This window comes from Mugil cephalus, chromosome 11 (genome assembly GCF_022458985.1).
Source record: "Mugil cephalus isolate CIBA_MC_2020 chromosome 11, CIBA_Mcephalus_1.1, whole genome shotgun sequence".
Taxonomy (NCBI): Eukaryota; Metazoa; Chordata; class Actinopteri; order Mugiliformes; family Mugilidae; genus Mugil; species Mugil cephalus.
This window is the reverse complement of record NC_061780.1, coordinates 1652788-1783576: the sequence shown is the minus strand read 5'-3', so window position 1 is coordinate 1783576 and position 130789 is coordinate 1652788. Positions and strand designations below refer to the sequence as shown.

The following is a 130789-nucleotide window of genomic DNA, read 5'->3' as shown; positions in this document are numbered from 1 at the left end:
TTACCATGTTTATGACAACAGTCAGAACAAAACAACCTGAAACAACAAGCTTTTTGTCTCTTTTTTTTTTATTTAATTTTTTTAAACCAACAGTTTTCCACATTAATGTGGCCCTTTTCCTCTTGTTTCAGCAGCTACTAAGACAAACTAAGTTGTTGACATTGTCCAACAGGTGAGCTGACCGCTCCTTGTTTACAATGTTATACTGAGAAGAGTCTCTCACAGGGAACAGCGGTTGCAGGAGTGACCACAGTTGTGGAGTGTGCATAACACTTTAAGCCAATCAACTGTCCTGTTTTTGCAATTTCCAGACGTTCAGAGACATTCTGCGCTGCAGATGGGTTAATTGTGTTAAAGTTTTTAATTAGATTAATCATGATGATGGATTAATCCTTGCTAACACATTTTGACGGTTTTAAAATAAATATATGAAATTGAAACTTCAGAGCAGTTTGGAGACAAAAAACAAAAAACACAAAAGAGTTGGCAAGCATGGGATGCATATTTTATCCATATATAATATTCAGAATTATATTCTCTATCACAGGCAGCACAGTAGATCAGTGGTTAGCACTGATGCCTCCCAGTGAGTTTGCATGTGTCTGCGTGGGTTTTCTCTGGAGTACTCCCGTTTCCTCTCACCTCCAAAGACATGCTTGTTAGGTTAATTGGTGACTCTAAATTGACCCTAGGTGTGAGTGTGATTGCAAATGGCTGTTTGTCTCTATGTGTTAGCCCTGCAATAGAATGGAGACCTATCCAGGGTCACCCTGCCTCTTGCCTGATGACAGCTGGGATAGACTCTGGCAACCCCTGCAAGGATAAGCGGTAGTCTGAGGTTAGATGGGATAAATTATTCTCTATCATTGCTGATCAATTCATAATTTTCAGTATGTTCACTGTTTCCAAAACCAGCTGTGGACCACCAAGATTTGCGGCCCTTTGCGGCCCTTGAACTTAGGGTTCATTGTGCTAATGTTGCTCAGACAGGATCAGGTCAGATAGGCCTGGTAAGCCCACTTCTATCATAACTGAACTTAACCTTGTTTCACTTTCAGGTAGTTTCTCGCTTTGGCACCACAAGATGATCATCACATCTTTCACATATGCAGCAGCAGAAACCTGTAAACAAGCGTGTTGCAGTTCACATTAATCCAACTTTAAGGTAGTCGGGCTCGACTGATTTTACAGCAAAAGGGCAATTGTAATTTAAGAAGCTTGTGTGTTGGTTGGAGGTCAGCTTTCAGAATTAAAAAAAAGCAGAAATAATGTCTGTGGTTACTGTTCCTACTGAGTTCCTGTACAGAATGACGTAAGTAGCTTTCTACTCACCTAGTGACCAAATGCTTTTAATACATTAATACACATAATATATATTTTTTTCTCCATCTATGGGCACAATAATTTTCATCTACAGTCACTTTGTTCTTAACAAGTACAAGAAATGGGGTTCAATGTGTATCTTTAAAGCTGTGAGTAGAGGATTCACTACTGCCCAGATTGTATCCATACAGTCCAGGTCAGGCCATATATGTATAGGACAAAGTCTTTCTAGCTGTCTGAATACAATGAAAATGAAAACGGACCTGGTAAATGTTTTACTAAGTGAATTAAATTATTGTTTTCAGTGTGTGGTTCTCCTCTTCACATGCCACAGAGAGTACCCACACACCTACAAGAGTGGTAATTAGGGGCTTTTCTTTAAGTTTTGCTATTGTTTTGTCTCAAGGCCTTTATGTGAATTTAGGTCAGGGCTGAAGACTTTCATCCTCCCCCACAGATGACGATATGCAGGATTAACGCACAGACAAAATAAGAGCTCAGCTGATAACCAAAGGCACAAAGAGGGCCTGCCAGCTCCAGCCTGGCGCCTTCATTTTACCAAAGAGAGAGCCGTTTGGTGAAGTGTTAATCCCTGAAATCCTGCCAGCCTGTCATTTCACAGAGACAAAGAAAAGGTTGCTCATTGTTTTACAGAAAGCATAATTTTAAAAAGATAACCCACTCAAATTCTACCATGAATGCTGATCCGATGGATTTTAGAATTATAAATAATAAAGGTTCCAGTTTATTTAGTATCTTAATCCTGCTGTGATAGAAGTTCCTTTAAAGCAGAAAAGAGGTTTAGCAAAAGATCAGATGTGCCCATAAACAGCTGTACACTGCAGATGTACAGTAAATTCCCACAAGAGCACCAAATGTGTATTAATACACAGAATGGAAATTGTTCACATTTATTCTGATAAGAACCAAACGACAATTACGTGTAATGTTTTATTGGTGAGACACCTTTAACTGAACAAAACGTTAATGATTCTTTAATTTTCATATTCCCTTAGGTTTCCCTCAGGGAACTTAACACATAAGACATTGTTTATTTATCCCACATATGGGTGTTTAACTTGCTACAGACATTAAGTTGCCAGAATTCTGCTTATTTTATTTTAAATTATCATGTATCCTCTGTGCACCAAATTAACCATGAACCTTTGAAAGCAGTCTATGCTGAATTTACATTTGCATTATTGAATTAGCTGAGAAAATGACTGTTGTGCCTTAATTATAAGCCAACTGTCTTAAAATCTGTTATGGGAATCTTTTGCTAAAAGAAGGAGAGGCTTATCAGGGCTGTAAATGAGATCAGTAGGTTGAGTGTGGGATCAAACTCCCTGGGAAATTACTGCGTAGGTGTGATTATCATGTTGAGCAAATGAAAAGCAATTATGGATAAGAATCAGTTAACCAATTATTGGCATGCTTCTCAGATTAGTGTGTGTGTGTGTGTGTGTGTGTGTACGTACTTAGGTTTCCACACATACAGTTCTTTTAAAACAGATCAGATCCTCTGTTGATAGGAAAGCCAAAAATAAATTATACTAATTTACTACCTCAGAAAGGGGTAGTGATCAATGCATTTTTGCATTGATCACATTAAGATTGCAACCTATATTCTTTCCTAAATAGGAAGGGAGCCATTCTTAGATGAGCAAAAGTCAGTGCAGATTGTGCCAGCGGACTTTGATGTGACAATAACACTTGGGTTTGGTACTAGAACACCTGACCTGTAAAAATGTTGTGTGTGTGTGTACCTAATGAACAATAATGAAAGTCTGTGTTAAGACACCAACTGAACAGGCGCCATCGGCTGTACAGAAGCACAGAGTGTACATACAGAATGTGCATGCAAAATGTTTGCCATGGGCTATGCTGTATGTCACCTGATCAGAGTGTTTGTGCAGGAGCTGTTGCTCGAACTTCCGTATTTGCCTGAGCCAACAAGGTGTGTTTATTTGGTTTGACAGAAGGACTCATCCATGTGTTGTGAAGGGCATCTTAATCTAGAGTCTAGCCCATTGCGTTTGTGGTCCTGGTGAGATAAAAATCAGTTATTAGTTAGGTTGAATATAATTCTCAAAAAAGAGTGAACTGCTTCCTGTAAACACTCCCACAGATGACCTTTTTTCATTCTATAAGTCACCTGTAGCAGTGAAACAAAAATGCTGCCTTCTGCCTTTTCATGAAGAAATAATACCATACAAACTTCTTAAAATAATATGTTTGTCCCTCTTTCTCTGACCCAAAACAAGATGACTGCTGCAAGTGAGAGCTGCTCCCTTTTCCAGGTGCTGTTCCATTTGCTGTGTTTTCCTACAAGCTAAATATATTTTCATATTATATGTCATCATTTTGTATCTTTCCTTTCAAATTTTGTAAAAATGGTATCTCAAAAAACAGACATTTTTGACAATTTGCTCATTTTCTTTCCTGTTGGGAGTTAGATGAAGAAGACTGATTGCACTGTCATGTTAGTATGTGAAGTATGAACCTTGGAGAGAGTTAGCTTAGCAAGTCTGGAAGAAACAGACATAGTTTAACAATAAATAAGTTCCCCAACTCGAACAACTGCATACTGTTCATAAATTCCTCCTACCTTTGGCCACACAGTATGACATTGCCATTTTTGACTTTCTAGTTTAAATTTCCTATGTTGTTTTGTTTGTACACAATAATAAGTAAGTTTGTGGGACAACCTTTCCATCAACCCCGACTTCCTCCCCATTCCCCATTGAGTATGACATTCTAACCTGCATGTCTGGTAAAATAGATTGCTCTCATTACTTAATTTTCCCTTTCTTGACAATCATTGACCAGCTTTTAAATCAGCAATTGCCAAGATGGCGACGGACAGCGCCATCCATTGAGCTTCAAAACCACCCTTCGGGGCTGTTTATATACAGTCAGTGATCATGGCTCTAGTTTCATGCTCACTGTTCCAAATAAGACCCTAGACTTGATGATCAAACTGGAGCAATATAACCATGACAGAGGCTGAAAAAGGTCTGATGTGTTGACAGCCCTCCTACTAACACTGACACAGGAAACTGAGAGAATATTTACTTCAAAGTGTGTTGGAAATAGCTTATAAACAGCAGCCTCCTACTCATGTTTTCAAGTGAGTAGATTGCCATGTTCACCCTATTCTGCAGCCCTAATTCATTTGCATGTAGGATTCATGTCATTCCTCCATTCAGCTCAGACACAGAAACACGTATTACAATAAGTAATATTTCTTGATTGTTTAGTTTAAGTTGTGTTTCTGCTGCTGAGTGGAGGAAGGTTCATCTGATAAGTGTTTGATAGGTTATCTGACCTCTGTGGGAACAGACTGCTGTTCTGTGTGTCTCTGATCTTGAATGTGCAGTGCTTTGTTTGTCTAAATGCAGACGCCAAGCTTCAGATGAGCTCATTTGAACACCCACAACCCCCACCATCACCCCCCTCATGCCAAAGGTCTGCTAATACTTGCCACTGCTGTTCTGCCCAGGTTAATTTAATTTAGAGGTTGATATGAGAGCTAATAATGTCTGACTGCTTCGTGTGTGAGCTCATTTCATATCAAAAGAATGCTGTTATAAGCCTGATAACACCAGTTTCAGTCAGCTTTTTTGCACACAATCAGTATGGACTGAGTTTAAGTGTTCCCAAGAAAGAAAACATTTGCCAAATCCACCATCGCCTAATCTAGTTCTCTCCTGGTGGTTTGAACCCAACAGTCAGGAAGCCCTCTGAGCCTCCAGCTAAAAGGACCTGGTTGGATAGCATGACTAGTGTTGACGCTACATTGCATTCTGGCGATGAAATATGATAGTCGTGAGACAGGGAAGACGTGTTCCTGGGAATTGCATGTTCATGCATAGTGTAATATTCAGTGAGTAGTAAGAGAGATCGTGTTCTCAGAGTAGTGCCACCACGGGATGACACGGGCAACTACCCTGGTTGAAGGAGAACATATGTCCTTACAGTATTTCTTCTTCTTGTATTTGCACAATGAAAATACACTTTATTACTTTTGACAATTCAGGGTTCAAGTGGCATGTCTAACTATGACTGGTGCTGATAGCTGTCAGGTTTCAGTTCAAATTTTCATATTCTTCAGTTTGTCAAATAACATAGATTATGACCAAATTCCTGTAAAAGTGCAGACATTTTTAAATTGCAAATGTTAACTAAACTCCTGTTAAAGATCAGCTGTTAGCTTTGTAAGGGAGAACATAAACTTTGGGTCTTGTGCAGCCTTGAGCTGTTAGCTTAGCTATAGATTTACTCACTAATCTCTTTTGTCCTTTTACTTCTGAACTTTGCATTTTTTTTTTATCTGAATTGATTTTGTACTGTAGTTGATACAGAACTCAAAACTTGTACTTATCGAAAGCAAGCCTGACAGTCTGAAACTCGGCTTGCCCTACAAGTTGCTGACCAATGAGACACTGTGCCCTGAACCCGGAGCCTGGCAAGGTCTGGTGGTCACATGCACATGCACTGCCTGAAGTGCACGTGAACTGAGTTGCATTAGCTCACTGATTAGAGGCGTTTTCATTCCTGTTTGAGTCCAGGGAAAACAAGAGCTTAGCGTAAAGGAATGCAACAAGCCCTTCAGTGCACCCTAAAGAGGCTCCTCAGCTTATAAACAGAGAGCAGCAACAGTGTTGTGTTGCCCTGCATGAGGTTAAATTTTTACGTTTTGTCTCGAAGAAGTATCACGCTATCCGGTTTGCATCTTTATTAAAGAGTAATAGAAGTTAGTTGATAGTTAGTGGAGGACAAGGCACAGAGCAGCGGACATTCCTGCTTGTTCTCTAAAACATGTCCTCCCTCTGCCATTGGCTGTTTATCTGAGGGATCATTTCTGTGGCTGGATGGACACACATCAAATATCTGAAGCTACATCCACGCCATTTCCCAGGAATGTGGCATGCACCTCAGGCCTGCATGTAAATACAAGCAATGGTTTGTTTACCTGCCTGAACACATTTAGTCTCTCTGTGGTATCATGTTTTCACATTTCTTTGTGTGTCATCGTCATGGTCTGAAGTCATATCCAGAAAAGCATGTTTTCTTGAAAGTTTTAACAGCCCACACGGGAAACGATTGACAGCTTCACCTAAAAAAAATGCCGGACACCTTCAGTGTTTTTGAGTTAAACATCGACCAACTTTTACATCCCACATTGATATCTGACTTAATTAAAGGTCTTAACTGTGGACAGGGGAAACACACGTCTCTGCAGAGACTGTGAGGCAGTGTTGGCTGTCTCTCCTCGCATTCCTTCGCACGCCCACGCACTCAAGCACTGCTTGAGTGCACTCCTACACAAGTTTCAGTCTTTGCCTTTGGTGATGAGAGCAGCTGTGTTACAATGATATTTCACTGAGAATCAATCTTTTAAATATGAAAGACAGCCCCATCTGACTCTATAAGTCACTGTGAAAAGTTAAGTTGTAGTTTCATCATTGTCATCATTCATCATTCATTGGACATAGAGTGTGTAATCAGAACCACCTGTATTCTTACAGCAATAACAAGAATTCTAACTGCATGTACAAAGCTGTATGAAAATAGACATAACAAGTCGAAGTCCTCTGCATAGCCACTAAATTTTAAACGTGCCAGTGCTATCGCTTTCTGTCAGTCAAGTTCAGGCCAGTTTGGTTATTCATGTGTCCTCTTTTTTATGTTCAGGTAGAGTCTAGTTACCTTTTAGGTCATCTTTGGCTCGAGACAAGCACCCTGCTTTATGTGTTTGTTTAAGCTTGACGACTTAGTGTTGTCTAAATTCTAATACGGTACATGACACAGTCAAGCACACAAGCAGCCACATGACTCGCCCCTGGCCACAAATGCTCTGTACGGATGCACTCATTGGCTAGCCTGGAGAGGCAAACCCTGACTTATTGTCTGGTCTTAATTTCTATTGTAAATACAGAGTATTTTCTCTTAAGCATCTGGTGACTACTTGTTAGACTGACGTGTTTATTCCCTTCAAGATATATCCACAAAAGGAAGGAAATGACCCTTTCTATGCAAATCAACCAACGGTCATTACAGAACATAAATAAATGCAAAAGTATATATAAAACAGACGATGAAGAAATGTGGGAATCTGTTGACTAATTTCTGATGACTTAAGTAGCTTTCATACCACAACTGTTTAGTCCGCTTTAAATGGACCAGAGTTTGTTTCCTCCGATAGTCCGCTTCGTTTTGGCAGGTGTAAAAGCTCAACCGAACTCTTTTGCTGACTCTGGAATTATGGGGGTGGGGGATTTGGATTTCTTTCCATGTTAACATCTGAAATTGATTGCTCATAGACATGGTTCGTGGTCAAGCAAGAAACCTTGAAGCTGAAAAATAATGCAAACATGGAAGCAGTGTTGGCAGATACAGCTGATGGTTTCAAGCCCAAAGAGTGTTCAAAAAACACCCAAAATACAAACAAAACCACCCAGAATATTATTTTCAAATATTTTCTTTGGTAGCTTAACCACCCAGTTTGCTTATGCTAGTGTAGAAATTAATTACACACCCTACCTGCCCCAATTTCGTTCACCTGCCTGAGTATTTAATCACTTTTTTAAATAAATGTAAAACCAGCCCAACAGAGAATGAGCCTGCACACTCTGTCAACATTGCATGGCAAGTGCCAAAGTCTGATCTTCAACTAGCTCTGGGCTCCATAAGTCAGCCTCCAATAAACATGTTTACAGCCTTGTACAAACTGACGGTTGCTAATTTCTCCATTCATGACAACTGTATAGGGGGGCTCACCTGTTTAAATTATCTCACGCCTTTTCGTTATGGCAACGGACAAATACAACACTGACTGATCTTCTAGGCTGCTCTATAGAAACCTTATGCATGTCACAGTGCGTGTATCTGCACGTGCACTCAATGGCTTCACCATTTAGTTCCTTAAAATATGTGCACTTACCACTTGAAGCTGACCCTTTTAATGCTGAATAGTTAATAGTGAACTACAACTGATGGCTATTTTATAATTGCTCATATTTTTATGGTTCAAGTTTTAAATAAACGACTTAATCATTCAAATCCATGTGGCATCGAAGTGGCTTAGATTCATATCTGGCACATCCTCCATCCTCAGCAATACCATCCTCTTCTCAGTCGGGTTGGGATGAATGACCGGTTGTGATCTTAAACGCGAACTCATGATTCACCTTTGTCTATCATACTGGTTTTAGATGAGTCAGGCAGTTTCCATGTGAACTGTGGCTTGCTTAGAGTAATTAAAATTCCTCAGGGATGTGCTGTGGTCAGGTTTTATCAGTTAGGTTAGTCTGATGTCCCTGATCATTATTCAGACTTTCTCTCACCTTTCTCTATGTAAAATTAGCCAGCTTTGGACAATCTGTCCAAATCACATGCCAAGACACCCAAAAAATAGATGACCTCATGGCTATTAGGATTTGCATATCTATGCATTCTCAGCTGTGCGTGTGCTTTTTCTGCTGTTTTAGGTTTTCCTGTTCCATTCCTTTGACCACATGTTAAGCAATCAAAATGTGACTCATGCGTCAGAGTTTCATTTTTCTTCCTTGTTCCTGCTGACGCTTTACTGGAGAAACAAATGAATGAATGTAGCTGCCCTTTATTGTTCAGCAAAGACCGCTTCCTGTTGCCAAAAACTTGCTGCTGTCGTGATCAGGTGTTTTTCCAAACACGAAACTGTGCAAAGTTTGACCAACATTAATGCTGTTGGCACATTTCTGCCTTTCCCTCTGTCTTCCATTTCTGCCACAAAGTTTTAAAACCAGGGCGTCAGTTTGTCAGTCTTCTTCCATGTTTACTCCCACCTCTCTCTCCCCTTTTTCCCAGCTCAGCTGACTGTGTTTGCTTCCTCCTAAAGCAAACTTACTCTTGTGTGTTGCATTTGAAAGCCAGCTTACAAGAGCAGGCTTGCCTTTGACCAAGTTGTATAACAGTAAACGCATGTTAGTCAACAGCTCACCCTTTCATACCCTCTGTTTAATGTCTTCACTTGAGGAAAAAAAAGCCACCTTTTATAGCATTTACCTCCTCCTCACTTTTGATGAGCAAGTCAGCTGCAATACATTAACAAGAAGTAAAAAAAAATATGTTGGTATGTTTGAGAGGAATGGATGGAATGATAATTAAGACAAAGGCAGACAGCAGTGCAGAGAGTGGGAAGGGGAAAGAAGTCCTGGGAACATTGCGTTCCAGTTGAGCTCATGTGTGTACAGAAGGCTTTCTTTCCAGGTCCTAATGCAATAGGAGATTGTGTGTTAGTGTGGAGGCTACTTGAGCCCTGCATGGTTAAACAGGAATAGTGAGAGGTGCAACTCATTACAGCGTTTCAGCCTTGAGCTTTGTCCCCACTTTGAATAGCTACTTTGAAGCGCTGCCCTAAAAAAGACAATTGAAAGGCAACCAAATCGCAGCTGACTATGTAAATGCTGTTAGTATCATGTCAAGATTGAACCTGTTCTCCTCATCAGAGAGAACTGAGTTCAGTTTTTCCAGTTTGCCTTTTGTTCAGAGTGGGCAGGGAGGTAGGAAACAGTCGCTGCAGTGAATAGTATTCCCCCGTATTTTAGTGGCAAACATGCCTCATAAGCAAGCTATGACCACAGAGATAAACAATCTCAGCTGACAGAGAGGGCAAACATGAGCTTGAAGACAGACCCACCCCAGAGTGCACATAACGTTTCCCAGCAATGTAGTTAGTGTTTACATCCGGGATTAACTTCAAAAAGCACCCTTGTTTTCTACTTGCAAACATGCAAATATGCAGTGCTGCACTGTAACTACATTAGTGAAACCAAGCATCCAATATTTTGGTTCCCGACAACTTCTTCTGAGGGATTATTCACTTCTTCCAATGATGTAGCTCCTCTGTTATTTGTCCGCGGTTTTGGAGCTGAGTAGGTAGGGTAGAGTAGGGAGTTTTTTTTTTCTGATAATGGCTGCGTACTGAGGCCCAAAAAAATACTTTGAGAGGGAACCACAACAGTAAAGTTGAGTGTCGGTCAGCTAAACTGAGAAATTCATTATGAAGTCATAAAGCGTAAAAGTGAGTAAACTGCAGCTTGAAGTCATTATATTTTTATACAAATATTGATTTGAATCACTTTAGGAAGGATTTCAGATAAAATTCATGACTTGCACAGGGTTAGCTGATATGAACTATATTGAAACTCTATTTAAGAAAAAAGACATAAGAGATAGGTATTTCATCTTTGACTGCAAAATGTCTGTAGGCTTTTTGTGTGTGTGTTTGAGACTGGCTATAGCAGAGGTGGAACATACCTCCTCCATGCTGGTGTTTAACCGTAAAGGAAATGCCTCTAGTTTCAACCAGTTTGTAGTTTCAGCCGACCATTACAAAACCACTGAATCCCAATTCCCTTGTGGTATTTAGACTGCCTTCTCATGCAATGCCTTTGTCATTCAAATAGGAAATGATCACATTTACATATTTTGCTAAAAGTAAATGAAACATCCCACTGCGGTCATTTCAGAAAATGTGTTTTCAAAGGTCTCTTTGACATTTTAAACCATCACAGCTTTTGTTTATACAGTACATATTTATCTGCTCCATTTAACATCTGAGAGCGTATTCCGACTAATAGAGCAAGAGTTTCACCTTCAGTTCCCCTTTAACCGCACTTACATCATTGCTGACGTGGTTTCACGATAGTCTTGTTGCCACTTTTTGAGAAATGGTACGTTTTCAGTGGGGACTCCGGCCTACACTGGTGGGTGTAACTTAACAGTTCAACCAAACCATTTTGTGTTAACACTTCTGTTTTTCCCTTTGTCAGAGACAAAAAAACTCTAGCTGTGTAATGTTCCAACCCAAACATCATGTTTCAGTCTGTTCACAATTCTTACTGGTATTCTAATCACCATTTTACTTATGACACAGAAGACTAGGTGAATGGATCAGAGACCATACCTTCTAAAATTTGATTAAAACTGAAACTAACAAACTATCCTTTAGAGTCTAAAATAATTATTTCCACTGCTAAACATTTGGCAATTTGTAAAATACAGAAAAACCAGCATTAGACTTTGCGGCAGTCATCGTCTCGGACTCAGATGTATGGACGCAGTCAGCTGCAAACAACCTTAGTAGATCCTGGAGGTCACAGTTCACTGAAGCACACAGAGCCACATCATCAGCGAAAAGCTTTAGTGTAGCTCTGAGGATACAGCGGAGAGCAAACTGCAACGAGATACGAGGAAAGAGGAAATAAACAAAACTGGTGACTAGGGACACCCCTGCCCGAACCCCACACCCAGTGACAATTTGCGTAACTCCCTGTTTTGTATATGGATGTACTGGGTGGGCTCTGGATAACCCTTATGGACACCCCCATGGCTGTCATCTTCCTCCACTGAAACACTATAACACCTTGGTAACAGCTCTTTTCAAGCTCAGAATACGTATCTAGACTCTTATTATGTCTGTTAAGAATAAACAACATGCCCCAAGATGAACAATAGTTATCTATAATAATATTATAAAGTAAAAATATTCATAATTGCAGGGTTTAGAGAAGAAAGTCAATTGGACTATATAAATAAACAAACAAACAACAACAAAAAAAACACTTTTAAAAAACCTATGATGAAACACTACCCTGTATTTGAGGTAGATGGACGTTTATAGATGTGTCAACTGACTTCAGGGACACAGAAAGCGCTGGGGCGGAGTGCCTGGCTGGTTAGTGACCCGTAGCAGCTGGTGCTTTTTTGGTGGAAAGTACCTAAATGTCGGCGTCAGTTACAGATGCCTGAGAGCTGAAAACTGCAACCAAGAACAATTGGTCGACCTATTCCGTCTGGCGAATTTGACTGAACGTATCTGAAAATGCTGCAGCTGTGCCCTGAAAGGCTTGGCTTGCTATCACCAGAGGTGTGTCTCTTCCTGCAATAAATCAAATAAAAGAAAAAGAAAGGAGAAGGGCGCTTATGGGATGTGTGTTTAATATGTGTAATATCGAAAGAAACTATAAATAGCAGTTTGGTCTCAATCTTCGTTGCCACTTGCTCATTGGTGTGGTGCCCCTCCTGTGACGTTTTATTTCTTGTTAATCACAGGAAATCCCTTGCAGATAGAGATACTGACATCATTTTTCATCTTTCGTCTGTAATTCTAGTCCAAATTTCCCTGCACAATCCCAGACCCGAGTCCACTATTCAGTAGACATAGACTTTTACCCTAAAGGTAAAAGGCAATGGAACGTGTAATTTTGTAAAAGACAAATTCATGCACCAGGAAAACTAACTAACTTAATTCCACTCATGTGTCACTGCAGCTGTCCCTGCAGATGAACCCAACAGCTGAGACAGGATCAAAACTCTGAAAAGCTGGATGACAACATGCACTTTAAATAAAGGGCTCACATCATGAGTAACTGCGATTGCACAACAAGTTAAAGACCACTTGTGAATTATTGCCTGTCATCTCATGTCCCTTTAACCTATATTTAGATGACGACAGGTTTTGCTGAGTATGTCAGCTTCTCTTTGGCATTTTGATCACTTTTGGCACACACAGCTAATACCGTCTGCTGCTGGTCGCCAAGCAGCTAAAGTGTACTGATGAGGACTTGCATGATATGTGTTGCTCAAGAAAACTTGAACACAAGGTGTTGGAGATGAGGAGGAATTCATGCCAGGCTAAATTACTCTCATAGATTGTCATAAATCAAATTGAGCAAGACTGAAGAACAACAGTTTATTCTGGGATGAAAACAAGACTAAGCAAGACCAAACATGATTCTACAGCCTCACTACAGATCTGCTAGGCTGTGCTAAACCGCCAGACTGGTTTGAGCTGAATGTCAACATCAGCATCCTTCCATTTGTTCATGAGCAGAAAATACAAACCACAGCTGAGGTTGATGGGAATGTTATTAGTTTTGCATATTGGTAAACGAAAGTTTTCCTTTAAAGTGTGAGACCAATACTATAATATTATAGATTTTTACTGACTTGGTTGCGAGATGTGATAGGTCCTGTGTCAGGACTAGTCTACTGTAAAGCTGTGCTCATATTTTCCTTGACTAATGCTCTACAGAGCTTTGCTCTGGTTGTGGTGTAGTCTGCTGGAGCGACAAATTCTTCCATCTGGCAAACAGCTGTCAATTCATTCACATTCTCTAAAAAATGTGGTGACAAGAGACCATGAAACTAGTTGCACTATCATAGGTGAAGAAACCTTTAATGACATGGCAACTTTTGTTGTTATAGCTTACTGAGAAATGATCTAAACACACTCCCCCAGAAATTTACTGGAGGATACACTGCCCATGACTTTGGTTCCTTCCTCCAGATTCACCACGGTGATAGCAGGTTTGGAGTGTCTGGTGATCCCCGTTGGAGCAGTGGTGTCACTAACTTGTATTTTTCAAACAGGAGAGTGGTGATGGCCAGAGGAGCTAGTTTCATCAATGCCCTAGAAATACTTTTTGTTTTGCTTGTTTCTGTTGCACACATTCAAGGTTACCTAGACAACCAGAACCTGTAATGGGCAATGAGCAAATCCCTTTATTTGTGGAAGAGTTAATAAAAAGAAAATGTAAAAAAAAATCTGCATTTTGGTGTCCCAGTCTTTGAACACAGAGTGACCCCAGATGGAAACGTAGGAAACCGGAGCCTGGAATGTCCACTGGCAACCAAACTTCAGCAACACAGCAATGTGCGATGAGTGTTACATGCAGACAGGTTTTATGGGTGAAAGGTAATGAGACTCAAAAGTAAACAAGTTGTTGTTAAGTTTAGTAAACTAGATGAACCAATCTCAAAGGACTGCATGCACAGCTTCCATTAGGCTTGGTCACATGTCTACAATCATGTAACTCCCTGTGCTTTGTCAATCCCATATTGACTTTTGTCCTACATAAACTTTTCACAACTCTAGCCCGTATTGATGATTGTCATGTTGAGTTGTGTTACCCGTGACCCTGTCACACTTTATTTTTCCAAAACACAATGTAATTCAGTTGCATGAGGTATTTTAAAAATGTCACAGACTAGGAAAAGACAATTAAATACAACAGATGTTGCACGAATGTATCTCTGCAAATGTTTCAACAAAGGCCCATTGTTACGACCTGACCCATGGACTGCAACGTAAAGTGGAGACAGACAATGGAGTTACAAAAATGAAGACTGTTTTTCATAAGGAAAAAGCCAAAAAGAAACAAATGGGACATGGTGAGACAGTTTTTTCTTGCACAATTAAGCCCATGATCTACCCATATATACTTGAACTGTAATGTAATGTAACACATGTTGAGTGTGGCCATGAGCAGTTACTTCTTCTAAGTTTACGTTTAAGTACATCCTTGCCCTGAAATTTACAGTCTGAATGTTTTTGGGAAACGCAACATTTGTTTGTTTTGATTCCTCTTAGTTCAGTTTTTTGTAAGTGGTGTTTGGATCAGTTCTTGATACCAGCCACACAGACACACCTTTTTGGACATACCCCAAGATACAATTGTTGAGGAACATTTCAGCACATGCCAAGTGACATTTGGCTGTGGTATAGAGTATCTGCAGAGCTGTAAAGACAAGAACAGATTAAACAGGGAAGCAGTGAATGCTGTATTGATTCATAGTAGTATGAGCAGCATACCTACACCACTGTGACAAGTAACAATACTGTGTTTTAAATTCCTCTAATTGTTTACGATTATTGCTCATGCCTCATACCCGGATGTTTTTATGTGCGACCTTAACTGATAGTCATTGCTGCATCAAATAGAGTTTGGCCAGCCTTTTAAAATGAAAACACATCTTATCGTTGTGGTCACATGTCTGACTGGTTGATGAATAATTTATATTTAGTCTTTTACAAACTAACTTGATAACAATGGAATGCGGAACAGCTTATTGAAGAAATTTGAGAGAACCTGACCCCCAGCAAAATGGTTCTCAAAGTGTTTTGTTGAATGACAAGTTTTTGCAATGAATTATATAAAAATATCTTCTGTCTTCTTTTTCAGGGTATGTCTACTGGGAGGAAAATGTCACCTAGAATAATCAAGCCAAACTAAACTTTATTTATATAGCACTTTTCCCAAAGTGCTTCACAGAAGAAGAAGAAGAAGAAGAAGAAGAAGAAGAAGAAGAAGAAGAAGAAGAAGAAGAGCCCTCATCTGGGAAATACTCTGCAAATACTCAAGTGTCACTCTGCATTCCTGCAGAACCGTCATCTCCCTCAGCTTCCATGCATCGCCATCTGATTGGACACTAATTCCATCCATGATCAGATAAACCTAATGAGGGCCTTGACAAGGCAAAATCACGGTGCAGCTTCTTAAATTGCAAGTAGTAAAGTATCTACATTAGGATTTTGAGAGCAAACGTGCACTTTCATTTTATATCCATTAGCTCATCAGCAGTCACTTCAGTTACCTTGAGTGCTATCTACTTTGCAAAGGTTTTGCTTTTATTTGCTTGGGGTTCATCTTATCTCACACTGAGTTTTATTGTCAGAAACAATCATGACTGCTTACTGTCCTTACTCCTTTTCATCAGGAAACAGTGGTCGTATTCACACCAGGCTCGTTTAGTCCGCTTGAAGCAGACTTTTTCTCTGATTCAGACCAAACAAGTGATCCGAGACCACCTCTATAGCTGGGACTCGGTTCATTTGTTTGGTCCATACCAGAGTCTGTAAAAAAACCCTGGTACACTTTGTTTGTCCTGTGAATGCAATCCGAACCTTTTCTGAACCAAATGCAGCATCTGAGCGTCTTTTTGGATTAAACGGGCTTCCGTTTGTAACAATTCACCATACACACAAAAATGTTGTGATTGGTCATTTCATTCATTCGTTCATTTATTTCTGTTTTATACCAAGAATGGTCCATGGGTCAATGTGGGGCACAGAAGAGAGCACTGCCTCCTCGATATATGGTCGGAGGAGCCGCTTGACGCACAAAAATGCCGATGTCTATGGCCAAATTGCCAAGAGTATGTGCGAGGCAGGCTTTACCCGGAGACCGACGCAGTGTCGGCTTAAACTGAAAAAACTTTGCCAAAGATCCTGCCAATAATTTTTATCAACTGAACCAAGTTTTTTTTAAAAAAAGGTCAAGACCAAAGCAAGTGAACTATCGGACTTTCCTGGTGTGAATATACCCTGTGTCTTTTATAGTTAACAAATTTTCTTTTAAAGTTTACAATTTTCTCATTACTTTTGCTGCATTTAGAAGGGAATGCACATTTCAAAACCTGAGCACATATAACTGAAAGTGTGCATAGTTCCACAGTGGGGTGTAAGACAGAGAAAAATAGTATTGATTGCAGGATATATGCAGTATATATGTCTTTTAATATTCATAAACTGAGCTTTCCTGCCTTCTTCTTATGACAGGACAAAAATAGTGTCACTACACTGAAATGCTTTGCTGTTTGCACTTTACAAAGAGTTTTGTGATTGTATTATCATTGTGACTTTATGTATTATTTTGTACAATAAAGACTGAATTCTGGACTGAAGACCAGAATTCTCTATTTTCAAAACATTATTGTTTTGAAAACTCTTTTATTTTCATACATTAAATAAAAGCGTACTATAAAATATATGTATGTTATATTTTCTTGTTTGTTGGTCATATAATGAACTTGAATTTGGAAATGATGGGTGTTTCTTTCGACTCACGGATTGCACCTTTAATTCCACATGTGCGTAGGCTGATGTCTCCTTCTGGAAGTTCTTCATTTTCGTAAATGCATCTATACAAATGCAAATAAGGTTATATTCTCACTTTAACACCATCCGGCATGTAGTACACTTCTTACAAATGTTCACCTCTTTTAAATCCTTCCCTACATCCTTAAGCTATGATTTTGGAAACAGACATGTTGCCCAAAAGCTTTTTGTCCCCTTCTACAGTCTCAAATGCTTTCAGTGCCACCAAAAGCCTGTGGGCGGGTGTGTTTTTCTTTCCTCTGCACAGTTGCTGGATGTCTCTGGGGAGTCTGCTGGATTATGAAAAGGATTTCTTTTGGATATCAGTGAAATAAATATGGCTGTTATTTAAAAAAAAAAAAAAACACTAAAAAGCTCTCCTGTTGCATCAACCAATCACAAAGCCCACAGACCTGACATACCCTTAAGTGGTGTTTACATGCATTTTTTAACAGCAGGCGTCTACGGCTGTAAGCTCTGTACAATAGAGTATTGCATCATTTAAGTGGAACCAGAATGGCTGTGAGGATATAAGCCTTTTAAAACAGCACTGGCCTACTTTGTTATCTAAATGAACAGAATTACACCAATGATGGGGCTCTTTTGTCTATGGTGAGACTACCAACATGAAGCAGATGATGCCACCGGTTGGCAAATACATTGCAAGACGAACTTTGAGATGAAAGAAAAAATGACACATGGCAATCTAGTAATAAGTAAAAGCAACAGTCAAACAAACAAACAAAAAAGAACTCGTATGTGTTTGATTTGGTAGAATTAAAAGGAAGTAATGATCCTGCAAAAGGACAAAAAATGCATCCTCAATGCTTTACACAGGCCTGGCTAGAGAGGCCTGAATAAAATACAACTCTTCTGCCTTTTTTAAAATTTCATTAATTGATATAAACCTTTAACTTCTGTAATGCTGATGTCTCTCTCCACTTGATGTTGTGGTCCTGGAACTGGATCATACTGGATCAAGTAAAATAGCATTTGGTTTAATAAATAAGGGCAGTTCAGCAGAACCTGAAACCGAGCAGTGAGGGTGGAGCGCCCGTGTGTGGCCGGTGGAGGTGCGTTGATTTGTGGCAAAATCCACCATTGCTCTCTTGTGCGAGCTGGGCATATGCGGTAGAAACCAGAGGGTCACAGTGAACAACATGTCCCTTGCAGCAGAGTGAGCAAGTAAGTGGCTATGGCTAAGAAGGAAACAAGCTAGCTGGGTGCTATGTTGTTCGGTCAGACTCATGGGTAGGAGGTTGTGATTTTTGGGTTTTGGTTCAGTCTGCATGTGCGAGGCGAACTGCCTCGCACATTTGGTAGATTAATTTTGAGTTTGGGTGTGCGGATCGTGGTTCAGTCCTGTACCTCAATCCCTATCCCCTACCCGAACCTGGGTCTATATCCTTATTCCCTCACCCTGCTTAACCCTCTCCTCTACCTGAAACAGGTCTGTATCCTCATCCCACTACTTCTTTTCCAGTGAGAGAAGTAGCTCGGACACCTGACTGACACAATTTGTTGTATAGCAGTGAAAAGGGCTCTTGTTGGTGGTTGTTAGGTGGTAGCTGACTGCTAGCCTGCTGGTCGATTTTCATTTGGACTGGGCTTCTAAATGTGTTTTGCCTGGGATCTTGGCACAAGAGATTGTGTCATCTTATCCTGTGTAATAATGAAAGAAAGCACATGGGAATGAACTTTAGTTTTAGGCTGTAACTTACAGCAATCCAGCAACAAGCATGGGAACTACATTGGTACATATATGTATAAAAATTGGGATGCCAGTTGTCTTCACAAAGTGTTGTGTGTGTATTGTAACACCTTCTGAACTTTAATTGTGCACCTGACAAACAGGCTAGCTCACATCTTATAATTTCCCTAATAACATCAGTCTGATGCAAGAATGTATTTTCTCACCTCCCTCAGTTTCATTTCCGTTGAATTTTTGAAATGATTCAAGAGAAAGGAAGTGGAGAAGTGGAGATAGGTGTTGATCCTCAGATCGGGGGCATATCTCAGGAAACTAAGGGGCTCCTCAACAACATGGTTCCTGTAAGGAGAGAACGAAGAGGAAGTAAAAAGTGTCTGTGATAACTACAAAAAACAGAATTGTGTTTTCCATGTAGCATGTCAGCATTTCCTAATTATGAGTAAACACAACCGATCAGCAGAGGCTAATGAGGATGTCACAACTTTTGCAGGTTGGGAAATGGAAATATGCAACGTCATAGTATTACACAAGTGTTTTTCCATTCCCAGGGCCCCCAATAAGGGACCTTATTGTTCCCTTAATTTAATCTTTAAGGATATATTCATTTGTCTATTTGTTTCTTTTTGTGCGTGTGTGTATACATACATCACACAAATCAACCTACCATCATGGTTATTACACTAGTACAGTTTTAATTGTCTGTCTTCATATTATGCATAGGTAATATATTATTATTCAATCACAATACTATTATGTCTATATTATCACAAAATACTAAATAAGCAATGTTTTTCTTTCTTTCTTTTTTTGTCCTTTTTTATCCTTGCATTTTATTTCATTTTTTGTTTGTTTTCTGTCCTGGGAGTCCTGGGAGAAGACATGTAGAGGAGCAGACTGTTTTGATACTGCTTGACATTCCACATTTATGCTGCATCAGTAGTTGGGAACATCTTGTTCTCAGCTGCATTAGTGAGGCGGATTCCTGTTCTGACCGAAAATAACTGGTCAGAAGTGCATGTCTGGACTTGTGCAAGCCTTACATAAGAGGTGGATGTAATCCTCTCAGACGTGACTGGACCTTACAATAACATTGCATGCAACGAGCTCAGACTCCAAGATCGACTGATGACACACCACAGCAAGAACACAGAGAGGAGCTCAGAAGAAATGCTGCAAGGCATCTTCATCTAAAACACTCATTAGAAATGTATGTGGGCCAAGTGTACAGCATGTTCTGAAACAACACTATGCTCAGTCACATTCTACAGTATATGGGCATGTGTCTATAATGTCAACATAACCTTCAGTTCACATCCCTAAATGTTTTAAATCCCTATTTATATAATGCAAATTCTCAAACTGCAGGTAAGGACTTAAACTAGAATGTTATTTTAAAGTTTGTTGGTGAAAGGTACATTTACCTAAAAAATGGTACTAAAGTAGAAAAGAAAACAAGCAGGAACAAGCAAATGTTTCTTCAACTTAATCAGTTGATTTATTCAGTCGATACCATCTAAACCTTTTCAGAATTCCTCTTTACATAGTTGTTGGAGTTGTTTGGTACATACATTTTTAAGGAATGCAGCGCTCATAATTCAGCCTGCGTCAAACTGGGTGTGTCTTATCATTATGCAATTCATTCATTTAGTGTGAACATTGTGTTTTAGAGTTGTCAGACAATTGTTGGTTGTTGTCGGATTATTGTGGTTGTTAGGTGTCACCGAAAAATACTCTTCCCTGGTTTGGGATATATTGTAGGTCATTTGTTTGGGCTATCTTGGTTGATTATTTCACCTGTGAGATCACAGACATGTTTCTACCCACAGAGATACGAAGTCTGGACTCACAAAGTTCTGTGATATCTGTCTTGACGTCCTTCATCTACGTAACTACATGCTTTATCTCCAGTATCCACACATTTTTTTTTGTGAATCTTGAAGAGAGACTCTTTGTCTGGAAGCAATCAAAACAAGGATGTCCTGGTATTTGCTTGGTCTAAACTTTAATCAAATACTTTCTTTTTAATCTGAAAGTGTGTTATTACTGGCTTTTGCCCTAGGGTTTTAAATGAACATGCTCTTTGTTGTTCTCTGAACAGCTCTTTCACTTTCATCTTCTCATTCTCTTTCATTCTTAGCATGGACCATGTTTGCTTTTGCTTCTGCAAAAACTCCCTTGGCCTTCATTTAGTCCTTCTACATATTCCGCAGACAGATTACCATTGCTCTCTGTTGCTCTCAGACTACCATTGCTCTCACCTGTGTTGGTGGGATTTTACATTTGATGGCTGGTAATGCTGTTTCCAAATCAATCAGAACAATATGTATAAAAGTTCAAAAAGTACCCATGGTCCAAATGCATTCTTTACTTTATATCAAAGCCTGTGATGTGTGTGTAAACAAATAAAAATCTTTTATTTTTTGCATATAGCTTGTCCAGATGCTCACATTCCAAGTCGGTCTGTGTCACCTCTGATCACACACAGGATTTCCAATTGGCTGTATTGGGTGTGGTCAGGCCTGTGCTCTCTGGTACCTGTAACTACAACAAACAGTGCTGTCGTGGACTACAGTAAGGCGATTAATGGACTACAGTAAGGTGGATATATAATAGATTTATAATAGATATAATATAATATATCATATTAGACGGACAGACAGATAGATAGATTGAACCAGTGTGTTAAGAGAAGTACCCAAGACAGAACAACAGGGCCAAGGTTCTGTGGGAATTCAGTTTCCAGACTGATAAACAGGTCCTGCTAACCAACCAGACATAGTGGTGAAGGACAAAGAGCAGAAGAAGGTGGGGGTGATAGATGTGGTGATACCAGGCGACGCCAACATCAGAAAGAAGGAACACAAAAAGGTTGAGAAGTACCAAGGGTTGAAAGAGCAGCTGGAACGGACGTGGAAAGTGAAGGTGAGCGTGGTCCCCATGGTAGGAGCACTCAGGGCACTGACCTCCAAACACCCTCAGGCTCCCAGGCCTCTGCTAGAGGACCCAAGCTTGAGGATGATACAGATCCAACTGATACAGGTACTGTAAACTAAAAAAAAAAAAGGCCGTAAACTAAAAATGCCTTCAGAAATGGAAGTGTTAATTGTTTATTTTTATCAATTAACAAAATGCAGTGAATGAACAGAAGAATCAATATTTGGTGTGATCCCCCTTAAAGATAATGATGATGTGGAAATAGTCGTCATTTTGGTCAGCTGTACATATATTTTTTTATTGTTTTGGTCAAGGAAATGTAGAGTGAACCTCACAAAATTGGTTCTGTGAAAATACACTTTTTAGAACTACAATTTGCATTCAGTTTAATGTGATATGACTATGTCAAACCTCAAATCATTCGTTACTACATCCATATTGCCAGTATGTTTTCTCTGTGTGTTCTCCTCAGACCCTTTCTCCCTGCCCCCTTACTCAGGCTGCGTGTGTGGCATGTGGTTTGGATCCTTGCCCAAGGACTATTCAGAGTGGGAGAACAAGGCCCCCCAGTGTGTTCTGTTTTCCACATTCCTCAGCCCTGACATCAGCCCGGCTGCAGGAAGGACGCTGCCTCAATAGCTAAATGGCTGTGTGCGGGAAGAGGCCCCCCTGACCCTGGCAGTCTGGCTGGCGGACCTCGGTAGGGTGGGGGCCCCCTCCATTTCTGACAACAGAAGCCTCCACAACAATGCAATCAAAGGGATGCTTTACATACCACATGTTGTTTTGAGGTTTAAATTAGATGGAGATGCCCGGCAATCGTTAAGATGGATTATCCTCCCATAGACAGCCCATATGGAAATTTAGGTCACATGCTGAATGTAAATATTATGCTTTGTAAAAATTGCAGCATGAAGCCAAGTGAACACTGGGGGTTTGTTAAGGGTTTTGGCCTGTAGCAGTTGTAGATACCAAGGACTTTTATCAGTATACATTCTTGTCTGTCCTTCGTCATCAGTCATTGCCCAAGCACTGTACCAATTCAAAGAACACAACAAAATACCCAGACGTGGTCTTGTGTTTCCACCGTTATCAAGGATGAATCAGGAGGTAACATGTGTGGACTTGGCACAGCCAGGGATCCCTGAATGCATTTCAAGTCCACTGCTGTTCCAGTTTCAGAATGCCTGTCCCGCCCATCCTCCAGAGTCTGTACTTCAGTCAAAGTCTGAACGTAAGTCCGTTTACCCAAGAATTTTCCTTCCACATGCTCTTCAATCTCCCTGCCCATATTTTTTTGTCCAGATATCATTGATGATCAAATTTGCTAGTCTGTCAACATCTCATTTGCAGATTTGAATTTGACTGAGCAGATCGGGAACTAGAGCCTTCAACAAACATGATAAGTTCTCTTAGTTTTGTCCTCGTGATATGAGTCTGAATATTTGTACTTGTAGCAACTCTTATTTGAGGACAAAAAAAAATAGTTTCTGTATATAGCTTGTGAAGATGCCTGTAATCTGAGTAATGGTGTTAAATGTGGTGACTAAAATTATATTTATGCTTAAAAATAGAACTTTATTTGATGATCTGTAACCATGGCCACCAGTTATGTCATGGTGTAATGACACACCCCGGAGGACACATCATCATCCCCATCACTAAGATGAAAAGACAGTCTGTCAGTTAAACTGCTGTGCGTCGAGAAGGGCCCTTTAGAGTCTTGTACAAAAGAATAAGTTTAGCAACTCTTGAGGATAATAAAGAGCTGTATTGTATTGTATGTTCAATCTATGTTGTGTTAGATGAGGCACTTGTTATTCATTTAAATGTACTTGGTAGTAGTGGTAAGGGTGTGCCAATTGAGGACACTCTAGTGTTTGTGCCATGTATTAGGAGATAATGTTCTTTTGAAAATGACCATAATGTTCAAAAAGACATACTCTGTCACAAACTCGTGTATAGCCTTTCTTTCTAGTAGGGGTAGTAGTTTGCAATGGTGCTTTATTGTCAGAGTCCCACCAGTAAAACAATACATGCTTATGAAATCCCTTCTAGGTACTTTCCCAGAAAACAACGGCTGTGAGTTTGAGCCAAGCCTGTTTTCAACTGCACTAATGAAAGAAACATGCACCTCCATGAATACTGTTCACAGATAATTATTTACTTATTCTGCTCTGTGTGAAAGATTTCAGACAAAGATGAGATAACCTTGAGCTCAGCATCGCTCAGACTGGATAGGAACTGAGTTCAAGGTTGCTTATTTTCATTCCTCAGCACAATGACATATTTTTAACTCTTGTTCAGCATCATTGTGCATTTGACAATTCAAAGAACTGTGGAGCCTGCCATTGTGACATTCAACAGAAGCTCTTGCTTATTATACTATCCTACAGTCAGTAGAATACTTTAAGCACTCTCTCATTTGTCTACAAAAATATGAGCCATTTTTGGGTGGCGTCTTCAGTTTGGGCTTTCAGGCCTGCTGTATATATCTGCTCAAATTTTTTCCACATGGAGTCATTCAATATAGAGCCTCAGAGCCAGCTTCCACCAGCACAGTCATGTGTTGGGTTTCCAGTAAAGCAGCAGACATGACCAAGTGTGTGTGTGTGTGTCTGGGTTGGAGGGCAAGTGAGTGGGAGGGCGAGTGGGAGTCTATGGAGAAGGAGGCGTGGAAGCGTGGGAGGAGGAGACATCAAAGACACGGGAAATCGGATCCCCTCTCTCGACAAAGCCAGCCATAGGGTTTAGAGACAAAGGAAACGTGATCCGCCATGTGACCGTGAACGCTATGCATGCCTCCCTCTGTCTGGCTTCATTCAGCTTTTCACCCATTCAACTTTATCAGGCCCCACTGCCACAACAAGAGCTTGGAACAAACTGAGAACAAGGATTTCTATGATGTTTTTATAATTTTTCCAGTGTTTCGTTTTTTAGTTGACTCTGTTGTGGGGGATTTGTTTTGCTGTTGCTCATGTTGTTGGGAAATATTTGTTTACGTGGTCACATTGAGGGAACTTGGAGAAGAGTCCCTTCATGTAAATTTAATTTCCACTAAGTTGGTGAGATGAAATAAATGGAACTAAACTTTAGAGTGTGTGTGCACATTTGTGCCTTGTTTTTCTTTTTCTTTTTTGTATTTTTGGTCTTTGTGAAAAAACTTCCACTTCAACAATTGCTGTCTTAAAATGCAAAGTGATTTAAATAAAGTAAAACAACAATGAATTTGTGAGCATAGCATAACCGCCCCCATCAAGGAAAACTTCAAGCATGCGTCATTATAACTTTAGTTGGTCCATATTTAATTACTCTGCTCCATATATACATACATACAATATATATTTTTTAAATGCATTTATTTATTTTTTGTATCATATTCTGAATAGAGATCTGAAGAACTTCGGTGGTATTGACAAGGACCGTAACGTTTCTGCTATCTTAACTGTGACGTCCTGGATATGACTTTACTGTCACTTTTGGCTCTCTGTGCCTGCAGCTGATTCAATTCAGTTCAGATGTATATAGTAGGCCATCAGTAACGTATCAAATTATCTGAAGATAATTTGAAGACGAAAGAACCCAAAGATGGGAAACCCTAAGAGCAAGTACAGTACAGTACTACAGTAACAGTGGCAAGAAAAACTCCCTTTGAACAGGAAGAAACCTTGAGCAGAACTCAGAACATAAGGGAGGACAAGCCTGAGACCGACCAGTGGAGACACACAGGAACAAAAAAGGGTGGTATCCTGCTGATTCTGTTCCCACAGTGACATCATTCACAGTGAGCCTTGACAGATAAAACTACCTCATCAGTATTAAACCATGGATAATAAGGCAGTGACAGACTCAAACATCCAGAGCAGCATTTGCCTGAACATGTCGAAGGAATCCACTTCGTTCAGCTGACACTTACCTTTCAGGATCACACCCTACCCAAAGGCACGTTAACATGTGTTACAGGAATGTTTTCCTCATAACCAAATGTCTGGAAGCTCCTGTTGATTGTTCTCCTTTAGGTTTGTTTTCACCTCTCCTCCCAAAACAGCTCAGAGACAAAATATAGGCAGGGCATTAGTATCTGCCATGGAATAATGTCATTATCGGAAAGAAAATACTGACATGAGCTGGAAACAGCTGCACACAACTCCCTCCTGTTGTGTGTTTCATCCTAAAACAATGTTGATATGGGTAATAATTTCAAGGAAAGAAGTGAATAAAAGAAAAAGTGTAAAAATTTATAAAGGACCCAAGTAGTTCTGGAATGGTGTGTTGAGTATAAAACATGTGTTTTAAATAGCTGTGTTCAACAAGGGGCAATATACAGTAGATACATATAGGCTTGCTAAACACCTCGCCTACAGTATATTTAGATCTATAGGACATCCAGATTGCATCAGTTCAACCCAATTGATCAATTGGGGGGGGGGGGTGCTAAGTATTATTGCAAGAGAGATAGCTAATCATACACATTATAGGAAGGCTGGGTTTGGTCAGACCAGGCTCAGCCCTCAAAAGCCTTAAGCCCTTAGTTATTTTAAGAAAATTCTACCTGAAAGAAAACTGTTTCAAACTGAGGTTCAAATCAATAACCTTGGGCTGTATGGAAGGAAGACAACCAAGATAACAAATAATAACAGATATGGTCCCGTCCAACACAGAATTGTAGTTGTTCAAAACCTAATCAGGTTTCACGCCAACATTAATCAGTGCTGAGAAGTACATCTGCTACCAGCTTCATACTATTTTACCAAACTTTACTAAATATCAGACATATCAGATAAATTATTATTATTATTATTTAGTTAAGACATTAAACCATGTCAGAATCATTGCATGGGCTGTGAGAGAAGAGATACGAAGACATACTGTCAATACATAAGATATGACTGAAAACTGATGATTCCAAAACAGCAATATGATCAATGAGCTCTCTCAGCAAGCAACTGGCTCGACTTCAAAGAGAAGCATTAAAAGCATAAATAGCATATAAAAGAGATAAGTTCCTCTAGTTTTATAATCCTGTTCCAGTCAGAACGAACAGCTCATTTCCCTTATCAGACAGGAAGGACTTAAATGGAAGTCCTTACATGGCATTCAGCTCAACCCTTCTCTCACGAGAAGTGATAAGTAATAAGCCAAGTCATGCCCAATGTCGTCACTACAGATTCTCTGTTTTTTCTTTGCAGTCTCACATCTTGCAATCTCCAGAAAGAACCATTTATTTGTGTCCTTAAGCATACACATATTTAGCTATTTACAGGATCGCATGATTCTTCCATGATTATTTGGTGTTAATGATGTTGAAAGGCTTTGGAGACTGGAGTGAAAAATGTTTCCCCAACCATGATGAGAAAGAAGAAAAAGAAAAGAAGAGAAAAAATAAAATGTAAAAAAATAATAATAATAATAAAACAAACATGCAACATTATATAGATACCACAATGTCAAAACTTGTTGATTTTATTTTGTTCCTGTTTTTGTTATCATATCTGCCTATAAAAAAAAAAAAAAAAAAAAAAGCTAGCTTCAACTATTTCCTAGCTCTAATGATGCAGTGGAGATTCAATCACGTAAATGGCAACCGGACCATAAGGTAGCTCAGCTGTTTTGTAACTTATGTAGCTTGTAGTCCAGGTACAGCACAACTGTGTGTGTATTCACTTCATCCTTTTGAGTTCCTAGTTCCGGAATCATTTAAAAGGATGAAGTGAATACACACACAGATGTGCTGTACCTGGACTCAATGGCATCCTTTTTCCTTGTACAAAGATATATGTAACTTAGATCAAGTTTACGTATATGATCTTACTTTGTATTGTCTCTTCAAAATTACCATATAAGCACAAATGCCACAAGAAATGTGATCCAGCCTGACCTTTGAGACGTGCTCAACATGCTGTAGCCACACCTGATATAGTATCTTATCAAGGTTAACCTTTCAAACTGGAGCTAGAAACCCTAATTGCTTCATGACAAATCATCACCATCAACTTTCAAATTATATTAGCCATTGTCCACACATGTTTACAGTAATGACAGAGCATTTGATCACAAAGTGAAACAATACATCTTGATTGTGTGTTGCTAGACTGACTGTGTGTCGTGTGAGAGCCACCACAGGGTGTTCAATTCTCTGACTGATCTGGGTCAGTGGCCTGGGTGACATGTGTGCCTTAGATATTAACTCAGTGTTTGTTACCAAGCTGGATTAAATAAATTATGGAATCAAGTGAAGTACATGGAGAGCAGGGCCTGTTTTTGTTATGAACACTAGAGTACTATGTGTGACCACGTTGTGCACGTACCACACAAACAGGCTGCATTCACAACACAAAGGCTTTTTGTCTATCTACTCCCTCTAGTGGTGGAGAGCCAACAAACACTGGATATATTTTACGAGAACAAGTATATTGCTTTTCACGGAATGAGGAAGGGCTGCTGTTCTGTTTCCACTTCAAAGGTGACATTTTTGACTGAGAATAGTCAATAACTATGGGGAAATAACAGAGCTATGGATATGTATTGCAGTCTAAAAAGTAGAGGAGAAATAAAAGAAGTTGTTGTTGACGAATGAAAACGAAGGGAGAGCCCCTTGCACTTCCTGTTAATGTGGGAGAACCCAAACTCCACCCCCGTATCAAGTTCACATTTGATTTTTGTATGAAAGCACTTCCAAAGCAGGCAAATATTTGCTTACCCTGGTCTGTCATTTTTATGTTCATGACTTTTACTCAAAAGAAAAGACATTTTGAGAAATATGATTATTGCTTTCTCCTATTTTCTTGCAGTTAGATGAGAATTTACATGTTGTGACTAAGCCTGGCATAAAGAATGGAAACTGAAGAATAAATATAATGACACTATTAAAATTAAAAGAAAATGTGGATACAACATTTCACATAGTTGCATATAATACTTTGTATTTTATTGAACAACAGACACTTGAATGGCTAGAGTCTGATGTTTTCTATTTAAACCCAAACTCCCCACCAGTCTGTTAGAATTTCAGAAGCTACTTGGATGAAAAATTTCAACATCAGTTGCCCTTGTTTCAACTATTTTTCTCTTTTTTGATATACCACTACCTGAATGACTGTGAACATTCACAGACGTGCCATTTGAATGCCAAACACTTTGTGTGCGTGACTTCCCATCACAGGCTGGGGATATCAGCAGACATATTACATAGTATACTCTTTACAGCTATTAGGTTTCCACCAACCTCTGACATTTCATGGCTGTTAACTGTCACACTACTATTTTAACAACATAACATAATGGTTAAATGATATTCACTGTAAATGCAGTTTTTTCACTAGCTTTCTTTAAGTTGTGACAAGCTCCGATATATTATCTGCCAGTGTCTTTTTTTTTTTTTTTTTCACCAGAACTGACGCAGCTGATGAAACTCCGGTTTCCTCTGGGTGGTTATGGTGAGTCACAATGGTCAGGCCGTGACTCTTTATGTAATTCAGTTTCATCTTATTCAGGGCAGCATTGTCTCTACTGCGCCATATAGAGTCTCATTGATGTTTACATTTAGTTTTTAGTTGTTGATCAATGGTTGCTGATGTGCTTACTTACTAGATCTATCTTTCAAATTAATTTTTTAGATCAGCTCTCTAGGGTGACTTGCTCCTCCCACCTCCTTTTTTGGATGACTGCATCCTGGAAACAACCACGCACAACATGCCTGCAAACCCACACGTACACATATGTTTGTTACTAATTGTATTAATTCCATTAATGTAAATGTTTGGCAATGAACATGTTAGTTATTTTTTGGGCAGCTGACTGTCAACAAGGGATAACTGAAATGAAGCAGGAGGAAGCAGACCTTGAGGGGGAACCACATATTAAAAAAATAAAAAAAAACACAGCATTTGACATTTCACAGAATTTGATTAAACTGCTGCTATAATACAATGTGGGATTTGTTGAAGTTGATAAGCTTTTATAGTATAAAAACATGGCATTTTAAGTGTGGATGTCCTCCTCTATGTAAATATTTATTATTCAGCACTAGAAAAGTGTTGAATTAATTAATGTTGTCATTCAGTATTGGAAAACTTAGTAGAGTCTAAGTATTGACAATGGAAGTTCAGCCACACACGCTTATTGACAGTTTAGAATTAATGTGATGATTTTATTAAAACTTTATACATCTAAGTCAATCTGATGTGTGGTGCTCTAAATGTTGATTTCTTTTAACTCATTAAGTTGCCAGTTCACAAATACTGTCATGGTTAATCAAACTTTATTCCATTCACTTCAAAAACACTGCTAAAAAAGAAAGAAAGAAAAAAAAGGATTTACCCCTTTACCTCACCTGTATCAGTTCACCAAACAACATTTTTATTTGTAGTGTAACTTGACGCTCATCTGCTTTTGTGTTTTGAGGGAACTAACCCATGAAGAAAGTGTCTTTAATTCTCAGACAAAGGCTGCAGGTACACTATATCACATCAGCACTCTGAAAGGTACAGCGAAACTGTATACACTACATAAAAGCCTTAACGTTGCAAAAAGAAGCGTGGGAACATAGGTTTATTGTGGTCACACTCATATCAGATTATGGACATCTTATCCATTCTTAAAAAGGAATGAGTCCAGAGCAATACTATGTTTGTTGCTGTGTTTGCTGCTGGCATCCACACAGGACTGCTGTCACGTAGCATTTCCGAAATGCTCAAGATGTTTTCAAAGACACAAGACGTGCATTGTTGTGCTTAGTAATACTTGGCCATAGGTGTGAACGAAACTAGTGTGCTCTTACCAGAGCCAGTTTCAGTGAACGTCTTAGTTATTGATTTACTCCTGGAGTAATGATCCCACTCATTATTCCATGTTCTTTTTTTCCTCGAGCGGCTCCTTAGATCTGTGAGCTAAACACTGGGGGGCATTTTACAGTTAAAACAGACACACAACACACACACACTAGAAAGAGGAAGAGCTGCTTTCATGCAATCATTTCAAGAGAATTTCAAAGCTGTTCAAGTTTAGTGTCTACCGATTGCCACCTGGTGGTAATAACAAGGACTTGTTTGAATGAGTGCTCAAAAACAATCTAGAAAATAAAGATAATTAAAAAGTGTTGTATATGTGTTTTGATTTGGAAACAAATATGCTTTACACTTAAAAGTAACAACACTGAATAAAAAAGGAGAAAGTGAAAGCACAGGTTTTCGTACCCTTTCCAAAGGAGTTTTCAGGGAAACCCGGGGAATTACAAGCCAGCCGTTTTCCCTCCAGGGGAGAATTGCTTATCTTGTGAATCTTCTTATATGACCTTACTGTAAGTTGCAGTGGTCCGGTATCATTGTAAGGCTTCAAAATGTGAAAAAGAAAGTGAAGGGAAATTTTGAAAGACAGTTTTATATAAACATAGTTCGGTATAAATAACTGGACATCTGGAGGAATATGAAACATCTGAGAGGGAATGAAAAAATAAATTTGGCTGGTATCCCAACTAAATAATGAATAAGAAATGTGTGTGTCACCATAAAAATATAAAAAAGAAATTAACCAGTCCTTAATGATTCTGATCATGCAAACACATATTGGGTTTATTTAGTCCATTAGCTTTGCAATTTCAGGTATATAAGTCATTTAAAATCTTCTAAATTCTATGATTACTAAACCGAATTTCAAACAAGTGCCAGGACAATCAGTCTTTTTCTCATTAGTCACTTAGTTAAAACAGCTAATACATGGAAACTACTGAAAGTAAACTCCGAGGAGTTACATGCAAGGTTACACCTTTACCACCACTGGGGAAATCAGATCAAAAACCTGATCCTTCTCCAACCTCACTACAGGCCAATGGTTGCAAGGTAAGCCATCATCAAACGCTCCTTCAGGAAATGATCGCTGAAGCAGAGGCAGCTCAGTCCACGACTAAGGAGTGTTGTAGGAAGAACTGCAGTGAGTACTTAGAGGGGATCACTGGATTAAATCAGCTTCTCTATAGATGTTGTTGTTCCCACTGGAACTGTTTGCTGCTTCCCCAACAATAAGCTGTGGATCACCAGTGACATCAAGGCCCTTGATCCACAAGAAGAGAGCTTTTAAGCACGGTGACCAAGAGGAGCTGAAGCGCATACAGCAGGAATTCAAGGTGCAGCTTGAAAGAGGTAAAGGAGAAATACAGAGCTAAGGTGGAGCAGAAGGTGAAGGATGGCTGCACTACAGAGGTGTGGGATGGCATGAAGATCATCACCGGCGGTAGCTCCAAGAAGAAGAGTACTGTGGAGGGGGATGAGGAGAGGACCAACAAATTCAATGAGTTTAACAGGTTTGACTATGCCCCCTCTACTGCTCTTTCTGTTTTGGCTCAGCTAACTGAAATCAGACTGAATAGTGCCTCACCCTCATCATCACCTCCACCTTCCACAGTCACTGCTGCAGACAAGTGTAGCATCTCCACCATCATTTCAGCTCAGGTGAGTGGACAAATAAGAAGGCTTAATCTGAGGAAAACAGCTGGTCCAGACAGAGTATCCCCATGATTACTCGGGGGCCTGTGCTTCTGAGCTGGGGGTACCCCTTCAGCATGTATTTAACCTGAGCCTACACCTTAGGTGGGTTCACATAGGTGACATCCAAGTCACCTAAAAGTATCTTGGTATCCCACAGGCTAATGGAAACCATGAAGAGGCCACAAGGAAGTCAACCACAACCAAATACCTCCAGAGAATAAGGCAAGTCCTGAAAAGTTAGCTGAATGGTAAGAACAAGATCTGAGCCATGTATGCACTACCAGTCATCAGATGGGATCATAAGCTGGCCAAAGGAGGAGATAGAAGCCAAAAATATCAAGACACGAAAGCTCCTCAGTGTGCTCGTGGGGGAGGACTAGTGAGCATCAAGGACACCGTCCAGGATGAAACACTGGAAATCCATGAATAACCAAGAAAATGGCCCAATATGTTTATCAGACAAAAGGAGATTCTTGTCACAAGTTAATGCTACCCGCTAGCTAACGCAATGTTAGTTGCGTGTTTCAGGGGTGCCCCTGCAGACGTTGCATTTACTACGTTACCACAGTGGTTCCTACTTCTTGTAATATGAGAAGCTTCACTTGATAAAGACAGCTCAGACTTTGTCCCTTCTGTGTCCTCCCTTGGTCAAATCGTCCATCCAGTGAGTGAGAGTGTAGGGGTTGGTGAATGTAGTCCTATGGTCTTGGGGAGTAACTGTATTAGTATTTTCTCTAAAATATGAGTTTTCGTCATCCATTCTTACCAAAACAGTCCATTGAAATATGCTGACCACTGTTAGGTTAGGGTTAGGGTAAGGCTTAGGCTTAGGTTTTGGTTAGGCTATAGTATTTGAGATGTTTTCCATCCAGTTAAGCTTGCCCCTCAGAAAAATGTCACGTTGTCACGGTGAAGAAGTCTATTTTTCTAAGCTATTAGTCTAGATAACAAGCTAGCATAAGGCTTGGTTAACTTCAAACTTCATTTATTTGTAAAGTGTTGTATATTGATGTGCTGAAGAAAGAAGTGATCACCGCTGACAAGTCTTATCTTGCATTTAAAAAGGTTTATTTACAAGAAAGAACAATGTCAAACTCTTGCCGAATCTGAGAGAGCTTCTGGCCAATCGTCGAATCCCCTCTGCCATTCAGCTCCCACAGTCACCTTATATAGGATGGTCATCCCCGAGAACCCCCTTACACAAACAAAGCTTTAGGTTGTATGTCCTGGTTCGTTTTACGAACTGGCATCTGGTAAATGACCTTTTGACCTTTTGACCTTTAACTTTATACACACTTCACAACCCCCAAACACAGGAAAGGGACAGAAAAGAAAAACAAGAAGATAATATACTACAAAAACAATGTTGGGCGTTTCTGAGATCACATTGCTAACATTGATGTTGGTATGACTTTATTTTTCCTATATAAAATCATGGCATTTACCTCACATAATAGGGAGAAATAGGCAGAAAAGTTGACATCCAGTTCTTCCTTTTAATCTTCTTCTCCCATGACTTCCTCCATTTTTGTTCACTTGGAAAACAACTTTATTTTCTGCTTATTTTCTGCTTCTCTATGGGTGAATATTGGTTAGACGTAGCAAACATGGCGCCCACGAAACACGTGACCCACTCAGAACCAATCAGGTAGCTCAGACGGTTCATTCCCTAGTTGGCCAGACTCTCTCTATCATAAAGCTTTGCATTCCTCGCAAATGACTAACAAATGGCTTTAGATGATGCACTTGACTTCAGATGATGGACTTGTCTCTATACTCGTCCTGCTAGATCTTAGTGCTGCATTTGACACTATTGATCACAGTATTCTACTGCAGGGACTTGAAAGTGTGATCAAGATTACAGGAACTACATTAGACTGGTTTGAATCATATCTGTCAGACAGATACCACTTTGTCCACGTAAACAACAACTCTTCTATATAAACCAAAGTAAGCTATGGAGTTCCTCAGGGTTCGGTGCTAGGACCAATATTATTCACATTATACATGCTTCCTTTAGGCAATATTATTAGAAAGCACGGCATAAACTTCCATTGCTACGCAGATGATACCCAGCTATATTTATCCATGAAACAAGATGAAATTAATAAGATGGTTAAACTCCAAACATGCCTTAAAGACATAAAGGCTTGGATGACATGTAATTTTCTACTTTCAAACTCAGACAAAACAGAAGTCATTGTATTTGGCCCCAAACATCGCAGAGATTTATTTTCTAATCACATGGTTTCATTGGATGGCATTACTTTGGCCTCCAGTACTTCTGTGAAAAATCTTGGCGTTATATTTGACCAGAATATGTCCTTTAATTGTCACATAAAGCAGGTACCCAGGACTGCTTTTTTTCACCTTCGTAATATCATCAAAATTAGGAACATCCTTTCTCAGAGTGATGCGCAAAATCTAGTTCATGCATTTCTGTCTCCCAGGCTGGACTATTGTAACTCATTACTGTCTGGCTGTCCAAATAGCTCTTTAAAGATTGATTCCAATGGATTCAAAACACTGCAGCAAGAGCACTGACAGGAATTAGCAAGAGAGATCATATTACCCTAGTTTTAGCTTCTCTTCATTGGCTCCTATAAAATCTAGAATTTAATTTAAAATCCTCCTACTTCCATACAAGTTCCTGAAGTCCTAGCCCCATCATATCTGAAAGACCTCATAGTACCATATAGTACCATATTGTTTTGGTAGTTATATTCTATCTCTTATAATTTATTTTCTATTACTAACCGCTGTGTCTCCCTCTCTCCCCTCCCCTCGCCCTTGGTCTTCTTGTGAGGGTCTTCGGTCTGGAGTGCTGAATATCTGACCTGTGGAGTTCTAAGCTACATCTGCTGTCGTGGCCTCATCAACCAGCCCAGTCTTCATGGCCTGGAGTGCCATGGAGCTCCATAAACTACATCTGCCCCAGTCTTCATGGCCTCCTCCAGTTGTCCACTCCTACCTAGATGAACAATTCACCAACCTGCCCATGATTCCTGTTATACTCGCAGACTATCATATAAGATCATCAGCTATGTGCTATATTATTAGATACGACAAGTCTTCTTCAGCTTGATAGAAGTTTGTTTATCTTATTTCTCTTGCTCTTCCTTTCTCTCTATCTTCTTTGTTTCTACCCAGCTGGCCTTCTGCAGGTGGGTCCCTCCATATGAACTGGGGTCGCTTCTTTTCCCTGCTGCTGTTAGAGTGCTGAGCCGGAATGTGTTATAAAATCAGCTAAAATATGTTAAGACGTGTGGCAGCTCTGTGTAATAGCTAAAATAAACACAATGTTAATATAAATAGAAAAATAAATAAAATCTCATATGAGATAATTAACTGATGGAATAAGGGAATCACAAAATCAGAAAACTCTGAAGCATAATATAAGAAAATAATAATAGTAATAATTCATAGTAATTATACATACAGTTAAAGTTATTTATATACACACACACACATATATATATAGTTAATTAGAAAACATAATAATAAATATAGTAAAATATGTCAATAAGCAATTTAATGAGATCTCAATGATTTATGTACATGCTTTCAGGTTTCTGTGTCTTTTGTAAGACATGCAGGAGTGAGGACATTTATGGATGGGAGCATTGTAAATGACTAAAACATAATTACCATGAAAGCCAATGCAATTTGTTGAGACACAAATCTTTCAGAAAAACTTCCAGTGGAGCAGGGAAGTCTATTAGAGATACAGAATATGACAAAGAGATATATGTTGTACATCTAAATGGGAACCACTTGGTGTCAGTCTTTCTCCATTGTCTGTCAGACGTCACTCGTTTTTAATTGAGTTAGTGATGAGCATGAGTTCATGGCCCACTTTTCTCCCTCTCCCTCCCATTCTACATGCCTCTCTGCCACCCCTCCTCTGTCACTCAGCCAAAATAATAAAATGCTGACTTCTCAAAGTGCCGTTAGTATGCCTGTCTCAGCATAGCAGCCGTGAAGCCGACACACAGAGGAGAGAAAGGGGAGAAGGGGGAGAGACTGAGAGAGGAGGAGGAGGAGGAGGAGGGGGAAGAAAAAAGAGAAACAACTTTGTCAAACTGCAGGCTTTGCCTTGCCGATGGGCTTCAGCACTGTGCTTCTGTGAAGGTAGGTGACAGTCTTCTTCCTCCTGTTTCTGTTTTAGAGAACTCATGCTGGCATGTTGGGCAAGTTAACCATTGTCTGTGAATGTTCTGGGAGCCCTTATCGACTTAACTAGACTCTTCTGTGTCGATGTGAGATTCCTGTGTCAATTATCGCACTTGGGTGCATTATTGTCCAACAATTGTTGGATTTGATTTTGAATTTGTGTGCCTCAGTTTATGGTTGGTAGCTTTTCACCAGTAGGAACTTCTGCAAAGTTTCATCAGAAACACTGTCATTCAAATGAATGTATCAAAATAGCATGTGGAGGGGTTAAGCTATCCAATAGCTTCCCATTGTTATGTAGTTAATTCATCACAGTGGATTTGGAGATGTTGTCCCATGGGGCTATAGAGTTTAGAAATTAGGTGGAATGGCTGCTCACCTTCTCCAGATAAAATCACTTAGAGCATGATGTTTAAATATCTGTCACTGGATCAAATCATGATTCAGATGGGATCTAATGGTTTATTTGTGTAGGAACCTTGCACTTACCGTAAATCTGACCTTACTGATGATTTAGTTCAGTTACAGAATGAAAAAAAGTTGTTTTGTTTTTGTTTGTTTTTTTTCTCTCTCTCTCGCTCTGGTGCTTTTTCTTTCCTTTTAGAAAAGATCTTATTCATAGAAATTGTTCTCTAAGCCTCAAAATGGTGCTCTGACAAGATCCCAAGGAGCAACCCAAGCCAGGAGAGGGGGGTTCAGTAGCTGACTTGTGAAGCTAAAATTAAGCTGAGGGCTGATTTGGAATGTTACACATGGGCAGTAAGACGTGGAGAAGATGACCCACCAGTGGTGACAAATCTCCTGAGCTGTTGGTGGCAGTAAGAGGACTTGGCCTGCTCAATTAATAAGCCTCTCTTATCCTACTACTGTAACAGAAAATTAGACATACTCAGCAAGGAAACCAAGAGCAGTGGAACTACAAGAAGTAACCTCAATGTTTGTTTCTGCACTGTTGAAGTCAAATGCCCTGACACAGAAGTGGAGTGCAAATCATTTTGGAGCATTTATGAGTGTATAACATTTTTCACTATGACATCTAAACCCTTGTAATGGGCTTTTACTTATAAAACACACAGTAACATTTCCCCGCTGCTGCTCTCAAAGTAGTACTTCAAACACAGAGTAAAAGGAGCTCCTTCGCATTAAATAAAATTAGACAGTGTACACGCTGACGTGCAGTGAATCATGGTTTTACTGCATTTCCCACCAAAATATGAGCATTTTCAAGCAGATTTCCAAAAATCACTTCAACAGTAAGAAGAGCTCCTCTCAGCTTCATCTTCAAATGACTCCACACGCATTTACTAAATCGGACCAAAGGGCAAGCCGCGAAGTCCCTGAATGCTTGAACTGCTTTTACCAAAGTGGTTGTGCAGATGCTCGTAGAAACCCATCATGTGATGTGCCCAATCACCACAGCGGACAGGGAAGCTCACTATATTGCTGATATGTAACACTGACTTGTGTGGTTTCTGTAACATCAAGTCCTTTAAGGATGCTTGTAAACATGTGCTCTCAGTTATTGTTTCACTTTGCTCAGAATGGGCAGATCTGCTATGAAAACCTTTTGTGGTTTTTAAGCTCCACAAGACATCGAAGGTTGGCCTGTGTAGGTGTGACAAAATCAATAGATTTACTGAGGTGCCACTTATACCTCATGCTCAGTTGGGCAAACTCCGGGTACTGACAGGGTAATGAAGCCCACTATGCTCACAGATGGCCTGACACTGACCATCATTGGCTTACTCACAGCTCACAGCTGTAAAAAGAAAAAAACATTGGAGCCAAAGTGGGTGAAGTACTGACATTCATTAAGGTTGGAATCTCTGTGTTATATTTATTGCTGTTTATATTAGCAGTGATGATTTATGTATGGAAATTACACTGAGGTGAGCAATTTTCTATAACTTGCTTAGAGGAAACAGATAATTCCTTGAGAATTAAGGATAAATGAATCAACAGTGAAAATATCACTGGTTACTTTTAACTTTTGTCATTTGTAGGATCAGTGTGCGGGATTTAGTGCCCTCTAGCTGTGAGGTTGCAACCAAATGTACTCCTCTATAACTATATGCAGAAGGACACGCTGGACATCATTTAAATGTTTTATCCACTCCTGGCTATGGTATGATCTGTTTGGTTTTGCATGCTATATAAATGGATATATATATATAAACATAAAAACATATAAATGGACAGAATAAACATGTAAACACATGTACGTATGTGTTTACATGTTTATTCTGTCCATTCTTAGTATCATCTTGTGCTGAATTGCAGCAGTATTGTAGGCTAAAACATGTAGTTACAGTAATGATGAGGAAAACTGTTATCTGAATGGTTAGGAAGAGTCACTCAATATAGAAGGGTATTTTGTCAAACCACAATAAAATGTAGGTCATGACTCCTGTTAAGACAGCAGCTGCAGGTGCTGGAGATGGTTTAGATTTTGCCTGGAAAAAGAAGCGTCCCGAGCCAGCTGGTGGTGGCAGGTGACAGCCACTCTACTGCTCCACTCCCAGTTTTTTTTTTGTTTCACATAGAAACCCCCCACTGGGAGTGTAGAGGACAGATGAACATTCACAAACACACAATCTGTTTCCGCACTGTGGCTGGAGGCTTCCTGGAACGTGGCAAATTCACTGTCAAAACACAACATTTTGTCTGGCTTTTTACCAGATAATCATTTTATAATGTCTGCCAAAGTATTTATTTTTTCACAGCAGATAACAAACATTCCTCAAGACACATAGTAAGTATTGATCTAGTCTACATTTGTAGCTCTTTATTGAGCATTAAAATCAGAAACAAAATTTCAATTTCTAACTCAAAATAAGACATATATACAGTATGGTAGTTATATGTTCTTTAGTTACTTAACTGGCAGCCTGCTGGTATCCAGTTGTCTGAGCCCTCACTCGTAGCTCGAGTGTCAGAAAACATGTATTTAGCTCAACAATCATCGAGGCTCAAAGGCTTGACTGGAGGCAAATCACTCAAGCCATATCTGGATGAAGCCCTAGTTTACTTCCTAAGTCAAGAACTCTCTCAGTAATGCATGCAGCAGAAATGAAGCGGTGTAGCTGGTATTTTTAGCGTTGATGTTTACCATAACTGCCCTAAAATGGAGATGTACAAATTTTGAGAATGATTAAATGCAGAACAAATAAATTCGAATGTGCATCAGGCTTTTACTTTAAGGCTTATAAAGAGTGTAGTTGGTGTGTGACATCCAGTAAGTGTTTCATCTGCTGTGGCTTTATTCTTTTTATTACACAGGCATGGCAGGAACATCCCCAAACATGACACTGACACATAATCATTTTGAGTTTATATTTGTCATGATTTCCTGTCTGTCTGTTTCATGTTTAGAGTTTCCTGTTTTATGTTGTTAAGTTTCTTGACTTCCTGTTGTGTTTCCTCATGTGTCCATGATTGCTTATTGATTTCTCCTGGTGTGATTGCCCTCATTAGTTTCACCTGTGTCTTGTCATCCCTCAGCCCTCTTGCGTATTTATAGCCCTGCCTTTCCTTTGTTTCCCTGTGTGTTCCTTCTGTTACTTACCTATGTTGTACTATGTTCATGTGTTCCTTGTTGTTGTCTCCTGGCCTTGTTCTTTCCTGAGGGTTTTCTAGTTGTGTGTGTTTCTGTAGGTTTTTGTTCAGTTCTGGATTATGTGCCGTACGCACCACTTTTGGTTTCCCATTTGCTTACTTGCACCAAATACCCTTGTCCCTGGATTCCCTGCCTCCTCATCTTTTGTCCTGCATTTGTGTCCTACCTCTATATCTACACATCCTGACAATATTCCAAACATGTTTGGAAGTGTTGGGCTGATTTATTAGTATTCATCCTCTACCACTAGTGTTTTGCTCAAAGACACTTATGCAGTGCCAATTCCTTTGGTTAAACTGTAGCTTCAGCTATTAATCTTATAGTGGCGTAAAGACTTGGAGGAATTCATGAGTCAAGATACTGTATGAAGGCGAGGTCTTTGTAAGCATGAGGGTGGTAAAGGCTGATAAAACATTTTATCTGAGGTACAAACAGAGTTTGGGTAGATTTATCCTCTACCTGGTTCTTTGAGCTGCAGCATCCTTATTCTTTAAACCTCCTCGATCTTCTGCGTTAGTATTGTTGGGAGATAGATCTGTGGATACAGTCACACTGTGTGTACACAAGTGTGTGTGTCCTCGATAATTTACAAGCTCTGGAACAGTAAGAACAGGTCACTTTCATTTCTATGGTAACCAAGCTTATGTTGTCTGGGAAGGCTGATCGTTTGTCTGTGGGCTGTCTTGACTGTTGAAGTTGTTGAATTTGTACAAAAAAACTGATGTGTTGTCACCACAAATACACACACAGTTGCAAGCGATCACAAGAACCCACTCAGGTCAGCATTAAAGGATAAGTTCAACTGTCAATTTGTTCAATTAGACCAGAATATTTCTGCTTTTCTAAATAGCATCAAAAGCAAAGTCACGCTGAAAACAGAATACAGGGATAAATGATCTTTATTATACTCTGCAGCAGAGGGCTGGGCTATAGTCAGATTCATCTACATTCACTTTAATTTAGTTTAATCATGATTTTCTCTTAGATAAGGTGCTGATAATTAATTCAAGTTACAATTCTATTTATATGCATATACATTAAATGGAGGGTACCTAGTTGTAGTCAATTCTGTTCCACTGTATATTTAATTTATTTCCCCACTGAAATATTTTTTTCTTCTTTAGATATCTGTAAATTGAATGTCATGAGACAGAATCACTAACCAAAACTAATATTGCATTTACTATTTTGAGGACTTTGTTTCAGCACTCGCTGTCACTTGCAATAAACAGCCTGAAGAATATTCTGGGGAGTGGTTCCACCAAGAAAAAGATACATTTTGCAATTGGATAATCCAAAGAACAGTCAGTTATTTGTAAACAAAATACCCTGGCAGTTCTTTTCATAATCAGTTCTCAGTGGAAAGGTTCCAGACAAACTTTCCACCACAAAAAATCTGTGGGTGGTGAAGTGTGTCTGGCTTCCAGGATATAGTCTTTAGTTTGTAAGTATGTTGTTTAGATGCATCTGGGGGAAAAGAAAGTTCCTTTCTTGGTAAGATCATGTTTTAATTAATGATGCTGCTAAATATCTCTTTAATTACTCCAGCTTCAACATGGTCGATTCAGAAAGCTGAATGAAGAATGAAATGCTGGTATTTCTGTTGCCATCACAGATGTGAATGTTCTCTGATATCACACAAGCAGATCTGACTGCATGAAACCACATTCTGTGACCTGACCTGTGATGAGATTTTTCTTCTTTGTCCAAGTTGGGTAAAAAATTGGACTAAAAATGAAAACATTGGCCCTCAAATCTGATAGTTGTATTACTCATACTGTGACCCAGAGGGATACTGTATGCTATCACTGTGGTATTTCCTAGCTGGAGAGCCCTGCTGTGTAGTTCTCTGCTCTTTGTCGTTGCAGAGTCTTGCAGTTATGCGTTAGAGTTTCATCACAGGGTGCAGATATGCTTCGGGTGGGTCCACTACTGTATGAGCAAGTGTCCGCCACTGATAAATAAAGGACGGCACTTCCCACTCCTCTCTTCTCCACATACTGCTATACTTAGCTGCCGTGTGATGAGCTATGGGTTTAAAGTTACATAGACCTTGCTCTTTCGGTCTGTCTTTCATTTCTTTCACTTGTCTACTTCACTCAGCTTCTCAACCTTTCAAAGCACAGGGCATCATTGGGTGGTTGTTCACCTTTCTTGTGTTTAAGATTGTAATGTAATGATTGTAATGATGATTGTAAAAAATGAGAGGTGGAGGCGGCCACGGCATATTTCCACAGACTCTGCCCTCCTGACTATTGAAGATTTATTAGTGGAAATTAATCTATTATGACCAACATCAGATTATCAGGGCACCCTGGGCAGGGCAACTGATAAGCCCAGTGAAGATCATGAAAGCCTAGTTCAGTGGTTAACACAGTGCAGGCAGGGGACCCCCTGGACCATGATGTGCCTCCAGGAGGTTCCCAAGTGGTTTATCATTTACTCAATCAATCAATTTAGTGTCAGAAATCAAACACTAGTTAAAGCTGTAATTCAAGTTAAAGATGTTTTATTCCAATGAATATGATCTAGAAGGATATAAGATTTGATACAAAAAAAGGCCATTTACAACAAAAAATCTCATTGTCTTCCTGTCCTCTCATGTTTCTTTACCAACAGTGGTCACTCACCCAGGGGTGCACAGCGGTGTGTATGACTGAGTGTATGTGCGTGTGACCCAGAAGCCATGTCAGATCCCAGGGACATCGACGAGGATGCCATCCTCAAGGGCCTCAGCGCTGAGGAGCTGGATAAGCTCGAGTATGAGTTGCAGGAGATGGACCCCGAGGTATGGAGGACCAAATGCTCATCTGCTGATCAGTTTTTCCGAGGTGGCAAAGCCTTGATGTTGATATCTGGTGCCTCAGGTTCAGTAGTCCTGCAGGGGTTTGTTATCCCAGGTAATTGGTGTGCTCCACATGTACCAGACACCAGGTGTAGATTTTTAAGTATTAGAGGTGCAAAAATGTGCAGGATGTGTGACACTTGGTAATGTGTGACAAGAGGGGCATTCATTTCCACTTAAGTCCACCATTGATCAAATTTGTTCTGAGATGGGAGCAACAAAAGAACAAAGGGAAAAACATCTAGTGAAGTTTGAAGCACTTCTATCTATCAGGTGGTTCCATAAGAAACACTCCCTGATTAATAAAATACAATTTCTCAGGTCTCTCTTCCCTGTAATGAGTCCACATCAAGCTTTATCTTTTTTATTTCCCTGGGTCCTTTTGAGAAAAATAAATTTAAGTGTTATTATAGCCAGCTATCATCTACAATATGTGCTGTACAGTGCATTCAGACAGTTTCTAATCATCCATCCAGACACTGAATTAATTCACTCTTCCTTTTTCTGTTGTCAAAATAACACCTGGTGTCTTGTTCTCTCAGAATGCCATGCTGCCAGCTGGTTTCAGGCAGCGAGACCAGACAAAGAAGAGCCCGACGGGGCCGTTTGACCGTGACGCCCTGATACAACACCTGGAGAAGGAGGCCATGGAGTTCCCAGACAGGGACGACCTGGTGCCCTTCACTGGGGAAAAGAAAGGTGCACTTTAAATCTGGATGATAACATTCAGTGTCCCCATCATGCCATCATGTCTCCCACAAGTGGAAAGACAGTATCTCCCCTATTCCCCAACAGAATTACTGTATATAGGCCTACTGTATTTACATACTGTACGTAGAATGGGAACAGCACAGTTGATGCATGTGAATCTCCATAGACCTTCTTGTCTCTCCAGTAGCTGTACAGTTCTGTACTCCTGTGATGCATCACTGCGTAGCAGCTTAGGCTCTTATTTTCAGGTCTGCGTGAGGTTTTTTCCAGCTCACTGACTTTTGGGGCTATTTTCATTATATTCCCACAGGCTGACATGTTTAGCCCTACACCGGAAAATGACTTGGCTGAGAACATTTTTGCTGCGGTTCCAGTGCAACAAATCCAATACTCGAAAACGAATAGTACAGTGGTCTATCTATGTTGTCTAAAATTAGTTTTTTGTAATTCACAACAAAAATTGGGAGCTTGAATGAGCTAAGCACAACGAAAGAGATGACACAGAGTCACAGCGTAGGCTCTAGTGGAAAACCAAGTTTATTACAGTTGCTCTGTAAATCTGTGATAAGCCTCGATTTACTTGCGTCTTGGGAAACATTATCTGAACAGAGCTTTTTGCAAGACAGACAAATGTATTTTTTGCGACTTTCAAACTGCACAACCTCATTAAGATTAAAAAAATAAATAAATTTGCAAACTAATGCATTGTTACACAGAAGCATCAGCTTGATCTTGTCTTTACCATCACGTATTTCTCATCTATCTTCTTAGAAACATTCTCCATTGTCTCATTTCTGATTGCCTCTCCTTTTCCCTGCTTTTGCGTTCTTATCCTGTTCTGTTTATTTTATATTCGCATTAAGGAAAGACATTTGTGGCCAAGAAAGCAGCAGAGATCCCCGAGCACGAGCAGGTGATCCTGGAGCCGGAGCTGGAGGAGGCTCTGAAAAATGCAACTGATGCAGAGATGTGTGATATTGCAGGTGAGACAAGCACTACTGGAAGTGTATTATGACAGCCTGAGAGACAGGCATACCAAAATATATGAATTATAATTAGCAAAAAGTTTGTAATACCAGGACAATGAGAAATGTGTCATTCGCATTATTGGTTACCTGAGCTTTTCCTCCAAAATGTAAAAATGGTGTGTTTTTTATCCATTTGTCCTCCAGCAGGGGCTTATTAACCCTCTGACACACACACCATTGTGTGACCTTGGTGTTTTCACCACAGTGGCTTTGACCCACATAGTTCTATTACACAGACATGCTGTGTCTCTACTGCTTTGTATTATTTCCCTCAACACTGAGACAGCCCAGCAGTCTCAACCAAACAGACACAAACAGAAATGCGATGGGCTCCGATTCCCATGCTCAGCAACACAAAAATAAATAAGCCTGGCCCCAGGCCTGCATAGAAAGGGTGGAGTGGACGAGGCAAAGGAGGCAAAGATACAGTATCTGTACAATCCAGACAAGGGGGAAGCTGGTGTGCTCACAGATAGAGCCACGGTTTTCCATGTTTCCTGAATCAATTAACTGGAGCTCAACAGTCAACAATGTAAAGTGAGTAGTCTAGATGGAACCTTTAGAAAGTAAGTAATACATCTGACCTCTTTATGGTGTAGATTTGACACATAGTAGCTGTGGATACACTTTGTCCTCAGTTATCCGTAATCAACACAAAGGTTACATTGTTCAACCAGGGTACAACTGCTGGGACAGAAAAGTGAAGCCAAAACGTGAATCTTGGTTTATACGTCTGCAACTCATCTACCCAGATAAGATAAGATAAGATAAGATAAGATAAGATAAGATAAGATAAGATAAGATAAGATAAGGCTTTATCGTCATTGCAGAAGAACACGTCTGAAAGTGAAGTTCCATGTATTCAAACAATAAAAATCCAAATGACAGGCTACATACAACCATAAGAAGGGATGTCCAATATTGACTTTTTGCCCATATCTGATAGCCGATATTGTCTTAATTCTTAATTTCCGATTCCGATATCAACCGATATGGTATACTGATATATGCATTTTTTTCCCCGCCCAGACTAATTTTACCACGCAGCAGCACAACCAGGGCATTTTCATTATCGTGGTAAAACCAATAACGATATGAACACATATTACAAAAATAGGCTAATATCAGCCGATGTTATCCGTTGGCCGATAATAATGGACATCCCTAACCATTAGATGTCAATAAACGATATAACAGATAAATATTGTAATATGCAAATAAAATAATGACACACTAAAATATCACAAAATATCACACTAGGACTTCAGAGCAAGTTTTCTAATTTGACCAGGTCCAGGTTTGTCATTTCCCAACTAATATGTCTGGGATAATAATAGGGAATGCTGAACTATAGTCAACAAATAGCATCCTGACATAGTTGCCCGGTAGTTCAAGGCATCTCAGAGCTGAGAGGAGGGCAGTGGAGATGATGTCTTCATAGATATATCGTACCTTAAGGGCATCTGCGGCATAGATGACATGCAGAAGAATAAATCTAGCTACTGTGCCAGAAATTGCAATAGGAATCCTACAGATGATGTCATGGAGAGTTTGTCTTTATATGCAGTCAATAAGCGCAGCTTACTGGACTGCAGATAGAACACAGATATTTGGCTAGATCGGACACAATAAACACAATGTTGGTAAGAGAGACACGTAGTCATTTTCTGCATCTAGGACTCACTGTCACAGTGGGAACAGAATCCATGGAGGAGTTTTTATGGGCTCATAAAGTACTGCTTTTAATACAGTCCAGTGCACACGAGTTTGGCAAAAAGTTGTCAAAATCTTGACCCTGAGGCTTGTCCCGTCTTACAACAGTTGCCAATCAGTGACTGTATCTTGTGGTTTAGGATAGGAGTTCAGCACATACAAAAATAATGTTGTATCCGTGGATACCAAATTAACCAAATTTTATAAAATCATCTATATGTCTGTCAGACTAAATTCTGACAAATTGAATCATAAAACACATTTTGCACTTTATCGAGTATGACCCTGAACACCCAGTGACACTCCTCTGATGGGCCAAACAGGCCTGACAGGCAAGCAAGCATCCGGAAAAAGCAAAGCAGGGGAGCGTGTTTGTCTGGTTCCATCAGTCTGTCAGAGTGACCGCCGTTTTAACCCTGGATGGGGTCCAGATGAGGATTAAGCCTCTGTTAGCCTTTGCCAGTCTTTTGTTTGGGCTTTTTGGCAAACAGATCAAAAGTGAATGAATAGCCTGGCTAACCCAAACTCATAGAAAGTGTCCAATAAGTCACTCTGGAATTATGATATTCTTGATTTATTTAAGACATTAACACATTTCTATATTGAGCTGTTTAGTTATCTATAGTCTATCTTGTGCTGTAAATCCACTGTGGGTTATTCTCAGTGCTGCACAGGATGACGTGAGGGTATTTAAGGCCAGCAACATCCCGCTACCCCCACCTTAACAAACCCCAACCCCCTGAGCAGGCAGCTGTCCACTGGCCTCCTTTTCCTCTCAAGGCCCTACCCATGGTTCCCCAGGTCAGGGGGCTGGTGGGTGGGAAAGAAGAGGGAAGGGATGTGATTGCTGTTACAGCAGTTGGCTTGTGACACAATTTGGTGCTGGCAGGTTTCAGCAAGAACCGGCAGGTCTGCCCCCTACTGGTCATTAACGGTTATAGCTGTATGAAAAGGTCAAATAAAAACCTCATCAACAACTTCTGTCATCCAGTTTTACTGAATCTGTTTCTGCCCATGCTTGTTTTATTCTTTAGTATGACTGAAAAAGTAACTTTGATTTTATGTTCAAAATGATAAGATATGATATGTTATATTCATTGCTTTACTTTTAAACTGATCTGCATATTAAATAGTCAGAATTTTAAGATCCACATCCACATCACAGTGATTTAGCAACTAACTTTGAACCCCAAAAGATGGCCTCATGCACAATGTGTACTATTATTTTGATATTTAAAACAGATAGGCTTTTTCTTAAACTGAATTAGTTAATGACATATAGACAATAACATCTTTCAGCTAATTGTTTTGGTTTCATAACTTTTCTGTTAAGGAGGCAGCTCTGTAACACCAAACAAGAAAGCAAAAAGGCCTGTTCCAAACAAAGATAAAAAACAGAAAAACTAAAAGCAGCACATCTCCAAGTGGCTGGACTTCATATGAATGCTAATGTCTTATAAAAACTTTTCGTTTTATTGGACAATATTTTAAGAGTTTTACTGAAATTGCAATTATAGTGATGCAAAGGTATTGATATTTTTATGTATTTAAGTAAAGTAGTACTTCTTCCACTATAGTTGATTAGTATATTAAAGGATCAATGTGAAGGATTTAGTGGGTTCTAGTGGTGAGGTTGCAATTTGCCATTGTACTTAATTATGGTGGATCCTTGGAGCTGGCTCCTTCTTTGTCTGCTCTGGGCAACTGTAGAAACATGACATACTCCAAGGTTGAGGCCTCATGCAGATATGAATGTGCATTCTAAGCTAACAAAAATACACAAATTTGTACTTCAAACTGATTATACACAGATAAACTGAGGATCAGATCCCATTTTGGCTAATGTGTCCTCTTAAAATCTACATGGAGGTCCTTTAAAGAATTATTTAAAATTTTTTTCAGCACATATTTTTTTAGGCGTACACCTGGCACAGTCTGGACTCTTTTAACTCTGTCTTAGTATCAGTTAGAATAACAGTGACGCCCATCGCCTGAGTCCATAACTTGTGTATTCTGCATAGTATCATAACTTACTTCGGGGGCCATGGAAACTGGAAGATTACAACCAGAAATATATCCTGAACAGCAACCTTATCTCGTCGAACAGACACGCACAAGAAGAGGGATCATCTAACTAAGCCTATTTTTGTTTTGGACTCAGACCTGGATCCAAACCACTAATATTGACTTTGCCAGCACAGCAGCGTAAAAGAATTTGTCTTGGGGGATATCAGCACACGGGCACAGACACAGTGCAGACCACAAAAACAAACATGACAAGAGCACAACCTGTGACATACGAGCTTGTTCAAATATCACAGGTATTTTGATCCCAATAGGCTTTGTGACTCTTATTCATAGTGATTGTTTTCCTGTACTTGCAGCTATCCTTGGAATGTACACACTGATGAGCAACAAGCAGTACTACGATGCTCTGGGCACCACGGGCACAATCGCCAACACAGAGGGCATCAACAGTACGTGTGACACCAATTTAAAAACCTCTGCTATTAATTGTCATACTATAGATATATTATGAGCCACAACTGATCATAAGAAAATAAATAGACATGCAAGTAACTAGATCAGACTTTTGTTCTTAATTTCTGTTCTTTATCAGATATTTCCAATAACGGTTTGGGCAACTCATAAAAAGTATTACCTTTAAGTACATGCTTAGACTTGCTTCACTGTGCCACTCTATAGCCTCAGCTGTGACATTTTATCACTTTCAGGTGTTGTGAAACCGGATCCATTCAAGATCTTCCCAGAAGAACCACCAAACACCACCAACGCAGAGGAAACCCTAGAGAGAATCCACAACAACGACAGCAGCCTGACTGAGGTCAACCTCAACAACATCAAGGTCAGCTCAACTGGATGTTACAACTGAAGTAGAAGCTCATTTCTCAGTCAACTAAGTGAACCAACTTAACACTAATGTGGACTTCTAACCAACATATTTTTACTTTGTTCCATAAGAGGTCCTACAGATCAGTGAGCTTTGTCAACGAACCTTGCAAAGATGACACCCACTTTTTTTTTCTTGCAGGACATTCCCATCCCGACACTGAAAGAGATCTTCGAGGCGATGAAGGGGAACTCTCACGTGGAATCTTTGAGCATTGCTGCGACCCGTAGCAATGACCCTGTGGCCTATGTGAGTACATTTATATACTTCAGTGACTTCAAGGATAGAAAATAAAATATATTTGTGGTTATATTCTTAATTATTGTCATAGAAAATACTTGTTCCATATAAAATGAGCACATACAATACTGATCAGCTAAAACACTGAAACCGCTAACAGGAGAAGTGAATAACATTGACCATCTTGTGACAATTCAGTGTTTTGCCGGGATACTTTTGGACCTGGTATTCATTTGGATACTTAGATATGTACTGCTCATCTAGACCAGACACCCCCACCCCATAGAAATGACACTCCTTGATCTTAGCAGCCACCCCCAACAGGATGCAGCCTGACACAGACACACACACACAAACACTTCAGGAACAACACAAAAAACATGAAGAACATGTTGACCTGGCCTCTAAATTCACTAGATCCAAAACTGATCAAGTATCCATGGGATGACCACAGAGGCCCCTCCCCTCAACCCATAGGACCAGAAGGGCCCCATTAAAAACGTCCTGTTTCCAAACACCACAGGACACCCTCAGAAAGCCCATGCCCATTCTCTGATGAGTCACAGGTCATAATGTGATGCCTGATCAGTGTATATATACAGTATTTACTCAGGTTCAGCAACAAAAACAATTATATGTATAGCTGATGTAGCATCTCTGCTGTATACAGAATATCAGACATTTCACATTTAAGCATCCAGCAAGTATTTCACATATGCTGAAGGAAACATCTGTAAGAGCCTTGGTAACATAATATTAAGATGCATGTTGTCAGTTAAAAGACACCTACTGATTTCTAAAAGATATCTGTCAACTGACAACATTTTCCAGCTCCTGCTAACCGGATATTTTCTAGACGGGTAATTTCACTGTGTGTATTTCCTCTTGTTTCAGGCATGTGCTGAGATGCTGCAGGAGAACACCAGCTTGCAGAGTCTTAATATTGAATCTAACTTCATCACTGCAGATGGCATGATGGCGATCATCAAAGCTATGGCTAATAACGCTACACTGGTGGAGCTCAAGATAGACAACCAGGTCAGAATCAGAGAAATGAAACTATGGACATGCAAAACACCTTACTGCTCGTATATTTTACTTCCTGAAGGAGTTCTATTTTCATCATCTACAGTTTTAAATAATTCCTTTTTGTATCTTGTGTAGAATAGATGGTGCTTTTCAAATGAAGAATAAGTATGAGCAGAGACCTCAGTGTTGGTTTTGAATACTCCTCTTCTCTCTGGTACAGAGGCAGAAGCTGGGAGACTCGGTGGAGATGGAGATTGCCTCCATGTTGGAGAACAACTCCAGCATCCTCAAGTTCGGCTACCACTTCACCCAGCAGGGTCCTCGTGCTAGAGCCGCCATGGCCATCACAAGAAACAACGACATGAGTAAGATGAGATTCAGAAAGTCATTTGAAATATTCATGTAATCAAGAGTAGATATTTAAGTCAAGTTTAAATCTGAAATCACCATCTGACAGCAATGTGGAGAGAGGTGGAGATTCAGTGCCACTCATCTACATAGCTTCTGGGTGTCACTATTAATCCCATATTTTTCTAAATAACATCTGGTGTTTTCTTTGTCTTTCAGTTCGCCAGCAGAGATTAAGATGAAAGCAATGAGAAGCAAACAGAAGAACCGCCATTTCAACCACCTCAGAGCCAACAAAAAGTGCCAATGAAGTTCTCTCGCCAGCTTCCTCACTACGGTGCCCCGGTGCTGAACCATAACCCGGGTGTGACATCCATGTTCATGCCATTTCATTTCATTTACTGCAGCAAACTTTGTGTAGACTGCTGAATTCATCATAAAGACATGTATAGGTTACAAGCAAAATGTGACGCGTGTGTCTTTTTTTTCTGCTTTTAGTTTTTATGCATCACCAGCATCATCCCAAACCTTTCATTCATAAAAACATTTTAATTGTGGTGCTACATGAAATGTGGGAAGGAAATAAAATCTGTAAATACTTTGAATAAAAATATATTCAGCTATTATTTTGCAAATGTTTGGCAAGTTTAATTGCGTTGCGTCTACCATTTATTTCCCTTAATAAAAATTCTTCTCAGCAAATATTGGTTTAAATGCAGCATGCAAATCGACACATTCTTTCAAGTGTCTGTAATTGAAACTGGATTAATTGGGTTTGCAGAAGACCAGATGGACTTATTAGAATACATAAGTGTGTATATAATTCCCAAAATCATAACATTGTCAATGACAAGATGTATTTCTGCAATTTAACGATGAACCCTTCATATAAAGAGCACTTTAATCTCTTATAAAGCCTCTCCTGATCCTTTGACTTCCCCCAAGCACCTGAGCTATTTATAAGCCTCACCCCTCCCTCCCCTACACTGACGGTGAAACACAACCGACCCTGCTGAGGTTGAATTACCTTGTTCCAAATATAAGAACTAACTTTAAGAGGGTTGCACCCACATGTACCCGCAGAGATTTATGAACAGAAACAGCTGCTAACCTCTGAGGATTTTGACAGAATTGCTTAGGTTCCTTCTTTCTTCCCACCCCTCATTTCTTTAACCAGTTTATTTCTTTATTTCTTGAAAGCGCTCTCAGCTAATGTCAAATTTGCCTTGTTTCTTTAGCCTTGCCAAAGGTCGCTTTTTTAAAGTCACGTGTTGTTGTCAGTGTCGTCTCACCACAGTCTATTCTGAGAGTTTCTTGATCGTAGTTTCGCAGTAAAAGACAGGTATATTTTTGGATTGTAACACTGGCTGCTATGAATAATGACGATTTGATTTATTGATCTCACTGTGTTCCTTTTTTTCCTTCTGTTGTCATGTCAGAGGACTGTGTAAATTATAATACAGAAGAGGCAGACGTGATATTAAAACTTATCAGAGTATAGTAATCTGTGAATTTGTCCGGAAAAACACAGGCTTTATGTGTAATACTGTCAAATACCAACAATAATGGGAAAGATTTTCAAGATACTAAATGTGTTCCCATGCGGTGATGCTCTGAAGTAATGAAGTGAGCAGGGTTTTGACACATATTAGCAGTGTCTTCAGAAAGTAACCCATGTTAAGTCTCTAGGCTCTTGCCTGTTGACCCTAGCGATGTTACCTAATTTATACCATCTGTGCTGAGAGGAGCTCAGGATAGTACATTGTCAGAAGATGGACACGGTTATTTACTTCAGTCAGTCAGTGGTTTTAATGTTATGCCTGATAAGTGTATAGTAAGGCTACCTTAGAGTGATCCAGACAGAGGTGACTGATTGCGCAGAAGACAAGAGACACCCAGTTGAAGTGTTTGTTCATCCTTTAATGGTGCGCCTTTGATCCTTCAGACTTCCACCGTCAGACTGACGATGATGATAATTAATATGACATGGTCAAGTCGGCGTAACTTCTATACTTTAACTTGCTGTGGGACTAACGGAATATGGTGGGGATTAAATACTGACAAGATTTTGAATTATAACAGTATAACATTGAAGTATAACAAAGGTGACTCCTAATACCTGCAATATTTAAAGAATAAGTCATAAAAGATGCAAGGCAAGGTTTGTTCAAGAAGCCGAAGTTATACTTACAGTCAAAATCTTAAAGTCTTAAAGATTTTGTTCATCCAGCAAACACTGGATGAACTCTTTATTGATTTCATTCATTTTTTCCAATTAAATTTTGGTCATTAATACATGTGCAGTTTGACCAGGCTTCAATGCCCAATTCATTACTGATAAGTAATTTCTGGAAACTTTGCCTGGAATTCCTTCAACATACATATGGATGTACAAAACCAAACAGACCTATCAGGATGAGAAAACAATGAAATTCAATGCAAGATTGAAGATGCAGCACTGTAGCTTCTGAACGTACCACTGTGGTACTAGTGTACATGTGTTCTCACACAGTTCTAAGTCCTCTCAATGACTTGCAGATAGAGGCACTAGTGAACCAGGCTCTTCTTCATCCGAGTCAAACTCCACGTTCTCGTCTTTGACCCACTTGCCGCTACGATCTTGCAACCACCCATCACTAAGAAATAAAACAAAGCAAAATTAAATAAACTTCAGCCAGTAATGCTTGTCTTCAGTTCAAACAAGATGACTACTTCTAGTACCTTTTCAGTTTGAGATAGTGCTCCAGCTCTCTTTTCCTCTGGGCGGTTAAAGGTGTTGCATCAACCTGAGATAATGTTGTGTCTTTTGATGGAAGTGACTCTTCTTTGGCTACAAAAAAAAAAGAGTTAAAATACAATCATCTCAGTTTTCCTCAAAATAAAAATCTTAAGAACTTGCTGTGACATACTTTACCTGTTGTGCAGTCACTAGCGCCGCTTGATGGTAAATTGTGTAAAACTTCAGTTTTCCAACATGCAGATGATATTTTGTTGCAGATGTTGCCACTGGGATCTGAGCCGGTACTCGTGGGTTCTTTTTCAGATTTTGTACTTAAAAAACCATGACAAAAATATGTTAACAATTGTAATTTTCAGTTCCCGAGGTGCTAAATGTGCACTCACTTCAAAAAACCTTCAGGTACGATAAAGAAAACAAACGGATTCACAGTGTCAGAAAGGTTGTAATTCAACTGTATGATCACTTTGGAGGAAGCAGTTTGTGGTGCGGTTAAACTGGACTGATTCAACACTGTGTGAGTTTCTGTCATTTAGCAAACCACAGACTCCAAAATGAAAACTGTTTAATCAACAGCTTTCTATGTCATTTTAAACAAATGCTGAGCAGCACAGTGTTTTCACTATTGTACCTTGTCCGAATTTGTAAATGAAATATGAATGATCACACACCTGGTTTTGCTATGGCAGCTGTTATACGGCACAGTCTTCAGTAGAGCGTGATGGGTCAGCTTTCGAGTTTTCTCCAGTAGAGGGGCTGAACTGGATGGCTCCTGAAGTAACAACGAAATACTTACACCATGTATGCCTCTAGAGACTTCTCAAATGCTACTACTCAGTCATGCAGACCACCAAATTTTCCATGGGATAAATAAAATATCTAGGATGTCATTCGTCAGGTTCACATGGCAATCACAGATGTGCCATATAATGCATTTAACACAATATTGATTTACAGTATCAGTCAGTTCAGCTCAGATTATTTTTCAATCATGACTCATTCACCCTCTGACTGCTCCTGGGTAAACACATTTACTTTTCTGCATAGTTCCTTCAGGATACACAGCGGTGAGAAAATATGTTTGCACCCTTCCTGATTTCTTGTTTTCTTGCATGTTTGTCACACCTAAATATTTTAGATCATCAATCAAATTTAAATATAAAGCAACAATAACATGGGTAAACACAAAATGCAGTTTTTAAATGAAGGTTTTTATTACTATGGGAAAAAAAATATCTACATGGCCCTGCGTGAAAAAGCGTTTGCCCCTCCTGTTTAAACATAACTGTGGTTTTTCACACCTGAGTTCAATTCCTCTAGCCACACCGAGGCCTGATTACTGCCACACCTGTTCTCAATCAAGAAATCACTTCAATACGACCTGGCTGACAAAGTGAAGTAAAGCAACAGATCCTCCAAAGCTAGACACCATGCCAAGATGCAGGAACAAATGAGAAAGAAAGTAATTGAGCTCTACGAGTTCAAAAGGTTCTGAAATCATTGTTGGGACTCCAGTGAACCACAGTGAGACATTATCCACAAATGGTGAAAACATGGAACAGTGGTGAACATTCCCAGGAGTGGCTGACTGACCAAAATTATCCCAAGAGAGCAGCAACAACTCATCCAAGAGGTCACAAAAGACCCCACAACATTCAAAGGCCTCACTAGTCTCAGTTAAGGTCAGTGTTCATGACTCCACTATAAGAAAGAGATGGGGCTAAAATGGCCTGAATGGCAGAGTTCAAGACCAAAACCACTACTGAGCAAAAAGAACACAAAAGCTGGTCTCAGTTTTGCCAGAAAACACCTTGATAATCCCCATGACTTTTTGGAAAATACTTTGTGGACTGATGAGCTAAAAGCTGAACTTTTTGGAAGTTGTGCATCCCATTACATCTAGCACCACATTTCAAAAAGAACATCATTCGAACAGTACAATCTAGTTGTGTGGTGTGATGGTCTGGGGCTGTTTTGCTGCTTCAGGACCTGTAAGACTTGCTGTGATAAATGGAAACATGAATTCTGTCTACCTAAAAATCCTGAAGGAGAATGTCCCACTTTTTCTCATCACCTTTTCACACGGGGTCATGTAGGTTTTTGTTTTCCCTTTATACTAAAAACCATTTTGTGTTTACTTTTCATCTTTGTCATCTGAAACATTTAAGTCTGACAAATACGCCAAAAAAATCAGGAAGAGAGCCAACACTTTCACACAACTATAGCTATGCAGACAGAACAAATGTAATAAATGGATGTGTAAAAACCTGTTTTCCATCTTCAGCCTGGACATAGGTTTCATGTTGACGTTTTGTTATTTCATTCTTCAGCTTGGTTTTCTTGCCGTAGAATGCCTTTAATCCTGAATAAAAAAGACAAAATTCTAAATTACATGATTTTCTGAATGTGGCCAAGTATCTTGACTTCTTAAGGATACCTTATTGATGCCTGATACTGTATCTAATAAAAACTCACTGACATATTTACACTTAAGCACCTCTGAATGGTCTACAGTTGTCCACTCCTACCTGGATGAACTATTCTCCAACCTGACCATAACTCCTCTTATACTCTTAAACTGTCACATAAGATCATCAGCTATGTGTTATTTTGTTAGATTCTACATGTTTCCTTCAGCTTGATAGATGTATCTATGACAAAAGTTTGTTTATCTTGTTTCTCTTGCTCTTCTTTTCTCTGTATCTCTCTCCGTCTCTCCATATGATTTCTTCCTGTTAAAAGGGGTTTTCCTTGCCACCGTCGCCTTCAAACTGGTTTTTGTAAAGCGTCTAGACGCTATGTAATTAAAATTGAATTGAAATGAATAATTGAACTAACATTACATATAGGAGTGTTTGCTCAACTTGTTTCACCTTCTAGGTGCCTCTTCCCTTTCCTGTGGACCGTCAGCACATCAACTGTATCAAACACGGGGCGGTGGGGGCACACAAGGCAAGTGTATCTAGAGACCAGATGAACAGGTTTGCGTGTTACCAGCCCCAAAGAAAACCAAATTTACTTTTCAAAACTTGTTTTCGTGGTAATGTTACCTTCCATTTTTCATAAGAGCAGCCTCGTCCTCTGGAATAAAGTGAGACAAAAGGTCTGCTACACGCCTTTTCTGAAATGCAAGCGAACAAGTCAGTTAACAATAGATTGTTTGAATTATTCCTTCAGTCTTGCATAGAGGGAACAGCATGGGAACAGCCCTATGTTAGCTAACGTTACCCGGATGCTAACTATAACAACACAAGAATCCGGGTCTCCATCTGAGAAACAAAAATAAGATATAAAGCTTAAACTATTACCTTCAGAATATTCAGCTGACTCTTGTCGTTGCCTTCCCTCTTAAAAGACATGATTGTTGTGGTTGATAATGTGAACACAGATGTTAGCAACGCATAAGCTACTTTAGGACGTCAAGCTAATTCCTGGTAGCAGTGTTGCCTTCAGAAGCAAGGATTTTAAATAGGAAATAAGAGCTTCAACTTTGAAAGTATCGTTTAGCCCTTTAGAACCTGGAAGCAATGGTGTGTGTCTTAAATGTCACATTTATCTGCGTATCTAGAATATATCCAACGTCTGAGAGAATGGATAAATGTGACTCAAATCATAGTCAAATTTAATTCGTGGAGGTTATTCCAACCGGTATGAATGCAGCGCGACAATCTACTGGTCACGCAGCACGCCATGGCAGCCATGGCAACATATGGCAGGCAGCAGACAGCTGACTACAGGAATTATGACAACATCAACAAGTTTTTCGGCAACTTTTCGGATATTTGTTTGACACAAGGGGTCGGTTCAACTCATAGTTAAGTAAGCGTTTGTCTTTAACTGTGACAGGCGTTTGACTTTCGTTGCTTTAAAGATTCAGCCACAGTTTGACAATGAAGGATAAGCATCAACGCTAATTTAAATTGAGAGCTAGCAGGCTAGATAAGCTGCTGGTTTGGTACTGAAAAGTAAACTTCTACACATATGACGCTAACAGTAAAGTTTGTTGGCCAATATTTTGTCGGTTAATAACTTAAAGAGCGTTCACGGACATGTCAGGAGAGCCAGCCAGTGTGAACGGCCTGGTCCGCGGGAGCCGCACCAGATCCTACGGCAGTCTGACCCGGTCTCAGCTCTCTCCGGTTCGGCAGAGACGCATTGAGCACACGATTCAGCCGGGAGAGACACTCCAAGGCCTGGCCCTAAGATATGGAGTGTCCGTACGTATCAATTAATTAACGTTTGAACTCTTGAAACAAGTCTAGTCAGTCCTGATCCTTAAATAGCTCATTTTATACTCGCATAGAAACGTGCTGCTTCAGAATCGAACATCTTCTAGAGCATTCATTTTATGCTACATCTTAAGGAACAGCATCTACCCAAAATGTCAAATGTGAATAAATTATTTAATTTCAAGTTCTGCCCTTATGATTTTATTACAGTAAATGGGAGTCGCCAACTTTTATTTATAAAATTAAGCAAGGCTAATTTTTGTACTGAAAGTAAACATACTGTTGGTTTCCACAAATCTAACAAGGAAAACCTCTCTTATAGATGGAGCAAATCAAAAGGGCTAACAGGATGTACACCAATGACTCGATATTCCTTAAGAAGTCCCTGTTGATCCCTGTGCTGTCAGACTTGGATGACTTCAGTAAGGTGGGGGATTTGGCTGAAGATGACCATGATGGAGACAGTGCTGGCCGTGCTTCTGTTCATAACAGACACACAGTGAGCTCCTCTGACAAAAAGCAATGCGGCGGAAAAGAAATGGTTTCAGACCTCACTCCAGTGGATTTTTTGAAGAGGCTGGATGACTTAATTAGCCAGTCCAAGCAAGCTGCAGTCAAAGGATGCCATGATGCAGAGAAAAGGTAAAACTTTTGAGGCTGTAACTGCACAGTTTATCTATTTCATGTAGTATTCCAGCATTTGCTTATTTGTAAGGCACTGCTAAAACCTGACTAGTAACACCAACAACCAGTTGCAGGTCTGCAACTGGTTATTGTCTGTGTCTTTGAAATATACTGTGTTCCATTTGGTTTGCATTGTGAGGTATTGGAAATCTTGTGGTCATGGTCACATAAATATATTTTGGTGTTTACTGATTATGGACCATATGAGAATACTTAATTTTAACCTTTAATAATCCATTCAGTAGAATAATATCACCTTCTAATATCCTAATAACCATGTGGCATCTTTTTCTTTCCGGAGGGGAAACAATGAAGTATTGCTCATGCTTTCAGAATATGGGGTAAACATCAGGTGACATGGCAAGGAGGGTAGAGACATGGTGGTCGAACTAGTTGTTAATGTGTGCAGCAATGCTAAAAACATTCAAATGTTCATCTCAGTCATATTCTTCTATTAAGTGAATTCTGTGTCAAAAAGAAAAACTTATTTAGTTCTATTTCTGGCTAATTTTGACTCTCCAGGGGCTAAACCAATTTGCACATGTTAAAAGTTTTATTGTGATTCTATTGTTTTGGGGCATGTTGACACATATAATCAGCTAAAATTGGAATCCATTGGAATCCATGCAATGATTAATCAGAATAATTTCAGCTGAGTTGAAAGATAAAGACCACCTAAACGTTGGCAGTGTGTCAAGACAAGGTGCAGTCTTTGAGATCATCGCTGAATGCAGCCAAAGGCGACAACAGGCTGAGTCACTTCAGACTTATGGTATCCTCTCATCTGTTTGTTCTTGGCAGGGTCGCGGCTCTGGAAGCAGCTTGCACCAGCAGGACATCAGATTGCCGCCCGCTTACAAGGTCGCAGAGTGTCATTTCATCTTCCAGATTGCAGCAGGCAGCACATGGGGCCGTGCCACTCACTATCACCAAACTCACCAAGAAACTGAGAGAAAGGGAGGATGAGATCTTCGAACTGTGACATTTGATCAGTCAAGAAACTTTCTCAGAAATCTGTGTTGCACAGTTTGATCTATATCTATATAACAGGGCATTACAGATAAAGGAAAATAAGCCAGGTAATCCCTCTGCTGCTATATAGTTTTATAGTTCATATGTCTTTTCACACATTTAATATAGACTGTATTTAAGGAACTCACACTGTCTTTTTTTAACAATTATTGCATATTTATTTATTTGTTGGGATGTACTGTAGGTTATGGAAATGTTCATATGGCTTATAGCTGTATTCGACTTGTTCTCACATGCAGGGACTAAGCGCGTGGCATGAAAGTGATCATTTGCAGTCACATGTTGATTTGGTCATATGACTGATCACATGGTTGACTCAACACAAGGTTTGTGTGCTATGCTGCCACACATTTTTCTTATGAGAACCTTTAGCCATGGAATGCAAAACCTATGTTCACTGTGATAACAAGAGCAAAATGAAATTATTTAAACAACCGACATCTGTCTCTTAAAATATATTTTGACAGGTTCTTTTCCCAGTTGTTTTTAGGGGTAATGGTTTTGTATAGTTCATTTAATTATTAAAATGTTTTGTTCCTGTGTTTTTGCTGCATTATTATTTACACAAAGAAGATCACGTGTTGGCTAAATGTAATATCTGACCTTTGCATGAGGTGGACTTCCCACTTAATAATTTTTCAGTGTCTCTTTAATCTAGAATGTCTTTATACCGTAAAGCCAAACTAAAAAGTTACTTTAGCTCAACCAGTGACTGATTCTACAAATTCTTAGAACAGATTCATTAGAATAGAATGATTAATGTTCAAGCTCATGGAATCTGCTGTAATACTCTTTGAAACTACAGCGTGTTTGTGGGAGTAATGTCCACTGTGCTTATATTTGCTTTATTATCGGCTGCATCATCATCTGGACACTTCAGTAGATTCATTACACTAAAACATCCCCTTGACCACCAGATGGCAGTGCTGTATTACACTGTTCCCCTTCTTTCTTGATCATGTAGTCTACCTGGCTGATTTGACTCCTCCTCTCCAGAATGCATCAGTAGTTCTGAATATAACATTTCAAGGTCACAGATATTAAACACTGGATGACATTTCATATGCCAATACAATGGCTGATACAATAGAAATCTGTTCATGTTCAAGTTTGGCTTCACTGTTTGAACAGGCATCACAATTCTGTCATCTCTCTCCATATATACAGTATATAAGTCACCTTTAAACATTACAAAATTGAGGAATGACTCAACCGACTTTATTCTTATTCCACATGTTCTTTGAGAACTGTGGCAGTATATTAGCACTCAAATCACTGGCCTCTTACGTCGCCACTGCTCAGCAGCAGTAAGAGGAGTTTTGTCCAGCAGTTTGTCTCAGTTGAGTCTACCTGTTGATCTCCCAGTGTCTGTCTGTGATATGTGTCTGTTCATGTGTCATATTGTCCCATCCTCCACCAGTTTGTTGAGTCCTTTACAGATGTTGCTGAGGTTGGTTTTGAAGGGGCCATTGGGATCGTACAGTTTGGTCAGGAGCTTGGGGTCGGAGTAATGGTTGAAGACGTGGTTGATGCGGCCATGAGATTTAGGGGTGAGGTGTTGGTTGACCAGCTTCAGCAGCAGATCCCTACAGCTCGACAGTAGTTCCGACATCACAGCATTGTCAAAGGTGAAGTCCACCTGCAACAGACACTTAGTTAGAGAACTGACTTGTGTGATCATTTCACACCATCTCGAGCAATTTGTAGCTAGCAATACGTAAATAATATACAATAAGATCATTTTTAAGGAAAAATGAAATGCCAGCCAATGAATTTTTATTTGAAAAAAAAAAATACTGAAGTACTCTAATATGCATCTACAAATGGTTTTTAGAAGTTTTTTTTGTTTTTTATCTTGAAATGACCACCTTTCTTGCAGACATACTTTTAGTGTGAACATGAAACCAGGGTCTGAGGCAAACACATGTTGTCAAAGTAGAGATGAACATGAAGATCCTCACAATAAGTCTGAGTGAGATACAATACACAGTCATCTTTGAATACAAAAAACATAATACTATGCACTACTCCTCCTGTTTGTAGTATCTGTTTTCCAATTTTCTACTGTCCCCAAACAAATATTTCACTGTCGGACTGCTTGTTCTTTCTTGATTAATTTATTATCTGCGTTAAATTGGACATTTTTTTGACAAAGTAAATAGCTTTCAATCTGAAAACACTAAAATCACAAACACTTGGTGGTTAGTTTTTATTCAATGTGTATTTGTCTTGCTGATCTGTCTCTAAAGTACATGCAGTGTGTTTTTTCAGAGTAAATTGAACTGAGTTACAAAAATTTCTTATATAGCATTGAAAATGTGACTTTCTGGATCTTGCCCTACCCTGTGCAGAAAGAGTTGAAATGTGAAAATGTACCTCGTAGAAGCTGATAGCTGTCATGGCCCCTTGGTGCAGCTTCTTCTTAAAGTCTTGGGCCACTCCCAGCTCCTCTGGGCTGAAGCGGTTGTTTCTGAACAGCACGCCAATCTTGACTGCGATCTTGACCAGGTCTTTGATGACTTTCTGAGCCTCTGATTTGTTTTGCGAGTACTCTTTGGAGACCCGGTAGAGTTCATCCAGGATCTCGCTGGTGGTGTCATCGATGAACATTTGAACCGAGCTTTTGCTGGCCATGCTGCTGAGGATCTTCTTCTGAACCTTCATGGCCATGTCCCTGGAGCTAAAGGCGTCCATTGTTGCCTGAGTGATCAGAAAAAAGGTATTCTTGATAAAGTAATTCAAAACTTTAACTGTTTTATGACCACATGAAGAAGTTTCTTTTCTGAGAGAATATTTAAATCATGTGTGTAGACTGACTGAGTGACTAAAATGGCATAAGTAAATGTTCTAAATGCTCATAAATAACCCAACTGAAAATCACTAAACTGCTGGGTACTTGGTACTTTCAGTCACAGAGGCAAAAACATTTAACATGATTAATTCTGCTTCCTATGAGTCAGTTGATTACTCAACAGTGTAAACAAGTTTTATTTTATTTTTTCTTCTGCCACAAAAGACTCCCTAACAATGTCCATCTCTCCCATCAGACTACACCACTCCCAAAACATTTTGGCAAGTGACAAAGAGTAGGAATAAGCTCACAATTTTAATTTTCTCCAACCCATAAATAAAAGGTATGGCCTTGCTTAGCTAAAATCAGTGAAGACATTTATAGGGACACTCATGAAAGAGGAACAACCTTTTTCCACAGCTGGTTGCCGTTTGGCAAAACCTTTTACTGCCAGAGAACCAGCAGTGCCATTAGAATAGTCGGAGGTTAAGTGCCATGTTCATGGTTAAAGAGTTGGTAGCCATGGAGCCTGGTCAGGGGACACATGTGCACCTCTTCTATCCAAATTCTCCACATCAGTTTGAGATTTAAAGTTGCAACTCTCCACACTCTAACCTTCCATTTGTCACCAATACCACCCTTCTTAGGCATCATTAAAGTCCACAGTAATCTCACCATTATTAACAATTCACCCTCATACGTCAGCCCATTTATAACAGAAAATCTTGTTTTATTAAAAAAGCAAACAAACACTGAACATTGTATATTGAACAGTGTACTTTCTGAAAGCTGATACCCTTCATGTAATGTTAGTCCTTGTGTTTGTTTTTGTGTCTGACATGCACATGGATGCCAAAAGGGAAAAGTGCCATGGAAGAGACTCTATGGAGGCTTTTAATTCCTCCACTGAGATTTTAACCACACCTAGCATCCAACACAGAGAACCCTCCCCTGGGAGGTCATCAGCATTCATACAGCACACTACAACAGAACTACAAAATCCACTGTTTATCTTCAATTGTCAACACGGTTTGAATTAATTCCCTTTTAATTCCATTTAATTTCCCTCTCATCTCTTGCATAGAAGCCAGCAGAGTTGAATTGGACTGCTCACAGAGGAAACTGCAGTTACATTTTACTTGTCTGATGTATTTCTAAGAGAAGCAATCAAAGAATGGGCAAGCAAGGTTTAATTACCACACTATTAAAATAACATAGATGGAAAATATCAGAGCAAGTATTGCAATACATAAAGAAAGTATACTTATGTTTATGTTGATACATCTTAGTTATATCCACTGTTTCGCAGACTCAGCAAATTAAATCTAAGTCTAAATACTTAGCTTTTATTTCACCTTAATCCAAAGTATATGTAAAGACTAAGGCAGAATCAACAGGTTGCACTATCTTTGGCAAACATCAGTGCCACTGAGACATCTGCGTATCCTCCCCTATTTCCTGTGTCACTTGGTGTTACAGTGTTTTCTTACATATGTAGAAACTGAGTGTGCAAACAGGACTGTAATTTAGAAGACAGTTTCTGAACATCTTTCAGTGTGATTTTGTTGCACTAAATTGCACTTCTGGCCTGTGTGAACAGGTATTTGAGGGAAGTTGGGAGGCTACATAGCTGAGGCAGGTCCATGCCTGTTGATATCACATTGCATCAGTGTTGGAACAGAAAGTGAGCAACCTGAAGTCACTGGCTACCTTAATAACTGTTGCTAGGTCTGCCTTTGGGTAAAACACAAGCTACTCTGTCATTGAGACATCCTCTGCAATGGCAACATATTGGCTGGTGTCAGTTAAAGGACTTCCTGACGACCGCTTCAATCTATTTGTTTCATCCCTGTTTGTGCTTCTTAGTCATTGTTATTCAAAAGACAACACAGTCCAGCTCCAGTGATGCACAGTCAGCAACATGAGCAAACGACTAATAAAAGAAAGAGTGATCCCGTCCCGTTAACGATCATATCATGCAAATAGGCAGCACTTGCTGTGGCTCTTCTTATTCCTGGCGGTGTGCCCCAATCCCATCTGCAACATTCGTAATAAGCAAACAGTAATTTTTATAGGCTATCGCAGTAGGTGCCATTTTACATGCACAACCATTCATTTTGAACAAGTGTCACATTTCTAATAGCTCGCTTCGTTACAAAAGGTTTGGGTTCCCTGTAGGGAATTTTAAAACGTTCATTAGATTAATTTCCCTTAACAGTGATAATGGAAGTGGAGTAGTGCGATAGCTATGTCAGATTCATGCTTCAATCTCATTTATTTGCTAAAGAGACTACTGGGACTTGAGAGACGTGCGCAGTGTGCAGCCATCAGACAGTTTTCCACACAGTAAACTCCCCCAGTAGGAGACAGCTCGGTGCTTGGCTTTTTGTGTATCTACATTGTGTCTTTTTATGTCGATCTATCAGGGGGTGGAGGTTGTTTGTGGAGGTTGTTTGGAGAGCTTTAAACATTCCTGTGCTGGAGCTGAATATTTCTATGAAACCCCTTTTATGTGATGGACGTCATTGAGTCAGTCACGGTGAGGACGTGTTTAGTGTCGAGCAGCAATTTACTGGTGCAGATGGACTGAAGAGGGCCTTAAAGCATTTATCAGTTTATTGTTGACTTCCATCAGGGAGCGGCTGCACTACACGTTCAAGTGTTTGTTTCCCTCCCAAATGCCTGCTGTGCGAGATCTAATACTGTCAGGCAAAACAGCAAAAAAAGCTGAAATGGGACTACCGCAGCAGAGATGCTCTTAATGCGTTTCAGTGCTGCCTAACAACCAGGCAGCATGGACTCTTTCTCTGGGTTAATGGACAGTCAAAGAGAGTGTGCTGATTGGTAGAGCCGTCCAGGCAGGCAGGCAGGCTAGAGAGGTAAATATTTAGCATTCCTCAGAGGACTCCAGGTTTGAGCCTCCAAGTTTGTGTACATGTATGAACTTGTGTGCATGTGCATGTGCATTTTTTAGAGAAAGTGTTTCCTGGTTGTTCTAGCATGCACACATTTGCAAAAGAAAAAAAAGAATGCATGCATTTTGTATGACTGTTTATGTTCATGAAGAGAAATCCTTTCCCAATTTACCAGGCCAATCAAAATGTGCTTTTTCCTGTTCTTAGAGTGCAGCTGGTCTATGTTAGTTTTGACAGACCAGGTTGAACAATGAGAATATTCCAGGTAATGCACACAGGTTGTACTATTCAGTCAGATGAAAACACAGCCGCACCATTCACTCAGAAGACTCTTTCTGGCAAGATGGTCAGTGAACAAATAGAAACATCTGTTTTGTGCTGGTGATGATCAGAACAATGACTGCAAAAAAGAAAAAAAAGGATTGGACTGTATTGTCCTTACTCAGCAACTTTCAATGAAAGACAAGTTCTTTGCCATATGAAATGTCACTTCCGCTGAGTGTTTTGAACTGTGTGGTTGTAGTTTGAGATCTTGTTTTCCATCTTGAGTAACATGCTCTCAGTGTAATCATGCTTTGGTGGCACATTGACTTCATTTTATTTCGTAAATTGTTTGATATGGCCTTTACACAAACTGACCTCCATAAAGTAGCAGCTAAGAATCCATTTTGAAATCCTCTAAGGAGACATATTGCAGTCGCATTGCACAACTTTTTGTCGTTGTTCAAGCCTGCCACCCATCTGCCTCAAAAGGGAAGCGAAACAGAGCAGTTGGCTCTGTGGCTCAAAGTCGACAGCAGAGGCCTGCAGCCTGTATTTGCCCTTTATATCCGCACCTCTCTGAGTGATACTGCAACCTCTACTGTCTTTGGCTCTGACTTAACGTGTTTTAAATCAAAGTAGACCAGTAAAGGAGGGAAAGTCCACTGCCTCAAGATTTGAGTTGAGCAACTCCCAGCTTGTGCAAACAAAAATGTGAGCTCTACATCTATGTATGTCACCGTGCTTGTTCCAGCACGACTGTGAACATGCATCGTATCTCGCAACTCGAGATGGGGAAGTGGAGAGAAGTCACACAGTTTCCAATCATCCCTCGCTTGCTCAGTGTGTGTCTGCTGGACGCCAACCCACAAACACTCTTCATTTTCACAAGATCCACAAACAAAAAAGCGGAGCTAAAGCAAATTACTAGCACATGAACACAGAACAAGTGTCTTACCTGTGTGGGGCCCCCTCCCTCCTTCTCTGTGTCAGATCTCTCTCTCTCTCTGTGTATCAAGTTGACAGCACAGGTCGGTTAGTTTAACGGGATCTCTCCATCTTCACCTTGAGCAGAACCAAAACCTTCAAAAAAAAAAAACTGCCCTTTCGCAGCGCTTCTGTCAGTGCTTACCACCCTGTCTTAAGATAATGTTGAGTTGTACTTCCTTGAGGAACTCAATTGCTATGACACACCCCTCAGTGTGTGTGTCTACGGCTCTCTCTCTCTCTCTTTCTCTGTTTCACTCACTGCCCTATCATGCGTTTCCCTCTGAAAATTCAAATTCACTCTCCAGAACCGCTGTATTTCTCTCTTGCCCTCACTGCTCACCCTTCGTCTCTCTCTCCCTGCTCTGCCCTGTACTGCTGACGTTGTGCCTCTGCTTGTTCTGACAAGTGAAAACCCCAGAAAGAATCTACCAATGATCCAGTGATGCAGCCAGTTGAAAGAGGAGCGGCTTAACCCTCATCTTTTTCTTGTGTGTGCGTGTGTTCACCTTCGCTGGAATGCGGTTGCTGTCAGGGCTGCTGTGTCCCTCCCCATGTGTCTCTTATTCAAGGTAGAATCAAAACAACGAGTTGCCAGGAGTGTGTCTCTGTGTGACACAACATTTTACACAGCCTACCGTACTTTAGATCTGAACCATGTCAACAGCCCCAATGTCATAAATAGCAGTACTTGTTATTGCTCTCTGCATCAGGGTCTGGAAAGCTTGTCTTTGTGTCATTGTTTGCAGAAGTTACATGACACTGAAGTGCACATTTAACTCATTCATATTGTAACTTCAAACAATGTTCATTCATAAGCCCTTTTTTCAAGTATTGATACTGATCCATTGAATATTTTTAAGAGACAGACACCGTGACAGCATTTTAGTGTTGCTTAATTGCCCTCATACTTTCACATCATAGGTTAATTAAAAGCAAAGTTCAGCATGGCTGTCATGAATGAGGCTTTGTTTGAGCTGTTGAGCTGCCATAAACTTTACAATGTTTTAAAGTGTTATCTAAATGAGTGAAACACAAATATGTGTGAGTGTTATATATGTAGGACATAATCCAGAGTAACCAATGTTGAATTTTTTTTTTTTTTTTTTTTTTTTTTACAACAGAGCAATCAGTCTTGGCAGCTATAACAAACATGTCTGCCAGTCTGAGGCTGCGAATCCAGTGACTCATTTCAAATCAGGAAGTGTCCACTGCTAGCGAGTGACTTTATTTCTATATTTATCTGAATGGAAACCAGCTGTGCTGAAGGGCCGTTGGCTCAGGCCATTCAAAAAAAGACCACCGAACACTTGCAAATGTTAATTGTTGTCAGATGTTGGGGTTAAAGGTTGCTGCTACACCCCAGCTGGACCGAGGGGAGTGCCTGGACAGGATACAGCCCACCAGAACATGAGAAACACACCTGCCTCTTTGTTTTTGCCTCCCACTCAGGCCTTCTGCGAGAAATTAACTCGAGCAAAGTCATGGTAAACTTTGCAACTGCAGAATGAGGTCTGTCACCGTGGCAACAGACAGGAAGTAGTGCTTAAGCGGTTTCCTGATGGCTTCCTCTTTATCATGTAATAACATCTCACAAGGAAACATCGGCAGGGAGTATTCAGCTGAATATCTGTGTGTGAGTGTGCAGGCTTGTACGTGTTTGTGCCTACGAGTGTGCTTACCTGTCTCACCTTTGTCCTGTACACAGCTTACGCACTCACCTTCCTTGGTTATGAGATAATAAGTGGACCATAAATTATGTCAATTATCTTTCATTAAAAGATCACAGAGACACATAGACACACACTCACGTACAGTCACTCACATAATAGCAGTGTGTTATCACCAGATGACTAAAGACAGGAATAACCAACTTCACAACCGCTGAGGTCAGAGAATTGCGCCTGAAGATTTGGAGTCTGAATTGGATGGAGGATTTGGTGAGCTTAGGTGCTTTCTGCTATCGTGCTGTGTTTCCATCCGCACTGTGATAAGATAGAGATGAACAGATACCAGTTGAAGGGAGGCCAGAAATTTAATATCACCATTCGGCAGCTAACGCGGATTGTCTTCATAAAGCCATCTCACTTGTGATTTAGATGTGAAGTCCTTCAGGAGTTAACAGTCCACAGTCCCTGTTTTTGTAACTAATGAATTTCTTCATAAACGTACTCTGAAGTCAGCTTATCATCTTCTAGTGGTTGTTGAAATGCATGAAGTGTCTGGAGATAACACTGAGACAATGGTCATTTTCTCACATCCTCTTTACAGTTCTGTCCTGTTTCCATAGCAAATCGAAAGGCCTTTTGATTTCAAAATAATTTTCTAAGAGGTTTTGACCAATAAAATGTGCATTTTTATTTGGAATCAAAACCAGGTCAAACTGTCGCCTGTGTGGCACCCAGGGAGCAGTCTGGGGGTTAGGAGCTTGCTCAAGAGCCTCAGCCATGGACATAGGGCCTTACAATCTCACAATGTTCCTTTAATCACTACATGGCAGTAACTGCCATTAATACCATTGTAAACTTGGTAATCTTTTATTCAGTCCACAGTCCAGACTTTGTGGAACGGCAGGACACATTTCTAGTAACAAGTTAAGTAAACGGTTATTTTGAGGAATTTCCACAAAGAAATATTTGGAAATCAGAACAGGCCATTATTAGAAAACTACACCTGTGTAAAATAGGTCAACCATTTGAAACTTCACACTAGCCCCATTAAAAGAAGAGCAGAATGCTGGTTTAACCTATGGTTTATGAAACCATTAATCAGGATACTTTTCGATGCAGCTGTATTCCGAAGAGATTCGAGAGTTCACACAAGGACACAGTCCATCTGTCAGGTTTCAAGCTATTGTGGTTGATCCACAGAGGTGTGAGCCAGTCACCATTACGTGAGGAACTGCACACAGCTGTGAGTATGCTTAGTGTGACAGTGGTCACTCCCAAGAGTGAGTTTTACTCCACTAAAACAATAATACTTAAATAGTTTCTTTTGCACCCTATCTCCGTATTTTTAGACAAAGAGCAATATCTGGGTCAATAAATGGAAGAAAAGCGTACCTTTGCTGTTAGCTAGTACTCAGTGCTATTTAAGAAGATGCAGCTGTAGGGTGACTGCAATTACAATTATATAGCATTATCATGTATGTAATGTACAGTACAACACAGGATTTGTAATTTGTAATCATTTTGTAACTTTGTCACAACCTAGCAGATGGTCCAACCAAAAACCTGCCTTTTTCATGTGCCCCCCTTTCTGAAAAAAGTTTCCAATGACATCTTTGCAGATGGTTCTGTGTAACAAACCTCTGTTAAGTCGGGTTATCAATTGGGGTGATGACCTGTTTTTGAGAAATGAAAACAAGACATGTTTTAGTGGCTGTACATACAGTTTAATGTAAATAAACACTATCATAAAGTGAAACAAATGCCGTTACATACAGAAAATATAACCAAAACTAGTTAAGAGGATGCTGTGAAGGTCTAGCCAAATGCCTACTGCCGTACCATACACCTACTTTAAATAACATAAAATACAACCTGTGATGATATCTGCTCTCAGTGAATTCAGTGAAGCATTAGTAGACTTAGTTTTTCTGTATATGGCTCAGATGAAAACCATGTGAAACCCCTTTCCAAAACATCCAAGCATGTTGTCACTGTGCATTGTGACACAATTCCTGTCACAGTGACTTTATAAATGAATCAGAGCTATAAAGTAACACAGCCAGGCATACGTAAGATAGAAACTCATTCTTGTTACTGACTGTAGTAGAATTTTGAAGCTCTCAGTTCCTCTGCAAATGTGCTGTTTGTATGTAGAGGATATTATACTTCCTTTTTTTCAATAACAAAAAAAAAAAAAAAAACAGTTATAAGGAAGCTGTATTGTGAAATCTGTGAATTCTCAGTTTTCATGGTGGAAAGATAACTTAAAAATAAACTTTCTAATTTCTATACCAATCACAATCTTGTGGAACCAAAGGAACAACATGCTTTTCTCCAGATGATATTTTTGAAATAAAAAAAATACATGTCCATATAGATAACAGTGCCCAATTGCCCATTCATGTAGAGCCATAAAGGCTCTACGTAGCAGGAAATGTTTAAAGGTAGTTTTTGGTTTTCAGTTTTTATTACTCACAATGTCACACAGGCCTATACAGTACCTCTCACATCTGTAAATCATCAGTAACTATGATATGTCTGCTTTGTCTTGCCCCTGATTAAACTTCATATTTTCAGCTCTCTTCACATTTTGGGCTTGTCATGTAATCTTGCCCTACAATAATCTGCTCACAGAATGGAGCAGGAAGCACTGCGCATGGGCAGGTTGGCGGGCAGTTTGGCGTACTGCTGCCTGAAGCTGTTTCGCTTGCTGTTGAATAAAGGACCCGGGTTCTCCTGTCCATCGGCGGGCAGCAAAGACTCCGGCATTTCATTTCCCTGGGGCACCTCCAACTTGGTCCCCTTGTTGTTCTTAGTCTTTTTGGCTTTCTCTTTCTCCTGAGACTCAGCTGAGATGATGGGGGGCTCGTTAGCAGCCTCTGGCGTGGGCAGGTTGTCCAAGGGGAGGTCGCTGGGGCTCGGTTTCCCTTCTGCTTGCTCCTCACTGCCGGTGATGTTGAGGTTGGAAGCCATGCGTTTGGCGTTGGTGCTTGTGGAACTAGTGCAATTACACATTGAATTGAGAATGATTCATATAAGACCTTTGGAAACAATAAACGAGACATTAAACCATTTAACATTTGGCTTTATGGACAGTGGCTTCAGATTAACTGGCTTTTTGGAAAAAAATATTCTTAGATTTCTAAACATTACATGATCATTTTTCAGAACATTCCGATTTTATGCTGCTATTTATTTCCCCTTTTCCATCTTGTGCAACAACACTGGGAATAGGTAAAATAATGTCCAAAATGTCAGGAACCTTTCTTATCTCATAAAATAAGTCTGAAAGGACTGACACGAGGCTAAACAACTGTTTTCTGTATTGTCGGTTGCGTCTTGCCTGTTTTGTCTTTTTGTGGTAACCCCAATGTGTTTCAGAACCACATGCGAAGAAAAATTGTGTTTTGTGGACTTCTTGAACCAACGTCACCTAACCAGCCCTGTGGAGTTTGCTTGCTGTCTGGCGCCACTGGGGGTCAATGAGAACAGCTCTAACTGCATCAACAGGGGGCATCCTGAGTCCATGCTGATTCTCAGCTTCTGACCTCTCATTTTTCCTCCACTCACCCATTAGAGCTCTTGTCCTCGTCCTTCTGTTCACTGCTGTAACGCAGCTCTGCTGGGGTCTTGAACGACAGATCTTTTTTTCCTTTCAGCCAGTAGGTCTTCATGTAGCCTTTTCCCTGCAAGTATTTTGATCAGAAATGCTGTTTACATACTGTTTAACAATGAAATGAACGACAGTTTAAACAGCTTGACTGTTGTGGTGAAAATAAAAAATAAAAAAGTAAGTAATATGTCATATCAGTTAATGGATGCACTAACTGCAGGGGAGTGCATGAGAGAGAGCATACAGAAAGCATGATGTTAACCCCTCACCTTTACAAAGATTTTGCCCCTCTCCTCAATGATATAGGGCTCATGCTCCAGGTGGTCTTTGGTGGTCTGACTGATGTGTATCTGCATGCCCTGCTCAGACAGAGGCACACACACAAAACTAAGCTAAAGCTGAGTATTGAAAAACAAGGTCCATTTGCACTGAAACCTTTTGTGACATGAAATTGAACTAAGTTTCATAGAATGAATGAAAAGAGAGTTCGGTTGTGAGTTTTATGAGAATGTAACAAATGAAATCTGCACATCTTTCATGTTATTTAAATCTATTTTCAGAATTCTCACACAACATGACATCAGTACTGTAAGTAATGGGAAGAGAATGCAGTGATTCACCTATTGTGTCAACAAAAACGCAATGCATTTTTTGTGGCCTCATTAAACACAGAATGGTTTTCTACTCCAGTCTGAGTTAGTTATTGCAGTTATTTATATTATAGCTGTCCCATTTTGCTGGGTTATTAACAATGTTAGTGTAGTCACCACTCCGTTGCTCTCCATTCTTGAGGCTGTGTTCACAGTGTCGCCAAACAAACAGTAGCGAGGCATCTTCAGACCAACAACACCAGCCACCACCATACCTGAGTGGATACCTGAGAGAGGGAGATCAAGGACAGTTAATGCACCCAAACATGAGCCGACAGATTCTGAGAATGTATTATAAATCTAAATTCTTAAAGTTTGTGGTTAAAAACAAAACAATTTAATCAGAATTTATATTTTACTTTCACACTTTTCACTACTTCTGTTTTGTAAACTAATAAAAATGTGCTTCTATATGTTCCCTTTTGATACATTTTGATGCATTTTAGCATTTGCCTGATCATTTCACTTTATTGATGAAGGCAGTACAATGAATGTGTACTTTCCAATGCTATTGCCTTTTGAAAGCAATATAAGAAATTTCACAATAGTATTTGGAGTTACTCTTACTCAAGTACTAGTAGAAGTACTTTTACTTCTGCTTGAGTAATGATTATTACAGATACTAAATACTTAAGTACTGTTACTGTTTACCCACCACTGCTGGCTCTGAGCTCAGTGCTTGCTTGGATACACTCCCAGAGAAGATATGCGCATGAGACCTGAATGAGCAGTTTATAGAATGGGTGGAGGTATATATTATATTTTATATCGTTCGACAATAAGATATAAAACTGTTTTACTACCAGTAGTATCATATATTTGTCACATATTATTTACTACTACTTTAAATCCAAATATTAAATCACAATTTTATAACCTCTGTATTATCTTTCTCATGGGCTCAAATCCTAAATTATAATAGCAATTTTACACATCAGTAAACCCAGGGAGGGATTTACAAATGATAAAAATATTTTCCTCATATCAGAAAAAGCTCTAAAAATGTCAGTGGCCAGGGTTGCCGCCTTAATAGTGACCCCTTGTGATGGTAGCAGGGTGTATATTTTATCTGGTTGAGGGAAAATCACTCTGTTATGCCCCACAATCTCAAAATCATAGTTTTGTGAACCTTGCTTAGGTTCAGGAGATAAAGAACCCATACTTCAACAATGTTAAGTTCAAAGATCAAGCCACTGAGTCCCTCCCAGCGGTGTGACTGACCCTGGGCATTTACCGCCTCCTGAGGAGCAGCATCAAAACCCCAGAACTATGAAATAATCTCGGTGTCTTATCACACCTGAGCTATAAAAGCTGCAGACAGTTTTACTTTCTCACCAACTCTGATCTGGATGTTATCCCCGGTAGAGGGGTCTTTAAGGTGGTCGATGGAGCTCAGCATGTCCAGGGCCATGTCACAGATATGGTGCGCATGGAAGGTGGTCTTGTTGGGCACGCCCGCCACCACCATGTAGGCATCACGGATCGTCTCCACCTGGACAGAGAGGAGAGTGACATCCATATAAGTTTGGACACTGTTGGTTCTTTTAATTTAACAGTTTATCAGATACATTGAAGTCACAATTGGATAATGAATATCGTCCTGGAACTAAATCCACATCTGTGCATGACACAGCTTCAACTGTCACATTTGAGCCCCTGAAAATAGGGGATGTTCATAAAAATGGTTCTCATTCTTGTACCGTTCATTTTGATGAGGATGTGACTACCATCAAATTCACTCTAAGGGTCTGTACTTTAAGTCCATGTCCATTATATAACTGTAACTTAAATAGGTTTTGATAAAACAACATGCATTGTGACAGTATCCAAATATGTACCCAACTCCAAATATTCAAAAGTCTGACATTATGAGGTGGGTTACTTCTTGACAGAAGAAGCACGAGTAAGTTTTTCAATTATTTAAATTTCAATAAACCCTAGTGTCATTTAGGCAGTTTTAGAAGTTTTTCCAAGCCCACAAGAGAAATGTAAACTCGTAGAATTTCATTCTGAACAAGAAAAATGACAAGCTTTTATGTACCAAAAATATCAAAACTACCTTCAACCTAAAAAGTACGAACATTGCGGATACTTTGGCCACAGTTAAAACTAATATGCAGTTGCATGTGTTGCTTAGCTGAACTGACTTTGTAGACGTTGTGCTTCTCGCTGAGCGTGTCGAAGACGATGTAGATCTCGTTGAGCATGTCCACCACCTGCATGGGTGTGATGTGGATGCAGATCTCGTTGAACTTGACCACGTCGCTGAACAGGATGGTGACATCTGGAAAGACCTAGGGACAGAGAAATTACATACATGTTAAACTAATCAAAAAAAAAAAAAAAAAGTATATATATATATATATATATATATATATATTTGATGTGGTGTCTGCTGCCAAGCTACAGCCAATGTTGCAATGAGATGATGATGGAACAAAAGCTACTTGATGTGCTCATCCTCAGAGTGAATCAGATAACAATGCTCTCTTCACCAGCATAGCAGACCTAATAAAAAATCTATGACCTCAATTCACATTTTCAGAACATGAGGGATTTATGTTATTTTGAGCACTCCAATCCTTGTTGCCAAAAAGTAGTTTGTTTTACCTGGCATGTCTCCAGAGCAGTGATTCCCTTCCTGAGGCGGTCGGCCACAGCTTTAGGGATCATGGCATACAGCAAAGAATCTCCTCTCTTTTTCTCTTCATCCAGCTTCTTGATAATTTCCTGCAGCTGAGCGTATTTTTGTTGCTCCTGGAGGATCAGAAATAGAACATGAGAGTCTATAGTTACAGTCTCTCCTCTCTTCTAGCTCAAAAGTCCCTCTTTGCCTTTTCTAATCCTCTTAATCCACATCTCTCCAGCATGGCTGAAGTGGATTTAATGGGTAAAATCAGTAGAGCAGCAGAGTTGTCACTTGGGCTCACCTGGTCAGGTTGCTTTGTGGCAAGAATGACCAGATTTTGTGTTCTAAATGATATAAGTCTTCACTGTCTTGTATTGAGTTGTCATTTGTGAACATAAGTCTTCTTTGTTTGACTCTTTCTCTAAGGACTTAGGATTCAGGTTTTCTCTTCACCTGATCAAGAGCCAGCTGCAGCTCAGCTGATTGCTGGGTCCCGGCCAAGATCAGCTCTCTGCTGGAGTCATGCAGGTTCAGATCATTCACGTACACACCCATCTTTATCATGTCCTCCACAGTCTCTATACTACATGAATAAGAAGACAAAACAAAGATATTATGTAAATAAACTTGCATACAAATATTCAGGCTGTGGCCTTTAATGTAAGCATGCAGGATGAAAGCTAGGGTAGAGTGAGGATTTTTTTCCTTCATGAATGGGAATAAACTGATCTGCTTCAGCAAATTAACATATTATGGCGAACATTTAAAAAAAAATCTCAATCTCAAACAGCCATGGGTTTGTTTAAAAAAAAACTACACACTTGTGCTCAATATGTTGGCTGTGAAAAATCAACACAAAGTGTTTTCTCAGTTGAGGTGACATTTATGAAACTACTATGCTTCACAGTGAAAACGTGCAAACATAATGGGAATGTGCCCTAACAGTTAGAGAAAATGTGGCACATTTGCATGAGGTGCAAGCAGATCAGAAAATAGAAATACTAAAACTATGAAGAATACTAAAACAAAGGAAGTAATATATTTCAAATAAATGGCTCAGTAGCTGAGGTAAATACAGACTGTGCTTGCTGTTGGACTATACTAATGACGCTAAATGTACAGCTTATTGTCGTATTTTTTCTATCAGTTACATTTCCAACCATGTACATGACAATTAAGTTTGACTCATGAAACAAACTAATTTTCCCCATCTGAAAGTGACCTGAGGACATATGAATTTAGAGGCGAAGCATATTGCACCACCTATTTGCATGTAGCCATAGCTGAAGAGAGCTGTAACACCTGATATTTTTTCCTTGAAATATATTACAATATATCATACTAATTGATGCAATGCTTGATCAGAGCTGATGGTGAGGCTTGCTTTGATTCATTCAGCCACTCACCATGCAGATTCCAAACAGACTGAATGGACTTTTGACCTAATCTGACTTGGGGTAAAGGCTGGTTCTCTCTTATAGGTGTGGACCGTTAAAACCTTAGGCTGAGGTCTTACATGGGTGTCCCCAGGAAGATGAGGGAGTCCCACTGGGGGACATACTTCATCTGGCCCTTCAGATGGAGTGGTTTCTTCGGAGGCTCCCGCATGTCCTCAAAAATGGTTTCACTACATTTTCCTGGAGACATGGAGCAGAGGTTAATGGGATAGGTGGGATTGTGGCACAGTACAATAAAGAGACATGCATTAAATTTACAGAACAACAAATGCTGCAACAAGATAGATATTTAAGATATGTACACTGCCTGGCCAAAAGAAAGATGACACTGACGTGGTCAAGTCACAGTTTTTTATGAAATGAGAAGTTACTCGTGCATCAGTTGGGGTTAAATAACTTGATGCCAGCTGAAAGATAATCACCCATGCAGTAATTATCCAATAGGTGGCTCGTACCTATTTAAAGATAGTTAAATCCAGGTGGGGACGTTTTTTGGCCAGGCGGTGTATTTATAAATATTTTAAAAGTATCAACTGTGAAATAACATTTGAAAAAGTTTAGGTGTAAAATGTTCTGACCAGTTACAGTCTGGAAGGCCAGCAGCTCAATGTCCTCGCCTCCGGAGTTGGCAGAGCTGTTGTACTGGGTGAGAGAGCTGCTATACTCCTGGTCCGTGCCCTTCATCTCCTCCACTGCCTTTGGCTCTGATGGAGGGAGAGCAACATGCACAGGGAGAGGACAGATGACTGAATGAAGCATGATGAGATGAAAAAAAAAAAAAACTCACCGGGGTTGTGAATTACAAGCACAATCTGGCAATAGCAGAATTGCACTGAGAAACAAGAATGCAATAAGTTATATCCTTTCTGAAACACTTCGACCCCTAGCGATATATATGAATTACCTTGTTTTTCTTGTCATCCATTTTTATTCTAGTGATAAATTTGTAAAAACAACTTCTGTAAATTAGTTTTAAAAAAAATAGTTAAATTGAGGCTGCAGTGCATTTATATCATTTGTGAAATGAGCAGTTCTGCTTAGGCTCTTTAATTTCCACCTGGACATATTATAAATATTTGATTTAGCTTTTTCCATATATCTAGCAATTTGATGGACATTTGTGATTCCATCCATTTGAAATGAACCCTTTTTCATACATTATGGATTTGGAAAGGAAAAAAGGTTCAGGATAGAGAGGAAAAGAGACCCCTTTCTTCTTCTCTTTTGGCCTTCTCGTTCTCCTCCTTCTCCTCAGGCTCCTCCTTGCTCAGTTTTGGGATGTTGACCTTCTGCTTGCTCTCCACCACAGCCTTGGACAACAGCTCAAACACGTTGTTCAAATGGGTGTAGATCTGAATAGAGTAACCAGAAGACATCAGATGGTTATGACAGCATACACAGAGAAGGCAGAATACGACAGAATAGTTTAAAATCTAAAGTCCTCCTTCCACACTTACATTGTCCCAACTGAATTCCAGCATGGGTCTGACCAGAGTGAACTCTTCGTTGACCTTCTTGCCCTGAAGGTCGGAGAAGACCTCTTTGAGGCCGTCGCCGATGCGGTACATGGTCATGTCACGGCGGAAGATGACACTGAAAGGGAACATGTCGAAGAAGATACCTCGCTTCATGGGCAGCTTTTCGTAGCTCGGCGCAGTCTTCTGCTGGGGCATGCGGTGCTTGAAGGCAGCGTTGTCAAAGTTCATCTTGTAAACCTGGACCAGGAGACAGAAAAGATAACAAAACCTCTGAAATACAAGTCGATTGATGCTAATGTTTGTGTGGTATTGGGATGTTTCTCTTTGCATTGGTGCATTTGATTAACCAAAATCATTGATGGATGGGAGAGCAAATAGCACATTTGGATTGCAAGTTCTAGTTTATTATTTTAAAAATCATAACCTCTCCAACAACAGGGGAACGTAGGGTGAGGGGGGGTCTGAGTTTACTCAGAGTCCCTTCCCAATAAACACTTATCTGCATCCAATAAACACTTGCAGCCTGAGTGTAAACAAGAGCTCTGTCTGGCGCCTCATCGAAGGTGATAGGCTCATTTCTATGCTAATTGAACCGACACAGGGTCAAGGTCAGGAACTAAGCAGATCAACTGATTCTCTCGATCAAAGTCCGAGTACATACCACATACGTCATTTTCTCAGTTTCCTCCTTAGACAGGATCTCCACTTCGATATCTGTGTTGTAGAATTGCCGCCCCACTTGAGAAAGCTGCCCTGCAGGAGTCAATAATGCATGCTGGTCAGTGACTGAACAGAGGTCAGCTCTGTGTATCAGAGTTAGTCAAAATAGGCTTGTGTGAGCATAATTTATGAGCTAACTATAGTGCCTAGTAGGTTTGTGTTTGGTTTCATTTTGAGTCTGGATAGATGAACCTTGTCTGATGGTGTCATTGGCTGGTGTGTCCTCAGGAAATTACTTCTTTCTGCACAGAAGTCTGTTTAGGTTTCCAACGAGGTTTATGAAATCTATCCGAAATCTATTTGGAGGAACCATATATGGTATCTTCAGTGACCTTTCATTTACTACATGATGATGATGAACAATTTTGAAAAATGTCACAAACGTAAAAAAGTCATATTTTGCCCTACCAGTGGCGTCTTTGCATCAGGGGCTGGTGGGGCTTGGCCCACCAGATGGTACTGCTGTGCCGGGCGAGGATTACACGCTTTTATAAATTTTCCAGTGTAAGTTAATAATAAATTTCAACTTTGCCCCAAATTAATTGTCCACAGACAGAGTGTAGACACTTTTTGTAGTGTGGTTGTGTGTGAATAGTTCGTTGCGCCTGATGCTGCGTCTCTGTGTCCGGTCAGTGGGGCACAGCCAAGATGGCCGTGACCTGCAGTGTTGTGGACTGATGGCTTCTTATTTGACTGATTTGAAGAAGTGAGTGGGAACTGCACTTGGAAAGTTTCGCTAGCTTGGCTAACGTCATTGACTGTATATACCAGGCTAACGGGAACCAATTCAAATTTAATTAATTAATTGCATGATGAACGGAGTTGACTTCTGGCTAGTGTGCGATTTAGTAGTTTACCACCTGAGCAGAAGGTTTGGGACCACATCGACCGGAGGATTGAATCATTTCTCAAGCGCAAAAGACAAAACTAGGTCATTCAACCAGGAATGGTTTAAGCAGAAATCTTGGTTAACCAGAGATCGTCACGCACATGGTAAGTTTGCATGTTGTGTGGGTTTTCTCCAGCTTCTGTGTTTTAGTTGTGAGGGCACTGATTATGGTATTTCTGGGCTACATCATTTCCTGCATGGCCCTACCAGAATTTCCAAACCAAAATCCCCAATAACACTCTAGGGGTGAAATTTAGTAGTATTTCAATAATTCAATTTTAAGTCAATTCAATTTTGCTTATTTATATAGCGCCAATAACAATACAAATTGTCTCAAGATGCTTTACAACAACTGGCCTGAAACCTCCAGAGCAAGCCTGAGGGCAACAGTGGCAAGGAAAAACTCCCTATAAGTGCCCTATAAAGGGTGAAGCAAACTTAAAAGTGACCTGTAACTATGCAAAACGTATATATTAATTTAGAATTTCTTTTGAATTACATAATTTGCCATCATATCTGAACATAGTCAACTTAAGATCATTTATGCATATCTTGGGCCCTAAAAATACACATTACATATAATAATTTTTATTGTAATGAAAATACAGAATTAAATTAAAACTTTTTCTTGGTAATACTTTGTAATTTGAATACCTAGAATTTTATATGTTGATATTTTAAGAAGAGAAATAAAGCCAAACGTGTCCAGAAAATGCTAAAAGTAAACTTATTATCCAGTATTTAACATACTTTACGCCTGCTTTGATAATGCATATTTCACATACACTATTATTAGAACTATAAGAGCTGTTTTAAAACACTGCTGTGTTTTGCTGTTTATTCTCTGTGTTCCGAAATCATCCACCAACACATTCAGTCACACATGAGCCTAAATGCAAACTCAGGGGAAAGATGTAAACTTGGGATCACAGTGAGACCTGTTGTTGCATTGTGTGCTGTGGTAGACATGCAGAGTACCTTTGACAAACTGCGTGAAGCCTTTGCGGGTGCTGCGGTAGTGCAACGTGAGGCTCGTCTCACACTCCTCCTCCACACAGAAACTTGGCGGCTGCACCTTGGGGAAAGAGAAGCGGAAGTACTCGTGCAGGTTATCCAGCTCATTGATGAAGTCACGCACATTTCGGCCCAAGACCTGGAGAAAATGGAGGACAGGGATATGTTGGCAGACCACTTTGTAGTTTTTCTCTTTGTTACTGAAATTGTAGAAGTAACAGATGTAAAATACTCTTTCTTCCATTCTGAGTAAATGAAACATTGTTTCTACTGATGCAATATTATTTGATTGGAGACAATCCTTTTTCTTTATCTCTATATTTAGCTTTGACTACTCATCCTCAAAACTTGGTTCTGTTTCCATTTATTCCCATATGTGAAACACATCGCTTCACATGTGCCAGAGGATGTTTTTTTTTTGTTATTCTGGAGTGAAAAAAAGCTAAAAGCTATCTGAGATAGGATTACTTTGACTCACCAACATATTAACAATTAAAATCATTCCGGGGGCACTGTATCACCTTCAAGATGCGCTCGTATCCATAGTTCCCAATCCTCTTGACCATATAGACCCCAAAGGCGTACATGAGCTCATCATGTGTCTTTCCCAGAACCTCGCCTGCTGCCTTTGCCAACCGCAGGATCAGGTTGTCACTGTAAAGGAGGAGGAGGAGGAGGTGGAGAGCTATTTATTCATTTTAATATGGAGTTATTCTATGCTTAGCTGATGCGTGCAATGCAATAGCCAGAATCAAGTCTCTACATATATAGTAAAATAATGTCTGAAAAAAAAAAAAAAAAGAATTTGTAACTGTTAGATTATACAGCTGTTTGTGGTATAGTGTTCACCTAGTGTGCTTTGCCATACTATACACTCTAACTTTTCAGCAGTTCACCTGCAGAATAAAAATGTTAGACTCTTGCATTTTTGTCACATTTCAGAATACTTCTCTTGAACTGTGCTAGTGGCCAAGGACTGCAGGACTTCTGTTTGTATGCTGTATGAATTCTCAGTGTGTCTGAGTCTTTTGCCAAAAGTTTGTGTGTTGTTGTTTACACTCTGTAACCCAGAACATTGTGCTGGATAGTCCTAAAATTGTTCATAGAAACCATAACATACTTGTACATCTGGTGTCTGACAAACTTGAGGTGGGGTATCTCCGCTCGGTTCTCTATCAGTCGCCACACATCTTCTCCATAGGATTCATTAATGTAATCATTCACTGCTTCCAAATACAGGCCGTACATCTTCAGAGGGTTGGGTAACCTCCAGAGTGCTGCCTAAGTTAACTGGTTAACTGAGGAAGGAGCGCGAGGGATATTACAAAGCAGAAATGACAAATCGGAAATATATCACTGACACCAAATGCTTCGTTTCTCTTATTAGAATAAGAATAATATTTAACCAAGCAAATGGCCAAAGACATGCAGAAGACATACAGTTTTAGACTACATGTTTGCACATTGAAGAAAATAATAAAGTATCTTTTTACCTGTGTCACACACAACCTCATGAAACCTCAGGTAACCTCCTCAGACCCAAGCTACATCTAAGTAAACACAAGATTATTTGAGCATTAAAACAGTCACACACACACACAAAAAAAAACAAAAAACAAACAAAAAAAAAGAAAACAATAGCCTGCCGCTGCTTATCCACCCTCAAAACTGTGAAATTTCCCTCTGCAGAAGCCTCACAAAAAAATAATTTTGAAATGAAGCCGCACGAAATGCACCTAACTCGCCTCTGGACTCTTAACAACAAAACATATGAAATGTAGTTCTAAATGCATGTAAAGGTGAAATGGGTAAGAAAGTTTCTTTACCTGCAGTCGCTCAGTGCTGTGTTATCCTGGGCTGCGACTGTGCCAGCCAGCACCACAGCATTGGTGCCTGCTGAGAGTTTCCACCTGTAGCTGACATGAGCGCTCTCCTTTGACAGTTGCCTGTCAGGTCAACAGGTGACCCGGGCCAAAATAGCAGCACCAAGGCATGTTTGTGGCAGGCAGTAAAGAAAAGTCTGAAAGAAAGGTTTTTTAGACTCTCAGCTGCGTGGACTGGCAAATACAGAGAGTCTAATTTGTAAGGCATTTGTATGGATGCTGTGGGCGGCTGTGCCTGCATGTGGGAATCCCTTAGAAAGACGTTTAGTTTCTGTCTTATGTAAACCAGGGTGCACAATGTGAGCCTCATTATCTGAAATTAGTTTGTGCTCTTTGGCAACAACTCATTAGGGCTACCAGGTTTCTCAGCTAATTACTTTAAATTAGCATAATTACAGGCAGGTGCACACTAAACTGACGGGCATTATGTTGTGATTGGCATTTGAAAGGTTTTCCATTGTTTGTTGTTTTGTGACGTGAAGCTGAATGAATCCATCAAACACATTCAAGCCTCGACTGCTATTGTCTATTCCTCATCAGAGAAATGTGACAAAAACGAGTGTTATGACAAATTTATGACAGCGTCTGTTTTGACCTGCAGAGACACCCTTTGTCTTTGAAAAGAATATGTTTTACAATATAGAAGCAGTTTTATTTAAAAAAAAAAAGTCATCTAAGATGGGTGAGTCAATCATCAAGCAAGGGCACCTGCAAATTATGGTGAACATATCCACTAGGGGGCACTGTTACAGCACCCTTGATTTACTGCTGGGCTATCAAACGCTATGCCAGAGGAAATGAGTTAAAAGTTAAAAGAAATGTGTGGCTCTGGCCTTTGCTGAGACCAGACGGGAGAGATCAGGCATTCTGTCATTTTCTGACATTTGTGGCCTTTTATATGTGCCCTGTTGCAAAATATACCGGCCTGATTCACAACACCATTTTTGCTCTATAAAAAGGACCAGATTTAGTCATGAGCAACACAAAGAATGACTCAACTTTTGCTTCTTTTAACATTTAAATTCTGACCTTGGAGGTTAGGGGGTTCACACCGATCATGTGGCGATATAATTAAGAAACACTTTCAGCCAGAATGGCTCCAATGCTTTCCTAAACACCTGCTCTCCACTAGGAGAACCAAAGGGGTGCTCTGCTCTGAGCGATAATGAGCCACTCTCTGCTCCCTCTTTTTGCGTGGCTTTTTGCTTCCCTTTACCTCCATTTCCACTGCCTTCCAAGTATTTCCCCCTATTTTCCAGGTGCAGCCGTCTGTCTTTAATGGCTTCTAGTGCGACTTTACCACTCTGCGGCCTGGGAGGGCTGCTGCTGCCGCCTCTTAGCCATGGAACAGAGGGAGATAACAATGTGCTGATGGTGCCAACCACAACTCCACACAGATGCTGGGGGCACTTCCATTAAAGATGACATGACTCATCTTCTTTTGCCCTGCCATTATTACACCCTGCCTTGCTTCCTTACCCACAAAGATAGAAGTGCCGCGGCTCCAAAAGGGTGTCCATTCATGTTATATTTCAAATGCTAACAGGGAGCCAAGGAACACCTCCCTCCTATTGTTTGATTTTAACAACACAGCTGCACACCAGCACAAATGCACACACAGCCCTGTTTTCGCGTTCTTCCGCCACAAGTACAGGTGGTATCTCTTTCACTCTTACTCATATATGTTTCCTTTCTGTCCTTGCTTGTTATCTGTTGCAGGAGTTATCAGCCTCAGCCAGCCTAACGGAAGGATGATCCAATCTCTGGAGAGAATCAGGGTCACCGCAGGAAATCATAGAAGGGACTATTCAGCTCCTGTGAAAAGTGAGCGGTTTACATTCTTTAGCAGGGAAAAAACTCAGGTTTAAAATGTGGCGAATTGATTAAAGCCAGAGTACAAGGTATAAGCTGTTTATTCACCTGAATCAGACTGTTGGGTGACAAGCTTGCACCATAAAATGCTTCTTACTGTTTACAAATAGCAACAGCTCAATGTAGCAGGTCTGTGACTGCATTGGAACAGCAGGTATGAATCCTGGGATGTAGCAAAATGGAAATGTCTGCCTCTGTTGAAAAGCTGTACCTGTTTTGACCCTGTGGTTGAATACTTAATGGGAGTCTGTCCGTATCCGAGCCATCCTATCTGCCAATCCGCTCACCCGCTGCAGAATCCCACGATACCGCCCTTTTATTGTTGTTTATTTTTTTATTTATTTTTTTTACTGTAGAAACAGCATGAGCTGCATTATAATGCTACGTTAGCTGAATGCTAACAATGTGAGGGCAGCTTATTGTGTCTTTATGCAGCAACCAACTATATTTATAGCTCCTCTGAGAATTCATCTCGCTCTCTCATTGCTTCTCCCCTCTTTGTGTCTTTACAGTTTCACCTGTCAGCATCTCTATCTTTCCCCCAGCATCCTTTACTCCACCTGCTACTTTTCACTCTCTCTACACACTTAATCTCCTCCAAGGCCGGCTCTTTCCAGCCTTACATTTTTATTTATTGCAGCATTTAAGCAATATCACATTATTCTCATGCTTCGTCACATGCCCATGCAGCGTATCCCCCCTTTCTGTCTGTCATTGCATTAGCTTAATTGAATCTTCCACTTCCGTTTAAAAGCACATGATGTGGGGTTGTCTGTTGTTGCTCCTATCTCTATGAAGCACAGTGTGGTAAAGCTAATAGTACATGACCAAAAAACTACTTACATACTTTAAATCTCTCTACAGACCCTTACAACTGCAGGCAATGGGAATACTGTACTCTTGGAGGTGTAAAAATAGTGTCAAATTCTAACAAAGGCAATTCTAAAACTAGAGATTGGAGAAAGGTGTGTGCGCTTGGGTGGGAAGTGGTGGCGGGGTTGCATGCCGTTAGGAAAAGAAAGGAAATTCAGGGTTCCACAGTCTGCATATAAATATTCTATTAACTTCAACTGGCTCCATAACGGCATAGCAGCGCGGTTATGCATTCAGTGCCTGGAATTTGAAATGAAATTATTGGGGAGGTGGTGGTGGTGAAATAGCCGTTTCCTTTCTTCCAATTTTCTCCTCTTCCCTCTTTCGCCCCATTGCCTTATCATGGGTGACACTAATCCAATTTCAGCTCTGCTTGTGACAGCTCTAACGTGGTTTTGTGTACCGATTCCACCCCCCGTAAGTGCTCACACAAACACATAAGTGGCGCGTGCACACTTTATAAGGTCACATACAGTATCCAGGCATATTCAGAGTGCACAAACTCGGTACACTTTATAGTACACACTCACACATTTGCAAAATCTCACGCATCTTATACATGACTGCAGTCTTGTCTGTCTAATTACCAATTTGGGTTTTCTGTGCCAAGATTGAAATGAAATTAATTATTTAAATTAGTTACACCTCAATAAAGCAGAAGACAAAGGCAGATAGATGGATAGATAGTTATATACAGGGGTGGGCAAACCATCCAGTATTTGTATTTGTACTTGTTGATGTAAAAAAAAGAATCAAATAAAATTCAAAATAGGTGTGAAAATCCAATTTTTTTGAGTTACACTAATAATTTAGGGTATGCATGTGTAAAAATAGGTATTTTTTAATTAGCCATTATAACTATGGATGTATATGGTTGATGCTTTGCATTAAATGCAGCTAATATAGGTGATTTAGGCTGACTTGAAGGAGCACAACATGACTGTGATGATGATTTGGTTCTTGTGGGTGACAATAGTAGTGACTGTGGCTCAGTAGGTAGAGAGGTTAGCGGTTTTATCCCTGGAATGTGCCACATGTGTCCTTGAGCAAGACACTGAACCTCCAGTTGCTCCCATTGTGTGGCACTGGTGTGTGAATGTGTGTGTGCTTGTGTGACTGAATGGGAAGATGTTTGTGACTGTAAAGTGTTTTAAGTACCAATAGGTCGAAAAGCACTATATAAAAGCAAGACCATTCATTATTACCAATTATTATTACCTGACTGCAGATGTCTCAGTACTAATGTAACAGAATAATCTCCTGGTCATACTCCACTTGCCAAAAGTTATATGCTGCCTCCACAACCCAGTTAAGGTACAAAAAAAAAAAAAAAAAAATTAAATCTATTCGACAAAAACAGTGATTGAGTCTCCTGTCACAATCCAGGAGGGGCACAAATATTCACTTCAGTAGCATGAGGAAAGACAGCTTTTTGACAGGATGTTGGTCTTGTCCTTGAATACAAATAATTTTAAAACTATTTGTACAAAATACATATTTGTATTTCCAGATTTTTTGTGCCTTTTCTGAATATCATAATTCGGTTCGGCTCCCCCCCAGATAGATGATTTATGAAGGACCAGAGTTTGTTCAAGACTTAGAGTTAGACTAAACCTAAGCCTTAGTCCTTGCAGGTAGAGGATGGTGTCCACCCATGACCCATAGCGTCAGGAATACGTAAGATCAGCTGACCTTGAGTTTATCCCAGCTCATGTGTTCCTAAGGCCAGGCTTGAATGTCCATATTCCCATTATTTTAGTATTGTATTTCAGTATCAAATCCACAGTCCAATAAACTGTCCTGTAGTTAGATTAACGTGACCAGATATCTGGAGTAGAGCTGGACCCCATGAGTATGTCCTTCCACTTCCAACACAACCCGCGGCTGCATTGCATCAGTCTCTCGGGGCTCCTGTTGGCAGAGAAATTAGTCTCTCTGCTCCGTCTATGATGGATTTCTCCCTGTTTGATTATTGAATCTCGGTGCAGAATTGTGAGATTAGAAATAAGCCCCCAGCTCTTTGATTCTGAGTGACTGACACCAAAGCATGGTGTTTTGTGATGACGGCTTAGAAATTGCATTGTAGAGGCTGGAAACAAATAAATAAATAAACAAATGCACCTGCTACCTGAAAAACTGAAACCAGAAATGGAATGCAGCATCAAGAAAAATGTTCAGCACATATGTCAGGTCTGATGATGAAAATTTGAATGACATGGTTGGAAACAGCAATTAAAATTTAGTCTGTCACAATTACAATTAATAATGTTGACTTATTTTTACAAAAGTAACAATGCCTTTGTTTTAGTTTTATGATTCACCCAACATGAATTATGACTCTCGTCCTTCAGAAACAAAGGCATCAAGCAGTGTGACATTGTTAGAGAGTCTCTGAGCCTTATCAGAAGGATGGAGAAATGGATGAGTCAGCACTGCGTGACTTGGACACAGAAGTTGTTTCCTATTTTAAGCCAACTGTCGCTGCTTTTTTTCTTTTTTTAAGCCATCACCATTAGAGTTTCTTAACTGTCACCTAGCAGTTCTTTGCCTGAACTCTTGCATACGTTGATTCAGAAAAGGCTTGAATATCTCATATAAGTTGCACAGAACAGTTTTTTGCTGCTGCAGCAATTTAGAAAATATTCATATTTTGTTATTTAGTTCAGAGAAAATTCTCCATATACCCCTTGTTTACATAAAAAATTATACCTTTACATCACAAGACAAGACATTGATTTCTATATGACTGATTCAGCTGCGGTCGTTTTTAAAGGCGCTGTATCAGTGTTGCCAAAAAGGAATTTTCCTTCCAGCAGCAAGGCAGTTATTACTAGGTCGAGTCTGGTAGCCTATGTCACAGCTCTGTGTTGATTTCATACCTTGATTGTGTGGCAGGAGGCGGGAGGCGTCGCATACATACAGTGGGTGAAGTAAGGACACTGAGGGGGGAGGGGCATAGTACATAAATGAACTGCGATAATGACTGTCAGTATTTTTCTGGTTTCTTTTATCTGTTCTCTGTTTGAGGCTTTCAACATTAACTGTCTTTTTATACGTGATTTAGTGATTTGCCATCTGCCCACTTTATTTTTATGGGCCAGGCAGCCTACACTGGACTGAATGGAACCAAAAAGCAAATAATTGTGCACATTCTTAGTCGTGCTGGCAACATTTCTCTTTTTATTTTATGCTAAAACCTGGACGTGACTTTCAATGTTATATCATGAACGGTGACCATTTGGCATGTTACAAATAATATGGTTCACATGAATCACTTTGGTGCCTTCATCTGTAAATTCCCATTCTGAATGTTCCAAAAGTGACAGCAGACCCAGATGCAGCCTTGGAGGTTTTTCTGCATCTGTGAAGTGGCACACTAAGAGAGTCACTGTGAGGGTCTTTGTAAAGTGAAGCCAAGTTTCATATTTAGTTTCATAACTTGAAAAGTGCAGACGGAAGCATTTCGTCTCTCAGTCGCAGTGACCACGAAGCGGCACAGCGGTGTTGAACATTCAGTGCTTTCCTTTGTCTCCTCTTACAGTTTGTTGTTGGAACACAAAGGGACGAAAAGAGGTACACACATTTTCTATGCACACCCGTAAACTCTGCACGTATTTCTGCACACAGACTTTTCAGCAAATCATTGAACATTCCATTTCCCATTCTTATTTCACACATTTCCCCTGGGAATTGTTCGACAATTGCGATTTTTTTTTTTTTTTTTATGGTCCCCCCTGAAGAGTGGTTTGTACACGGTTGGATAGCAATGTCTAAATGGGAGGCAAGGTCATGCAGTCTTTGTCAGGATGTTCCGCAGAGGGCACGCAGAGAAAACAAATGATGGTGAAACAAAAAGCCAACATCACCCTTCGCAGCAAGGAGGGTAATTGCATCACAAAGATGTAATTTAAAACAGGGTCGCAGCCAGACTGTGGTAGGCCTGTGTGTGTGCATGTGTGTGTCTTTCTTTGTGAGGTTTATTGTTACAAACGCACAAGCTTCCAATGGGGAAGCAGTTCAGTCAGCATTGTGTGTCATAAATCATTCACACAACAATGCGGCGGAGTCTTCAAGAGATCAAGGCTGAAGTATTGTTTACACTGAAATAATGGATGAACTTCACTCTCAGTTTTAACCACATTTGTCACAAACTGTCATTTAGCCCAGCCTGAAACCTTAGAATTCTTACCAGCAGGTCGATGATGGTAATGAAATGCTTTATGGGTATAATAATGGGCTACATTCTGTCCTCTGCCACTCTGTTATTATTTCAGAGATACCACCATCAGTGTTAGAACGTCCACATTTAGTGTATTTACTGATATGTTTCGTTAGGTTTGTACTTTAGTTTGATAGGAAATAGATTTACAGGAAACATTTCTTTAAAATTCAGTAACAATTATTCAATAATAATACCAAGGTTAATTTTTCCTCTGCCATTTTAAGTCGCTGCAAGTGGAAACGTTTCTGTGGATGGAATGTGATGGTTTTAAATTAATACATCCTGTGTCACACAGGCTGCAAGGAAGAAAGTGGCTGATGGGGCAACATTCTTGATTTTTGAGTTTGAAGGAGAAACTATTTTTGTTATTTTACCACATTAATAGTAAGATTTTGCTGATAGTGCTTTAAAACAATAAGAAAGCTTACATTTGTGTTTTAACAATCAAACAATTCTCAGTAGATGAGAATACAATAGCCATAAGGCATTTTGTCTCTTACTTTACCTGTGAACGTGTGCTGTTTTCTTATCATTGTTTCCCATTCTGCTCATTCTAATAAAGTATGCAGTCACCATGAATGGTGAAAAACAATTATAGGAAAACAAAGAAATAAATTAAGGAGTAGAGGCCGAGAGAAACAAATCACCAAAGAAGTAAATCGCAGCACTTAATCACAGAACAACTGAATATCACAGAGAGTGTAAAGTGGGAATTGTTCTTTAATCCTGGCAGCCTGCAGCATAGGACAGGTCATCTGGCAGCACACAAGTCCCAGAGGCACTCTGAGGCATGATGAGCTGGTTAAACACCCCCTGCTGGATAAACCAGCGCAGTAATTCTGTCTAAAAGCCCTTGAAATGGCCTGCCGACCCCTCCTCCTCAGCACAGCACAGGGGCTGGTGCTGAAGCTCAGTATTGTGGCTGGGTGCATAATCCTCTGCGTCTTTGAAGATTCTTCTGGAAAGCAGATGATACAAAAACTTGAACTAGACACTCGGGGTCCCTCTGCAGTGGGAGGTCTTTTTATCATTCATGACAGCGTGTATCAGCATCTGCTGGCAACTGACACTTGGCAACACTTCTTTGCAGCAATGTCACTCTCCTTTAAGAAGATTGATGTTTTGGGGCAAAGCCACTTAAGTTAGATGGAGTAAAAGAAGGGATGAGTTTCTGTGATTAGTTTCCATACGACTGCCATCAGGAAAAAGGTTTCATTAATGCAACGTGATTCTGCTTCTTGTAATTAGTATGATTCAGGCAGAGAATGCCTCTATGCACATGTTAATTTATATTTGTGAAGAAACTGTGTTTGAAACTATAATCTGGGATGCACAGGAATATGGAACACTTGTATTTGATGATGATGCCAGAGCAATCTTTTATGCATGCTTATTTAATGAGGTAATTTTATTGAGTAAAAATCTTAAGAGTTGGCTTCAAGCAATATAAAGACAGATACAGTGCTCACTGGTTTATTGTCAAACAGGTTGAGACATCGCTGACTAAAACATCAGCCAGAATGTTTTGCCCTTATAATGTGAGGATTTGTGTGCTTGCCAGTGTAGATAAGACATTGCCATGTGCCCTGTTTGTGTGTTCATTGTGTAGCTGTGCAGCCAGGTCATGCCAGGTGATGGGGTCTTAGCAGGAATCTCCTCCCAGGGTGGAAAAGGATTCCATATTGTTGGTTTGATACATTTATATTTACTAATACACATGCCGACTGTACAAGATATTATGAACATTTTTAATCGAATGTTATTCAGTGTTATTCACAAGTACAAGACAATGTAATCAAAATGACAGATACTATGTAAAGTAAAGCTTGGTTTATACTTTTTCTCTGTTTGCATCAACAATGTACTGAAATATACAGATTATATTGGGGTTGGAGCAAATAACAACAGTCATGTGAGAGAACTGTTGTTAGATCTAAGAGTCTTGAACAAGGAAATGCTTTTCAGAACAGATTTGGCATGGTTTGCTTCACAATGAATTATTGTTACTTTTCTGGTAAGGTGCATATCTGGCTACACATGGATAGCTAATCACACAGTCGGAGATTTTGACTTAAATCAAAGTACAATGGGAGATTACTTGCAGAAATTGCAATAAAATAGCAAAAGATCTCTGCTTAATGAGTGAGTCGCAAGAGTACAAATCACACATATTCTATTAACTCTACAGTATTTTTTACAATATTGGATTACAAAAATTTAAAAGAAATGTCATTGCAGTAGATGCTCATCTGATGATGCTATAACCATATATAAGGAGTTAATTCCTTCATTATTTACCTCAGTGTCATCCCAACTTGAATTTGCACATAAAGCAAGTGACTAGGACTGCCTTCTGTCACCTTTGCAGTATCATCAAGATTCAGCATAACCTGTATCAGAGTGATTCTGAAAAACCAAATCTAAGTAAACTAAAGGGATTACTGTAATAACTCTCTGGCTGTCCAAATCACTCACTGAACATGCTGCACCATGTGTGCTGACCAGAGGTGGGTAGAATAGCCAAAAATTGTAACAGTACTGTTACTTCAGAATAATATGACTCAAGTAAAAGTAAAAAGTACTCTTAAGAATAATTATGTGAGTAAGAGTAAAAAAGTACTTGGTGAAAAAACTACTCAAGTACAGAGTAACTGTTAAGTAACGTCTGATATATTTGTTAACACAAGCATTCAATCAGACAGACAAACATACAAAATAATCATCTTTAGGCAAATTAGAGTTTATCCAAACAATAAAATAAATTAAAAGTAATTAATTAAGTACAAAATAGCTTAAATTAAAATAATCCAGGTAAATTCAAGGACTTCAATAAAAAAATAAAATAATGATAAATAAAAAATAAATTAAGAACAAGTGACACAAATTTCCAAACCTTTGTACTTTTTCACCAGGTTAGATGTTGAGTTTTTGAATGCTGACATTTCATTGAAATGTCCGTTTGTATACTACTCACCTCTGGCGCTGACAGGAATTAGCAAGAGAGATCATATTACTGCACTGAGCACCTGTCCTCCACTCTCTTCTCTCACTGAGCTCCTATCCTCTGATTTCTTATATTATTTCTTCTTATATTATTTCTTCTCTCTTACTACTCATGCATTGTGTGCTTCTGCTGCTACTACTGTATAGCATGATAATAGCTGGGCGCCCCTCTCTCCATTTCCCCCTTCTATCTCCTCCTCCTCCACCTTCTTGTGAGCATCTCTGGCCTGGAGTTGTGTGTTTCTGACCTGTGGACATCCATACTACTCATCTGCGGTCCTGGGCTCATCAATCTACCCAGTCTTCATGGCCTGCAGTTATCCACTCCTACCTGAATGCATCATTCTCCAACCTGATGATACTGCTTATATTCAATCATCATAACAGCTAGCTTATCTGTAATAGAACTACTGCTGTCACTAACAACTTTATTTACAACATATTCATTATCAAACTGTCATGTAACATCATCAGCTACATCTTGTATTTGTCATCAGATTCTACATGTACGGTTTAGTCAGATGTGTGTATGTATGACAGATGTATGTTTAACTCACTTCTCCTGCTGTTCTCTTCTCTCTTTTCTATCTCTGCGTAGCTGGCCATAGGCAGTTGGGTCCCTCCATCTGATCATGGTTTCTTCCCATTAAAAGAGTGTTTTGCTTTGCTGCTGTTTCCTTTGTGCTTGCTTGTGGGATTCTTTAGGGATTTCAGGCCAGGTGTTTTAAAGCAGGAAAATAGCAAGCATAATGGGAACAAGAAAGCCAGGTAGCGTTTTTTCTATATGTTAATGGCGCTATGACTGAAATGTCTCACTGGCTGCCTCCTTATAGCCTCAGGACAGTCCAACTACACAGGTGTGTGCTTGGATTGGATTTTGTTCATTTGAATTGAAACATGTTCATTTATTGCATTTTATAATGATAATAGCCTGACCATAGGCTATTATTTTTCACTCTGTGGTAACAAATTGCTTCTACATTGATTACTGATACAGATAATTTTCTTCATTTTGCAAGTTTATAGTACAACAGGGCATCTGTGTGTCTGGCAGACTCCAGGTGCACATTAGAACTGAAGAACAAGGCATGGGCTGCTTTTACACTGTTGATTTTACGTTTATATAATATATAATGATGAACTCTCAGTCCATAAATAGCTGTTGTCAAAACCGAGTGTAAAAAGAAAGTGTCACTAAATCAAACCTCTAGTAGTAAATTTTTAAATATTAACTCTGAATGTCTTACTCTAAACTCTGATCCTGTATTTAGCACCTCAAGTGTTAACGCCCCCCACCCCACCACGCTGTTACTAACCACCCGAACACCTGCTTAATGAGCTAGAGGTTAGCATGGTTAGCATGCATGCCTGGCCTCACTGCAACATAGAAAGTGAGTAATGGCAGTAAACGATACGTTTGGCTTGACGTTTTGGCTGAGTGAAACGAGTCATGCACTTTGTAACCATGGATATAAAACGTGATAAGCTGATGCTAATGGTTCGGAGTTGTTAGCTAGCATGCTAAAGTGGTGCTAACACTTCATACATACATTGTGCCTTAGTGTTGCATGTTCTAATATTTGTGGTGCAAGTTTGAAAATAAATGTTTTCATAAAACGTGATAAGATGATGCTAATGGTTCGGAGTTGCTAGCTGGCGTGCTAAAGTGGTGCTAACACTACACTGTGCCTTACTGTTGCATGTTCTAATATTTGTGGTGCAAGTTTGAAAAGAAATGTTTTTGAACTGCCAAATATGACTACGTTTTTATTTTAGTAAAGTTTATTGTCCAAGTATTTTTAAGTGTTATGGGGTAACACTTGTGTAGGAAGAAATAGTCCTCTAAGAGAGTTAATCGCTAACACTACATAAAAGTGTTAAAAAAAACAACACTGGTTGGTGTTAGGCAGCATTAAATTTAACTACACGAAGAGTCAAATTTACACTAACTTAGTAAGATCAACTCTTACAGTGTTAATTTGGGTATGCTGATTTTACTGTGTATATAAAAACATTATACAAGAGTGGCACCAGCTAATAAGTAGACTAATAAGAGTTTGAGTTAAGGTGACAGTAAATGTTTGATGCAGGATGCAAAGATGTGTGCAAAGAAATGAGTATAGGTTATGATACAATTTTGGCTGAGTGTGTCTATTTGTGTATATTCAGTCCAGTGAACTCAAGAGAATTATGATTTGAGGGAAGAAACTGTAAACAAATGGTCCAAGATGGAAGGAGGCAGAAGAGTGTGAGGAGTGTGTGGTCAACCACAGTGCTGTCAGCTTTGTTTGTTGTATTGTTTGAAGTGTTGCTTTAAGTGTTTTAAGTGTTGCTCAGTTACAGTATGTGTTATATTAGTCATTTTCTTCTGGCCATTTAAAAACAATCACCACTTATAAGTTCAGATCTCACTGAAAGATCTTTGAAACATCTAATTTCCTTCTGCCTTTTGTGTCTTTGAAACCAGACAACAACATTACAGCCATTCTTCTAGGTCTACAATGGAAGAGCAAGAAAACAGGTCAGTAATTACAGTCACAAGGCCTGCAAGCCCAAGATGAGCCAAAGAGTGTGTAAGACACAACCACTGGCAAGCTCCATGTGTACAACTTCATCAGTTCATTAAAAAAAAGGACACACTGCAGGAGTCGGGTTTCCATCTTGTCAACAAAACCTTTCATTTTACTCATCTGTATATTATTTGCCTGAGACTACCCACTCCTGTAAGGCACTGAAATTACCATAAACCTGTAGCCAACATTCATAAAGCATAAACAGAGATTCCCTGGCAATGATGAGTCTTACTGCACCATTGTCTTCCTGGAGGCTGGGCAGTCAGATAAACCAAATATAGAGGTGGGAGGTGGGGTTTTCGTCAGTTCTTGCTGGTTTTTCATGTGCAGCTGTTGCCAGATGCTTGCTGACTGCCAAGGAACGCCACGTGCCACCATCTTCTGCCAGCTTTACACAACCATCTGCATGTTCGCTTGGAAACTCCAGTCAGTTTATATTCTTACAAAAATTTCATTCCATCACGTTTGTGCCCTCCAGGGAATGTGTCAAGGTGTTGGGGGTCCAGAAAGTCCCCAGAGGATGTCTGCAAATGAGCTCAGCAATTTGTAATTCCTAAACTTTACCCCGAGCACTCTGTATTCTATTAACATTTATTAAACCATATCAAAGGCCTTAGAGGAAGCCCAGAGAAAAGCACTGACAGTGCTCCGATTTTTAGGTGGTGTGCAGCTTTATCTATGTCCCTTCATCCCAAGTTTGACATCACCCAGAGCCAAAATTGTCTGCTTTCCTTTTTCTAAAAGTGAGATTAGATTTTCTGTAATGGTTGCCGATAAACTCATTCCATCCTGGACTGAAAGAAAATATATATGGGTAGAAATGGGACTTTTGTTCATTTCTTTATTTTCATCTTTATAGAAACTGAGGTGCAGTCTTTCCTACTGTAAGAGCAAAGTGCAACATAAGAGAACAATTCAGTAAGAAAAACAACAGATGGTAAGGCGTATGAAACAGAAGAAAGATTGCAGCATATTGTTCTGGTGCGAAATCTAATCCGAGATAATAAAGGAAATATAATGCAAACTGATTTGTGATCACATGCTATTGCTCAACTTTCTCATTGAGTGTTCTCTCCAGCCACACTTCATTGTCTTTCTGGTCCCAATTAGTGCTGTTTAAAATTGTTCCAAGTAGCTTTTATTGCCAATCAGATAGCTGTCATGCCCTGGAGGTCCCAGTTTAATATTGTATCCGCAGCTGTGCGGATACCATCAGGAAAGATTCTCCGCTCCTCTCATTTCATTTTAAGCTTTCATTTAAACCCTGCCGCTCAGAATAGAGGTATCAGAACCCAGTCTAAATAATGGTGACATTTACATGACTAATTGATGCTATGGTACCATCCCAGCTCATTCTTTCAAAAGACACACACAAGTGATGAGAGCACTAATCCATGCTGATGTAGGCATCAGAATCATGCTAATTTGGAACAGTGGGATTAGCCAGAGAGGATGTACAGTAAATCCATATTCTGAGGATATACATAGTCAGTTATTTTATTAAAAGGTTTGGGTGTGTACACTTTTTGTGTTGTGGACTTGATTTCACATTGCACTCAGTTCTAGAAAGGTTTCAATATGTTGCTTTCATTCGTACTTTTAAGCATGTCCCTGCTCTTCAGAGTCACATGCTCGCTCACCAGCAGCAGAAACGTTTATTGTGTGCGATCCACAGGATCACACACAATATACGTATCCTTACGTATCCTTACGGATATGGCTGATTGATTGGGATTAAGACGATGGACAAACTGCAACACTTGTCTAGAATACAGCTACTGTACTAAACATGTGGCCTACACTATAGTAAGCCACAAGAGGCAAAAGAAGAGTGACATTTATGTGCTTGTCCAATACTGAGTTGTATCGAAACTGCACCTGTCAAATGATTACTTCATGTAGACAAATTATGACTGTTTCCATGATTTTGCTTGTCACCTCTCACGACAGGCATTCTCTGATTTAGTGCGGCGTGTGATTGGTCCACCACCGCAACAACAGTAGTTTGTACGCGGTAAAGCTTTTCGTGCTGCGTCTGTGGTGGATTTGGTTGTTCAGCGTTCCGAGATGCTAACGCTCAAAAGTATGGCTACCACACACCTGCTGGTACTAGTAAATGCATAAAATGTGGCAAGATTATTTCGGGGAAGACAGCAAATACAAGCAACCTGATAAAGCACCTCATCAAACACGGAGGAAACTTGAAGGTGGAGAACTGCACTGTGTTTACAAGCAATTGTCGATGACTTCACGTAATATTGGCCAACTTGGCCAACTGTACTCATCCTTTGTGTGTTAAAACATTTATTGTTCAGTAAATAGTTTTTGTTATGTTGTAGTAGGCTCGCTAACTTTTCCCTAATTATCAACTGCAAGATGTGGAGGACTGACTGGTCAGTGGCTAGATTCTTCTTCTCTTGAAAGTTGCAAAGCCCAAATAATCCTTTGTTGTACAGGTTTGTACAGTTATTCAATACAATACATTTTCAGTAATTTGAACACTTTCAAATTACAAATGTATTTCTGTAAAAATCTTTTGAATGGGGAGGAGTGGTGACATTTAAACAACTGATTGTTTTCTATTCACGTGATAAATAAGCAAGCACAGTATTCTTTTATTCTTTTACGTCTTTAAAGTTATCTTACATCTCTCATCACTGTGTTCAGTGGCAAAGAGCACAATGTTCTCTCTTTTCTAGCTGCATCTATTTATGAATATATCACACCATGTGCTCAACAACATTCACGCCTCCTCTCCTCGATTATGTGGAGTCTCATCCAGGAGCCCTTCTCCCCAGTGTAACCTGGATGCTTCTCACCATTTACACTCGTAACGGTATTGATTCACATGTAAACAGGACATGGTTCCCATTTTCCGTGGAGCTGCCGCGCCTTAACTCATACGTCAATATGTCATGCCCCCTTTCCAGAATCCTGCAGCAAGTGCCCACAATTTGATATGGTTAAAATGAACGTCTACGAACAGGATAATGCTAAATAAATGTCCACACACTGAGGCTGTGTAACCTGACTTTGATCCAGTTAGTTCATTATGTGAAGCTGCCACACTAATACCCCACTAGTAGTAGTAACTGATTTAAAGGGTTACATAAAAGGAATATTTAATGATTTCAACCATACCCCTTTTTTCTGTCTCTCTACCAGAACACCCTTAAGCAGATGAGTCATATGAGCTTGGTTCAGCTCAAAGTTTCTTCTTGTAATGTCGCTGTGCCCTGAGGGTTTGTGGTAAAAGCTGTTTTTCTGCCCTTTTGGTGTTGGTTCATATTGTCCTCTACTAGTTAGCACCAGTAAACAACATCAATGCACACATACTACAGGGACTGAAGTAGTTATTACCTGAAGTCAATTTTTAGAATGTTTTCATTTGATGGCATTAGAAACATGTTATTGTAACAAATTCCTGGAACTAAGCATGTGTGTTAAGGGCAAACTACACAGGCATCTGCAGATGTGTCTAATGGTTTGGGGGGTGGCTGTGAGCTTGGGTTATATTTTCTGGTTTGATCTGTTGCCTCCTTGGGTTTCTGTCAGTTTTACTTCCTATACCTATGATTTTGCAGTTGTTTGCTCTTGTTTCACCATTGATTTCACTGTAAAGATGGCCCCAGGGATGTCACTCGTGGCTACGGTGCAGGACACACTGGAAAAACTAGTGCCATAGATGTTTATCAATGGTCCGACACCTGTAAAAATAGTAAATAATTAAAGTTTCCATTTATAAACAGGGACCTCAACACATTTTATTGTCTCCCCTTGTCTACCTTTAATGATGATGCAATCTCTCAGTATGTTGCACAGATTTTCTCAAGACTGGAATATCTTCCTAAACTGCACTCAGGCTGTAGCTGTCACAGATTCACAGTTAATCTGAAAGTTACTGGCTACATGTTTGACTGCAGCCAAACATCTTCGTCCAACAACTCACACTGCCGTTGCTCTGCTATGATAGATTGCTCTGTGAATCTGATGCTTATCATCAATTTCAGCTCGGAGCTTTTTTTTTTTTATTATTATTATTTAAATTGCCCACACTGAAAGGTGGTTTATATGCATTATTCACACTGTAATATTGTGGTGATATTAGAAATCCACCCTCTTCTCCCTTCTCCACTGCATGCACACAACCGCAAACACCCTTTCTACATACACACATGCACACGTACACACACACACACACGCACACACACACAGTGATGAAATATGTGCTGTACTGTTTACAGCTTCATAAACTGAGGATGCAGACTCAGACATAAAAAAAAATTACATAACGCAATTCCTTGTGGTTATTTTTCTCGCTTCATTTTTCTCACATGGAAATGAATTGCAGACTTTATCCTCGTGGCTGCACGAACTCGACTTACTCGACTGTAAGTAATACAAACAGGGATGTAAAGCAAGGAGCCATGGGCAGGGTGGGCGTTTTCCCCGTTTGTGCGCCATGTAAAAAGAGGTGCAGTGCAACAGTCTCATAAGTGAAGGAAGCAAGAGGAAGACTTGAGTAGCTGACTACAATCTATTATTAAGCATCACATCAAAGCTGAAGGAAGATGAGGGCATCTTAAGGGTCAGAGGGGTTCATCTGAACAGACTGGAGGTATTCAGTGTATAAAAACAAGACAGAGGGCATTCATTCATTATGCATCCTCACTGTAGTTGTTGGGTAAAGGGTTACAGTTTCTTCAGTCAGTAAATCTTGTTTGTTTTTGTTCTGTAGACATTGATCAGAGTGGTCCAAGGCCTTGTTAAACTCCAGCAGCCAGTGGAGTATTGTTTGGCAACGTTTAATCTCCATTAACAAAAAATAGGACCATGTACCCTTGCTCTACTTCGGCAGCATGTACAATAACAAAATATTTCACAAGATGCACAACAGCTCAGCTCCAAATGTTAATAGAGACCGAGAATGCAGATATAAACACACCAGCCTCCAGCAACAAACTGAGCATCTCTTGATTTACATTCAGTCTGAATGCCAGGTTTCTTAGTGGATATTTTTCCAATATGAGGCCGCACCATGAAATGACAGAAAGGTAAAAGTAAAGAGTTAGGATCGAAGATAAAATATGCAAAAATGTGTAGTTTGCCACTGGTTTGATTTTATGGGGTCACTGAGTGTGGAGCTACTGCCATGAATTAAATAAACTGTTATTCAGTTTATGCATTGAATAATTTTATTTGTCCCTGGTGCACCTGAATCCTTAAAAAACAGATTGCCATTGCCACAACCAGTGGCATCAATGACAGGATCAGAAACACTGTGTGTAACCCCCCCCCAACATTCTGCATAAACATCTGGCAAATGCACCTGCCATCTTTCGCTGCATCTCTTTATCGTGACATCTGCAGAGAAAATTCTTCGTCTCATTTTACAGTAAGTCGAAACAACTTTGGAAAGATGTAACAATGCTGGACTGTTTTGTTTCTTGCCAGGAGAAATCCATGTTCAGATCTTTTATGGCAGTGTTCGCTGTTCTTGGCCTCCCTGAAGTAAAATATCCATTTCTGGAATCAATCAGAGAAATAGTTTAGTCATTTTAGATTATTTCTGTTCAGAGCACTGCCAATATTCCATTATAGAAAGGATAACATAGGGCCTGTTTATGGGCACATTTCCTTAGTTAAATATTGCTTTTGGCTCCTTTTGCCAGCGAACATAAGTACTCCAGACCAGCTGCATGCTTAATAAAGCAGAGGTGCAGAGACCTTTATGCTCTACTTGTTGACATAACTGAATCGATAAGTTAATTCAAAATATTGGAAATATAAGGGCAAGAAGTCACAGTCCACCTGCCTGTGACCTTTTAAAAGAAATCCTCCAGAAATGCTGCATTGGAAAACACCTCATGCTGCCACATAATGCTACCTTACAGGGTCACCTGGGCTTTGCCACTGCTCGGCAGACAGAGGTGTGCAAAGTGAGACTCTAACAGAAAGGACCAGGCTGAAGGAGGTCAACAACAAAGTGTTGCATCGCAATGCTTCTTAAAACACTCCCTTTGCTAAATGGACTTGTTTGTCTGCCAGGGGGTCCTGTCAGGGGTTCTGATGCCATTAATATTTGATAGAGCTCGATGGAGGTAACCTTTAAGGCATCCCACTGCTGTACACTCCCAGATGACCTTTTCTTTTTTCGCTGGACTCCTTCTTTCTGTAACTATCTTGTCCTGGTGCTGGCTGGACAGAGTGCACCGTAAGAATCCAGCAAAAAGTGTACCTTAAATGAGCTCCAAGGAAGGAGCACTTTTTTTTTTGTTTTTGTTTTTTTTATTTGCTTTGTTTGATGTTCTCAAATTTCATATTTAAAAGAGATTTCCATGTTTTAGAAAATATCTATTAATTTGCCAAGTTATTTTAGGTTTTTAGGAGAATTACATTCCTCCCAGGCTGTCTGCAGTGAAAATAGCCAACTTGAAAATGGAGACACAGTACAATGTAACTCAATTAAAGATTTAATAACTTTTTCTCATTTTCACTGTTGGAGCCACAGCTTTTTAAAAACTGCTTCAGATTAGGATGAGCAGTAATGCAGGCGTTAAAGCTGCCAGACTAAAAGAATAGTTTAACTGTTGGCTGGCCATATTGGATTTATTCTCTTCTTATCTTCGACTAGTTCGAAATTTATGAAATTGACACAGGATAGATAATACATATAAGACAGGTGACATTAAGCCCCTTTGTTTAGCAAATTAACAATCAAGTCCTTCAAATGAAACAATAAATAATTTGCCACTGGCATCCAGAGTAACAAATGAATAACCACTGTCAAATCCGAAAATGAAAATAAATACATTTTGAATGAAACCTAGCAAAAGCCAGGTAGAACCTGTGGGAAACTTTTTTTAAGCCTTATTTTAGGATAAAGTTACCAAATATTTTCATCCTAACTATTAAAATTGAAGCTATGGTCTCCTCCCTATTTATTTAGATAGTGGCCTGGTCTTGTTAACCTGAACTAACTGCCTTACTTACCATTAATGCTGATTTCCTGTATTATAGAGGAAATGTGGTATAGTTTCTCACACCACATACATTAAGCTCCACATATATTTGGACCCTGACACAAGTATAAGATACAGATATAATCAATATGGGCTTAAAGTGCAGACTTTCAGCTGTAATTTGCTCATGGGCTGCATGGAGTATTCCCTTGTTAATACTTCATCATTTAAGATCTGGAGTTGATTCCAGGTGTGGCATGTGAACCTACAACATGTAGTCAAAGGACAGTAAATACAGAAGGTTCACCACAAGGTGCAATCTATTAATCAGCCTCAAATACAGAAAGGTCAGATTAGACTAAAAAAAACCCAAAACCAAAACGTACTGCAAAACCAACCCAGAAGTTTTTTAAAGCTAAGGAGTGGTATATTCTACATTGGCCGAGTCAATCACCAGATCTCAAGTTGATCAAACATGCTGGCAAAGCACGAAGGAAGAAACCCAGTGTTGGTGATGTCCATGGGTTCCATGGACAGGCAGTCAGGATTCTCAGCAACACTAAAATGTTAATTTATCCAATTACTTTTGAGCCCCTGAAGTGAGGAGACTTTGTATAGATATGGTTGCTATTCCTTAACATTTCATAGGATATTTTTGCTTAACCACTTGAATTAAACCTGAAAGTCTTCCATTGCAACTCAATCACTTAATTTCAAATTCAGTGGAGTGGTATGAAGATTATGTTACTGTTACAAATATTTCTGAGCCTAACTGTATCTATCATAAGCTCCTCCCAGTACAGAATTTGTCCTTTTATAACAGTCAGTTTACATGCAGAGCTTTATCGACCTATGCTCAAAATTCGACTTTGTGACTACAGTTCTTGTCCCAGTTTACATGCAGCTCAAGAAAATCAAATAACCGACGGGAACATGTGCTCCTCCTTCACACTAGGTGGCAATATGTGTCTTTTCAACAGGTTAATACCATGTTAACACCGGTTCCAGTTGACCTATTACTTCATCTAATAAACAAGAGTCGTTCATGCGGCAGACCTGCATTTCAAACAATAGTACAGCTCTTTTAATCTTGTACATAATGTTCACTCTACTTCTGGTGCAGATAAGTTGCGCGCTATCCCTCAGATGGTTCTTCTAGCGGCTCTGTTTACCTTCTTGTTCTTCTGCGACTGGCTTTCTTCGATGTTTTTGTTCCGGGGTCACACGCCAGCGCAGCGGTTGCGGAGCATGCGCACATGCATTATCCAATTGAAAACTGCGGTTACCGTATACATGCCAGAGAAAATCGAATTCCAATTGCATTATCTGGGTGTCTTAATTGGATAATGAGAACTACGATTTTAATCAGAGAAATGTGTTTACATGCACTCCAGTTATAGTCCGATTAAGGCAATAATTAATTTTTTTCACATGCATGTAAACACACTGAGTGTAATCTGGCCTCTTTGTTTACTGCAGTGGAAGACAGCTTTATTACTTTTAATGACTAATGTCAGTCACAATGATACTATAAAAAACATGAATGCGCTCAGCAAGTATTGTCTCCTCTATTTGTTTGTTGACTGTAATTGCAAATATCTGTCTTTTGCTACAAATATATATTGAAGATGAAGAAGTTGAAGAGAAGTTTGTTTTAAAATGTTTAGTATCTTATATGTTTATCGGAGTACTACCGTGTAACAAAGGCTCCACAAAGTATTTTTTCCCCACTTCAACAACATCACACTCTCTGCTTCAACAGCATCCCTGTTTGATTTCCCAAGAGAGGCTCAGCACCTTACCAACTGATGTGAACACAATTACTCCAAGATTAATGTAAAAAAACAAACACGTGATCACAACACTCTGCTGAGATGTGAATCTAGTATGACAGATGCAAAAGAATATCACAGAACCCCAAAACGTTTCATTAATTTACTCTGTGGATAGTTTCCAAATATAACTACAGAAATTAAAATGGTAAATGGTCTTGCTCTTATATAGCGCTTTTCTACCTACTCAAAGGTACTGAAAGCGCTTTTACAGTCAGAGACACATCCACCCATTCACTCACACAAGCACACACACATTCACACACCAATGCCAGTTGCACTGGGAGCAAATGCGGGTTCAGTGCCTTGCTCAGGGACACTTCGGCATATAGCACACTCGGGGGATTGAACTGCTAACCCTTCGGTTCATGGACAACCTGCTCTACCTACTGAGCCATAGTCGCCCAGTAAATGACAGAACACATTTATTTATTCGCCTGCCAACTTCTGAGTGATTGATCAGAGCAACCAGGCAGCACAGCATGCATTTGCTGTACATTTATCCACAATTTTATTGTCTTCATTGTCCAAATGTTTTTGATGTGTGCTCACAGTTCAAACAAATCTTGCAATAGGAAGAGAGTTACGCAAACATATAGAAGTTCATAACTGGATATATTTACAGATACAATCCATTCTGAGGGAACATTTGAATGGTTTGGTGTGTCTATATGGTATAGGTTTGAATTGGAATTGGAAGTATTCTTCAGGCAAATGTTATCATGTGTTATCAAAAACAATAAAAATAGAATAATCATGAGTCTCTGTAGAATATATGTATATATCTATATATATATTTTGGATAGATTAGCTGTAATGCACACAAGTATTTCATCCACATTCAACTTGAAACAGTCTTCTATTAGATTTTGATTTATTAGATTCATAATTTTACTATCATTGTCGCAGTCCTGAATTATAGGTGATTTTATCGGTAAGGATTTCAATGGGTAGATTTTTAACATGTCAGTGAAACCCATTCTAGTAGTAAGATAAAGTAGTATGCCTTTATGTAATATACCCCATACTCCACATATCCAATATTGAAATCGCAGACTCTGTATGTGGAAAGAAATCTGTTCTGTTTGCATGTCATAAGCCCCTCGTTTCTTTGAAACTGTCTTCCAACGAGAATATCAGTCTTCCTAAACAGGTCAATGGATGCTGCTCTTTACGCTGTGTGAGATTCAGAAGACAAATGGGTATAAAATAGCTCCAGGAGCTGCTGGATAATGATTTTATTTCATTCTCTGTGCAGTGTCCAGCAATACCGTGGCAGATCGTTCCAGGAGCGGATGTGTTTGTGCCATTGATCTTGGCCATCTGATAAGGAAACCCAGTGACAGGCTGTTAACCTCAAACAGTGGGAGCATTAATCCATTTCAAAATGTCCCGCTGCTTTTCGCTTTGCTCTGCTCAATTTCTCTGCCATCCTTCGTCTGTTTGCAGGCACATAAAGGAAGGATGGCGCTCAACAGCTCCTACCTGCCTCATGACCTCTCCCTCACCACTTTTTATTTTTCAGATTTTTATGTGTTCAAATGTAGTTTCATGAAACATTGACAAAATGCACGACTGACAATCAGGGAGCATGAGCAGGGCTGCGTCTCTACAACCAGAAAATCATATTTGTTCGACACTACAAGGTTTTCATCTGACTCCTGCTTTATGCTAGTAACAGATTTAATAGAGAGAATTCTATAGCCCTACAGCAGTTTACAAGCTTTTTGAGTCAGCTGGTCCTCTTCCAAATGTTTACTACTGTACTGAGAAATGGTAGCTCTGAAAAGTGCTTAGCTTGGGGCAAGCCTGAAGAAATATCCAAGGTTGAGCTCTAATAGATTTGTTATAGGAAGTTGCATTCAGGGAATCTTATCATTAATGGGTGTGTTTTAAAAAGAGCTGAAGGTTAATGGAAAGCGCCTGAAGGCAAAACATCGGATCACTTAACATCAAGGGATGGTTATTAATGAATGCTGTGACTGATAGCTGCTTTGAGATTATTGTATGTCATTATAGGTGTGTGCCACGTACCAACACACGAGTCTGATGTAACAATTTCTAATTAAACTAATGTCAGTGGAAAGTCAACTGGGGGAGGACTGAGGGATATGAAAGGTGACTGAAAGCTTCAACGGATGACGAAGTGGCAATGAGAAAAGTGGTGAAATTGTGGTCCAGAAGATGGAGATCGAACCTGAACAATGGTAGTTGCTTTGTAGGATGCTATTAAGAAAATTTCCCGTAAAGCATGCTCCATAGACTGTATATAAATATGGACAATGTGTACCTACTTCCTTGCATTGGCCAAACTGATGCTATTTTCCCAGGGATACAGGTGGTGTCATCTTGCAAGTTTGAAGCCCGAGTCTGATCAGTACGGTCTGATTATGGTATGACTTCATTTTTCCTATATAAGATTTTGACAAATGTCAAAGAGATATTGTCATTTTACTCACATAACAGCGAGAAATCAATAGTAATCTTCCTTCTGCTCCCATGACTTTCTCCGTTTTCCTGATCCTGTGCTGGAGCCGTAGACTGAACACTATGACATATTTTAACTTTTAATCCAATTTTATTCTTAGTTATTGTCACTTGTCTATGGGTGAATATTGGTTAGATGTATCTAACATGGTTAGAACCAATCAGCATAAAGGGATAGCTCAGACGGTCCATTCCCTAGTTGGACATACTCTCTTAATATATGTCTCTAATATACGGCTCTGTTTGACTTTACTTTTGAGGAGCTGTTTCTCATCCATCTTCAGACAGTCCCTGGTGTGTACATGTGAATGCTTGAGTTCTGTGAATATGCACTGCTTGTGCAACTGTCTGAAGAGTGGAGATGTGCTACATCTGCCCTTCAGTGAGTTACACGACATCATGAAATAGCTTCATAATAGCTAGATGTGAGCAATCAGGGTTGCTGCACTTTGTTGTTGGATGACGTATATGCTTCAAGCATTTTGTTTCATACAATTGTGTAAGCAAAGTCAAAGTAAACAAAATATCAATCTAATATTTTAGACGGTTTTGTGTTCATGATGGCGGAAATAATCAGGTGTATCTTTCAACAGTGCTTGACGCACAGAGATGACATGTGGCCATTTTCTAGAGACGATCGGTCAGTGGGAATCTGCAGCACACCTTTGCCACTTGTCGTACACCTATTAGCAACTTTTCAGTGGGTTGGTGAGAGAGAGCAGTTTACCAGAAGAAAAAAGAAGAAGAAAAACCAATGCGATGAGAGTGAGCAAAGATGCATGTACAACTTTTTATGTTTCCTTTCATCTAAAAATTCAAATACACACATATTTTCACAATGACACAATCATCTAGAATGAATGGGCTGCAGGAGAGGCTAGCCCTGTATCAACACTTTCTTACTTCCAAGCCAATGGTGGTTTTTCCAGTTTCCCTTTTTGAATGATGAATATGGACCTGCTGTTGTGAAGAGTTACTTTCTTTCACGCAGTTGTAACACATATACCAGTTGTACATCTACAGGTACATACCCTCTACAGAAATGCACCCAAAAATAGACATAAACAACACTAAACTCTTCTCATTCTTTTTTAAATATATACATTGTGTCGTGTGTTATTTAAGTGGTGTGATGTGTGAAGCGTCTTGTATGTTTTGCACCTACAAGCAAAACTACTTGCTTGAAATGCTGTGTTAGAGAAGCACTGTCGATTTATTAAGACAGTTTATGGTTCATTTTCTTTGGTGTTGTTGCATCTCTGACAGGCGTGCAGTAATTATCCAATCCTGCATATGTACACCTTGCCACATCTTGTTGGTTAAGCTGGCTTCTCTGGGTTTCAGTGAGCCGGCATAAGCAGGCAGGCTTACCTGTAAACATCTGCAGACTCATGAGGCAAGTGAAGCACTCCTGAGTCCTGTGTCCTCCAGGCTTGGCAGAACATCAAACATGTTCTCCAGTTTCACCGGGCAACCTGTTTCCTCAGCTCTCCACTGCTGTATTTGAAGGCAGACATTTAAGCTGTTGTCTGGGGAGGAAATAGAACTTAGTCTACAATTATCTGAGAGGAGAAATCTTGCCTACAACTGCGTGCATGTTTGACTGAAATCTCATTTACCTTCCATTGGCACCTGTTTTGTGTGTGCCTCGGACAACTCAGCCTGTTTGGCTGTAACGATCGGGGTGTCTGAGCATAATGCAGTTTGACCCGTCGCTAATGATGTCCTGACACTTGCTTAGCGGAGCTCTACATTTGGATAGCAGACATCTAATTGAAAGTGACAGGACAGGACCTGTATCAAACTCCGCACAGTGTTTACCAGGAAAATGTTAGAGGTGACTGTGAGGGGAGGAGGACGGAAATAATCTGTTGAGTAATTTAACTACACTTCTGTAGTTATTTTGCATCCTCACTTTTAAACTCTTTCCACTGTCTACCACCAAGAAGCCTCACGGGGACATTAGAGGTTATAAGTTAGACATAAAATAGACACATACAAAAGACATTTTCTCTGTAGATTTTTCTGTAGCTTTGACATTCATGTGTATCTAGTTAAGAAAAGATTTATTAAAGCACTGACTGAGTGAAACACATGATTATGATCATGTAGCAAAGACCAAAAAAAGAAGTACTGTATACAACAGGACTCTTGTTTATTAGGTACAAAAGTAAAAGTTGGATAATATTACAGGAGAAATTGTTTCCCTTTTCCATCCTACAGTGAACTATGGGTTCTTTTTACTGTGACCACGATTACGATTTTTTTATTAATCATCCAAATCACTAACTGAGGAAATGTCTTTTGGAAAAATCCTGATAAGATTCTCAGCCAGTTCATCCAGTTCATAGTATATCTTAAAGCTTAAACAAACTTTACTCTGCCTGCTTTTCTTGGAACCGTTTGACCAATAATTAAAGTAGTTCTTCAGTTCCAGTTGTTCAACAGTTGCAAAGTCTTGTTTTTTATTTAGAACATTGCTATGTGTCCGCCTGAAGTCTGTTGTCTGTCCATCAGAAACAGTTTGTGAGATTAAAAAAAACCTAAGAGGAAAAATGAAGGGTTATATCCTGTTAGGTTTATTTCATTTTGTGCTTAACTACAATATGAAAACTACACATTCATATTCTGTCAGAAATGTATCTTTATGGTGAAGTCACGTTTGACCAGGTGGGACAAGCAGGATACTCAACAGGACATGTTTTTATTTTACTGAAAGAAGACGCCATTATGTTTGAATATATCTTATGGTGTTCACCAGCAGAAATGTGGCCATGGATGGTGGAGGGCAAAGGATAGCAATGTAATGTTGGAAAATCCTCTTGGGTAAAAAAAACAATGATAAGTTGCAGCTGCTCTGACATTTTTTCCTCACTCTCTTTATCACCCCAGCCCAGGCATTTACAGGAGTTAAGAATGAAAAGAAAAGACTCCATATTTTTTCTTATCCTCATTAGGTGCTAGCAAAGAAGCCCCTTTATTTTTCTTGTGGCCATCCCGCCTGACTTTGTCTCTTAAATCTGTCTCCAGGCCAGGCAACGGGAGTCGTGATGGAGCTGGTGCCATACAGGATGTGATCTTCTCTGGCGATATAGGTTCTCTGAAAAAAGGTGTTTCAGTATAAAGAAGAGAAATGAAGGTAGTTTTTCCTTTTTTTTTTGAGCTAGCAAATCCTGCCACTTGGTATTCACAGTCAGAGCAAACTTAATTTCCCCAGAAATGGCTACTAATCAAGGCATCATTTCCCATTTTAAAGCTTATTTTGGTTTCTTTCATGCCCATAAATTCTGCAGAATTACTTATTCTTTTTTCATTTCAAAACTTCAGTATTTAGTTTAGCTATTATACGCTCACAGCCATGTGGATGTAGAAGAATTCAGCAACATGAGGAAGGTGAAAAATTGATGTTTAAACTGCATTAGGTAGGATTTTAGAATAGAATTGAATGTCTGTCATTCAACCAATTCATTGTAGAGACGCTACACTTCTTCTGTAGAATTTCACTTCAGTATGAGCAAGAAATAAAACTGCTCTAATATTCATCTCTGAGAGCTGTAATTGTTAGCTCCTTTAAAGATTCAGCATGCAAAGCAGTAGAAGAAGTACTTTGACCAGGTGGGGCTTACAATCCTCACAGGGTTAGGTTTGTTAATGCAGTCCACATTCCTACCCAAATTCAAGGTAAGGGCAGAAAGAAACAGTGACTATTTAAAAAGTCAGACAAAATGAACAATTATTCATTTTCATGTCACTCCCGCAGCATCTAGAGTAGCTGTGAGTTTTACCCATGGGGATTAAATGAGCAATAATCATTTTTATAGTGGATCAGATCTCATACTGCTTTGCTGTGCTTAGCTTTCCAGTCATCTGGACAAAAAAAACATCATCTAGTAAACCCAAGTGGCAACTAAAAATTGCAGCTCTTCAAATGACAACCTGAGGCTGGGTCCATGTTCAAATGATCCATTTATGACAACTCTAGAGAGGTGATTTTATTATTATTTAAAAAAAAAAAAAAAAAAAAAGGCATTTCTGAATTATTTGAGAGTTTGATAGAGTCGGGCACTGCCAATATGGTGGAGCCTCTGACAATGAGCTTCAAAACCGCACTTCAGGAAGGCTGTGGTGACATCACAGTGGGTTCATCCATTGTAATATCCAGTCAGTGGATAAACCTCCTGTACATCATTTGCCCAACAGCAAGCCTGGAATGTTAGTAACTGGTGAAACAAATTGGGGCAATGGAGACAAAAGCAGAGTTAGAAGTAAGGCCTGGATTCATGAGGTTGACAGAAACACCACGGCAAATAAGTGCTGATCCTTCTGCAACCGTTTTTCCTTAGTAATGACATTAGATAACAACATCACATTCCACTGATATAGAGTTGACCGTTAATCTGTTGGTTTCTTTTAAAGTTTTGGTGTAATACATCTTTTGGTAAAGAATGGATTTTAGCACTCCTTTTCCTTTGTGTGGTCTTCTAAAATTGGAAAATTTGTATTAGTTGTCAAACTCTCTGAATGCTCTAGAAGACATAATAGGCTTTTTGGTGTTTCTTCCAGGTTTTACACTGGAATTACATCTATCAAAAAAACACGACAGTTTAGATTTGCTACGTATCAAATAGGGGTGTGTAAAGCATCCAGTATTTCTATTTGTATTTCTTGAGGGGAAAAAAGGATTTGTGTTCAAATAAAAATCAAGATAGATGTAAAAATCCTTTTTTTTTTTTTTTAGTTACACTTCTAATTTAGGATATGTAATTGTAAAATAAGTATTCTCTAATATCCTTAAAATAACTATGGATGTATATTCAATATTGGCTGATGTTTTGCTTTAAATGCAGCTAATCTAGGTGCTTTAGAGTGATTTGAAGGAGCAGAACATGACTGTGAAGATGGTTTGGTTCTTGTGGGTGACAATAGTAGTGACTGTGACTCAGTAGGTAGAGCGGTTAGCGGTTCGATCCTTGCAATGTGCCACATGCCGAAGTGTCCTTGAGCAAGACACTGAACCTCCAGTTGCTCCCATTGTGTGGCACTGGTGTGTGAATGTGTGTGTGCTTGTGTGAGTGAATGGGAAGATGTGTCTGTGACTGTAAAGTGCCATTTACCATGACCAGCAGACGATAGTCTTATAGTCTCACAGTTGAGCTAACAGACGAATGCTAACATGAGAAAACCTGACTGCAGACATCTCAATACTAATGTAACATGACGGAATAAACTCCCGGTCAAACTCTGCTTCCCAAAAGTTACATGGTGCCTCTGCAACCCAGTTAAGAAAAAAAATCTATTTGACAAAACTCAGTCACTCAGTCTGGGCAGGCACACAAAAATTCAGTGTGGTCACATTTTGATAGGATGTTTTTCATGTGGATACAAATAATTTGAAAGCTATTTGTTTGAAATAAGTATTTGTAAAGAACACGTTGTTTGTGCCGCATTTGGGTTCAGCTCCACCCGTAGTATCAAGAGTGAAAAGTCAAGGCCTTATTTTCATCACGTGTCCAACTCCTAGATTGTGTTGTGTTGTTATTCTATTTGTATTTGTTCAGATTATTTTGACGTGACCCTTGGCCTTGAGAAATAAATCCTTTTGAATGATTCAATGACTGATGGCAAAGCCGGCTGCTGAGAAACGAGACGTAAGTGTTTACAACATATCAGATACGAGTAGTTTGCCTGCAGAGTCCTTGTGTTATGTTGAGTGTTGTTGTCAATATTGTAGATTAATGACATGGAGATAACCAGTTTGTGTGACTGTCTATTGTGCTGTGTGTTTGTGCTGAGGAGGCGTCCTTGTTTTCCATTACAGCTTTGGTGAGGATGGTACCCATCCATCAGTTCAAAGAGCAGAATAACCAAGAGTGACATTCAATTATGGTATGCAAATTTGTGTTATTTATTTATTTATCTGGGCTTCACCATTCATTTACTTAATTAACAATTTTGGACGTGAACTATCATGAGCAGATTGCAATATTCTTTCCAATAACAGGCCATAATGAAATATATTATTAGCAATAAAGTTAATGAAACAAGTGAAGTGAGACTCCTCATCACCAATGGATGGATGGAGAATTAACGATAACAAAGGGAACAAATGCACGGCACAGAATTGGGAAAATGGCTCCTGTAAGTTATTGTCTAAGATTTCTGAGGAAACATCTATGGGAAACACTCGACTATCTACACTTGCACTCTATCATTCTGATGCATAACAGCATTTTCTTTGTCCACCTGACACAGATAGGACTAAGAAGACCTTTTTCGCCCTTGTTGTTAGCGCAAATTGGACCTTGTTCTCAATTAAAATGTAATTAGAGCGCTAAAAGAGAGAGCGGGATGCTTTGACAGGCCCAAGTGAGCTCACTATACTCGAAGGTAATTGAAAATATTTAGCCGGACCACGTAGTCTGCCATCCTCTCAGAAATTCTCAATTGTGGTTTGATTGTTTTTGTGCTGTGCTATTTTTACAGTGATTAAAGTTAATCAAAAGAAAGAATCTTCCTAAAAGAATTGTTGAATCGTGGCATTACAAATGATCCATCTGAAGCTCCTTTTGCTAGACAACAGTGTTTAGGGAAAAGGGAGAGATTTTGTTGGAGGTTTTCCATTAAACTATCAATGTAAAATTATGCAAGCCTTTTAGAAAACTTAGAAAATATTCATGAATTCACCTGCAGGGGATTCTTTACAATATAAAATCAGGTTAATTCTTTTTTTTTTTTTTTTTCTCAGGGAAGCATTAACCTGTATTTCTCTCTCCCCTAAGTTTACACCATACTGCACTAATTGGAGTGGAAGTAACCTAGCAGCAGTGGATCTGCTGACCTCTGAGACCAAGCTGGCATACAGTGAGAAGAAACCGTCTTTGATGTTAAGATGTTAAGGCCTCAAACTGACTGAAGTTCGGTCAAAGCCTTTGGGCAAGTGCCTTTTTTAACAGTCCAGGTATATACTTGAAGCCAACACCAGATGAAGAAAAAAATAATGATTAAAATAGTTCAAAGCATCACTGCGTTTAAATCCACCGAAAATATCTCAAGGCAAATATTTAGGAAGGACATGAGAAATTAACATTTATTTAAAACTAAAAACTGTTTCAAACTGGGCGTTATGGTGAGTTGCATTACTTGGGATCTTCCCTTATTTTGATGAACTTGTATTTACTGTACATAATCCTGTGGCACTAGTAGAAAAATGAGTCAAACCTTTGCCAGTCAGCGTTGAGCCTCTGTAAATGTGATGCATAGCCGGAGTAAAATCACTGGAATTGCTCACTAATGATACAAATCCATGGTCTGGATGTGCATGCCAACGTTTTGTTATATGAACCGGCCGCAACAAACTCTGCCTCTTGATAATTTCACATTCTATTCCAATATTTGGACTGCTCTAAATTCCTTTCCAGCCCCTGTCACCTTGTCCCGGAGCTGTACAGTATGAATAATGAAAGCACTGATCTCCAGGTCTTGCTGGCTCTCCGGCATCAACCAGGAGCAGCTCCATTAAAGAATGAAAAAGCCTGTCTCCTTTGTTGCTTCAAGATCTCCACATTATTAAAGAATCCCATTAAACGACGGACGAAGGTGACTTTTCCTTTCACTGCGATGACACATGGAAAGGGACCCCTGTCAGGTCAGAGATGGGCGCCGCTGATGAGGCTTGTGAGGGGGTTTTGGCCCAGGAGGAAGAGTTATTGATTGACTGAGCAAGCACTGCGTCTCCTGCACTCTGTCAATCACCTGTGGACCTTTTTCTTTGTTGCTCTCTTTTCTGCTGGCCACCGGTGATCACCCTTTTCCTGGACGCTCTGTGCCGAGCCTGTGGCCTCATTTAACTTCATTACTGTGGGGCTGACAGCCAGGCAGCACGGGGGACAAACAGCCTTCTTCGACCCTACATGTTTGCCATCTCCCGGAGACACCTTTCCTGCCGCCATCCATCCTCAACCCCCCCTCCACCTTTTCCTTTCCTTTCTTCTTCTCTGTGGTTATTCTGTCACTGTCGTTGCCTCCCTCCACTCCGTCTCCGCCGTGTCCACAAATGCAGCTCAGCAGCATTGATAACAGTCTGACAGACCACAGTGGAGGGCTGGCGTCAGCTCCTCAACCCCATTCCTGCTTCCCCTAACTCGATGCCTTCCCTTAGTCTTCAAGGTGACCCTGCTGCCCACCGGTGCAGAGAGGAAGAATGTCAGGTTGTGAATGGGAGGCTTTCACCTGCCACTGCTTGTTTCCTTACTGAGGCTTCTGACGGCAACAAAGGCAGTGGCAGGGTTTTGCTTTAGCACTGTGTGGCTGAGCTATCAGAACAAAGTAGCCACTGATGTGTGTGGGACAGCACACATGTATGGATCTCGCATGCAAGTATTGTAAAACTAATGTTGATTTGCATATACTTTGACAATGTCAATTGTTAGATCACTTTTGGAAATCAATCTTTGTCACTCTGAATGTAGAGTTGGTAAGAGACCCTCTGATAGCGATTCTTGGGATAAACCTTGATGCAAGTGACAACAGGAAAAGGATGTGTCTCTTAAAAAAATCACTTTGTGAATAACCCTTCTTAATGTAAAAGGGGATGAGAAAAATAATAAAGAATAAGTTTAAAAAAAATGCCTTCATAAATCATCTTCATAAGTGTTCACCAGCGTCATGCAACAGGATTAAATAGACTTGACTGTTTTGCTATTCCTTTGCAGTCATTTAAAACTATTAAAAGAAACTTTTCTGTACGAGTAAAATAAGAAATGACTGTGTGTTTTGTGGTGCGTTTTTTTGATTTTAAGAGTTACAAATTAGCTGTTTCCCTGGCAGTTCAGAAGAACCATTTGTAAAAGCTCTCCAAATACTATCAGATTTATTTATTTTCTCCAAGAACCTCAAGCTACAGAAGACATGGGGTGATCCTGAAGCATTAATTTGGAAAAAACTATGTAATAGAAAGACAAACCGTAATTAGCATTTTGTGTAGTTGTGTGGAAAAAAATTATATCACCACATCTGACTAATGTGCAACAATCTTATTTGCAGGACCTTAGACTTTTTTTTTTTTACAAGGGTTACCAAACCATACATGGTTAATTCATTAATCTTGATATTCTCAATGAAAATTAAAAATTAAAAAATCACAAAAGTAAAAAGTCTTCTTATGCCCTACACTAACACTGTAGGATTGATTCAGAAACCCCAAGCATTTCAATGACTGCCTTATAAAGTGTTAAAACTTTTTTTCAAATATGTCCACTTTCTTTACATTAATTGTTCACAAGTGCTTGAGACATCTTCCCCATCGTAACACAAATACCACCTTAATAAGGATGTCGAGAAAAGGAGCTAGTTTTGAGACAACTCTTTGTTAAGTTACCTTGTGTTGTAGCTGTAATTGCTCTGCCCTCTCTGGAGTATCGGCTCTGCTGTCATATATTTAACACCTAACTTCAAACCAAAGTGTCTTGCACCTTTGGTTGTAACCGGCAAGGGGAAAATAACACTTGAGGAGATGTGCAAATGCTATGCCTCTCATATATGCACAGTGGCACAGTGTACTTCAGTGCATCTCAGGAGACCTTGACACGCACATATGGAACTATTTCCTCAGAGTGCAACATGTATCTGTGTTTTTCTGTGAATCAGACCAATAGAAGTCTTTATTACAATTTATATTTAGAAATAAATATTCTAAGAACCTATGCTATCTTAATGAAAACTTCTCTCTGAATCTCTCTGTTTAATTAATTGATTTGGTTCAAATTTAAAATTTCCTTGGAGGCCCAGTTTCAAATACAGCATTTGAAGACACATACAAATGGTACAAAGACACATACAAAGTGGTTTGTCATTTATATTAAATATACCTTCATCACAAACATTCACTAAAACTGTATGATGTATAATATATCTGGGTCAACCATCCCTCACTGTGAACCCCCTGGGACTAACTAAACTCTTGTGTTCCTGAAATAAAACCAGCTTTAAGAAGCAAACGGTACCGAAGTACACTTTGAACTCTCTCTGCCAGAATGTTTTGCTTGTTGTTTTTCTTGGCTATGGTAGTCCCTGGTATTTTAGCTGTACAAGCTGTTCATGGCAGATATGTAGATATGTTAATGCAGAAAAAGCATAGTATAATTAATAAAAACAATAAGAATAGCATACAATGTCGACCCGAGCGCCCCCTTACAGGGGGCTGAGGTAAGTTTGGGCATGGCTTTCGATTCTCTAGACTCTGATTGGTCGATAGAGGTGTCAGTCATTTAAATTGACCAATCGGCTGTCGAGATTTTCTCCTTTGAGTTTCACCGAAGGCCTTTATTTTACACATGGTCTGGGTGAATGAGTCAAAACGCTTTGTATTTAGTGATATTTCAGTGAAACTAAATGAGTTTTTCAGACTAGTACCTGAGAAAGGTCTAATGATACATGTGGTACCAACGTGTGAGAAAAAGGCACAATTGGTGGTTCCGCCTTGACATAAATGGGCTAAAACATCTCTAAAATCTCTAAAGTTCAGATTCACCTGTTTACCATCTACTTTTGCACGGTTACTCGTCAGATTTTACATTACTAATTCATATTTGAACTGGTCTTTTAAACCACATATCAGGGGTGTTTTTTACTCTAAATAATGTGTTTGTTTTTTTAGGCAAGAACAGAAATTTGTGTCACAGGTGTCCAAAATTATTCATACAGCACTTAGAGTTGTGAAGATATAACCCATTTATGTAATTTTTGCACAGGAGGCATAGGGACAAAGAGGTTAAATGAAGTCTTCCTACCAGGTATGCTGACTCATTTGAATACTTAATGAAAGTGAGCCATCATTAGTGTTAGTAACAATAGTGTTGTAATGCACAGTTTATACTTCTGCGTAGCTACGGCATCAGCCTAGACCCTACACAGACTCTACCATTGTAGCCGTTGTTGTGAAGCACACCACAAGAGCTGTAATTGGTCCACTTGATAGCGTGTTTACACTTTACTATTTCCAGCAGCTTTTCTATCTCCACAGTTTTTGAATTAATTGTTTTGGATCAATAAAGAAGGAACACATTGAGTAAAGGTTAACTACGGAGGTTCAGAGATACAAACATTTGCAGGACTCATGCGGTCACCAATGCTGAAAGTGAAGCAGGAAGTAGAAACAAAAATGAACCGACTGGCAAAAAAGACACAGCTCCGACTAGCATTTGGGTGCTTGACGTGCGCACAAGTAGGAATGGCTTGATCCAACATGGGCTACGTGCCTAGGTTATACCCTCTACCTTCTCAGAAGTATAAATGGCAAATAGTCTTGCCACACAAGCACACACACATTCACACACCACACACAGGGAACAACAGAGGTTTCTATTTGACTTATTTCAGGACATACACTAAGCCATTGCTGGAACTTTCCCCCGAGAACAGGGGACAGGTCTAGCATGTTCCGCACTATTTGATATTTGATGAATAGCCCATAAATGCAAGCAATATGCATACACTCTCCAACTGCAAAAAAGATTTTTTTTTGTCTAACAACCTGGAGCAACAGAAAAAAAATTGACAAAAACTGGACCGAGAATGAAGTCCAAGCCTAGTTGTACATTAAGGCAGAATAAGTACCAGTAGAAAGACAGTCTGGAAGGAAACAAATGCAATGTTACTACACAGCCAGTGGCTACACAGTTAGCTAATTTGCTGAAATTTGGCAAGACTTTAAGGTACTACACACTTAACTGACATCAAAGACCTACCAGCAACAAAGGATGACTTTGACACATCAAAGACTATGGCCAATAGTCAGCTGCCAACAGGGCAGGTCTGACAAGTGTCAGCGGTGGAGGACACACCGCAAAAACTGGGCTCACAGATACTCAGCGATGGACTGCAGTGAAGTTCAAATCATGAAAGACTGACAGAAACTATTTTTTTGTAATTTTTATGAACATTATACATCAACTAATCTCAGGTGCACTCTCATAACACACTGGAAGAAAATGTCTGTATAGTTACAAAAGGTTCCCACTGATAAACAGTTAAGGAGGATTATGGCTGAACCCTGCTTCCTTTAACTGTAACACCACACTGACATCCAATTTGACCAAACAAATCCCCAGAAAACAGGGCCTCCTTCAGCTCTGAATTAATACAGAAAATGCAATTTGAAACTCCCCAAAGAGACAGTTAATTTTGTTACTGTTTCGTCATCCATCCATTTTTATCCACTTATCCGAGGTTGTGTCGGTGTGGCTATTTATCTTTTTTGTTATTCACATCCAATGTAATTTTCTACATTTAAGTTGTTCTGACACAATGATTTAATCAGTATTAATTATGATAGTCAGTATGTGAAATAAGCATTTCAAGGATCGATAACTGTGTAGTTCATCTAATCTGCACTTATTAGAGATTACCATCAGTTGTAATGGACTTTAGCTTGGTGTGTCTGAGTAAAAAAAAAACTCTGAACTGACTCGCATATCATATCTATGCATCAGATAGACTGATACTGATAGACAGTTACAGTAGAGTTTCACAGTAATCAGTGGTCACAAGTAAACATTCTGACTGGAAAAGAAACAGAATGGGACATTTTATGTGGATTGCACATGCTTTAAAAAGGCTGCCTTGTATTGTGTGACACACCACTAGGTAAATGTCTTTTTTCATGAATTGTGGGGTTAACGAGATACTTCATTGTTGGTGAGTGGTTTGCTCAGGGTACCTTTTAAGAGATTCTTGACTTTCAGTTTCAGCAAAGAGGCCTGCTGATTAGGATTTAAAAGAAGTATTAACATTTGCACTTGATTTTCTTTCACTAAAAAATGTGAAAAAAACACGTATTTTTTAATTCTCTGTGGTGAGATATTGGAAAATATTCTTATCTAACCATGATCTGATGCCATAAGCACTTACTGGAATCTGCACACCTGCTGATAATCACACTAATGACCAGAGATTCAACACTTCCCTCAGCAGCTCAGTCTGCAATCATTAACTGGCCCCAAAATAAATAATGATAATAATGGTTTGGAAGAACTGCCTGTGGGATATAGACTGTCCTCTTCTCTCACAGACACAATCATTTGTTTATCCTGACATAATACAGATGTGTTTCCACATATTATTTGTTAACAAACTCCAAACATTAATTTCTTTTTATCTAGGACATGTCTATCTAGTCTAACATCTTACTTTAAAAGCTACTGTGTTTGTATCTGGACTGCTTATATAATAAAACCTGAAGGAAGTGTTAATTTAATTATTACGTAACTCTTGGAGTTACGTAATAATTAAAGTTACAAAAAAGTAACTTTTTTTCTGTCTTTCTGTCTCGTTAGCAGACCACACATGGTTCATCACATATTTCGTTCAGTGGTGACTCAGTCATATCACGCTGATTCATATGTTAATATGTTCCTGAGACGACCCCCCATAGCTTGCACGGGGAGAGCTTGAGATATTCCTCCTCGCTCTGTTTGTCTTCTCCTTTCACAGCCACCAAAATCGCTGTGAAAAAACGAGCTTTATCGCTCATCCCACCCACTGGATTCTGTTGACCTATCTTGCTTTTTTTCTCTACAGTGGGAAAGGCATTTCTGGGACAAACAATCCAGTGAAATGTCACCGGATTCCATGGAGTCCAAGAGAGCTGCATCCTCGAGCCGGAGGGACTGGAGTGTTGACATTAGACATTAAGCAGCATTTCATATCATATTACGGCGTGACAACAACATCATATAACTCCAGCTCACAGAAATGCCATTCTCAAACGGTGGGCTGTGAAGCATATCATATTGGTATTATACACTGTAGATCAGAGCCTGAATCCATGGAGCCACAGACAGTGTTATGCTTTGTGTCAGCTGCACGAGTTCAAATCATTATGTGAATGTTACAGTGATGCAGAGACAACGGCACTTGACAGCGCGTGCCTTCGGTTTAAAGCTAAGCCTCTGCTGAGAAATGTACTCACACATTTAATGAGACCTCAACAAAAGAAGGGAGAAAATCCCACTTTTCTTGTCCTTTACATTCTGTTCAAAGCGTTCCCTTGACCAACATGTAGGTTAGTCTAAGATCAGGTTGGGTGTAAAACAAGTGTCTGGCTCTGTATTGTAAATATGCTGTCTGAAAGGAAAGGAAATGAGTTTTCTCTTACAGTTTTCATGTTACACTTGTATAAATCACAGGTGTGAATTTTCCTTACCTTTAATAGGCTGTGACCCAGATCAGAGGCTCTGAAAGAAGACGCTGAACACCAGGTTTGGCTCAGTAGCCAGGCTAGTGTGTGTGAAGTGAAGACAGATTTTTAAAAATCACTTTATGAGGGATGTCCATTTACAATATATTTGTTCTGCACTGGTGTGTCCTTCAAAGATACCAGTCTCACGACAGATTGTAAAATACTTGCAAACCTTAGTCAGTAGATTCATGCCAATGAATACAAATTTTTGTGACAAAGAGCAAGACTTTGCTTTTTATAAGCAAACATGTGTTGGTGAGTTAAGAGTAGCTATATATACTTTGCAAAACAATGACAAACTATGCATCACTGCTTGTATATTCTGCCACCTGGTCCAACTCTGTTTGGTTTGGAACAAATTCATTTATGTCAGTTAAACTTATTTAGTGTCTTCTTTTATTTAATTTTAAGCTTTTCCTGGTGTATTGTAGGTGTGATTAGAGAAATCATAGTTTCCTATCATATGCCTTGTTAAGACCAGATGAGCTGCACCCATCAATATTGTTTTTACATTTTTATGCACTACTGTTGAATGTCAAGTTCCTTGGCACATTCATGGTACAGAAAAAAGAACTGGTAAACTACAGCAGCCTGTAAACCACATGCTGGGCTTCTATATTCACTGCTCCTCCTCATGTACCACTTAGGTAGCCTGTCAGGGTCCTTACGGGCTCTGATGCCAATGTTTCAGCCGACCATTCCTGGTCACTGGTATCTATATTTTTATTTCTTGCAGTTAGCTATTGGCATCTTTTTTTCTTCATGAAAACAGCAGGTGATTGTCAGGAAAACTACGTAGAGTCTGTGATGGCTCTTGGCGAAGCAAGTATTTACGACTCTCTAATCATAAAATATGACTTTTTGGATAAAGATACCACCTTGAACTTACCAAGTGGAAGTCTACTTCTGCACATTTGCTGACTGTTAGGATCATTATTCTATCCTGTGTAAAAGGAGTAACCTGATGCTCAGTCCAGAAGGCAGGAGGTAGTTGGTCGATGCATCTGTTTTCTCTTGGTTTCCCACTGATTTACTGGCAGACTCTTCAGTCTGTGGATGGGAAACCACAGGTGTGCACTACAGCAAGGGGATATTTTGTCATCTGCTGTACTCATGGCAACTGAGCCACTGGATCTCATGGAGAGAAGGTTTTATATAAACACCCTAATCGAAATAATACATTCACTGGAGCACTGTAAATATCGGCATTACTTCTGTGCATGTGTTTGTAGCCTGTAGTTAACCTACTGACAATGGAGCAGCCATAGCAATTAGACTGGTTAATCTCATGCTGAGGATTTTGATATTAAAAAGAAAACCGAAGGTGGAATTCAGTGAATGCCCACGTGCCTTACTGCTGGACTGACTGCTTCTTAAACTGTTCACTGTTCACAGTCACTGTTTCGCTACCCAAACAGAGTTTTCAAAGCGTAGCAGCCATAACTAAGCCTAGCAGACCTTTGGAGTATTCAACATGCACAAGAGCAAAATTGTAAATAACTGATTAAAATTCCCTCCCTAGATGTGTATGCCATATTTTTGTAAGCTAACTCTTGATTTTTTTTTTTTTTGGCTGTAAGTGCGCTTTAGCATCCATCGCTAGTCAAGGTAGCGAGACTTTTCCTAGCTGATGCTACTGATGCCCTATTTGCTGATAAATTTGATACAATAAAACAGTCGTGCAGCTCTTCAAGACTGCCTGATTCTGAAATGAAAAGGATTCACAAGGGGTTTGTGATGCCTCTTTCACAGTGATTGTGTAAGAGCAAAATGGATCAGTGCACAACTTATGATGAATGTAAATACTGAAGTCGTATAGAAGTGAAAGGCGAAGCAACAATAAGCTAGGGAAGGATTTAACAAATAGATAGTCTGGTAACATCTTGCTTCCAGCAGATAAGATAAGGCAATAACTTTGACCAACTTTAAATCCAAGCTTAACTTGTAACATGTCCCTGCTTAATTTGGCTAAATATCAGGCACTCTATATTATCTACATCTGTTTCTGTCTCTTACATAACGGTTTATCTTTTGGATTGTCTGAATTTAGTTGTGAGAAAAGTGTGCCACATTGTAACTCAAAGTTCGAGTTACAGATTAACTTAAGTTAATTTAAGTTGCTTGTAAAGTGTAGTCTAATTCAGCATTAAACTGTTTTTTGAAGTCATCTAATTCCTTCAAAGCTTACTTGACTGGAAGAACCTGATTAGTTATGCTTCCTTGTAAGTGTTGTCAAATTCAAAAATGGCTAAAAAAGTAGAGATGAGACGGGTGGACAACTAGACAGGTAGTTAAGTAAGGTATAATGCTCACTTCACATCAGACGGTTCACACCTCCGCTTCAGCCATTAATTTCTGATAATGAACACCTCAAAGGGCATTATCCCACTTATACCATGGTCACTTATGAAATAAATAAATATTAGGTCAATTATTAATTATTATTAATACGTTGATGTTGTTTTTTACTGTTTAAATCATACGTTTTTCACAGGAAGGGGCTGAGGGACTATTTAACATCTCCCGTCCGCAGCTTTTCATATTCTCTTCTCTCTTTCTCTTCTGCTGCATCCCAGTCTTCAAAATGATCAAATTCACCAAATAGGTTAAAGTTAACTATAAAATCACAATTTTTTTGTCAACTGTATTGCCTCAATTCGCTAAACCCTCCTCAAGTGGACATTTGAGGAACTGCAGATTTTCTGCCCCAGACTTTTTCGTCTCGGTCTTCATGACCGTAGCCATGCACTGACAGACTAATAATCATGTATTTTTAGCCATAATGCATTTGTGTTACATCGTAAATATTCTCAAAATGTTTTCTTAAAATAAATATTCAAGTGAAGCTGACACAAACACTATTCAGCCTGTACTAACCTGATGTTACTAATAATATATCACCACAGATATAATACAGAGCTGTTCCACTTCCCCACATACAGCTTTAATCCTGCAGCACTGTTTCCTGTACTTTGTCTGTGTTGTCCTTGAAGTTAATTCCTTTTTCTTTCATACCGTCTCGGCCTGGCTGCTGTTTCATTGCCCTGAGCGAATCTAAGTGGTCAGGGCTTGAGCTAGTTTCATCCGAGGTCACCTCGCCTCCGTCTCAGACTTCTGTTCCTAAGAGAAACTGTCGGATCCTGCATAGAGCTGCCCTGCAGTTTTGATTGGTGCTGGCTCTTTCTTCACAACACCACCTGAAGGGGAGAGGACAGTCTATCAGAATAAAAGCATCATTGTCCAACACTGGCAACAATGGATACCATCAGACAAACACAAACAGACTAGAGTAAGAAAATAGACTGGTGGATTTTCTCTACACCATAACCTTGAAGGTACAGCCTTGATCGAAATGGTGACCTTAATGCACAGACATCTCATACTGAGAAATCTACAGTAGTGGGTGGATTTCAAGCTGCAGGACTATTTGTAAATGCCACGCTCAGGTGCCAATCATACTTACAGTGTGGAAAATCAGCAGAATTGCTATTTGCAGAGGATAATAAGCTGTCATTACCTCATGCTTTTTTTTTTTTTTTTTTTTTTTGATGGTTGAAATTAGAGAGTGAAAAAAACTTCACCGAAAAACTTTTCTTTTGATGGGCTTTTACTGTGTATAAACCTTAAAGTAAGAGACAGTCAAGATTTGGAGGCTCTGCACATCATCACTACTCAGCATTAACATAGAGAGTGAAGGCAGATGTTATTGTACTGTAGCTGAATTGAGCTTCGGACCCATCGTGTTCTAGAGTTGTATGTGGTCAGAAAGAGTACAGGATGTATTGTTCCTTCTCTGTTGAATAAAAATTGCCTTGGCAGTGTTTTCTCAGCTTTAATTGCTCTGATATAAATTCTATCTCCAAGACAATCTGCTCGCATATAAACAATTTGTACCAGCAAATATGTTTTTAGATGACATAATGCCACTGGGATTACTATTTTGTTTTTCAGCATAGCACACATAGTATAAAATATTCACACTTAACATATTGTAGGTGCAAAGAATTCATTGCCAACGCGTCCTGGCGACTAAAGCCTGCTCACAATAGGTAACTACAAGCATTTATTTTAACAATATATTTTTTTGTTTTAACAGTTTACAGCTTTATCAGTGAATCATAAACAATGAGAAAGGAGTCATTGCACAAAAAAAAAAAAAAAAAGTTGATGTCTGGCTTGACATTAACTCTTTTATTTTATTTTTGAATTAGGTGGCCACTAGACTGAGCTTCAAAACTGCTCTTTAAGTATCCTATAGGTGACGCTGTCCGTTTACTTTTCAGCTCTTAACTTCAAAATATTCATAACATTGAACACTGCACCTTCAGGAAAAACATCATTATGTTTTTGACTTTTATCTTCTTCATACAGTCTTTGTACTCTTTGTATATTGCCATTAGTCACATTATTATTATGCTTATCATACTTAAGTGGAACATTCAAAACAGCACACTTCAGTTTTGTTACTCTGTCATGATGAAGTGACCATTAAATGCCTTCTTCCATCACTCGTCTATGAGTAACAATGCTTTCATCGATGTCCGCTACAGATGAATTAGTCTGTTTTCCTCAGCATCCCTGAAATACAAATTGCTGGAGTGCAGTGCTGCCATTTCCAGTCATTTATGTATTGCAGGTCTGTGCCACTTTGAGCGCTGTATTTGTAGCTTATGTATTAAATAAATTAGATGCCACTGGTAAATAGTTTTAGTTTACAAATGACAAATGATCTCATTGTGCAGACCTTTTAGAAAACCAATGCACTGGGTAACGCAATATGGTAAAAGAGGCTGTTCTTGAACAGTACCCAGCTAAATGTCCAGCCCGGTCGAGTGCATCATGCCCATGTCAGGGAACAAACAAATAAGATGAAGTGCTCTCTCAAAGTCAGTGGAAAGGACAACCACAGTTGCTCCCAACAAACAATGATAGATGAGCAATACATTATGGTGTGGGCTGAGAACGGGGAGAGCGTTCAATTAGTACAAGGAGAAATGGCAGTTTAACGGTAAGGTGAGAGAAGCTGGCAGGCATTAAGAAACGCCAAATTGAAAACGCATACATCTCAGATAGCTGACAACCTCATTCCCTTTCCCAAATTGGTCACAAATTTATGATTTTCCATAATTGTTCATGTTTTGACACCTCATATTTCAATCTTGGAAATGAATGAGAAGAAAGTATGCATGGGGAAAAAACAAAAAGTACAAAAAAACAACAGTCTAGGGTGCTCCCATGTGAAATAGTTGGGAGCACCCTAAACGCTAAAAGGGTGAATTCAGCCACACGCTCCGCTTCCTCACCTCTCAACTTTGCCATTCAGCGGCAGGATTTGTGGCACACTGGAGGCTGTGCGCCAAGCTATTGTGAAGAGTTACACCTTCAAAAGCACTCTGAGCTGGACTCATGAATATTTATACTCTGATTAGGTGCCCTGATTTATCAGGCTGCGACAGAAAGGAATGACGGGTCTTAAGGAGTTGAGGCATGCACCGAGACAAAGGTAAGGCTCCACTAATGCAGATCCTACACTTCATATAATAGACTGTCCATTAGAGAAAAATGTGGGCAGTGTGGAAAACCTCCAAGTTTAATATTTAGGATTTAGTTTATGGGGCAGTGTGATCATAAATATTACGGTGAAATAATATGTAGTTATTGTTCCTTTCACTGAGCTTATCATTAGTAAAACCCATTCTGATAACAAAAGACTATAAATGTTTGAATAATTGTATTTTGTGCTAGTTGAAACTTTCATAAAGTATCAAAAAAAAGAGGCTGGATTTTTAGTTATCTTATTTGCATTTTATGTGGCTTACTTTTACATGGCTCATTTACTTACCTTTATAACCAGTTTTTATTGGTTAAGAGTATTTCAACTTTTCATTTACTATTTTATTTATTTATTTTATCTATCTATTTATTTTGTTTTTATTTATCTATTTTATCTATTTGTTTCAGTGTCTTACCACATCTTATTGTTTTAGTCTTTTAGTCCTCCAGTGTTTCCTCTTGGGGGGGCCTGCCTGTTCCTGGGTTAGACATGGAGGCTCTCTGCCCATCCTTACAGCGATGCCCCTATGGTTTAAGGGCTAGGACCCCTTGGGTGTGTGTTGCTTCAGGTTCCAGTCAGATATGAGATATGATCCAGGCGGTCCACTTTAACGAACAGATAAGTTAGCTGCCAGGGTTTATGGTAAATGGTAAATGGTCTTGCTCTACCTACTCAAAGGTACGCAAAGGTGCAGTCAGAGACAGTCAGATACACATCCACCCATTCGCTCACACAAGCACGCACGCATTCACACACCAGTGCCAGTTGCACTGGGAGCAACTGGGGGTTCAGTGTCTTGCTCAAGGACACTTCGGCATATAGGACACTAGGGGGATTAAACCGCTAACCCTTCGGTTCATGGACAACCCACTCTACCTACTGAGCCATAGCCACCCCCTTTATCAGATGCCAAATGACTGCACAGCACTCCACTCTCAGATAGGATTTTATCATTATGGTTTAATTGGTAGGCACAGCACCTACCTTAAAGTCACTTATCTTGAGTGGGTTGGAGAAGTCTTCTTAAGTGCAGTGACTTCATTTATTATTGCCAGGAGAGGGGAAAAAAACAAACATACCAATTATGGTGCAACACCTCAACAAGTCATGCAGTGGCAACTGAGCAAAAGAATCCGCAAATACTTACAAAGCCTTCACAGTGCAAGACACAGTGCCTGTAGCTGCACTCCTGGAAGAACACACCTACACTGCTATACCAGAGTAACTCACACCGTTGTGGTGTTAGAGTTGACTCACTGGTCTAGGGGTATGATTCAAAAGTCCTTAAATAGGAGTTGTTGAGTGGTGATTAGAAAAGCAGCTTCGAGGTTTGGAGGGTCACAGGTTTGCATCCACCCTAAACTAATTCAATTAGTTAATTTTTGAGTGGGTTGGGGAACTCTTCTTAGATGGGGGTTATTACCACCAGGAGACATTCCAAAACTGATTAGGTCAAATATGGTACAAACTGTGGTCATTGCATTCATGTCCAATTCTAAACTGCTCCCTGAGCAGCGTAGACCATGCCTGGGTCAAATGAAGAGACGGTATCTGAACCATGTGGGATCAAAAAAGGAAAACTGTTGCAGCCAAGGACCAGGAGTCCTTGGCTTTATTTATTGCATTCCTGATAGTACTCCTGTAGTCTGCCAGAAATGATTGCTTGCATGAATTCATTTGGTGATTACAGCATCTTTCTGGATAATGTTACATGATTGTCAACCCAGTGGTTCTGCTTTGTCAGTCTCATTGTGTGTCCATGTGGTTAAGTTTCATTTAATGACCTAATGAATGACATCGATCAATCATGAATTCAGAATGTGGTTTTGCAATTTAGACATTTTAGATATCATTTTAGATGTCATTATTTAGTCCTCGTATTACTACAATTAGCTTTTATTTTCAGCTTTCTCTTTGTCCCAAGATTTGTAATTAATTATATTTATCTTTTAGAAAAGCAACATTTATAGAGTCACAGCTTTTCTTTTGATTTCTTTTTTATCTGAAGAACACGGTAGAACCTACTGTCAAAACATATCAGGTATGTTTCAAACCATGTGTCAATACAAATTGTCTCAAAACGTTATACAAAAGCCGGTCTGAAACCTCAAGGGCAAGTCTGTAGGTGACAGCTGCAGGGGAAAACTCCCTTTTAACAGGAAGAAACCTTGAGCAGAACCCAGGACCCATCTGCCAAAGGCCATCTGAGTAGAAACAGAGAAGGTAGAGAGAAAAGAAGAGCAGGAGACACAAGGTAGCACATGTCTGATAAAAAAAGAAATCAAAAGAAACGCTTTCACATATCACTATCATATTATTATTATTGTTATTTTTGTTATTATTATTATTATTATTATTATTATTATTATTATTACAGTCACATTTTATTTTCCATTCTAGTTTTGAGTCTCTTTTCTTTTTCCAAGACGATCACCAGATAAAGAGAAGATCCCATCCACTTCATTGATCTGAAAAAACACAAGGTTAGTTTGCTGAGTTCATTAACATAGAAATGGTTACATTTACAATGCAACCTCAATGGCCCTTTTATGTTGATCTTATCGTTACTCATGCCTATCTTCAGAAGAGCTACTTAGATACTTTTGCCTGAGTGGTTTTTGTGGCAGCCATTGTGACTTAAATTATGTCTAAAGTAACCTGAATATGTATTGATGTTGCTCTGTACACCATTAAAAATTTCCATTGGAGGTTAAAGAAAGACACACTTTACAAATGCAAAGATGTAACATTCATCTTTAAACAAGAATAAGCCATTCTTAAAAAGGTTAAAAAGCAAGATTGAGGATTCATTCTTTTGCTCCAAATCGCTGCCTGATTATTCCTGAATCAAAAGTGCTAGTTTTATTACCTACACTTTCCACAACGTCCACAAAGTCCATAAAAAATAAAAATTCTTTTTATTTGTTTTTAATCACAGTTTTTTTAATGCTGTATAGTGGTTTAATGAACTGAATCTTAATGAACTATAACATTAAAATTAAAAATGTTTTGTATTCCCAGATGTGCATATTGTTTGAGTCAGTGAATATGAACAAACTCTAAGCCGAATGAATTCCCACAAAAAAAAAGGTCTCTTACAAGGGAGATCACATCATAATGTGTGCACATACAGACAGTACATACATACACACTACAGCAAAAATGTTTTTGCCTCAGCCGATATCAAAACACTGGTGCGTTGATCAAAGAAAAATGAGAAAAGTGAATCAATTATAATCAAATGGGGTATGTATTTTACACATCCGCTAAATATTAAGAAGAAAATTGCAGTTGACCAGAGATGTCATATTGCAATCATGTTTTTCATTAATGGATTGATTGGTGCACACTTCTTTGCCAAGTCACAGCTTCCTTTTCTACAACTGTTTTATTGCACAACTGATTTGCCAATAAACCAACTTCCATATAACCAACAGTAACAATTTGGTAAAATTTTTATGCTTCAATTGGAAATGAATGTGACAATTGCTTCACTACCAAGAAGTTTTACTTTTCTAGATAACAACCAAATTGTTGCCACTTTGGTGACTTGTGAATCTGTGCAGTTTGAATGAAATTTGAATTGAAATGTTAAAAATAAAAAAAGTAATTTTTAGGACTCCAAAATATTTAAAGTACTATTGTATGCTGCATATTTTCCTTTACATTTTGTCCATATATAAATAATTCCCAGTGGATGAGGACTACTGATGTTGGCATTGCTGAATCACCAATGGCTCAGTGGTTAAGAATGTGGCTTACTGATGACGGTTAGACCCTTGAGCATCATACCACAATCTGCTGCTGCAAGAGCACAAAAAAACCCTTTTTCCCTCTAGTGCTACCATAATATTGGCATTCTGAGTACTTTACCATGACGATCATGGTGTGACCATGTTAACATGCTAAAAATAGCTCCTAATTTAAAATCTTTCTAAATGTGAAAGTTTTAATCCAGTAAACTTTAATTACAGACAAAGCATGTTTCTTTTTTTGTGAAAGTGACCGACAGGTAAAAATCCCCAGATAACTCTAGCCGTTCCCTAAAGAGGGCAGAGAATCCATAGCGTACGTCTGCTGAGAAAAGTAATCAAAGGTCTCAGGCTCACCTCGACGTGCTGCAGTCCTTCACACACTTTCAGCTGCCGTTTTGTTCTTCATTCATGTCAGCCTGCCTTCCCGGCAATTTGAGTGACAGGTGAGATTAAGCACCCTTTGAACCCTATCTGGTTATTGAAGGAGCAGTCTAAATTGAAGCAGTGTTATTTCACGCAGCCTTGCTGAGTCAGTGGGAAAGTGGGAGCAGGGGGTGGCACTTCTCTGAATGAATAAAGAGCTTTCAGAGGGAAAGGTGTAGAGCTGGATCTCAAATGCATTATTCAACCATAATGAGTATTGTAAAGGGAAGAGGGAAAAATTTGATTAAAAGTGTTTTGAACAGCAACTTTTTAATCTAATTTAATCTTTCACTGAAAAGAAAATCGAACACACATATATATAAATATATAATATGTGTATATATAATATAATATATACACATATACACATGCATACAGTGGTGGAAAAAAGTTTTCAGACAGCCTTAAAATTTTACACAATCTCAAATTATTATATGAAATATTTGTGGAAAAATAATTTTTATGTTTCAAACAGTGTGGCTGCATTAGAGTTCAATGTACCATCACAGACAGTGAGATGATACTGCCTCCAGCATTTTTGACAGTGGGTACTGTACATGCTGATAATGTTTTGACTGGCCTTCTGTGT

At 39.5% G+C, this 130789-nt stretch overlaps 5 protein-coding genes across 7 annotated transcripts; 2 read left to right on the top strand and 3 right to left on the bottom strand.

The window, feature by feature from the left end:
* Positions 1-36121: 36121 nt before the first annotated feature.
* tmod4 (tropomodulin 4 (muscle)) lies at positions 36122-51395 on the top strand. Its single transcript, XM_047599640.1, has 10 exons — positions 36122-36286; positions 42564-42732; positions 43332-43488; positions 44364-44483; positions 48626-48718; positions 48977-49107; positions 49294-49401; positions 50287-50430; positions 50642-50786; positions 50989-51395. Exons 2-10 carry the CDS (start codon positions 42631-42633, stop codon positions 51009-51011), a joined length of 1023 nt encoding a protein of 340 aa, XP_047455596.1. The 5' UTR covers positions 36122-36286; positions 42564-42630; the 3' UTR covers positions 51012-51395.
* Positions 51396-52554: 1159 nt separating this feature from the next.
* Positions 52555-57042, bottom strand: scnm1 (sodium channel modifier 1). Of its 3 annotated transcripts, none has more exons than XM_047598795.1 (8): positions 56815-57042; positions 56557-56627; positions 56371-56468; positions 55774-55868; positions 54178-54278; positions 53679-53820; positions 53491-53599; positions 52555-53405 (listed from the first exon to the last, which is right to left on the bottom strand). In XM_047598795.1, exons 1-7 carry the CDS (start codon positions 56863-56865, stop codon positions 53537-53539), a joined length of 621 nt encoding a protein of 206 aa, XP_047454751.1. In that variant the 5' UTR covers positions 56866-57042; the 3' UTR covers positions 52555-53405; positions 53491-53536. The 3 variants fall into 3 exon arrangements, with proteins under 3 accessions (XP_047454751.1, XP_047454749.1, XP_047454750.1); XM_047598793.1 differs by having other exon boundaries at positions 53684-53820; XM_047598794.1 differs by having other exon boundaries at positions 53684-53820; positions 56380-56468.
* A 164-nt stretch (positions 57043-57206) lies between these two features.
* On the top strand, positions 57207-59993 carry lysmd1 (LysM, putative peptidoglycan-binding, domain containing 1). Its single transcript, XM_047598797.1, has 3 exons — positions 57207-57723; positions 58058-58377; positions 59221-59993. The coding sequence occupies exons 1-3, from the start codon at positions 57556-57558 to the stop codon at positions 59399-59401; spliced, it is 669 nt and encodes a 222-aa protein (XP_047454753.1). The 5' UTR covers positions 57207-57555; the 3' UTR covers positions 59402-59993.
* A 265-nt stretch (positions 59994-60258) lies between these two features.
* tnfaip8l2b (tumor necrosis factor, alpha-induced protein 8-like 2b) lies at positions 60259-66788 on the bottom strand. The gene is made up of 3 exons (XM_047598798.1): positions 66377-66788; positions 61828-62151; positions 60259-61090 (listed from the first exon to the last, which is right to left on the bottom strand). Exons 2-3 carry the CDS (start codon positions 62143-62145, stop codon positions 60848-60850), a joined length of 561 nt encoding a protein of 186 aa, XP_047454754.1. The 5' UTR covers positions 62146-62151; positions 66377-66788; the 3' UTR covers positions 60259-60847.
* Positions 66789-69777: 2989 nt separating this feature from the next.
* On the bottom strand, positions 69778-82419 carry LOC125016493 (soluble guanylate cyclase 88E-like). Its single transcript, XM_047599002.1, has 18 exons — positions 82352-82419; positions 82019-82075; positions 81646-81823; positions 81047-81179; positions 80490-80664; positions 78564-78655; positions 77882-78139; positions 77632-77776; positions 77003-77128; positions 76484-76604; positions 75421-75550; positions 74949-75095; positions 74486-74632; positions 73674-73830; positions 72456-72565; positions 71958-72047; positions 71646-71761; positions 69778-71073 (listed from the first exon to the last, which is right to left on the bottom strand). Exons 3-18 carry the CDS (start codon positions 81771-81773, stop codon positions 70704-70706), a joined length of 2445 nt encoding a protein of 814 aa, XP_047454958.1. The 5' UTR covers positions 81774-81823; positions 82019-82075; positions 82352-82419; the 3' UTR covers positions 69778-70703.
* Positions 82420-130789: the final 48370 nt, after the last annotated feature.

Coding starts and splice junctions, on each gene's coding strand:
- tmod4 (XM_047599640.1), top strand. CDS start 42,631: ATGTCAGATCCCAGGGACATCGACGAGGATGCCATCCTCAAGGGCCTC. Junction 42,733..43,331: donor TGCAGGAGATGGACCCCGAG/GTATGGAGGACC, acceptor TTGTTCTCTCAG/AATGCCATGCTGCCAGCTGG. Junction 50,431..50,641: donor AGCTCAAGATAGACAACCAG/GTCAGAATCAGA, acceptor TCTCTGGTACAG/AGGCAGAAGCTGGGAGACTC.
- scnm1 (XM_047598793.1), bottom strand. CDS start 56,865: ATGTCTTTTAAGAGGGAAGGCAACGACAAGAGTCAGCTGAATATTCTG. Junction 54,279..55,773: donor AGGCTGAAGATGGAAAACAG/GTTTTTACACAT, acceptor TTGTTACTTCAG/GAGCCATCCAGTTCAGCCCC. Junction 53,406..53,490: donor CACTATCTCAAACTGAAAAG/GTACTAGAAGTA, acceptor TTTATTTCTTAG/TGATGGGTGGTTGCAAGATC.
- lysmd1 (XM_047598797.1), top strand. CDS start 57,556: ATGTCAGGAGAGCCAGCCAGTGTGAACGGCCTGGTCCGCGGGAGCCGC. Junction 57,724..58,057: donor CCCTAAGATATGGAGTGTCC/GTACGTATCAAT, acceptor CCTCTCTTATAG/ATGGAGCAAATCAAAAGGGC. Junction 58,378..59,220: donor TGCCATGATGCAGAGAAAAG/GTAAAACTTTTG, acceptor TGTTCTTGGCAG/GGTCGCGGCTCTGGAAGCAG.
- tnfaip8l2b (XM_047598798.1), bottom strand. CDS start 62,145: ATGGACGCCTTTAGCTCCAGGGACATGGCCATGAAGGTTCAGAAGAAG. Junction 61,091..61,827: donor CAGCTATCAGCTTCTACGAG/GTACATTTTCAC, acceptor TGTCTGTTGCAG/GTGGACTTCACCTTTGACAA.
- LOC125016493 (XM_047599002.1), bottom strand. CDS start 81,773: ATGTACGGCCTGTATTTGGAAGCAGTGAATGATTACATTAATGAATCC. Junction 77,777..77,881: donor TGGAATTCAGTTGGGACAAT/GTAAGTGTGGAA, acceptor TACTCTATTCAG/ATCTACACCCATTTGAACAA. Junction 77,129..77,631: donor CAAAAGAGAAGAAGAAAGGG/GTCTCTTTTCCT, acceptor TCCCTCCATCAG/AGCCAAAGGCAGTGGAGGAG.